A 137,873-nucleotide genomic window follows, 5' to 3' on the forward strand; every position below is an offset into this window, starting at 1 on the left:
TGCTCCAAGGCTACAACCAGCAACATCAGCTGCCAGAGACATAAACAACCCCAGGAGCTGCTCTGGGGTGGGTTTATAATTTCTCCAGCTCCACCTCCTGCAGCCCCCAGGCTCCTCCAGGCGGTGGCCAGCACAGGCATCCTCATTTAAGAGCTGAGATTAGGGTAGGGAATTCAGGTATTCAGTAGGAAAGAGAAGTTACACCTGCCTGCCAGGGAGCCTCCCCTTCCAAAATCCTCCCAGGTGATGCCACAACCTCCTACTGCAGCCCCAAAGATGAGCATGGGGTGAGGCCAAGGCAACCAGAGCAATGCAAGGCTAAAGGAATCATAGAATAGAGTGGTTTGGGTTGGAAGGGACCTTTAAAGGCCACCTAGTCAACCCCCCTGCCCTGGGCAGGGACGCCTCCCACCACACCAGGTTGCTCCAAGCCCCCTCCAACCTGGCCTTGAACCCCTCCAGGGATGGGGCAGCCACAGCTTCTCTGGGCAACCTGGGCCAGGCTCTCACCACCCTCACAGCAAAGAAGTTCTTCCCCACATCTCATCTCCATCTCCACTCTTTCAGTGTCAAACCCTTCCCCCTCCTCCTATGGCTCCCCTCCCTCATCCAGAGTCCCTCCCCAGCTTTCCTGGACCCCCTTTAGGGACTGGAAGGGGCTCGAAGGTCTCCCCGGAGCCTTCTCTTCTCCAGGCTGAACCCCCCCAACTCTCTCAGCCTGTCCTCACAGCAGAGGGGCTCCAGCCCTCCCAGCATCTCCGTGGCCTCCTCTAGCCCCCCTCCAACAGGTCCATGTCCTTCTGCTGTTGGTGGCCCCAGAGCTGGAGGCAGCACTGGGTGGGGAATCTCCCCAGAGTGGCAGAAGGGGAGGTGCCCACTGCTCGGGGCGGGGGGGGGGGTGTGTTAAGAGGGGTGATACAGCGAGCATCACTGCCGGGCTTGCGTGCACCTTATGGGGACGTGAGCTGGTTCCAGCGTTTCGGGATTTCCTGAATCTCGGTGTCTGCACGGCCAGCAGAGCTGTCACCCTGCCCAGGTCACTGCAAGAGAAGCGTGGGGGCAGTGGGGAGAGCTCTTCCTCGGTGGGCTCAGGGTAACGTTGACTTTAGCAGGTGACATCCAGCCGTTGAGAAGCACACGTGGGTCTGCTCACATTGAGCTGTCTCCCCGCTCCAAATCCCTTAAAGAAAAGCTGCCGCTGCGGGATTACAGGAATTACCTGGTCCAAAGGGGGCTGATGGGCAGATTGATGCTCGGCGCAGTGGCTGCATCTCCGTCTGCTCCCGTCCCCGGGATGGAAACACAGCAGGAAGCTCTGGGAACCCGTCCTCACCCGGAGCTGGCTCAGCCCTGCTTGTCTGCTCACGGCGGGGATGCTCAGCTCCCGCTGCTCTTCTCCTGGGCTTTGCTTCAGGATCATCCCACAGCCTTCACGCAGCACCCTGTGAGCAGTTCCTCTTTTTATGCCCCCACCCAGCAAATCTGCCTGTTTTAAAAGGATTAAGCATCTTCACTTTGGAAAGGGGAAACTGAGGCACGGGAGAACCGTCCCCGAGCAAACCAGCTCCAGAGAAACCCAACATCCCCATGCAATGACCAGACCCCTCCATCTCTTTCCCCACCACCTCCCCCAAAGGGTGGGAAGCCCCTCTCCCGGCTTGGATCCGACCCCTCCGTTATCCCTGGCGTGGTGGCAGCTCCCCATGTGCTGGTGTCATCCCCGTCCCCGGCAGCTACTTTCCCAAATTAAAAAACCATGCGCTCATCGCCCTGACATGGCACCACGGAGCCTCTCGCTTGTTTGTATTGACAGCACCATCTTTCGCTGATTAAAATTCCTTTAAGTGCACCCAATGGCTCATCCCAGCCCCGAGGCCAGGGATGCTGTCACTGTCCCCCGTGTCGTCCCCCCCTCCCCACATATCAGGTCCTTCTGCCCATGTTCCCTCTCCGCTGTGTGTCCCCAGGTGCCACGTGTGCCTCCCTCCCCGCTTGGTCCCTCCTTGGCTTCAAAAATAAAGGAAAAGAGTCCTCCTGGAGATGGGGGAAAGGGGGATTTTTGTCGGGGAAAAGAAATTGGAGGGTGTAAGGGTGTGCCAGGCTCCATCCCTGTCCCTTGTCCCCTCCTCCCGCTTGGCTGGGGCTGGATTTATACCTAGAGGGATGATGAGCCAAGAGACACGTGCCAGGAGGGGAGTCGTGCCAAAAGTGCCCAAATCCAAGCCTTGCAGCTCCAAACGAGCAGCAGCACTAACAAAATCCCTGCCGGCCCCGGGCTGGGGCTGCCGGAGTTGCCAGGCTCAGCCGGGATTTCCTGCTGGCGGGGATGGGGTCCATGAGGATATTGGGAATGCCAGGAGCATCCCACTGCCCCAAAAGGGTTTGAATTCCTCATAGGGGTGGCCAAAGTGGCACATGGTGGTGGTCCCCGCGGCAGGGCCACAAGCAGCATCAATAAACCATCCTTTCCGCTCCCTCCAGGAGCCGTTGGTCCTCCATAGTTGGTCCTAGTTCTCCCCCCAAGAGGGTTTTGCTCCCCCCCGCCAGGGGTCCAGCCTCTCCCATCTCTGTCTCCCCATCCACCACAACCCTCCTGTGTCTCTGTGGTCCTTCAGGAAGCTGGGGTGGCCACAGCCATGGCCAGCAGCCCAGCACACAGCCCCAGCCTGGCACGATGGAGCACCCAGAGCCAGAGCTAAGGAAGCCCTGCACCAGCTGGGGGTTTGGGATGGGAGATTCCCCCCCCCCCCCCACTGCAGCACTCAGACATTCCAAGGGTATCCTGGGGTGAAGGACTTTACCGGGTTGATGGCCCGTGTCCACCTTCGTGCAGGTTCAGAAGGCTTGGCAGCACTTGACACCCATCTCCCTGCCCCGCGATACACTCACACAGGGACTCACCTCTCTCCCCGAGCCAACAGCCAAAGGGGGAGGAGGAAGAAGAGGGGAACCCTGGAGATACAGGTGGCCCTTAGGGACACCCTTGGTGCCTGAGCCACTGGTTTGTTCATCCTGATTAATTTTTTGTCCGGGAGTCAATGGGGAACAGGTTGCAAACGGTTGATGTGGTACAGGCCGGTGATGGGAAGAGGCTTTGGCCAGGATGGAGAAGGGACTGGGGGACACTACAGGGGACATCTCCAGCCAGCTTTGTACCAACCGCCCACAACATCACCACCCTGCCCCTAAACCCACCTCCCAAAGAGCCAGGCTGTCCTGGTCCCCTTGAGGCCACCCTCAAGCAGCCTGGCAGGTCCCGAGCACCTCTGAGATGCTCCGAGCCCTCCCGGTCCCCAAAAGCCACATGAGCAGGACCCTGGAGGGGATGCAGGTGTCTGGCGTCACTTGACCGAACGCCCCTGACCCACCAACCCAAGCTCTCGGCATTGATCCCGTGATCACTCCGTGACCATGGCCACGTTGGAGAAGGGCCACGGCATTTCATATCCTGAGGGACTCAGCAGCACAGCGAGACTCTCGCGGAGCATCTCACTCCCGGCCTCGGAGGAAGGCTCTTGCTTTAATTGCTCTTTGGCTCCCGGCCACCGATTGCTCACATTTGTGACTGTTTTCTTTTGGGTTTTGTGGCAGCTTTTCAGTTCCCCCCTGGTTTTAACCATCCCGGCCTCTCCCTGCATCGCCGGTCTCAAATAAAAGACCTCGTGCCCCCGAGGTGGGTTGTCAACAGGGAAAACCTCCAAATCTCCACCCTGGAGGTGTCGGCTGAGGCCCCTCCAACTCACTGCAGCAGTGACTGGAGTCGTGCCAGGTCTCTTTGGCTCTCGGGGGACTCACGCTGCACCTTGCGGGGTGCAGGGGGTTTAAACCTCCTTCAGAGCTGCCCAAAAGGTGACACCAGGAGCACCCCAGCCCCAAAAGGGTGTGAAATATTGACCCTAGATCTGTGAATCAGCTTAATTCTGCGGCCGAGGCAGGGCGGGGAGGACCAGCCCCTTCACCTCAATGCGGTGTTCACTCTGAAGCCTAAGGATGGCACCGGTGCGGCCGTAATGCTGATTATTTCATCTTTGAGAGTCAGAGCGGGCAGAGCCAATGCATTTGCCAGCGCTGCAGTGCCTTCCCTTCGACAAATGAATATCGCGTGGCTGCTGAAACCAGCCGGCCGTGGGCTTTCCAGTGGGCTCTGCTCCAAGCCCTGCGAGAAAGCGAGGAGCTCGGCCAGAACATCCAGGCAACGCCGCTGCTGAAATCACCGTCCCCGCTGCCAGGGCCACCCGGGGTGGGGACAGGGCTCTGGGGATGGTGGTGGTGGTGGGGGGGGACAGGCAGGGAGCCGGCGGCGAGGAAAGATGGAAGCGAAGGATGGGTAGGGGAGCTGACTCAGCTCATGGATGTCTTTATTCGAACTCTAGTACAGTGGGACAGGTAGAGGCATGCGTACAGGACAGACGGACAACGGGGGTAGTATTGCCTTGATCACAGAGATATGTAACAGCGTTAGAAAGACACTGACCCGTCCAGGCCACCCCACCACCTCACCTATTGCTTCCCATCCCTGCGCCCCAACCGACCCGCTCGTGTCCCGTCCCCCCCCCCAACCCATCCTCTTGGGGTCTGCACCCCGCGGTAAGCACCCATGGTGGTGGGGGGGTGACGGTGCAGCGACCCGCTCATGGCATCTCGAATGGAGCCTTCCAAACCCCGGAGAAGGGTCCCCAGCGGCCGTTTGAGGATGGAGGGGGGGGGTCAGAGCACGGATGGAGCCGCGGGCGGGCGATGTCTCGGTGAGCGGCTGGTGAGGCTCCGGAGGCGGAGGGGGCACGGTGCATCCGAAAGCGGGGGCGAGGGGAGGGAAGGGCAGCCCAGGGGAGACGGGCAGCGTGTACGTGGCAGGGCTGGCAGCAGGCAGGGGAGCAGGGCTGCCCCCCGGCACCCCGACCTCCCCTCCTGGCCCCGCTGCGGCACCTCTCCGGGGGGGACCCAGCTGCCAATCCCCCCACCCCAGCCATGGGGCTGGGAGCCAGAGCTTTGGGCTGCTGCGGTGGGCAAGCAAAGCTCCTTGGGGGGAGCATCCCTTGGCCTTGGGGGGAGCATCCCAGGGGAAATGCAGGTCCCAGCCTTGGGGAGAGCATCCCTGGGCTTTGGGGAGAGCTTCCCTCAGCCTTGGGGAGAGCATCTCCCTCAGGGAACGCATCCCTTGCCCTCGGGGGGAGCCTCCTCACGCTTTGGGGAGAGCATCCCTGGGGGAATGCATCGCTCAGCCTTAGGAAGAGCATCCCTTGGCCTCAGGGAGAGTGTCCCTGAGCCTTGGGGAGAGCATCCCTTGGCCTTGGGGAACACATCCCTTGGGGAAAGCATCCCTCAGCCTCAGGGACAGCATCCCTCTGCCTCGGGGAAAGCATCCCTTGGGGAGAGCATACCTTGGGGTACACATCCCTCCACCTTAGGGAAAGCAACCCTTGGGGTACACATCCCTCCACCTCCGAGAAGGCGTCCCTCAGGGCGAGCACCCCTTGGGGAAGGCATCCCTCGGGGAGAGCATCCCTCGGGGAAGGCATCCCTCACCAGGGCGCTGCCTGTATCCAGCCGGGGCTCAGGAGAAGGTGACCACCTCACCCTGGGGGTAACTGGAAGAGAGGACATCTTGGCAGGTGTCTGCAATTAAAGACACAAGTATTAAACACGCCATTAGACACTGCTTTCATCAGCTATTTGTGGAGAAATAGGAGAGGGAGAGGGAGACTGAGCTTCCAGGGGACCCAAACTTTGCAGGGTGCTGAGAACGGAGTAACTACAAAGTGAAATGGTCTTCTCCGGAGGAATAAAATGCTGTTATTCCATAGGTAAATCAGGAAAATCTGTTTTTGAAAAGCCTCAGAATGGACCCAGAGATGGAGACTTGGGAAATGATTCTCCGAGAGAAACCAGACGGGGAGTCAGGGCAACTTTGAGGGTAAAAATGAAGAGCCGAGGACAGAAGTCCTCCCTGCCACAGCCCTCTCCTCCCAGAAACCTGCTCTGGACCAAAACTTCCCAAGCCAACCCCAAGCCAGATGTCCCAAAGCCAAGCCTGGTGCATTAATATCCCGCAGTGTTTTTGCTTCTCTCTCTCTCTCCCCCTCTCATTCGTTATCATTGAATTAATTAACATTGATTGGAGCTCTGAGTCACAACACCGCCTCTACCCGTGTGCCAGGACCTGGTTTCCAGGCGAGGGGCCGTCAGACGGGGAGACAGCGCCTGATCCACCCGATAAAGCCACAACCTGCTCTTTCCACCCAGGGATTTTGCTGCAAAACCCAACGCCAGCTTCCGACGGCAGGTTTGACCCGGCTTTTCCCGCTGCAGATCGAACACAGCATCCAAAAGCATCTCATTTCCCCCAAAACAAAGGTCTCCTCCATCGAGCATCGCTGCGTGGCTTGGGTGAGCTATGCCTGGACGCGGAGGCTTTTCAAAGCCCCGCATCCCAGAAAAAAAAACCTTAGGATTAAAGTCCCTGAACCCCAGGGCTTGCAGGAGAGGTCCCCACCTCCCGAACTGCCACGATGGATGGGTTGAGGGGACCCAGCATCATCCCCCAGCAGCAATTTGGGGACCGGCACTGGCCGTGCACGAAGCGGCTGCTAAAAAATATCACCACTCCGGGTTCAATCACTCCTGCAAGCAGCTAAAAGCTCTCGGCAGGGCTCGTGGCCTGCGAGAAACATTCCCCGTCGGGTCGATTGATTTACCGGGGACACGACTCGGCTTTTAACTCCCATCTCCTCCTCCCCGTTCCAAGCCATTTTGTGTGCGAGCTCCAGCCCTGCCGCCCGCATCCTCCAGGGACCTGCCTTGGAAAGCAGCTTCCCAGCCTCAGAAAAAAAATTAGCACGACTAAAAATAAATAACAACAGTCGAGTTGGGCTTTGGGGTTTGTTTTTTGGGGGTTTTTTTGTTTGTTTTTTGTTTTCTTTTTAAATTTTTTGTTTTGTTTTGTTTAATCGCTGTCCCCCAGACGAAGTCACACCGGGAGAAAAATCACCCTCCTCCTCACGGCTCGATTCTGCGCCACCGGCGGGTCCCAGCCCCTCCGCCGTGCAGGGCTCCTTCTTCCACCTTTTTTTGGGTGCCCATCGACAGCGGTGGTGATGCCCCACCACCCCCTCCTTGGGCAAGGTAGAGGTTGACACAGCCCAGCCGTAATCCTGCCCCCCAAAATCCCCAGGGGTTGTTGCCAGGGCCACCCCCCACACACACATAAATTTCCAGGGGTGGGGAGATCACCCCGTTCCACTTTGGCCCTGCCAGCATCTCCCCCCACCCCCCCCCAACCAGCACTGCCTCCAGGGGCTGCCAGCCTCCTGCTGCTCCAGCACAACGTTTGGGTAGGTCCTACACTAACTCTGCTTTGCTCTGCCAGTGCGCTTGGTTTTTATTTTCCTTCTCTGTTTCCACCCCCATCCCACCCCCCTTGAAAATCTGTTTGCTGAAAGAGAAACCACCAAAAGCCAAACGCACTTCCGCAGGTTCTGCTCCTCGCAGCCCCCCCGGCCACCCCTCAAAAGCTTTCCTGGGCCACCCCAGGACACTTTCCAAGTTCCTTTTCTTTTTCCCACTGCACCAGGAGGGGGTTGAAGAGCCAGCAGAGACCCCGTGGGGCAGAGCACCCCACGTGTTGGAGTTAAACACCCCCCAGCCAACATCTGCACCTCCCGCAACACCCATCTCCACGGACCACGTAAAGACGGGGGGATTTCATGATGATGGGCAAAAGGCAGGGACCACCTGCATCTCCTGAGCTACGAGGACCAGGGATGCTACCCTGGGGGGGGCGGGGGGGGGGGGGACTGCACATCTTCAAAGCCCCCTCTCGCCTGGGGCATCCTCCGCACAATCCGGAGAGCTGGTCCCGAGCCCGTGCCGCCATCTGGCTGGTTCCCCTCTCGCTCTCCAAAACCCAAGGATTATTTTTATTTTTCTTTTCGCAGCCACCAGGACATATTCCCCGTCCCAGCCTGTCCCACACGAGAGGAAGAGCGGGACCCGCTCCCCAGCACTTTGCAAAACACTTTCTCAGCCTCCATTTACCTTTTAATTAGGGAAAAGCCTAAGGATCGATCGCCCGGGCGGAGGTAACGGAGTAACAGACTGGGAGCTGGGAGGCACCTATTTATAAGCTCAACTGCAGCTTATTTTGCATCTGCCTCTGCTCTCCCTGTTCCTCGTCAGCATGGGCAAGGGACGGGGTTGCTATTTATTTTATTTTCTTTTTTTATTGTCGTCAAATAAGCGCTGAGGATTTTTTCCTGGCAGGGGAAGGCAGAAACAGGCTGCTTCTGGGTAGAGCAATTACTCTCCTGACATCTGAACCTCCTGCCCGGCCGCCTGACAGGCCTTTCTATTTTCTCAGCTCCTTCAGGCATCTCCCCAGAAACAGAGCAGTTGTGGCAACAATAACAATTAATACTTTGCACGCAAGCGGGGATGGCGGCGCAGCCTCCACGCAGCACTGGAGGGACTCCCAGAAGGAAAAGAGAGGGAAGGAGCTGCTGCTGCAGGATGACGGAAAGGGGGGGAACGGCCCCCAAACCCCCGCCCCCAAGATCCAAAGGATGAGGCTGCTCGGCTTTTGCCCCTTGCACGGCTGCTTTCTGCACTGGGTGTGGATGGTTACAGGGGTTTATTCCCTGTCCCAAAGTGCCACCGGTCTCAGCAGACAGACAGACGGACAGACAGAGGGATGCAAGGACTGCCACCACCATCAGGGCAGCCCGATGCTATGCAGCATCTCTGATCCCATTCCCGCTGCTGAGCATCGCAGCCCAGAACCACCCCCCCCTCCCCGACACCCTGGGCTGCATCCCCGGCAGCGTGGCCAGCAGGGCGAGGGGGGGGATTCTGCCCCTCTGCTCCGCTCTGGGGAGACACCCCCCCCCCCAGTGCTGCCTCCAGCTCTGGGGCCACCAACAGCAGAAGGACATGGAGCTGTTGGAGCGGGGCCAGAGGAAGCCACGGAGATGCTGGGAGGGCTGGAGCCCCTCTGCTGTGAGGACAGGCTGAGAGATTTCTGGGGGTTCAGCCTGGAGAAGAGAAGGCTCCGGGGAGACCTTCAAGCCCTTTCCAGTCCCTCAAGGGGCTCCAGGAAAGCTGGGGAGGGACTCTGGATCAGGGAGGGGAGCCACAGGAGGAGGGGGAAGGGTTTGACACTGAAAGAGGGGAGATGGAGATGAGATGTGGGGAAGAACTTCTTTGCTGTGAGGGTGGTGAGAGCCTGGCCCAGGTTGCCCAGAGAAGCTGTGGCTGCCCCATCCCTGGAGGGGTTCAAGGCCAGGTTGGAGGGGGCTTGGAGCAACCTGGTCTGGTGGGAGGTGTCCCTGCCCAGGGCAGGGGGTGGCACTGGATGATCTTTAAGGTCCCTTCCAACCCAAACCATTCCGTGGTTCTACGATTCTATGATCACGGGTATCTGCAGGGTGAGGAGCATGGGGCACCAAAGCTCCCCGCGGCACCACGCTATACATGGGTGAGGGGCACGTATATATGGTATCCACAGTCCTTTAGCTGTGTGTTCCTGCTCAATCACAGCACCCTGGCGGGAACGGGACAGCAGCTCAGACCCAACACACTCACCCCATCCCATGGGAAACTCTCCTTTCCAGGCTGGGATACCAGCACTGAGCTCCCAGCCCTGGCAGCCGCTTCACACCAGTTGATTTTTTTTATTTTTTTTTTTTTAAATGCCATTTTAGGACTTGGGCAGAGGCAGCCGGACTCCTATTGATTTATTCCGCTCATCAAGAATAAATCAAACAACCTTGCTTTCTCCCGCTGCTTTTCGCCTTCGCTGGAACGTGCGCTCCTCGCCAGATCCCTAAACATAGATAAGCGGCTGGGAGGATATTCGGGGGAAGTATCGTATATTCTTGCTCTATTCTTATCCTATTCTCTGGGCAGCCAATTTTGGCCACTGTTTGAGATAAAACCTTGGGCTACAGAGCTCTTTAGCGGTCTGCTCTTCTCATCCACCACGGCTCCTCTTCTAATCTTATCCGGGGGATTAACCCCTGCAAACTCGCCCCCAAAACCGACCCAGACCCCACCTAAAAATAACAAACACGCTGTTTTTTCCCCCCCCTCCTGCATCCCCCAAATCACTTGTTCAGGAGGCGGCGGGGAGGAAGAGGGAGAAGATGCCATGGGTTTCTCAACAGTTTGGTGCCTCCCACTGAAATCCCTCCGTCTCCCATTCGGGGCTGGGTTGTTTTAGAGGAGGTTTTTTTGCACATTAGTCATCCCTTCTCCCGAGTTGCATAACGCCACTGCTAAAAATTGCATCGTGCCCGCTCCATGTCAGCTCTCAGCCTCAACCCTCGGTGATCTGATGGGGGATGAGATGTTTTTTTGGGGTCCACCAAGGGTTTTCCACACCAGGCAACCGGCTCCGGTGTTTGGATAAGCTGATTTGGGAGCCTGGTGGGAGGGAAAGGAAAGGATAGGATCTCTTGGGATCTGTGGCTGCGTCTGCTCCGGGATTAATCCCCTGCTTTCAAGAAGACTCAATCCCCAAAGTTTGAGCCTCTTGATCTGCTGTTTCTGTGAGAGACAGGGCAGCAGAGCTGGTTTTTCATGCCTGGCTCATCCCCAAAGTCAGCGCGTGCCCTTGGTTAAATTATTTATGATTCAGAGACCACTGGAATCATAGAGAGTGACCTTCCCTCTCGCGCAGGCTGGGGATATTCCAGCTCCTCCTGCTTCCAGAGGAGCCCGCTCCGAAGGGGAGGATGCACCACACAAGCACTGGGATGGTGCCACCGTACTCGTCCCTTCGCCCAGCTCATGGGGTTTTGGGGTGATTCATCAACCTGCTGAGATACCTCGTGTAGGGAAATACACTTTAATTACAGGAATTCAAGGAATGCAGCTACAACTCGGGTGCTGCCAGCAAGGAGCGAATCACCACCAGGGCACAAGGGTCAGGAACCACTATGGGACATCCTGGGCAGAGGAGGAATGCAGTTTATCCTAATTCCTCCCTAAATTTCAGAGAAATTCCAGCTCCAGTACCGGATCTAACCAGCGCTCAGCTCCTGCCATCGAGCTCCAGGATCCAGCTCATGGCACCAAGTTTTTTCCTCTCTTTTCTGCTTCCCTTCAACTCTTGCTTCTCCGCTTGCAGAGGGGAAGGCAGGAAGGAAGGAAGGAAGAAAAGCAAAATAAAAGGCAAGAGCTTCTTGTTGGCCCCATGTAGGACTTGGAGGGGGGTTGTTTTGGCCACATGGTGACTGGCTCCTCCTGGCAGCTCCTTCAACTCAGTGGGGAGGGAAAAAAAAAAATATATAAGCCAGAAGAGGCATTTAATGCTTCTCCCTTGTGTAGCATCTCTTGCACCGTGGCAGGAAGGAGCTTTACTGCAGGAGACTCTCGCTGTTAACCCTTCTCTATGCTGAGGGAAACTGAGGCACGGGGAGCCTGGGAAGGAGCAGGAGGGTCCTGGCTGTGGGATCTGCCAAAATCCAGCCCGGCTCCTTTGGGATTTCACTGAATTTCACTGAATTTTTAGAGTTGGAAGGGACCATAAAGATCATCCAGTCCAACTCCCCTGCCAAAGCAGGATTGCCCAGAGCATGTCAGAGCATGTTACTCAGGATGCGGGGACCAGCCTCGCACCAAGGGGACCCTCACTCTGCATCGTCCCCTGAGCACCAGCTCCGGTTCAACAGTGATGGAGGGGAAGGGACTGACCCCCAAAAAGCTGTTGGGGCTTTCATTCTGCTTTCTCCCCATCCTCCTGCTGAAAGCCCCCAGGCTTCAGCCCTACTGAGCTGGACTTGCTCAGAGTAAGGGAAGAGGCCAAGCGAGCACCGGGATTAGGGTCAAAACCAGGGCTGCTCCCAGCAAACCAGCCCCTTTCAGCCACCCAAGAGCCAGATGCCTCCTGGGAGGGGACGGAGCCAGCCGGGAGCCAGAAGTCAGGGGACTGAAGGTTTTGTTCTAGCTCGGGAAGACACCTGAGATCATTCCAAATCATCCCAAAAAATCTAATGATGCGAGCAAAAAAAAAAAAGCCAGCAGTGCGTCACCAGTTTGGCACTTCAACCTCATCCTCCCGAGCTGGGGGAGGACCCGCTTCAAACCCAACTCCCAGGCCCATGGGGATGCTCTGCCCCACCACCCTGTATCCTACTCCGGAGAGGAGTCATCCCCCCATCCATCTAGGCATCGTTTGGTCTCAAATCTCTCCTTTCCCCAGTACTCAACGGCAGCTTTCCCAACTGTTCCCAGCGACCCATATTCCCACCTCCCAGCTTCATGGGAACACCATACATCTATTTTTCCAATCCTTTTATCCCAGCCTCCGCTTGCTCCCTGCACCCAGCCCGGGGCCCTACAGCCCCCCTGGGACCTCGAGGCTGCCAAAGCCACCTTCAGCCCATCCCTGAGGGTCGGATGGAGCAGCACACACGAGCAGGGAAGGAACTAGTGAGATTTGGGCAGAAAAAGGCACAAAACCAGAGGGGAACCACCGCTGGGCAGGGAATAGAGGTTTATTCATCTGTTACCTCCAGAAAGTTGAGGCTGTTTTAAAAATAAATAAATAAGACCTAAAATTATATGAACTCAGCCATTTCCAGCACAATGATATATAATTTTATGAGTCAACATGTCCTTGCATTTCCATCACCCTTTAGCCCAAGTGCAAACGGCCCACGGGAAGGAGGGCTCGACACCAGAGGGAACCGCATGGGGGTTGTCCCGATTTATTTGGGATGAATAAGGTTTGGAGGGGAGGAGGAAAAAAAAAAAAAAAAAAAAAAAAAAAAAAGGCAAAAAACCACTAAGCAAACCCTCAACCCGTTCCGGGGACTGTCCCAACCACGTGGACACGAGATGAGTTCAATGGAGACGTTACACGTCCTGCAAACCGGGCAGGGGGGAGCACGGCGGCAGCGCTGGGCTGGAGAAGGTCAGAACCCGCTTCTCAGCGATGGAGATGTCCCAGCTGGGGCTTGGCTGGGGACAGGCACCAGGGAAAAAGGGGGGGGAAAAAGTAAGGGGGGGGATGGGGAACAGAGCCACAGGAGACGACAAAGCGGGATCCGGGTGGCGTTTTTAGAGGATGGAGGGGACGGGAGAGCAGGGACGGTGCAGAGGACAGGGAGAGCTGCAGCGGGAGGCGAGGGGAGCCAAGCCCACCGTGGATCCTGCCACACCGTCTATGCTGCTGAGGCTCCGGGATTTTCCATAGCCTTGGTGAAGAAAAGGGAGAGGTTAGAGCCCGGCAGATTCCTTCCCAAGGCTCGGAAAGCAAAGAGCCCCAGGGTGAGCATCGCCCAGCCCCACACCCCGATTTAATCCCCTAAAAAAAAAAAAAAATTAACACACCGGGAAGGGGATTCTTTTTGTTTTTTGAGGGCAACCAAACTTCTGCAGATCCTCCAGACCTCCCTTCCCTGCTCCCCGTGCAGCCCAGCAGCACCCGGGACTCAAAAAATCCTTGATGCTGGGAGACCAAATCACTCCTGGGGAGGGTTTGGAGTTTTGTTTCCCAAATTGCTCGGAATGAGGAATGAGTCTGGGGATTTCGCGGGCTGAAGCAAACGGGGAAAAGCAGCAGAACTCGAGCAAATATGGGATTTGGAAGGAGTTATTCCCCCGGCTCTGGTTTTTAAACTGGCTGTAGCAGCAAGCTGCTGCTGACACCTTTCTGTATGGAAAGGAGCAGGTAGACATGCTCATTATTTTCCATAAGAAATTGCATTAAAAAGCAAATATTTCTATTGCTTTAAGCATGGGAGCCCTTTACACTCCCCCAAAGAGCCAGAAATTGCTTCAGCTTTTATTAAAAAGCAACAGCCAGAACAAATGGTCTCGCAGGTCAAAAGCCACTTTTCTTTCTGGAAAGAAACAAAGTATTTGTACTGAAAATCGGATTTTTACATCCAAACGGCAGCCCTGCTCAAAGATGAGCCCTGAGATCTGCTCTCCGGATCGCTGCACCCCGCAGGGCCAGCTTTGCTGCCAAAAGATGGGAAATTAAGGACGCTCCCGGCCGCGATGAGCCCAATGCCGTGCCGTGCTCGACGCATCTTTCCAGAGAGCATCCGGATGAGCAAATCCAGCCGTTGCCTTCCCCGCAAGCACCGGCGAGCTCCGGAGACAGCGAGCGCGTGTGAGCTCACACGCAGGGGGGGAGCGGAGGGAGGCGGCTCCCTGACAGCAGAAAAACAAGGTGATGGATGGGCCCTTGGGCAGCGCCAAGCTGGGAAACCGGCCCCCACCTCCGTCCCCTCCCCGGGAAGGTAACGGCACAGCTTCAGGGTCTGCTTTGATGGGAAGGTACCGACAGCGGGTGCTGGCTCAGCCAGGATATTTGGGGCTTGGATCAGGGATTAACGCTCAGACCGGAACAATCACGGCATCGCCCCCACACCCCTCGAGGAGGATGCTGAGGCACGAGCATCGCCTGGAAAAGGCTCCAGAGCACCACCTCATTAAATTGGATTTTTATCCCCTTTTTTAGACTTCTTTTTCCCTTAATCCTTTCCCAACCACAGCAGCCCACAGGGAGGCACGGGAGTCTCCAACCCCTCCCCATATCTCAGCCCCCCTGAGGAGACACGGCTCCTCCTCCTTTGAAGCAGAGAACGGTCCAGGAGACAGAGGACCATCTGCCCAAACTTGTTGCTGCCTTCGGCAAAGCTTTTCCAGCTCCTGCAGTGGAAGCGAGAGCAGAATCAGGCCCCAAAGAGAAGAGCAATTTCCTTATTTACTTTTTGGCATGAATCCACGCAGCGAGCGCGGAGGGAAGCGAGCGCAGCTCTGAGCCGGGGAGCCCCATCCCGAGCTGGGGATGTTTCCCATCAACAGCAGCTGATGCAAAGACCCCCCTGTTCTCCCCCCAAAAAAACGCATCGGGCTCATCCTTCAGCAAACTTTGCTCTTTTCCCAGGAGCGCTGAGGCTCTTTGAAGAGCTTATGCATTTCCCTGCCACCCCAAGCCCTGCGCGTGGGAAGTAATTGTGCCGAGATGCAACCGGTCCCTGAAAGCTCGGGGTCATCAATGGATCCAGCACCCAAAAAAACTTCATTTTGGCAGAGAGGTGTTATGGGGTCACGTCTTACTGGAAGGCGCCTTGGCGACGCAAGGACCCGCTGATGTCGTTGAGCACTTTATAGGGATGCTCTTTGCCCTCTTGCTCAGGTCATTGAATAGAAACGGGTGGAAACGGGCGTAGGAACAGGGCCAAAAAAATCACGCTGCCAGCTTTGATTAAGCCTCAAGCATCACAGTTTGGGGCAGCACTTCATAAAGACGCTTGATTGCCCCAGAGCCCCTCTGCAATGGGACTCCGAGGGCAAACCTGCCCCCAGCCCAACACTTCAATTTTCTCCATCAATTTATTCCCAAGCCACGCTCATGGGAGCACCTGGGAAGGAGCTCGGGACTCCATCCCTCAAGGCCATCGCGGTTTCTCACCAAGCTCAGGGCCAGGTGCCACCCCACGGAGTCAAGCCACAAAGCGCCAGGAGGGCTGTGCTCTGCTAATTACCACCGGTGCCATTCATTAACGGAGCCGGTATCCCAGCAACTCGCAGAGGTGCTAACTGAGGTCACCGGGATTGCTTTATTAATGGCTTTGTTGCCAAGGACCCGTCTAGAGGCATCTCATAAACAGCGTGGTGGGGCAGGGGGTAACCCCTGGGGGGGTTCTTCCCCGAGGGGGGGGTGCTGGCGATGCTGCGCTCCCCACGTGCGGATGCTCGCAGCTCCCGAGCGCACGTGGGGATGCTCGCAGATGCTCTGAGGCGGCGGCAGCAGATGGGGACGGGGTAAGGCGAGCAGGAGGCATTGCCCAGGAACGCCTGTGCTTGTTCATAACAGCAGCCTGGGGGCTCATCTGCGCCTCACACGCACCGGCACGCACGGCCCCGTGCAAACGGGGGCTTGTCCCTGCTCGCCCAGCCGAGCGTCACCGCTGGGTGCTCACGTGAGGGTCCCCACGCTCGATCCCGCACCGCTCAAGCCACGTGCTGGTCATGACCCTGCACTAATAGCAAGCAACGGAGTGAAAATCAGCTGCGTGATGCCCTGCATTCCGGCAATTAAGCCAAAAATCACCGCTTTGCGATGCCAGAGCCATCACAAGGTAAACCCTCTTCCCTCCATTCAGCCCCATTTCCTGAGGCTCCTCTTGAAATCCCACTCTGGTTTCAATCACTGCCTTTTCCTAGACCATCATAACCAATCTCGCCACCACAGGGGATGCTGGGCTCATCCTGCCTCCATATCCCTCCATCCAAGCAGAAGAAGAGGGCTCACATGCCAAGACAGACCCACGCCAACGTGTCTGTGCCCCAGCAGGACACGTTTTGGGGAACTGCTGAGCAGGACCTCAGTGCTGGAGGGAGATACGGGGTCCGGAGCCATCCCTGGCGGCAGGGGAGGAAGGTGACAACACTGGAAGCAGCAACATGGACAAGAAACACGTGCCACATGACAATCCACTGCAATCCAGCTCGGTCTTCTTCAGGGGCCATCTCCAAGGGGTGGTGGGCAGGGGTAGCTCTTCTCTTTGAGCCACCCCAATGAGACCAACCACTGGAATTGGGCTCAAACTATGACGGATGCTGAGATCTGCAGCATATTCCTGAACCAGCTCCATCCCCTGATTTCCACAGCTTGTACAGACATCGGTACCTGTCCCAGGATCTGACAGATGGCCATCAGCAAGTTGGGCTCAGAACCAAGCTCATCTCAATTTGCAGAGCTGCCAGCATCCCAGTACCAGAACAAACAGCCTCAGCAGGAGATAAATCAGGACCAAGCGAAGAGGCGCCTTTGAGGCTCCCAACAGCTTTCACCGGGAGCGCAGGAGGGTGCTTTGCCCCTCTGAACATCTCTGGTCACCACCAACCCTGACCACGCCGGGGCATTTCACCAGGGAAGATGACAGCTCCTGGGACAGCATCCCACCGGTCCATCCCCAGCAGCAGATAGCAAGGCTCCCTCTTCCCAAAAGGTCTCGGGCATCACTCAAGCCCCTCTGGACAACAGATCCACCTTTCTCCAGGTTCAAGACCATTTCAGCAAGGTGGAACCCCCCCGCATCTATTTTTTAATTGTATAAAGCACATTTTCAGGAACTTTTCAGGAAGGACACCAGAAGAAACCACTGAAGATCACCAAAGTGCCCTCTCGAATAGCTGTTGCTGCCACCACGCATGAAATGAATCTCCTGATCTCCTGCAACCAAGTAACATGATTTGGGAGCCCAGTGAGAGCATCACTGGATCCTCAGCTGTTAGACCTACTCTGATTTTCCTGGCTTCAGTGGGACCAAGCTCAAATGCTTCAGTTGAAGAGGTGCCTGACTTGAGCATCTTGTAAGGATGAAGATCCTCACTGGCTTTCATCCCTCTCCTTCAGCCCTTTCAGTTCGACGTCCCCCGTCCCCCCAGCCTGGAGCAGGACTAGAGCCCCCTCACCTCTTTGTGTTAGCAGGCATTAAGAAAAGAGACTAATTTCAGATTAAAAGGCACTTCCAGGAAAAAAACCCTGAGGCATTTCAAGCAAATATTTGTGCACTACACGCACTTCTACCCAAAGATGAACAAAGCTTCTCATTTTTTTCCTCTTTCTAAGGGACGATGCTGAGCAGCAGTGCCACAGGGAATCCTTGATTTCCCAGGAGGAAGCAACCAATTTCCTTCTATTAATGTAATAAACGTGATTGCCCCCAAACACCTCCCTGTGTCCCAAACCCACCCAGTCTTTACCATCCCAAGCAGTGCTACAGCAAAGAACCCTTAAGGGCCTCCAGAGCACCCACACCAGGAGCCGGCAGGTCTTGGCGAGCAGCTCAGAGATGCAGAACATCATCTTTTCTCCCACCCAGTCCCAGCTCACGGCCACCGTTCCCTGTGAGCAACTGGCATTAGATGGCACCAAGGAGGTAGAGGAAGGTCAGCTCTGCAGCTACATCATCCCACACCACCCTGGGCACACAAGAAAAATGGCAGAACTAAAAAACTGAGCCCTGTCCTAAGAAATAGCCCAGCAATCCAGGGTGCAGCTGGGTTTTTGTGGCTCAGGGTAGGAACCGGATTTACCCTCCCAGGGGCTGGGGTGCTGGGAGATGGGCATGGGTCATGCTCGCTGGTGGAGAAGTGAAGGCTGGAGGACGGTGCAAAGGGACCAGACTGAAGAGGACTGTTGTTTTGCCATGGGAAGTAGAGTTTTGTGTTTTCCTGACTCATCTCCCCCTCAGTTTCCCATAGAAAACCTCAACACTTCGCACAGCTCCCTTTCCAAGCCCCAAGGAGACAGCCTTTCTGGCAGCCCCGTGTTTTTGGCAAGGCAGAACTTGACACATCGCGGCTCCCCACGCTCGAACCCACCAAAAGACATCCAGGGGGCGGGGGGAGAGGAAAGGAAAAGCCTCTGGAGTTTTTTTTCCCCCTACTGAAAACTTTTTGACCACCTTCAGTCACAACCTCACCACCTCCCCAGGAGAGATGTCCCCCTCACACCACCCTGAGCCGGGTGATGGAAACCTGGGGAGAAGAACTGGAGGGACAGGAGAAGTCAGAGCACTGGGGAGCAAAGGGACAGACCTGTCCCCAGCCAGCATGGGGTCACAGACCCCAGATGGTGGCAATCAGAGGAGGAGAACTTGGGGAAGGAGAAAACAAAAAGCATAGAGCTAGCACAGAGAGACATGGTGGAAGGAGATGAAGCAGATGGAGAGGCAGGAGGACAGGTGGATTTGGGGAGCAGAGAACCACAGCCAGGCAGGCAGATGGAGATGAACCAACGTCTGGGATCGATGCAACAAACCTCCACCTCGCTCCTCCATCTCCCCCTCCCCAGCCCATGGGCCAGCTCACACCTCCAGCATCAGCTGTACCTTTCTGGATGCCTCCATCCGCTGCACAGGAGAAGTCGCCAGTGGCCAGCAGGAAGCACGTGGAGGATTTCTTGTTCTTATCCCGAGTGCTGGAGCGCCGCATGGGCCGTTTCTCCTCATCAGTCGGGGACAGTGGCTGCTCCTCATCTGACAGTACCACATTGGCCTCACCGTTCTGCTTAGAGTCTGCAAGAAGGTGGCAGAGACCCATCAGCAGTCAATAAACCCACAGGACAAGGCGCTCAGGGTGGCCAGAAGGGTTTGCTTAGACCATGCCAGGAAGCAGAAGACCAGGTTGCAGATGGCCCAAAGCAACACTCACAAATTCAGGTACTGATCCCAGCCTGGAGATGCCAACTTAGAGCATCCAGGGGAGCAGGACCATGGCAGATTTTAATCCCAAGCAACCAACAGCAGCTCTTACTCCCTGAGGGTTATATACCCAAGCAGGGTTTGCCAGGGAAGAAGCACCCCTAGTCTTTGAGATCCACCCACCTAATTGGCGGGAATTAGCTCTCCAAAATTCACCCTGCTGAGATACAGGCTGCTCAGGTTAGCAGTGATGTGCTAATTTATGTCATCTGACTCAGTGGTTCGTTAGCTGAGAGGCTGCTATGCCAGGTGAGGGTCTGGCCTGAAATCCTGGATCAGTGTTGGGGTGAAGGGATGGGGTTGACCTCCTCCTCCAGAGCACTCTCACTGCTCCCCACTGCCCGGGCTCCTGGGGCAGATGGGATAGAATCATAGAATGGTTTGGGTTGGAAGGGACCTTGAAGATCATCTAGTTCCCACCCTCCTGCCCTGGGCAGGGACACCTCCCACCACACCAGGTTGCTCCAAGCCCCCTCCAACCTGGCCTTGAACCCCTCCAGGGATGGGGCAGCCACAGCTTCTCTGGGCAACCTGGGCCAGGCTCTCACCACCCTCACAGCAAAGACGTTCTTCCCCACATCTCAGCTCAATCTCCCCTCTGTCAGTGTCAAACCCTTCCCCCTCCTCCTATGGCTCCCCTCCCTGATCCAGAGTCCCTCCCCAGCTTTCCTGGAGCCCCTTTAGGGACTGGAAGGGGTTGGAAGGTCTCCCTGGAGCCTTCTCTTCTCCAGGCTGAACCCCCCCAACTGTCCTCACAGCAGAGGGGCTCCAGCCCTCCCAGCATCTCCGTGGCCTCCTCTGGACCCGTTCCAACAGGAAAAAGGGGAGATTTATAAAGGGAAACACCCAGCTGGGGCATTTGGAGCTCCCTGTGTCCCCGCAGGTGAAGGACCATCACTGTTAGACATGTGGCCAGATGACTGGCTGCTCAGGGCTGACCTCAGGTAATGCCACATTGGTGCAGGACACAACCCCACCGTGGTCCCTCCTGCTTCCACGCTGCAAAGCTGGCTGCTGGGAGGTGCTGGTGGCAGCAAATCAAGATGAAAGGGGCAAAGCAGCCTCCGTGGCCGGCAATGATACCACGGCAGGGCTCTTGCAGTCCCCCAAGCTTAGCCCAAGTGATGCTGCCCACCGACTGCCCACAGTGGGGGCCATGGCCCCTACACCTGAAGGAACAACTGGCCAAAGCCCAAACTTCAGCTCAGTGCATGAGACCAAATAATCAACGTACAGGGGCTGATTTTGCTCCTGCCCGAGCGCAGGATTTGGAGCAACGTTGACCTTGCCGTGCAGGGATGCTACATCTACTAGAAGATGAATGGGGAGGAGGAATCCCAGGGAATATCCATGGATTTATCCATTTTGGTGCCCTATTTACAGCGGGAGGAAGCAAAAGAAAATCTACCCGAAGGGCATTACCGGGCTAAGATGGGAATTGGGAAAATGGTCTTGCCTCTGTCAGGGTGAGGAAGAGGTGGGTTAGGTAGGGACACCTTGAATCACACCATGGTGACTTGATCTCCATTAGGAGAGCGGGATATGGCCTTTCCCCCCTGCCAGGAGAGGGCATCTTGATCTGCAGCATCATGGTCCACCAACACGGCAGCCAACACCCGGACACCCAAGGGCCCCAGACCTTTCTCCACCAAGTTCTCACCAACCCAAGAGGGACTCTGAGACACAGGGGACCAAAAACACTGCCTTGGGGTGCTCCCAGAAGTCTCCCCCTCCCTCTGCCCCACCTTTGGGGTCTCACCTGACCGTTTCCGCTCAGCCGCCCCCTCCTCTACTGCCAAGGGGCAAGTGTCGCTCTGGGTGCTGTTACGGGGGGAGTTTTCCTCGGATTTGCAGTAAGTAGGGGAGTCCAGCGGGGCCGGACGGGGTATATGCTTTTTCTTCTTCTTTGGCAGCTTCTGCTTGGCCATGGCCAACGAATAGTACATCCCAAAGTTATTGACAATGACAGGCACGGGCATGGCGATGGTGAGCACCCCGGCCAAGGCGCAGAGAGCCCCCACCACCATGCCCGACCAGGTCTTGGGGTACATGTCACCGTAGCCCAGGGTCGTCATCGTGACCACAGCCCACCAGAACCCAATGGGGATGTTCTTAAAGTGAGTGTGGTCACTCCCGCGGGGGTCGGACGTCTTGGCTCCGATCCGCTCAGCGTAGTAGATCATAGTGGCGAAAATCAAGACCCCCAAGGCGAGGAAGATGATGAGGAGCAGGAATTCGTTGGTGCTGGCCCGGAGCGTGTGGCCCAGCACCCGGAGACCCACAAAGTGCCGTGTCAGCTTGAAGATTCGGAGGATCCGGACGAAACGGACCACCCGTAGGAAGCCCAGTACGTCCCGGGCAGCTTTGGAGGACAGGCCACTGAGACCTACCTCCAGGTAGAAGGGCAAGATGGCCACAAAGTCAATGATGTTGAGCAGGTTTTTAACGAAGAGAAGCTTATCTGGACAGCAGATGATGCGAACCAGGAACTCGAGGGTGAACCACAGGACGCAGACCCCTTCAATGTAGGTGAGGATGGGCTCTGTCTCCACTTTATGCGTCAGCAGGATCGTCGTGGTGTTGCCAACCACCAGGGTCTCCGTCACGTTGACGTCGATGTTGAAAGCCTCATGCGTCTCCAGGCAGAAGGTCGTGATGGAGACCAGGATGAAGAAAAGCGAGGCAAAAGCAACTACCTGCAAAAGTAGAGATTACCCAGGCCATTAGGTGATTTGGGTCAACTGGTGGAGGAGAGCAGCAGTTTTATGAACCACCATGACAACAACGTTGGGGCAGCCTGAGGCACGCTTCTGGTGTCACCTGCCTTTGGTCCATCTCTTCTAATCCCTCCTAGTCAATAGCAATAGCAGTGATGGGAGATGTTCTCATTCAACAAAAATGAGGCTTAAAACCCCCCAGGAGTTATGCTGCTGCCACCCCCTTCCCCAAGACCAGTGATGGAGAATGGAGAGGGTTCCCTGGACCTGTCCCATGAGTTGACACCAAACCTCAGTGTCTGGGGCCATCAGTCCGGAACATTTCTCTGAGTGCTGTGATATGTACAGGGGAAGGTGTGCTGGGCCCCAGCTGTGGGTGAAGACATGCTAGAGATGACAGTGATGAAGGGATGAAGAGATGCTGGGCCCCAGCTATGGGTGGAGACATGCTAGAGATGACAGTGATGAAGGGAGGAAGAGAGACCTGCACCAGCCTGGGTTTGGAGCACGGCTCCACTGGAAACACACATGAAAAGAGAACTTTGAGAGGACTAATCCAAAGAGCTTTCCCTCTCCTTCATCCCCAAGCCCGCTAGATGAGGTATTTGCACCACTCATGACTGTGAGGTTTGGGGTCAGGATGGATCAGAGACATCCTTTTGCCCCCTCCTTGCTCCCTAAGGGTCAGTGGTGGACGATGTGCCCACCCCAGGACTGGGAGGGCAGGATGAGGAGGAGAGGAGCAGGCAGAGCTCAGCATCCCGCTGATGCCTGGACCTGGTGACACCCAGACGCTCTCATTTCTCCCCTCTGCCTGACCACCGAGACCTTTACCCCCTCCGCATCTCCTCCTCCCCACGGCAGGATGCAGGCCTTGGATGAGAGGTGGAAATCGCAGGCTGTGCCAGAAAGAAAACACTTTGTTGTTTCTCTTTCCCCCCCCCCATCAATCCTGCTCAGGCCTCCTCCCCGCCAGGATGAGCTCATGATGAGTCCATTACCCAGAGCATCTGTTTCCAAGAGCCCCCGAAAATAAAGCCTCTGAGCAGAAAAGCTCTTCTTCTACCTTCCTCCGGCACAAAAGCCCCGGCCGGTTTGGCTTCCCGGGAGCAGATCCCGCTGCAGCTCCCTTTGTTGCTCAACACACCTTGCCCGCACCGAGCAGGATGCGACCTTTTGCTGCTGAAGCCACCCGAGGGGCTGCGTTTCAGCAGGCAGCCGCGCCGCGAGCCCGCTCCAGACGACAACCCGGGTCCTCGGCTGGAGTGAATCAGCAGCAGAGACAGCCTGAGTCACGCCGGAGAAAAAAAAGCCGGCCCCGGACACTGGCGATAACGTGTCGGCATCCCTGAGCCTGCCCGAGAGCATCCTTGAGGGATGTCCCCAAGGGCAAAACCGTGTGGGTCCAGCAGAGAGAGAGCATCAGCCCTCGTAAAAGTTAGGTGTGAAGTTTAAGCCAGGTTTTAATTGACGGAGAAACCTCTGGAAGATGATTCTCCCCCCCCTCAGCGCTGATAAAACACCTGCCTGGGGGTGGGCTGAGATGCTCCACAGTCCCCCCCCAGACCAGCCCATGCTGGACCACGCGCCGTGATGCTGCTCCGCTGGTGGCAGCGCCGAAGGCAGCCCCATCAGCCCATCAGCCCCACGCAATTTGGGAAGAAAACCCAACCAAAAAGCATCATCTTAAAGCAAGGCTGGTTTAACCGGGTGAGCGTGTCTATACAGCGGTGGCACGGCCAAAATAATCCGCTTTTCAGCTGAAGGCTGAGTAACCTTCCTGAGTTTCACCGTATGGGGAGTCTCGGGAAAACGCGGAGATTAAAAACTTCGATTTAAAGCAAAGTAGGAAGCAAAATAAAAAAAAAAATTACCAAGGAAGAGAGTGAGACCCTGCAAACACGCAGGCACCGCAGCAGCCCTGCTGGATGAGCTGTGGAGGTGAGATCTGATTTAGCCCCAGGAGCAAAAGCAACTTCTAAAAATAGGAGCGTCAGGTTCGCAGCCGGTGCATCACCCCCCCTCACCCCCCCTCCCCCTTCCCCAAAGTCAATAGTGCTGCTCCAGTTTTGGGTCAGCTGAAGAGCTGACCTGAGATGTCTCATCTCAGCTTTGGCCTCTGCTCCAAGCTCAAGGTGTTTTCCAAAACTGCCTTAAAAATAAAATAAAAATCTATGCGTATATACCCAGTGGCCACCAATACAGCAGCAAAAGCCCCACCGAAGTCCTCCAGAACCTGCCAATGATCTACACAATCCCAACAGGCGCTCAACAGCTTGGGATGGGTGTTCCCAAAAGAGCCCATGACCCTTACAGAGGGTCACCGGCCTGGAAATCCCGATGGAAGTGGGGTCAGGACCCCAGAAGTTGGGCTGCAAAGGGAAAAATGAGGAGCTTCAAGTGAGCGGAGTTTGGAAGGAGAGGTGAAATCACAACCAGGGCAGTTTCCCGTTTGGAGAAAAAGAGTTTTATTCTGCAGCTGGGAGAGCAGCTACGCTCGGGACCATATTTTCACCGAGACTGGACTAGACACAGGAGCCAAGATCCCGTTGGGCATCGATGCTACAAGGAGATGAGGCTAAAAACTTGGGGAGGGAATTTCTAACTGCACGCTCAGGCGGTTGCCAGCTCAGGAGGTGCCGGGAGAGAGGAGGGAAAGCTGGAAATAGCCAGGAGCCAAGTGAGTCAGGGCCCGAGGGGCTGCTCCGCGGGAGAGGAGGAGCAAGGACCGGAGAAATTCAGCCCCCGAGACTCTTAGTCACCGCTGTCGCACGCCCCAGGGAGAGGTTTTAGGCACCGGACCTGGGACCGCTCTCTTTCCCGCTGCTGCCAAGGTTTGGTGAGACGCTCCGGAGCATCTCCAGGCCACCCGCCGTGGCTCACAGCACCCCTTTGCCTCTGGAAAGGAAGGGGGGAGACTCCAAAACGGGGCAGTATTAAAGGAATCCCACTTCAGCCACCCCCAACCGGCAGGGCAACACCATGAACGTTGCACCCCTAAAGATGTTCGTGGGTCCCGGAGCATCCTAGTGCCGGACGGTGACTCCACGGAACCATAGAAACTCCAAACCAGTAACGGTTCCCTGCATTAACTGGGTGCACTGGGCAGGTTGCGCTCACTTGGTTTGGTCTCACTGCTCCGTGCCTCAGTTTCCCCTTCTGCCAAAGCACTTCTCCTAAGCCATCGCAAAACCGTATCGACGTTTTAAAGCAGAAAACAGGACCCAGAAGAGCCTGTGAGCGTCACCGCTGGAAGGTGACCGTCCCCGTGGCAGCGCTAAGCTTTATCTTAGCGCAGTAAGAAGGAAGCAGGGAGCTCCCAGTACAGACCGGTCCCACTCCAAGCCCAGTCAGGGCTCACATCACAGCCATCTCGGCTCCCTCCGACACGCTCCTCCCGCTTCTGTTCAGCAAACGCCTTTCTGAGAGCAGCTCAGAGGGGAGGGGAGGGCGGGGGGGGGGGGGGAAAGCAGGACCAAATAATACCCACGTGAAAAAAAAAAATCCCAGTTGAATTGTTCCGCTCGGGTTTATTTATTAATTTGGAGCTTTGCATCGCCCAGAGCATCTCTGGGAGGCAAGGAGCCCTCGGAGATGGGCAAAGGAAGGGCTACCCCTTTCAAAATGAGTAAAGCTCTTGCTGCCCAAGCATCTTCTCTGTGTGCGTGTGTGTGTGTGTGTCTGTGTGTGTTGCTCTTATGTTCCCTGCAAAAAAACACCCCCCTGACAAACTGACCCCCCCCTGCCCCGCGCGCCGCCGGCGGGTGTGAAATGCCTGCAGGATTTCTTACCATTGATGGCTTTTTTTACACCTCGAAACGCATCCAGAATTCATTTAAGATCCCAACTGCCTATATATGTGTGTGCGTGTGTGTGTGAGTGTGTGTGCGCGCGCGTGCGGCGGGTTTATAAGCTGCCGGGGGAAAACACAGGCGGGGATGGGACCGGATGGGGATGGAACGGCGTGGGTGGGTGTCTGGGGGGTCGGTGGGCAGCGCTTTGGGGGTGATCTCAAAGGAGCTGGGAAAGGGGACACGTGCCCAGGACAGTGCCCGAAGGGCTGGGAGCCCAACCATGTGCCCGGTTGTGGGGGATACATCCCGGGCACGTCGGTGTCTGTGGGTGGGGATGGTTCTGCGTGTGCAAGGAGGAGGGGGTCGTGGGGGGGGGGGGAAATGTGAGCACGTGGATGTGCTCGTGTGCGTGTGTACGTGGTGTATCCCCAGGGATGTGTGTGGATGAAGGGGGTTGGTGTGTTTGCCGCAGCTGAGAGCCTGCGCTGGCACGTGCTGACGGGGACCGTATGCTGCGCGTGGGCAGCATCGACGCGGCGACGGTGGGGGACAGGGGCGCGGGGATGGGGGGGTGCCCACAGGGCACAGGGAGGGGGCGCAGACACATGGGGTGTCCTTTGGGGCCGCTGCTGCTCTAGAAGAGGAGCACGAGCTCCTGGGGGACCACCATGAGGGTCTCGTTTACTTCAGGGCCTGATTTGGGGGCCAGCCCTGTCCCCCCACTCCACACCTGGGCCATTAAACGTGGGGTTTGGCGTGGGCACGGACACCACCCAGCGAGAGGAACCCAAGCGATCCTGCCTGTCTTAGAGCATCCTGAGACTCTGCCAGGACTCAGCCCTGCCAAGGACTCTCTCCCTGACAATCCCTCATCATCCTTGTTCCCAGGAGGTGCCCAGGCAACACCCAAAGGTGCGAAGGGGGCAGGGAATGGGCTTGCCCCCAGGTTCAGCCCAGCTCCCCCAGATATGATGCACTGGGAAAGGATGGGGAGACGACGGAAGAGACTTCCTGTAGGATGGGAGATGGGAAACGTGCCCCATGGTAGGAGGGGGGTGGCTATGGGGGGGCCCACGTAACCCTCCAGGAGAGACCCTCTCACCCACGGGGATGGGGAGATGAAGACACAACCCCAGCATGGCCCCATCCCACCTCCCCACTGGTGCCTTTTGGGAGCTTACCCTTGCCGCCTTGGACGAGTAGGGATCCTCAAAGAGCGCCCACATCTTGGGCTGCCAATTCCGACAGCAGCCACCCCCTCCGGCAGCCCCCGCCGCCCCCGGCGGCCTGTCATCCATGCCCAGGCGTTGAAGGGCCATCTCCCTACCCCCTTCCTCTTCTGGTTCCTCTCCACCGGCCCCTCCACCAGGCTCAGGACTCTCGAAGATGTCCAGGGCCTCTTCGGCATCGCGATGTTGGCGGTAGGTCATCCAACAACAGGGCTCCACGTCCGTCTCATCGATGCCCCAGTAGGTCAGCTCCTCCTCGAAGAGGGGTCCGCAGATGTCCGCGGGGCAGTGCAGTTTGCCGGTCCGGTAGTAGTTGAGCACGTAGGAGAAGATCCCGGGGTGCCGGTCGAAGAAGAACTCATTGCTTTTCCCATCAAAGTCAAAGTTGCTCTGGGCATCGGGGTCAGCGAGCCAGGCCAGGCGGGTGCCCGGCAAAGTCCGTAGGGTGCTCTTGTAGGTCTCATGCCGGGTACCACCTACATTGATGGTGATCTTGTCCGACTCTTCCCCTTTGCCCATCTCTTCCTTCAGGCATGTTTTGGAGGGTGGTTTGTTCCCAGACTTGCGTCCACGGTAGGAGGAGACACACACCGAGCTGATCATAGATTTCGGTGGATGGGAGATGCACGCTACGCGCACCCTTCCTCCGGGCGAGGAGCTGGGGGTCGGCGGAGGCGGGAGAGGGGGGCAGAGATGGGACTGGGGAGGGGAAAAGGGGGGGCTCAGGCTTGGCTCTGGCCTCAGGGGGAGCAGGCTGGAGCCGAGCCGGACACCGCTGGCTGCTGGGGGACAGCAGGGGAGGCTGCAACCTCCACCCCCTCCAAAACCACCCCCCCTAAATAAAACCGCCCTAAACCAGGAGCCGGCCCAGCCCTGCCGGGCAGCAACAAGTGCAGGCAGGAGGGGGCCGCGGGCAGGGCTCGGGGAGGTGGGGGGGGTAGGGGGGGGTGTCCGGTAGCCCCGGCTCCGCCGCGGGGGATGCGGGAGGATGGGGAGGATGCTGCCGCCAAGGCCGGGGAGGAGGTTGGGGGGGGGGGGGGGGCGAGCCCTGAGCCCCGCCAGGCTGCGTGTCCCCTGTCGTCGTCGTCGTCCCCCCCCCGGTACCTGCAGCGCCAGGCGCGGGGGGGGCCCCGCCGCCCGCCCCTCCCGCCCCGGCGGCTCCTCGCTCCCTCCGCCCCCCTCCCCGGGCCGGGTTCAGGGAGGGGGGCGGCGGCCAAGGTGGTGGGGGGGGGGGGTGGTGGGATGGATGCGCCCCCTCCTCCTCCCCTCCCGCTCCCCCTACACCCCCCCCATAGCCGGGCCCTGCCCTCCCCGGGGGGCTGCGGCGCCGGGGGAGGGGGGGAGGGGGGAGAGCCGTTCACGCGTGGCCGGGCCGGGGGGGGAAATAGCCGGGGGGGGGGGGGGGCCTGTTGCGCCCCGGCGGTTGCCTCCCGGTTGGGCTGGGCGCGGGGGAGGCGGCGAGGGCAGCTCCGGGGCTCGGCGGGGGAAGAGCCGCCGCCGCCGCCCGGGGCTTTTATAGGGCTGGGAGCGAGCGGCGGGGTTACGGGAGCCGGCGCCGCCCCGCCGGGGGGCCGGGACCCCCCCCCCCCACCCCAGCCCCACAGCCCCCCGCCGCCCCCCCCCCCCCCCCCCCAACCACACTCCTCCATCCCCGCATCCCTTCCCTCCATCCTCCCCATCCATCCATCCATCCATCCATCCCTCCATCCGTCCCCACCACCTTCATCCCAGCCACCCCCCCTTCCTCTCCCACCCCCCCTCCAACCCCCGCACCCCCAGGCACCGGCTCACCTCCCCGCGGGGGCCCGGCGTGCAGGGGAGGCTCTCGGGGTCGGGGGGGGGGGGGAGGTTGGGTGTCAGCGAGGAGTGAACCCCGGACACCCCAGCACCGCTTCGCGCCGGAGGGGAAATGCAGCCCAGAGCTGCCTGCGGATCTGGAGCCAGCTCTTGGCAGAGGCTCCAGCAGATCCCATCCCTCCCTGGCTCGCAATCCCTCGCTCACCCAGAGGTCAGGAGAGACCGACCCCGAACACGGGTCGGGGGCCGGTGGGCAGCTGGGGGGCTGCAGGCCCTCCTTCCCTCCCGCAACCCTCCCCTGTCCCCCTCCCCGAGCATCTCTCTCTCTCTCTCTCTCTCTCTCTGTCTCTCCTGTTTCGGCTCCTGCGTGAAAGATGCCCCTTCCCCGGAGCTGCGGATGCTGGGGCTGGGACTCAGGGTACCAACCACCCCAGCCCCAGGGGCCCTTCCCCTGAACCCCCCCCTCCTCCCGGGGGGGCTCTTACCCCCACCCCCACCCCCCCCCGGGGTGCTGGTGATGCTCAGCCCCATCTCCTGGGGCTGGGGAGGAGGTGAAGAGCTGCGGTGCCCCAGGGGACAATCCTGCCACCAAAAGGAAGACCCGAGGGACCCAGTGCTGTCAGCACTGTTTACTCCTGCACTGGCACCGGGTTGGGGGGCGGGGGGGGGGGGGGCTGCAGGTGGGTGCTTTGGGGTCATAGGTGGGATTCTAGCCCAACCTGGGCCTGTTATTGGGGTGGGGGGCTGAGCCGGGGGGCTCAGCACTTGGATAAAGGGGTCCTTGGTGCAGGGCGAAGGGAGGGTGAGTGGGGGATGCTGCCCCACTCCAACATCCCTCTCTGCACCTCTCCGGGCTCTGCAGAGTGTCCCCCCCCCGGGGGGGGGGGGGGCCAGGTCCCGTCCTCACCCCCTGCCCAGCTTTGTCCCCTCGGTGACATGCTCCCCTCACCCCCTCCCACCCCCCACATTTACCGGGGGGCCATTGGGGGTGGCTGGGGCAAACGCTCCACCCAAAAAGCCAGGAGGCGCGAGAGCCGCACTTAAGAAAAATCTTACCACCAAGAAAGCCCCGCTCCAACTGTAACTGCAACTGGAGGGCTCCCGGGGCCGGATCCGGAGCGGGGGGAGGCTGGCGGAGCTCCACACCCAAACCACCTGGGGCTGCACCAGCGGGAGAGCGCGGAGCCCGAGGGAAAAGCGTGCTGGAAAAATCAAGCCTTGCATCACCGGCCAGGCATCGCAGCTCAGCTCCTCATCACCATCATCATCATCATCATCCGTAATGTGAGTTTGGCCGGGAGGAAGGAATGCCGCGACCTGATGCTAATATTTTATCCGTGTGACTTTCATCCCGGGGAGATCTTCGTGCGCCCGAGCGCGGCCGTTCCTGGGGCGGGAGGGGGTGGCCAGGCAGACAAATGGGTTGTATCTGGGGAAGGAAGAGATCTTTTAGCCAGCAACACCCGCCCAAAGCTGTCTGCTCTCTAAATATGCCTTCAGATTTTTAATGTCCATGAAAAAAAAAAAAAAAAAAAGAAAAAAGAGAGAGAGAGAGAAAGAGAGAAAATAGAAAGAGCTTGATGAATAAGGGCCTTTTTGGAGCAAGAGGGAGTCACTTCTGCAGGGACCTCCTGCAAGGCTGAAGCATCTCAGATAACATCCAGGCAAAGGATGGAATGAAGAGCAGGACCTGGAAGATCTCAAGGAGGATCAGCTCCAGCCTGGAAAGCCACAGCCCTTGGGTGTAGGTCCTGAGGCCACAATAAGGGGTCCCTGGGTCCCCCCCACAATGGTCTCTGCACTGTCTCTCCCTCTGACCCAGCACGGTGCTCTGGGCCATGCCTGTGGCCCGGCACATCAGATGCGTCCCCAGCTTGGGACACCAAGACCAACACAACGGCCACATGATGCTCGGAGGGCTGTGTGGCTTCAAGGAGAGGATGGGGAGACACTGGGATCACACAGTGTCTCCATCCATGGAGGGACGGAGGAGGAAGGTGGACCGCAGCTTACTTTAGGGAGAAACCATCCTGCTTTGGGATAGAGATGGACAAACCAACCTCTCCAGGTCCTTCCAGCTGAGGATCCCAAAAATACTTTGATCTCAGCAACCCTTATAAACTCCAGAGAAGGTCTCTGCCCTCTCCATGCTTTTGGTGGGTCGGTTCTGGCTCCAGGCCATGGGTGGTGGCATCCGTGGCACTGCAGGATGCTGATGCCACAGAGCAGCCACCCCAGGGCATGAACCCCGAGCAACCCTTCAAGATGCTCTCTTGGAGGTGGAGGGTCTTCCTGAAGAAGCTGTCACAAGCCGTGGGCAAGGGTCCGTCTCTGACGTCCGCCTCTGCCGGGGTGAATTTTTTGGCTAAAATTGCTCATCACCAGCCGAGCACCGATCCTCGGGCTGCGCAGGTTGCGTGGACAGATCCTGCAGCCCCATCCTTCCACAACCTCCGCCTGGAAGGGGAGGGAGCTCATCCCTTCAACACACACACACACCCCCCATCCCCGTTGATCCTGCACCCCCAAATTTCTCCCGAGGAGGCGGGTGGCAGAGTCCCCGTGCTGCTGTCACACAGTGCCATCTTGTGGGTCCTGCAACATCGGCTGGAGCCAGAAAAAAAAATTAAAAGGGGAAAAAAAAAAAACAAAACCCCAGGCGGCGGAGGGCGTCTGAGTCCGGCAGAGAATCTGGCTCCATCCACAGCATCGCTGATGCAATTTTGCTCCATAAAAGCAAATTAGGAGCAGGAGGAGACTGGGCTGGAGCGGAGACGGTGGTGGTGGTGATCGTCTGCCTTCGGAAGGACCAGGAGCTGGTGCTGTGCCTCGGTTTCCCCATCTTTGGGAGCTGGGATAATTGGTCGCTGGTTTTCTTTCTGAGGTGCTCGGGGAACCCCAGCACGATGCTGCTGTTAGCAGCTCCCCATGCGTTTATACCCCTGTCCAGAGCTGTTTTGAGGTGGGACACCCAAAACCCACCTCCCCCAAGTCCAACAGCACCAGGTTCTGCCTCCCACCACGCTCTGAAGGGTCCCCGCCTCACTCTCATTGGAAATTCAAGATTTTTTTTTTTCCAAAAAGCACGTATTTGGCTTAAATTTTACATTGGAGTCCATTTCTCTGCATATTTTTTCTAGGCCCTCAAGGGCCAGAATCACCTTTTTCAGTGTGGGTCGTTTATGTGTTTTGCAGTCCCTGGCCCCAGACCTGGGGATTTCTGCTCCCCCCGCCCCGCCCCACTCTCAGCCCCCCATGGGGTGGATGGAGCCGAATCCTGCCCCGCTCCCTCCCTCCTGACCTGGGGCTTTTCCAGGGCAGCAGCAGCCCCCCCCCCCAGCCCCATGCAATACCTGCAATCCCAAAGATGCATCAGAACCTGCTGCTTCCTGGGGGTTTGCTGGATTTGGGAAAGAAAAAAAGGGGATAAAACAAACCGAGGGCCCTCCACGCTGGGTGGGGGTGGGGGGGGTGGTCTGGGGACAAGCTGCGATCACAGCAGCCTCCCAGCACCTTGTCCTCAGACACAGTCCACCAGTGGGAACACGTGTCTTCTCCCCGGGTTCGGGGTCTGAGCCTCTTCCCAAGCCCAGAGCCACCCAGCGCAGGGGTGGGCTGAGGCCTGACAACTCATTGCAGCAGTGAGCACCACATGTGGGTACCACAGTCCCCAGGCATCACCCTGAGCTGGGCTCAACAGGTGATGCTCCCATCACCCTGCATCCCCCTCTGCGCCACCTCGCTGAGGATGAGGAGGAGCTGGGAGCACCTCCCTCCCTGCGGGGGTCAGAGCTGTCCTACCTGTCCCATTGTCCTTGTCCCCACCCCTGGGGGACATTCCCCCCCAGATCCAGGTCCTGGAGGGACTCTGGGCAAAGATAACCCATGTGCCACCTCCTGCCTCCAGCGTGGGCAGTGCTGCTCCTCCAGCCCCTGTCACAGATGCTCCTCCCAGTCCCACACCAACATCTCCAGATGATGCAGAGCAGCTCAGAAAAGCTGCCACCGCAGGGGGACAAGTTCACTTCATGGCCACGACGGTACCCCGATGGCATCCCCAGTGCTGGCAGATCCCATCTGGTCCCATCCATCCTGTTTTCTTTCCCCCTTCCTCATGCTCCCCGGGGCTGGATCAGCCCTGGAGAAGCCAAATGAGCTACAAAAGCCAGGAGGGATGGGAAGCATCAACCCGGCTCCCCAGTGGGCCTGTCACTGAGCACTGACCCAGCAACTGGACTTATCTGGGGCTGCTGGAAATCTCTGGTTCTTCCCCAGGGAGGGTCTCCAGGCTCCCAGTACCCCCAGTGCTCAGGATAAGCCACCAGCAACGTTAGAAGGGCATTGTGCAGAGGAGCAGATGATGTGTCTTACCAGTCCGTATGCCCCGTAAAGCCAGTGTCTACTGGTTGAACTGGTCCAGGATGGAAGATCATCTCCACAATGCTCCTGAAGCACCTGTAGGCAGCCAGGCTCAAAGACAGACTCTTACAGGGGCTGATGCTGGATGGAGGAAGGGAATCAGAGGACGAGGGGAGACAGAAGGACAATGGCGGTGATGGGACAGGACGGGGAAGGACAGAGACATCGATGCCCATGGGTGCCGGCAGCTCCAGTGCCCATCGCTTTGGGCGTCTGCAACCCCAAGCCCCAGAAAGACCCCAAAGCCCATCCCAAGAAAGGAAACGGAGGCAGAGAAGAGACTCGGTGAGAAGAGATTTGGTAAGAAGAGACTTTTAATCAGACTCCGTTACAGCTGTTACAAGGTTTCTCTCCACCGCCAAGGAGTCCGGCCGGCACAGCACGGCACGGCACGCGTGGTAAATACACCGGCTACGAGGATACATGGGATGAGTTACTACGAGATCTGTGCTTTTACCTGTACAGGAGGGTTTCGCCAGCACTGTGCTTGCCCGCAGGGGAAGCGGCCGCATCCTGCACACTGCCTGGGCTGTGCCGTGTCCCCCCCCGGCCACCGAGGACCCCTGGCTCAGCCCCCGGCTCCTGCTGGCGAGACCCAGGCTGGGGGAAGGCTGGGGGACAGGAGGGAGGCAGTAGGAGTTGATCCAAGGAGGTGCTGGGGGTTAATGTGACCTGGCGGGGGTCTGGGTGGGGGGCAGGAGGTGAAAGAGGGGGTGTTTTGGAGGGATCAAGGGGAAAGGGCCAAGGGACACCTGGGGAAGGTGCAAATCAGCAGAGTGTCAGCAGATCCAGATGTCCCTTCTGCTTTGCACCAAGGTCAAGGGCAGATCCAGTCCCCATCTGCAGCACCAGCCATGGAGCCTGATGCTCCGGGATGGAGCATCCCAGCTCCAGCCCAGTGCTCCAGGATGGAGCATCCCAGCTCCAGCCCAACACTCCGGGATGGAGCGTCCCAGCGCCAGCCCCATGGGGACCCCAAGCACCCTTGGACCCACAGCATCACAGGCTGGGCATCCTCCTGCAAAGCTCCTTTCTGCCCCCAGCACCAGACACCCCAGCTCCAGACCCACTGAACCTCTCCCCAGCTCTGTCCCCAGCGAGGGGACAGGGGTTTGACCCCTCCTGATGTACCCAGCACCTCCTTGTCCCCCAGGCAGGGACCCCGTCCTGTTCCGAACAGCAGGATCTGGGCTGGGAACCCAGCGGGGAGCTGATGTGGGGGGGGACAGGAATAATGGCAGCGGTTCCCCCCTCCTTCTCCCACCCCCCCCGGAGGAAAACTGAAAAGTGCCTGTGCTCAGAACTAGCAGCTATTCCCTGTGCCTCCGTGGAGAGAAAAAAAAAAAAAAAAAGAGGGGAAAAAAAGTGATTTCAAGGGCTAAAATTGGAGGGAGGGACCCGATCCGCAGCCCAGGACCCCAAGAAGGTGCGTGGAGGGAGAGCCTGCCCCAGTAGGGGGGGGGAAACACACCCTCCACCCCCCCCCAACGCAGGCTCCAAAAGTGACCGAGTACAGCGAGAAGTGGATCCTAAACACAACACATCCAGGCACACACACACGTCCACGCACACACCCCCACGCACGGCATCTAAGGACGAGCACGCGCACGCTCACACGGCAACGACACGGATCGCTTAAAATTTAACACACATTCCCCCCCCACCCCCCCACCCCCAACACCCTGTGTCTAACACGGAGCAAACACCACGAAGAAATACAGCATTTCCACAGATAAAAAGAAAGGTGTCGTCCCTCCTCCTCCTCCTCCTCCTCCTCCTCCTCCTCCTCTTCCTCTCTGCTGGGTCCCCCAGGGCACTTTGACACCCTGGGGCTGGGGGGGGGGGGGGGACGGACAGCCACCCACCACGCACGAGAAATAAAAAGGTAAAAATATGTCCCGATATACAATGAGAATTGATCTGTACAGCACTGGGAATGAAAATAGGTCATGGGCCACTTTGGAATACGTTTTTGTCATTTAACAGCATTTACAGTGACATTTACAGAATAAATATACAATAGAAATAGAGAATCTCTAGGTTATTATTCCATCTCCTCTCTCTGTATATATTTTATATATATATATAATATAGCTTTTTTTGTTGCCTTCTTATTGACTTTGCCTCTTATTGACGCTGCAAGAAGAGGGGAGGAAAGCGACCGCCTCCCTGGCTGGTTTGGGAATGGGGATGGGAGAGACGGAGGGTCGGATCCTTCCCCCTCCGGGGTCTGAGAAGCAGCACCCCCCCCGGGAGCGGAGGGGACCGAGCACTCGGGCTACAGGAGGTGTCCTGCTCCGGTAACTCCATGGGAGCTACAGTGGGAATCCGGCCCCCGGGCTCAGAGGCATCGGGAAGGTGACGTTGGGCAACGATTTGGCTCATGCTCTGTTTTGCTGGTCGGGTGGAGGACACCGGGGACAGAGGGAGAAGTAAGAGATGGGAGGGAACATCTTGCCTAACGGTGGGGAAATGCCATGGGGTTTGTGCTTCTCCCATTCAGGGATGATGTGGTGGGGCTATTTCCATGTCCCTCTGCATGGTGGGGACATAGAAACGAGGAGAAAGACAGCGGAGGCGATGATGAAGGGGGAAACGCTGGAGGAGAGACAAGAGCATGGCTGATCCTGACCACACAGGGCTGGTGCTTCTCGGAGCCATCAAAGATGGAGCTGCTTTGGTTCAGTCCATGCGTCCATCACCCGCCCCCCGCAGAAAAATGGTTAACGAAGGGCCTGAGCTAATTGTCCAGGAAGAGTCTCCAGGTCACCAGCCAAGCCCATGGAGAAGGACTAAAAATGAAGGACCAAAAACATCATTTTAGGGGATCTCCTGGACCCAGGGATGCAAAGAGAAGTCAAGGATGTGGTGAATGGACTGGGTACTTTCTGCCTCCACCTCCCAGCCAAAAGTAGAACCCAGGTGGAAGAAAACCCATTGATAGGAAAGCGGAGGAGAGAAGGGCTCATGGGCAAGCACCCACAAACTTGGCCTTCAGGCTGGCTTGAAATACCATCACACAGGATCTAAGCCCATCAGGACCACGGATGAAGAGCTCCCTCAGCTTTTGGAGGCCACAACAACATGATGAGAGGGGGAGAGGGTGCAAGCAGGCTGCTGCTCCCACCTCCCCATGAGAAAAGGAGGAAGATACCCCATAATACTGGTACTCTTGGCAGAAATGCTCAGCTGCGTGTAGGATTCAGGGAAACGACCTTCGGTCCCAGTGGGAGAGACTCTGGGCTGGGAGATCCCAACCTTTCCTAGATGGCATGGGGAGAAACAACATAAGGGCACATGAATCTGGTCCCCAGATAACGTGCATGGGCATGATAGAGGTCCCTGGGCTCTAACAGGGGCTCACCAGCCTGCATCAAGAGCTAATGGGGACACTGGGACCCAGCACTGACTCCCAGTAACTGCTGCTTAGACCTCTGCTGTCCCCAGGAGCTGGTTACCCCCATCAGAAGGCTGGTGAGCCCCCACGGAGGTGCAACAGGAGGCCAATGCAGCCTCCCTGGCTTGAAGCTATGAGAAATGAGGACCTATGTCCAGAGATAATCACTGCCCAGCTCCCCCCAGCTGGTGGGTGCACGGGAGGTAAAGTCAGGGGGTGGTTTCCTGAGAGCTAAACCAGGACTGTGATGGGACTGGATGCCCCACAGCTCCTCTGCTTGTCCCTCTGGGACGTCTAAAGAGAGTGGCAAGAGGGGACAATCGCCACGCCAGGGATTTTGGTTCAGTGGAGCATCACACACGTCAGGAGTAATTCCAGGAGATCACTCTTGCCCCCCATCACGGTGACCCTGTCCAGACCCCACACACACACGCTTACATGTCCAAATCACCACTTCACAGGTCCTTCTGCCACTCAGCACAATAACTGCCTAACCACGGAGCACGCTGACCACATCATCCCATGGACGTGACGTCTCCGTGTCCCAGAACAACCCACCGACGCCGTCCCCATGCTGGTGGTGACAAAACCAAGGACCCACCATCCACCGTCTCACTCATTGCAACGTCTCAGCCAGCCCCGTGCTGCTCCCTGCCAACCCTGGTCAAAATTCTGGGGTTATTTGAGTGTGTCCACAGCTATAAAAACCTACAGGAGATACAACAACAACAACAACGATGGTGACAACAACAGCACCCTTTTGTGCTATGAAACATCGATGGTTAATTGTGCTCGTTGGAATAAGGCCATGACTCCTCCCCGCTAAAGGACAACAGACTGGGAGGGAAGAGCGCTGGGTGACAGGAGGAAGCGTGGTTGGCTTTCCACCTGACGCCAGGTCCTTTTTCCAACCATCAGCTCCTCAGAAACGAGAGATTCTTTGCTTCAGACTGGAGCTGTGAGAGAACAACTCTCGGGAAGGTATTGCAGCGTCTCTTGTTCCTCCTCCCTTCCCCGAAGGCAAGCCCGGGGGATCCCGCCTTTCACAGGAGGGTTGCCGGAGGAGTCCTGCCCCTCCCATGGTCCCTTCTTCCTGATGTCAACCTTAGAAATGCTTTGGGTTACGACTTTAAGAGGGGGTTTTCTTCTTCATCTTCTTTATGAATTAATTTTCCTGTTGCCTGGACAGCCAGGATCCACTCCCCAGTGACTTCCTCTCCCGGTGGGGGTGGTGGGCAGGCAACCATCACAGTTCGGATTCGGGGGTGCTGGCCAGTAAGTACCCACTCCCGTATCGTCCGTTGGGGGCAGTGCTCATTTCCATGGGGGAGTTGCTCCCGGGACCCAGGTAGGAACGGTGCGTGGGCATGGGGGAGGGGGTCTCACTGGGCACTTTGCTCAGGATGAAGCGGGTCTCATCATTGTCTTCCAAATTGGAGATGTCCTTCATCATCCGACCCTTCTTGTAGGTGACAGAGAGAGCGTTGGAGCCATCCGACACAAGGTGGAACTGTCGGAGGATGAAGACCAGAGGCAGAGGGAGGGATGCCAGGATGATCAGAGAGATAAGAATAGCCATGGCCCAGGTTGGGTAGAAAAGGAACTTTTCTGCAGCCTGGAAGAGAGAGATATTAGTGTCAAGGGGCTGTTACAGCAAAGGTGATGCACACCAGGTACAACATCTCTTAAGTGCTGGCCAATCCTGCCACTCTTCATCCTCGGGGGCACCACATGAAGCTATTGGAAGGTGGCTTCAATCCAAGGAAAAGGACACGGTCCTGCACACAGCCATGTAGCTGTGGAAGCAAATCAGACTCCAAGCTCCAACTTCAGCCCATGGTTCAGAGCTGGCTGGAGACTTCTAGGCAGTGTGGACAAACCTGACTGCCTGCAGAGTGGCCACAGGCAGGACGTCTCCCAGCAGGAGAGGGAAGGAGAAAGGAGCAGGGCTGGGAAGAGCAGGGTGGTCTCCAGCTCTCCACTGCCCCCTGCTCAGCCTGGATCTGGGGCGGAGGTGGCTGTGGGGATGGGAACTGTGCTCACCTCCTCTCTGATCCATGCTCACCTCCTCTCTGATCCACGCGCTGTAGCCCGGGGGACTGACTCCCAGCTGGATGATGCTGGCGGTCATGAGCACGGCCATGCAGATGGGAGAGACATACTTCCAGGCATAGTAGTAGAACTGATAGGGCCGGAAACCCAGCATTTCCGTCAGCTCCTGCATGAACCTGCCGAGAAGAAGAGATGGAACCATGCCGTTCCCCACCTTCAAGTGAGAAACTTCCTCCCAGGAGCCCCTGTTGTAAATTATGCTCAAGGTAGAGCCTGAAGAACCACCCAGCTGATCCAGGCAAGCATCTCAGTGTCCCTCAAGCCTGTAGGACTGGTTGGGAACCTCCTAAGGAAAAGGCCATTTGAGCATTAGCCAGAGCCTCCTTTGCTCTGGCCAACTCATGAACAACAAGAACAGGCACTGGGAAACAAGGTCCCCTTCCAGAAGGACCTGGAAACCTCAGACAAAAGGGTAACCACGAGTAACAGAGCACAACAACCAACAGTAGATACCCACTAGAAGGACCTGTTCCTGGGCCTGGGTTACACCTAGGGCAGGGCAGGAGGATCAAGGTGAACTGAGTTCCTGCCTCTATAAGGTCACTGCCCCTCAGGCACTTGCTCCATCAGAGCTGGCCTCCTGGGGAAAAAGCCATATGGAAAAGAGCTGGAAGGAGGTGGGGTTTTTTAGCCAGGAGCTACAGCACAGTTACTCTTTTTGTTGTACAAACGCCTTACTTATTGGTGCCATAAATCCAGGCCACAGCAATGTTCTCCAGGATGACCACGACCGTGAGTGGCAGCGTGGCTGAATAGTCGTCAAACATGGTGACAAAGTAATTCCCAGAACGCTGCACAAAAATCAGTCCCACCACGAAGGCAAAGATGCAGCAACCAACTGTGGGGAGCAAATGGGCATGGTCAAGAGGGCACCCCAAGGGGAACCAAAGCCTCCACCACAAGGTCCGTTCCCTGCATGAGCAGGGCCCAGTACACGTCCGCTATGTCCACACTCTTCTGGAGTGACTCCCCAGGGCAATGGGGACCCTCCACCCCTTCCCCAGGACATTGCAGGAGAAAAGACCTCACCTGTGAACACTTCCTTCCGCACCTTGAAGGTGTCGATGATGGGTGTAGTGATGCCTGACATGGTCCCGATCATGCTCCCCAGCCCCAAGTTTATCAGCATCAGGAAGAACATGACGGACCAAAATGGTGAGGCTGGGAAGTGGGTCATGGCTTCTGTGAAGGCAATGAAGGCCAGGCCAGTTCCTTGCACTGACTGTTCAGGGGGAGAGACGACCAAAAGGTGAGCAGAAACACATCAGGGAGACAGCCTACAAGCCCCTGCATCCCTCAGGTTTCTCCTAAGGCACTAAACCACTATTCAAGGAAAGAAAAATCCACTCTGGTACCGCAGCCTGAAAGCAGTGATGGCCCTGCTAGACTTGCTATGGTGAGACCTCTCCCCCACCCCAGGAAGGACCACTGTGTTCTGGGGAAGACCACAGGGACAGGGACTCTTCATCCCTGGATGGTCTCCAGATCCATGTACCAGGAGTGACACAAGTCACAGGGAGAGGCAATGGGATAGGTGACCTTCTGGTCCTACTAGGAGAGCCACCAGGTACCTTGTTGAGTTCGTCCTCCAACAGACAGGCATCCAAGCCCAGTTCTTTGAAGTGCCCCTCTTTCACTGTCATGATCACCCTGTACATCTCATTGTAGTCCTTGGCAGTGAGGTGGGAGAAGTTCACGTGGGGTGGGATGAGGTCGTGGCTCAGCACATTGGTGTTCAGGTAGCCCAAGATCTTCTCAGCATTCCTAAGGGAGAGCAGAGCCTAGTCACCCTGAGATGTCCCCTTCCTTCCAGGGTGGAGGTCAGGCCCTGACCATGGATGCCCTTCACACCAGGCAGGGTGAACCTCCCTGGTCATGTTACCCAGGTCCCAGTCAGAGGACCTCTTTGCAGTTTCCCAAGGTGTAAGTCAACATTGCATTAGGCCATATGACAGAGGGCATAGACGGGGGACCACCAGAGAATGGGCTCTCCGTGCCTTCTTCTCAGCCACACACTGCTGTGGCTTCTCTGCTGCTCTGAGACTCCACACTCCATGGCCAGGACTTTTACGGATTCAGCTCACTGTCTGAAGACAACACCAGGGGTACAAATTCCCCTTCCTCCAGCTGCTCCTCAGGTACAGCACAGCAGCTCCCTTAACCTCACAGACAAGCGGACCCCACAACGAGCAGAAACTGGGGGAAACCCAGGAAACCCAATGAGATATGTTGGATTTACCCTCAATCAGCAGACCAAGAGAGCATCTTGGGGCTGGGTTTTAGGTTGGAGGAGCTGAATACCCAACTCCCTCAGCTACCACGGGACATCTCTGGAGATCTAGATCTTGACCGTCAGGAACTTGGGTCCACCAAGACACAGTATCACTCAGTTCCAGAGCACTCCATTGCCTCCGGACCCACCACAACCAGCAGTAGCAAAGACCTTGCCCACCCCAAACAGAGAAAAAGCAAGTCTTACTCCACCACACATTTCTCATTCATGATGTTGGCCTTGAAGCCCAGCACAGCGAACACAACCAGGGTGGCCAGGACAGACGTGAAGAAGTTGATGAAGGAGACAAGCGTGGCATCAAAGTGGCAGTTGTTGTCCTGCTTGTTGTAGCTGGAGAAGGCAATGACTCCCCCAAAGCCCAGGCCCAAGGCAAAGAAAACCTGCGTAGCTGCCTCCCGCCACACCTGGGGGTCCAGCATCTTGTCCAGCTTGGAAGGAAGACATAAGAAGAAGTCAGATGGTTTGGTGGCCTCACAACTCATCCCAGTGAAGCCAGTGCTAAATTAAAAGGCTGCTGTGCCCACAACCTGGGCTGGTTTTGGAGCAGCCGTGGGCATGCTTTGACCTACCACCATCAGGTCTTGCATCACCCAGTACTCATAGGTCCTTTTTCTCTTCTCCACAGAGGGGGAAACCGAGGCACAGAGAAGGGCAGGTGAAGGTTTGACCTGACCATGTCTCTGGGTGCCCCACTTACCCCAGAGCCCAAGCTGGGTGCCCAATCTCCCAGTGCAAAGCCCTACAGCTTCCCACCAGACAACCCACTCCTGGGGAGCTGGAGTGCCTGTCCCCCCACCCAAGGGAGCCCTGTGCCACCCAGGGATGGGTGTCCATCCTCCCCCGGCCTTCTCCTGCCCCCAGAGCGCCTGGAGCACTTGAAATCAAAGATCTCAGCCAGTGGGTTTGTTTAACCTTCCATCCCCCCACCTACATCCCCCCTCTCCCGTGAGCCAGAGCTGCAGGCTGGAGGCCTCGGAGCATCATTCATCAAGAAATCATAATTAATATCTTCTAACAGCCTCGCCGCCTGAGCTGATTCATCTACATCTCTGCTTAATTAATTAATTAGCTGGTTAATTAATGGCATGCATACCACCAGCGGAGGTTTTGCTGCCAGCCAGCATCTTCCCATGAAGTCTTTAAATATATTGCCTTGGGCACCCCCAGTCCCCCACCCTGGTGTCTGGGCACCCAAAGGTGAGGGGAGTGATGCCAAGGCTCAAAGCAGCTCCAGGGTGATGAGTTCATGACATTCTTGGTGGTCCTGGCCATACCCCGTATTTAGGGTGCTACTGGCACATCCTGATGATGTGTATTGAGATCTCCGAGGTAGTTTGGGGTTGATAGTCTGGTTTTTGGGGTGGGGAGTGTAAAGGAAAACCTGGGTGTGACCAGGCAGGAGGAGAACCTGCTTGGAGACTCTCACCTTGGGTGTGAACATGTGCATGATCCCGTCCACCGCCCCGCGCAGGAGAAGTCCCCGCACCAAGAAGCAAACCAGCACCACGTAGGGGAAGAGCGAGCTGAAGTACATCACCTACAGCGAGAGGGGGTGGAACATGGGTCCAAACTCATTTACTGCCCGCCCAGCTCAGCCACCTCCCACCCAACCCAAGGACAGCACAGCTGGGGGTCTCCTTTGGGGCTACCCTCCCCCAAATGAGCTCTGCTCCTCAGGCAGAGCAGGATGCTCCAAGTGCTGAAGCTCAGGCGGATTTCCAAAGTGCTTGGACACACTTGAAAGAGAAAAATCTGTTGGGGCTGCTGAACGCGAAGATGCTGGTGTTGGCTCAGAAAATCCCTGAAACACAAACTGCTGGTGCCTGGGGAGCTTCAGGGAAGGACAGTTCTGAACCCCCACCACTTCCCCATCTGCCCCAGTGGTTCCTGGCATGGGGCACATTTCCAGTGTCCCATGAGCAGGTATAGATGGGACTTCATCCTGGGCAGGGGACACCTGCTGCCACGGTCCTGCTCCTACAGCTCCCTCCCACCTCCCTGCTCTGGGGGCCGTGGGGCAGGGGTCTCATCACCCTCCCTGCTAATGCACCAGATGTTTTGCAGGGCACATCTGGACACAGGGATGTTCAAGTGTCCCAGAAGACCATGCCCTTCTGCATCTGACCCTGCCGCTTACACAGCCTTGATTGAGACTTCAATGGCCTCTGCAAGCTGATGGCATCCCTCTCCCAAGGCTTTCTGGTCCTCCCTGCCCTGCTTCTCCTGCAGAGTCCCAGCAAAGGAGGGCTCAGCTCTCGCCCCTGCATCCTACAAGCATCCATCAAGATCCCCTGCATCAGGGGATCGGAGAGTTGGTGGCCCCCAAATGCAGGTGATTTGGTGAGCTTGATGTGGCTGCAGGTGTCAGTTGGACTAAGCCTCTTCCCAACACCCTCTTTTGATCTTTTTCTGGATCCCCCCAGAGATGGCCCCAACTCCAGAGTGAGTGTGAGCACCCCAGGGGACACAGCATCCTCCAGCCACCCCAGATCAGGGCAGGAGAGCGTGGTCCAGGCAGAATGTTTGTGCCTCGAGGACAGACCCCAGCCAGGGTCAGGTGGTCACCTGCCTGATACCCACCTTTCCAGAGGACTGGATGCCTTTGATCATGGCCAAGCCAACAAGGCTCCAGGCCACCAGCAGACACAGGGTCATCTTCCAGTTGAGCCCCCCGCTCTCTGAGATGGAGTTGGAAATGTCCAAGGTCTCCCGGTACCAGAAGTAGGTGGTGGCCGAGCTCCTCTCGCATTCGGTCTCCACAACTGCAACCAAGCAGAGGCAGGAGAGCATGAGGGGATGGAGGAAAGTCACCCACCATCTCTGAGGGGATGAATGTCAATTTATGTCAAAAACCTGATGGAGCCAGCCAAGGAAGGCAGGCACCCCTGGAAACTCAGGGACAGGAATTAATGGGGCTCATTTTTAGCAGGAAAAAGAAGAGACAGGACATAAAGCCACTGTCAGGTGAAAATAAGATGTTAGATACAGAAAGAGATATTTTCATTTGCTACAAAACCTCCCAGAATGTCCCAAGGAGATGCTCAGACACTATTAAACACCATTAGGTCCATCAGCCTCTCAGTTGGGCACTGATGGAGCAACGAGGTGAGCCCTGTCTGGCTCCCCCCATGGTCCTGGGTCAGATCCTGGCCCCAAGTACCAAGGCAGCCTGAAGACCCAAGCTCTGGATCCCCAAACAGGCATCAAATCCCACCAGTGGGGACAGACCCTGAGGGAAGAACATGGGAGAGACTCATCCAACCCAAGAGAAACATCTCCTTATCACCAAGGCAGCTGGACCGGAGAGGACCCAGTGCCTCAGAAGACACCTCAACCTCCGGTGTTCCCAACCTGTGACAGCTACAGATGTTGAGGAACCCCAGTGTCCCACAGCACCACCTTTCCTGGGAGCTTCTCTCTCCCAGCTGAGCCTCCCCCAATTCCACCAGCCATCCCTTACCGGCCACCGAGCCGTTTTTCACGATGGGGCACTCGCTCCATGGAAGAGGGTATTGGAAGGACTTAAAGAAGTAAAAGATGCTCCAGCCAATGATGACGTTGTAATAGAGACCGACAAAAAAACAGACCTGGGGGGAGGAAAGAGGACATGGTATTAAATGACAAGGCAGTGACACTGTCCCCAACATACCTCCCGCTGGGCAGGGACCCGGGGGGGAGCAGAGCTGCTGGGATCAGGGGATGGGCCCATTCCCACGCAGCCCTAGACCCATGAGTGGAGCTGGAAAAACTCCCCTTGACCACTCAAACCTTGGCATGGGGACCCTCAAGGATTTACTTCCAGGCCACCCCTTGCAAAGCCACCCCACAGCGGGGACCGAGGGGACCCATGGGTGCACTCACGAGGCAGCTGGCGTAGCCGATGCCCCCCAGGCGAGGACAGATGTAATTCCAGACACCGATGCTGCCCCGGCGGATCCTCTGCCCCACCGCCAGCTCCAGGAAGAAGAGGGGGAGCCCGATGATGATGAGCAGGACCAGGTAGGGGACCAGGTAGGCACCTGCAAGGGGAAAGAAGTCACATCATGGACCCATCTCTGCCTGGTCTCACACAGCCAAGGATGGACGGACAGGGATGGACAGACAGGGCAGAGCTGGGACAGGCTCTGCCTGGTCCATTGGTTCCTTTGTGATGCATCTGGGGAGCAGAGAAGACAGTCGTGGAGAGGAGCAAACACACGTGGGTGGAAGGGGAGGGGGCCACATCCCCTGCCAGCGTGGGGACATGTGGGACAGACCCCAACTCACACACTGCACCCGCACACGTACATTGCCCTACGCACAAAGAGACTCCTCCTGTCCGGGTTTGAGCAACACAGGACTAATTTCTCTTCCAATGCTCGGGAAAACTGTACTTTTGGAAGACTCTAGTGTCTGAACTTGTGACAATATTTCTAGCCAGCTCTGGGGTGCGGGTTTCAAGGGCTCAGTGTTTCCGAGCTCCCCAGGTGCGGGGACGAGGAGGAGCGAGACCCGGGCGCTTGACCCAAGCTGCCAACAGGGTTATTTCATACCGTGAACATTTTCAATATAAATTAGAAAGTTTGCTGAGGAGTTGGCTCTCTCCTTTAATGGCTGGGATCCTGAGAATTCCTTGCCCCTGTGCCGGAGCCCTGAGCCCTTCCCTTCCTCCCGAAGCCGCAGCGCTCGCAGGGTCCCACATTGGCTGTCCCTGTTGGGAGGGCACGGCTTCCCGGGATGGAATGGGCTGGGGATAGTCCTGGTATATTTTATATTGGTATCGGGATCAATATTGATTCTTTAGTGTTATTAATGTTAATTATCTAGTGTTATTCTATTAAATCTATTTATATTTTGACCCTTGGAAGGGTTTCAGTTCCCCTTCCCGTGTGTGGGGAGGGGTCATGGGGTGATAGAATAAGTGTCTAAACTACAATAAATTGTTGTGGGTTTCTCAAACCAAACCATGGGGACACAGGCACGGTCCCGGCCGTCTCAGACACGCAGGAGCCTCCTGCCCACCCAGGTCCTGCCTGCACACGCGTGTCTGAGCGCAACCGAGCCCCCTGCACCCCCAAAAGACACCCCCATCCCCGGCCGCAGCATCCACCACGGCACCCGGCACAGAACGAGGTCCTCCGGTAGGGGTAGAAACAACTCGCATTAGAAACACCGTTAATCTCTGTCTAATTGAGGAGGTCGGAGAGAAATTAGCAGCTCCTGAAGCATAACCAAATGACCGTAAAGGATGCAATGACTCACGCTGCAGCGCCCGGCTGATGGATGACTCCAACCTCCTGCCAGGGGCTCGGGAGTACGGGGCTGGCGAGCCAAAGGCATATGCCGGACCCTGGTTGCCTTGGGCAAATTCCCGGCTGGATTTACACTCCGGTGAGAGCCACCACCACCCTCCCCCCGGCCCCGGGCAGAACCCGAGGAGCTGATGCTGCTTCGAGCAGCCGTGCTGCAAAACATCTCAGCCTGCAAGAGCATCCTGAGCCGAGCGCCCTGGCAGCAGGTTGGGGATTGATGTGTTAGAAACGCAGGTGGGGAGAAAAATTAAGGCGCAGGGACCCAGGGTGATTTGGAGGATGAAAGGAGAGGCAGAGAGCAGGGCAGAGCTGAGGTTCGCTGTAATTCGGGAAGGACCAGGAGCATCCCAAATGTGCAACACCCTCCGGGACACCCGCACCTCGACCCACAGACAGACGGAGATGAGACAGATGGACAGATTCAGATGCAAATTTGTCCAATATTGGAGATTTTCTTCCTGCGATCTCTGGAAAGACCGGGCAGCAGCTCATGCCCGTGCATCGCTGTGCTCAGCAGCACCGGTGCGGAAGCACCAGCCCATGCCGGCTCCCGGCACACCGAGTCCTGGAAATTTGGCTCCATCCCATCTCGCTACCAGCACGCAGCCGTTCTCCCCCGCAGACACCCGTTTGGGGAGCAGGAGAGAAAGCAGCAGCCACCACCACATTGCAGGGCTGCTCAGCACAACCAGAAATGGTCTGTCCATCACTCCCCAGCTCCCGCATCCCTCCGTCTGGCACCAGCCTCACAGCCCGGCGGGAACCCCACCTGGGGTCAAGAAGGTTAAATGTGGTGGGAAGAAAAGGCAGAAAAATCAGCATTTTCCCCATGGGACAGGGGAGATGATGCCACTTGGCCAAAAGAAAATAGTGCAGGAAAGGTCAGCAATCTGCTGTTCAAGCCAGTTCCCAGCCCTGTGCCTCAGTTTCCCCATTTCTAAAATGTGGGCAATGGCTGGGGCGGCTTGTAAAGCCATTTTTTGAGACCTGCTGCAGGAAGGTATCACACAACAGCAAGTTGCTCCTTAAACCAGCTGCTTGTCCCGATCCCTGCCTGGTTCAGTGTCCCCGTGTCACACCGCAGGATGGGGCTGAGCCACCGGGTTCAAGCCCAGCACATGCATCTCCTCTGCTGCAGCAGGTCTCAGGGCTGTTGGAAGTTCAATTGAAGGCTGAGAAGGCTGAGGGGGGATCTGATCAACACCTATAAATACTTAAAGGGTGGGTGTCAGGAGGATGGGGCCAGTCTTTTTTCAGTGGTGCCCAGGGACAGGACAAGAGGAAAAGGGCACAAACTGGAACATAAGAAAATTCCATCTCAACATGAGGAGGAACTTCTTCACTTTGAGGGTGGCAGAGCCCTGGAAGAGGCTGCCCAGAGAGGTGGTGGAGTCTCCGTCTCTGGAGACATTCAACACCCACCTGGACACGTTCCTGTGGGACCTGCTCTGGGTGGACCTGCTCTGGCAGGGGGTTGGACTAGATGATCTCCAGAGGTCCCTTCCAACCCCATATCATTCTGTGATTCTGTAATTCCCCTTTCCCAATTCACACCCCATCTAACTTTTCCATCTAAAAACTCCACACTAAATGCTCCACACATAGAGACAACAAATTCAGTCCTGGATTTGCTGGGGAATACACCAGGATGAATCCCAGCCTGGGAACACACGCTGCTCCTGCCCTTACCCAGCACCTGAGACAGCCAAGGGTAAAGCCCCATGAACATACAGGACAGCAGAGACCTCAGAATAAACCGAGAACATTTCATTCATTGTGCTAATTATGGTTAGTTATTGTCTGCTGTGCCTGTGGGGAAACTGAGGCACAGACGGGTTAAGTGCTTGCAGAGAAGTGGGACTCTGGATCTCCAGCTTCTGGGTCTGAGCTGGTTCCCGACCTCATTAAATTGGGAAAAAACCTTCTGGAAAGTCAGAGGCCAGATGCAGAGAGCTGTGTTATCACAAAATCATAGAATGGTTTGGGTTGGAAGGGACCTTAAAGCCCACCCAGTGCCACCCCCTGCCCTGGGCAGGGACACCTCCCACCAAACCAGGTGGCTCCAAGCCCCCTCCAACCTGGCCTTGAACCCCTCCAGGGATGGGGCAGCCACAGCTTCTCTGGGCAACCTGGGCCAGGCTCTCACCACCCTCACAGCAAAGAATTTCCTCCTGAGATCTCATCTCAATCTCCCCTCTTTCAGTGTCAAACCCTTCCCCCTCCTCCTGTGGCTCCCCTCCCTGATCCAGAGTCCCTCCCCAGCTTTCCTGGACCCCCCCCCCTTTAATGAACCCAGCAGGGCCGTATGGATCTATCCCCCCCGGAATTTATCCCAGGCTCCATCTCCGACCTCCTTCGAGACACCCACAACCCTCCCCGCCGCATCCCATGCACAGGCGCAGCATCACACGCCACGCAGCCCACGCAGGCGCTGGAGCCCCGCAATGCCTGCGGATGCTCCTGCATCCCAAGATCACACCGAGACACCCTCTTGGCTTTGCGATGGGGTGGACGCAAAGCCGTGCTGCACCGACACCGAGCCTCCCCCGGACCCAAACTGGGACACCAGGAGCTAAGTGTGCCAGCGGCCGGGGAGATGCTGGGATGCAGGAGCCGGCCGCAGCGTTCTCCATCCCAGCCGGGAAGGCGATGTTGAGGGGGGAGGGGTGCGAGCAGCCCCCGGGGTGGGAAGTGCTGACTGCACAGGTCCTTGTTTGAGGGAATGACTCATCGCGAAGATGACACCAGAGATGTTTTAATTATTGAGAGCGCTGCAGGTTTGCCAGCTCCGGGGCTGGGGGGGTGGGGGGGACGGGGAATGATGCGGTGCCGGGAACAAGGCGAGCGCAGGGGGGAGAGGGGAAAGCTGGGCTGAGCCGGGCTTCGTTCAGGGCTGCCCATCGCTGCCAGGGTCAGTGCTGGGGGGGGCAGGGGGAAGAGAGCTGGGTTTGGATTAACAAGGAGCAACCCGCCCTCTCATCAGTGTCGTGAAGGGTGTCCGGTCTCAGCACGGCTGGAAGAGACCTGGCTCTTCAGGCTGCTCCTGGAAACCCAAGGAGGGGGGGGATGGGAAGATGGGTTGGCTGGAAGGAGGGTTTGGGAAGGGGCCGGAGCCTACACAATGTGGCTTCAGGACCTAGGGAAAGGGAAGGACATCCTCTTACTTTTCCCCCCTAATTTCCAAATTGCTCCAACAGGAACTGGGGGCTTCGGTGAGAAATCCTGGCTCCCAGCCTGGGATTCACCTTGACTTTGGCCCTTTAGGAAGGGGCCATCCTGGAGGTTCCTGCACGTCTGCACCGATGCACACACAGCAGTGAGCAGCTCCCGGCTGCTCCTTTCCACCTTCAGAGCCCAAATAACCCCTGTTTTGCCCCCAAAATCCCCCCCTCCAACATGCAGCGAGGCAGAATTGGGCCATATCCCCTTCCCCAGGGGCTGAGCCTGTCCCTGCCCCGTCTCTCACCTCCTCCATTCTTCTGGCAGAGGTAGGGGAAGCGCCAGACGTTGCCCAGCCCCACGGAGTAGCCGATTTGAGCCAGGATGTACTGCAGCTTGCTGTTCCACGCCGGCCGGTTCTCCGCATCCAGCTCCTCCTCTCCATCCTTCTGCTTGTCCCAGGTCTCCCCCGTCACGTTGAGGACGCTGCGTTTGTAGTCCACGGGTTCTTCGTGGGCCAGCAAGTCGGCCACCGACTCGGTGACGTGCTCGCTGCTGTGCTCCCGCTGCGTCACCTTGCTGTTCTTCGGCATCGGGACGGCTCCGTGTGGCCCCAGGGGGCGCGGAATGGGGCAAGGGGAGGTAAGTGTCCTGCAGGGAATGGCACGCGAGTGAGCTACAGCTCGGGCCTCACCTCCTCTTCATCAGCAGGACCTGGGCAGGGAAGGGATGAACAGAGGATGAGTTGGTTTTGCCTTACCCCACGGCTGTCCTGGTGTTAGTGGGAGCAGCAGCACCAGGGGGAGAAGGGTGTCCATCACCCCAGGTCTTGGGGACCTCCCTCTGGCTTGGGGGGATGCTAAGGGCCCCCTTCTCCATGAATGATCATAGAATCAGAGAATGGTTTGGGTTGGAAGGGACCTTAAAGCCCCCCCAGTGCCACCCCCTGCCCTGGGCAAGGACACCTCCCACCAGACCAGGTTGCTCCAAGCCCCCTCCAACCTGGCCTTGAACCCCTCCAGGGATGGGGCAGCCACAGCTTCTCTGGGCAACCTGGGCCAGGCTCTCACCACCCTCACAGCAAAGAAGTTCTTCCCCACATCTCAGCTCAATCTCCCCTCTTTCAGTGTCAAACCCTTCCCCCTCCTCCTAGGGCTCCCCTCCCTGATCCAGAGTCCCTCCCCAGCTTTCCTGGAGCCCCTTTAGGGACTGGAAGGGGCTCTAAGGTCTCCCCGGAACCTTCTCTTCTCCAGGCTGAACCCCCCCAACTCTCTCAGCCTGTCCTCCCAGCAGAGGGGCTCCAGCCCTCCCAGCATCAATGATGGACCAGGAGCAACCCCCTGGTTCAGTATTCATGGAGAAGAGCCTCCCACAACCCACAGGAGGGAACTTCCCTGGGCTGCAGGGGATGGTGACAAGCGATGGAGCCGGTCACATCGCCGTGACACCTCTATTACCCTCTAACAACCCTGTTCCCAGGCCACTGATGAGGGCTGACACCACATCCAGCTCCAACCACAGCTCTGCCCTCCCCCCCCCGGCCCCCCCAGCCCTGCTCCCTCCCCTCCTGGCCCCTCGGCAGAGCCTGGGCTCAGCCCCTCGACAGCTTGAAAGCGCTTGGGGACAGTGACAAACGCCCGGGCTATCTCTCCATCCCTGGACATTATCAGGAGTGACTTAAAAGCCTGGGAGCCTGCAGCTAAATCTTCCCAGGCAGCTTTACAACAGATAACGGCTGCAAAACAGCGGCAGCCAAGGCAAAGCCATCAATCGTCCCGGCCCCTCCACCTTCCCAGCCTTCGTCCTGGGCTGGGAGAGCCGTACCAGTCCTCCAGCATCCACCCAGTTACACCAGTTTGCCCCAAAACTGATGGCACCGGATCCCATGGGTGCAGGGCCAGGATGGGCACAGATGGGGTAATTTTCGGACCCATGGAAGGAACGTGGGTGGGAGCGTGGGTTCATCACCGGCACGGCAATGAGTAGATGTACGTGTTTTTACTGGGGACTCCTCCGGCTGTGGGAGCGATCCTGCATGGAGGCGTTTGAAGGGATGCCCATGACCCAGCTTGGCCCCACAATGCTTGCCCCCACCTCAGAAAAGCTTTGGAGCGTCAGGGAAATCTGCTCTGCTGGGACTCCCCAACTGGGAAAGCACCATGACCCTCCTCTCCATACTGGGAGAACTGGGGTTTCACCGGCAGCTCCCTCCCAGACTGGGACTGTGGAGCTTCACCAACTGGGAAGAAGATACAGAAACCCGATAAGAAACCTCATATTTTGGAAAAATGACTCTCCCCTCCATCCCTGCTTCCCAGAGGACACCAGGCTGGTCACCAGCCCCTGGAAGGGCAATGGTGGACCTGGTGGGTGATGGAGTCCTGGGGACCCCTCCCACCCTGGCCTGGCTGCAACATCTTCTCATCCTCACCCTGATGGTTTTCTCGTTCAGTTCAAACCTCGTACAAGATCCAGGTGGCATCTCAGAGGTGACATTGCACAAATAACCCACCAGTGCAGTCCTTGGGGCAGCCAACCCTCGGTGTGGGTGGCTGGTCTCTACCAGGACGGATGATGTGGGATGGACAACCCACTGTCCCTTCTGGCAAAATGAAGGAAAACTCTCCCATGATTTCCCAGAGCCATCCCCAGCTCTTCTTTCCTTTGGACAACCATCTTTTTGACCCAAATCCATTCACAATTCCAAACCTTTTCACAGCAGCAGCTTCAGCCCAGGCAGCAAAGCCCATCCCCAACAAGCACACCAAGGTCCCGACCCGGCACGGGAGGGAAGCAAAGCATCAGCAGCAGGAAACCTCACCCTCCCTTGCCCTCACCTTGGTGTTTTTTCACCCCTGAAGAAAGTTCCCCCTTTGCCAGGCCCTGTTCCTATTAGAAAAGCTATTTTCAGCCGTTGGCTGCATCCGTTGCCAGGCAACCGTGTCGGCTCCACATCTTTCCTGGATCCAGCTCCTCTGGAGAAGCCGTTTGAATTATTCTTTCAAGGCTGGCCCAGCAATGTTTAATTTCCTAACGAGGGCTCATTCACGTAAACCGCTCATGGCTCGATCGTGGCAATTACTGGCACGTGGCTGCCCGGGGCTGGAGCATCCTCGGCTGGGATGGGGACAGGCAGAGAGGGCAGGGAAGGGGCTCATCCAGCAGCCAGGAAATCACTAGGATTTCCATCGATTTTTGGACCAGGCCGTGTATAGATTAATGCAGACCTGGTTGAATCACCCACCAGTCGTTTGCTGCTCCGTCTGCTCAGCAGCCACTTAAGCTCCTTCTGAGCCAGGGTGACTCAGACCTTCAGGAGGACTCAGCCTCAGGGGCTGAAGACTCTCTTTATATTAGGAGTAGAGCCTAGAAGACCTGCAGTCTGCTAACCAAGCCCCCAGAATTCAGTGCCTGATGGTGAGGGGACCCAAACTGCTATCCTGGGACAGCTCAACCCCTTGGAGCAAAGCCTGGGAGATGCCCAGCTCCAGGGGAGGTAGTGTTGAGCCAGGCCAACGCAATAGGGTCCAGACTGACCGCAACTCTCTCTGGATCTCTACCTCTGCCCCTCCTCAGTTTAGGTCCCCCCACAGTGTTATCCTTAGGAGCTGAGAGGCAGCAGGACACAGTGGTCCATGAAGAGCAGGTTTCTTCAAGCACCTCCAAAGCCCCAGAAGCTCTCAGCTCCATGGGCAATGCTCAAGGCAGCAACATTCCCAACGAATGTGGGGATCAAAAGGGGATCTTTTGATCTTTGGCTGCTCTCCTGGGACTCAGGCAAGGCCTTTCTAGGCCCTGGGATGAGATGAGGGTGAAGGAGAAGAGGTACAAGTCGTCTTCTCCATGGGAGAAAGGCCCAAATTGAACCAGAGCAGGGGAAAACCATGGTAGAGGTCCAGATCTTAGTCCCTCATGGCTCTGTCACTGTGTCCCCATGGCTGGCTTGGGGAGCTCCTGCTGTCTCCCAAGTGGCTCAGCCCCAGCTTGGTGATGGGGGGGTTGCCTGGAGGAAATCCAGGCCCAAAGGAGAGGGGACTGGTCCCAACAATGATGCCATGAACATACCCAACCTTTGCCGTCCATGTCTTTGCAGGTACCATGAGATGAGACCAGCCAGAGCCAGCACAAAGCCACCAACCCCCACGGCACAGAGATCCCATCCAGGGGGGGTCAACAAGACCCTCCCTAGTAATTTCCCCAGCATCTTGCATCAGCCCAAAGGTCCCCACCCCTCAAACCGGAAAGCGCCATCCAAATCCATCCGAGAAAGGTATTTCCACTCATTTCTTTGATTGAAAAAGGGAATTTAATCAAAAATTCATCTGCCAAAAATAACAACCACCCTGCGAGAAAGACGAGGCAGATCAGCTGACAACCAGGAGCTTTCCGGGCTGGAGAGAGATAGAAAACCCTTGTCACCGACAGATGGAGATTCAGCTTGTTTACTTAGCCCTCATGACCTTAATTTTCTTAAATGTGCATTTTTTTCTTTCTCTTTAGAAGACAGATTAGGGTCTTTCAGAGCCCACGGCTTCCACTAACCTCACTTGCTCTGCTGGACGAGGGGCACCATTGCACCCGCCGCCCTGCCCAAGTAAAACCCATGTTAATGCCACCCATGTGGGTGTCTGGAGAGGGACCATGGCTTTTCCCAAGGCAGGACCAGGAAAAGGACTGGTTTGTGGTGGGATCAGTGCCGGTGTCTCTGGAGATGCAATTCTGAGATGACTTGAGAGCAGCCATCAACATCCCACAGGACGTTACAAAGGAAAGACTCCTGGGAAAGCATCACTGGGTTGTCCCTGGGGATAACTCACCTCCTGCATCTCCCACCACTGGCCGTCCCTAGCTTTCTCCTGGAACGGGACTCCCACTTTCCTGGTCCCGGGTGGGTACCATCATGTCCCACCCCTTGCAGGACCTCAGCCCCTCTGCAAAGCAACCACCATCTCCTGAGCCCCGCTCCCACACCGGATTCATTGGCTGAGCCCCAGGCTCCTGCTTGCACCAAGGGACAATCCCCCCTGTCCCCTCTGCACAGGGGTGGCCTTGGCCACCACATCCCTTTGCACTGACAGCTCAGGAGCCACCTCTGCAGCGAGTCGAAGGCCCACGGCAACGGTTTGCCATGGTACAAAGTGGATTCACCCCATCCAGGGAAGGCACAGAGATGGAGAAGCTCCTGGTGTGCTACAGCCATGGGATTTAATCCCTGCCCGGAGGCTCCCATCGATCCCAGGTGGAGACGGAAACACCCACTGGGAAAAAGCTGTTGTTTGGGGTGAGTGAAGAGCTCCGGGAGCCGAGAGCACCACGTCCCCCCAGACCAGCCCTGCTAGCAGCATCACCAATGGTTCAGCGGAGGACAGATGCTCCAAGCCACGTGTCCTGCCTCGGCCCGTCCTTGCTTTCTCGGGAAGGCAGCGGGGGAGCAATAAAGCAGGCTGGAAACATGTCAGCAAAGCTTTCAGCTGGGCCTGGGAACGCAGAGAGGCAGGCGGGGAGGAGATGGAGATTTACAGCAGCCTCCGAGGAGAACAGCCACCAGCAGCAAACGTGCTCTGGGTCTGAAGGACGGGCAGGGGGGGAGATTTCTCCTCTCCCGTGTCCAGATTCTACACCGATACCCTGTTTGGGTCCATAAAGGGGAAAGTGAGGCAGGATAAAACACAGGCTGGGGTTTGGTGAATTCAAAATTAACATTTAAACCGTGGGGACTCTCTGCTGGTCCCTCCTGACCCCACCACTCCTCCTCCTTCAGCCGCGACCCCCTCTGCGCTCAGCTTCCAGGCAAATCCCCAGCAGCTCCTAAAGGAAAAGTGAAAGATGCTCCTGGCGAAGCCTCCAGCTCACCGGGCCCAGGAAGGTCCGGCTCATTCCATCAAGGTCACAGAGCAGGGAAGGGAGGGAAGAGCCAAGGGGCCAGAAAGATTCCAGGAGAAGTGGAAGGTCACTCTCAGGTTCGGGCTGGGAGATTTGAGCATCAGTTCGTAGCTCCCCATCCTCCCCGACACACACGGGGGCCAGGGAAACCCTGCACTGAGGATGAGGCTGTTTGGTGCAGATGGGGAGACTGAAGCAGGGAGGGGAAAGGATGGATCCAAGGTCACCCCGGAACCGGAGAGCCCAGGGAGGAGAGGTGGAGGGAAGGAACGAGCATCCCTCCCGTCGTCCCTCTGTACTCTGCAGAGCCAAGCAGCAAAGGGAAGAAGCCCTGGCTGCACACCCCAGCTTTGGGACCAAATCATGAGAAAAACGGTTCTGGGCTCCTACCTGCTGGTCCCCATGGTGAGGGGTGCCTCTGTGCTGGGAGAGGGATTGTCTTCACTGAGCAGGTCCTTTGGGAAGCATCCCACCCTAGGGAGGTATCCCACCCTTAGGAGAAACCAAGAGCAGGACCTTCCCAGCATCCAAGAAGCTCCCAAACTCCATTGCAAAGCCCCAAGAAGAGACTTTTGACTTACGTAGAAGCATTGCGGCTCTGATCCCCCCCGAGCCCTGCTCCGAGGACCTTCCTGCAGCCTCCATCACACAAACCTCCCTTCCACAAGCCATGGCCGGTCCAAGGTGCCTCCATCTTAAATCCATTCAGTGCTGGGGCTTGCTCCTCCCTACTCATCCTCCCCGGCTCCACCGGGAAGGAATTTGCCATCTGGGTTCATTAGGGCTGCTCCCTCTCTCCCCTTCTTGAAAGAATCCCTGCTAATTAGCGCCAGGCTCTCACCGCCCTGCGGACGTGACACCCGGTGACTCAGTCCCACCAGCCGAGCTGCATCCCGGTGTGTTCTCTCTCTCACACCCACGCACCGAGAGGCACAAACTTCGGACAGGGTCGGCGTGAGCAGATGGGAGAGCCAAGGACAAGGGCACCCGCAAGAAGTTTTGCTGGAAACCGAGTTCCCAGCCCCGGCAGGGGGTTGAGAGCAGCTCGGGAGGTTGAGAGCGTTTCCCCACGGAAGGAGCTGGAGATGCTCCGCACCACGTCCTTCCCGTGCGAACGCTCAAGCCCAACTTTAGCATCATGACACAGGAGCGGTTCACGTCGGCTGATGAATCAGAGCTGCCTCCGCTTCTGTCTTACACCTACCTAAGTGCCTTTCGCCAGCAAAAGCACCCAGATGTTATAAATAACCCCCCCTTCCCGGCTCCTATAAAGGCAAGCAGAGGTGGGGCTACCCCAGCCACCACCACCCGCTCCACCCCAGGGGTGGGTGCGTTTCCCACCACCCCCAGCTCAGGTTTTTTTACGCCCCGTGGCAAGCTGCGACACTAGAGCCACTCTTTTCTTCGGTAGGTACCAAAAAAACCTTCGGAAAGGGCAGTTTTGCTGACGGGTCATGAGACAGACACAACACCACCGGAGGAGGGGAAGCCTTGGCACTTGGGTTTGTCACGAAGTGTATGAGCCCATTGATTCATCGAATTTGGTCTCCTTTCATCTCCCATTTAGGATCATGCAAACATACGTCAGCTGCAATAGCGTGACACCGTATCAAAGCCAACCGTCAGATGATTCTTTCAGGGCTCGGGTTGATTCACCAGATGATCTTTTTCCAGTTAGAGCTCAGCGATCCCTCGTAACTCACCCACGCCGGCTGAAAGGTAGTGGCCGAACCAAAAAAACCCGTCCGGGTTTATCCTAACAGGCAGCAAAGGGGCAGCATCCAAATCCCTCTGCCAGCTCCGCTTTCCCCCTATTGTAATTCATGAAGCTGCTGCTACGTTTGTAAACAAACAAGTCCAAAACCAGCCCGGGATGGGGTAAAATCAGAGCTTCTCCTCCCAAGGCAATGGTTCCGTCTGGATGCGCCGTAGGTCATCCATCTCATCTGGGGTGAATTTCATCCTCGTGACTCCGGTATCGCTCCCGATCCCCTACCCTGTGCAAGCCCGAAGTCACTCCAGATTTAAACCAAACCCTTTTATCCCTCTTGCCCTCAGCGGAGCCGTCTCCGATTTATCCCGGAGGATAGCTCAGACCCACATTTTCTTTCCCTTCCGAGCAGCTCAGCTGCAGTCGAACCACCATCCAGGTTCCTTGACCTAGTCCCGACACCTCTAGAGAGATATTCGCAAGAAACACTACGCCCTGCCGAGAATAGCTCGGCTGCCGTGGCATTTCGGGTTGTTTTTTTTTTTCCCTTACCAAGCCCAGAAATAGTTGCATCAGCTCCTGATGGATTCAAACCTCAGGTGCCTCAGACACAAGGCAAGATCCGAGAAGCAGAAGGGTTTCACCTTCTGGGTCCTGTATAAAGAGCCGGGACCAGATTTCTCAGCTGGTCTAAGCCCCCGCGCCCCCGGGGGGGTTGTAAATCTGCACCTGGTCGAGGTGCCAGGACAAAACACGCATCTTTGGGCGCATCCAGCGAGGCAATAACCGCACAGAAAGGCGTAAGGACTGTCCACACCCAGTCCTGAGAATTCCACGAAACCAGGACCCCAAGCCCCATTTTTCCGCCTCAAATCCAAGCCATCCGCGTTCAGGGAGCAGCATAAAAATTAAAAGATGGGGAAAATACACCCCCCCACCGCCGCCACCCCCCCTCCCCCCCCTCCCAAAACACTTCGAGGGCCAGGAGGGAAATACTCATTGCAGCCGAAACGCTTTCCCTTCTCCCAATGTTATTGTCAAGGTCAACCTGGAAGCTGCGTTTCTACCCATCCTCAGGCAGCGGCTCGGAGGGGACGAGCCCCCCACTAACCTGAAGCTGAGTGGCCAGTGCCACCCCCCCGGTGGCTACCCCCAGCCTCTCCGAGGCACTAAGCCATTCGCTGGCTCTAAATGTCCGTGTGTCCCGTCCCCCCCCCCCCCCAGCCCTTGATGCCACCACCCTTAGGACCACACCTGATACCTCCAGGCTCAAGTGTTCCTCCCCCCCCCCCCCCCCAAAAAAAGGCACCTTCACCCCAAAAAGGCCCCGACAAAAGCAGGAGTGGGGAGGGGGCGAGCAAAGCAGGCAACACCCGGGGGAGGTTGGGGGGAACCCCGGGAGAGGAACCCCGGGACGGGGTTGGAGGCGGGGGGGGGGGGGAACGAAGGGAGCAGCCTTACCTCGGCGCGGCGATTCCCCGGCGGCTCCCGGGGAAGGTGAAACACCCCCCCCCCCCCCCCCCCGTCCCGGTTTCCCGGGAGAAATTGACCAGGATTCCGGGTGAAACTGACCAGATCCCGGTAGGAGACGAAGAAGCAAATTCCCGGCAGGAATCGACCAGGTTCAGGTTCCCCCCACCTCGTTGCTGGAAGGGGGGGGGGGGCGGGACCGGGCGGCGGCGGCGGCGACCACGACGGGGGCTACCGGTCCAGCAGCGGCAACCAGCCACCGGGAAAGCGGCAGCCGGTGGCGGAGAAGCTGAGAGGGTACCGGTGGCTGCCAATGGGGCGGCCTCTATTTCCTTCTTCCCCAACCCCCCCCCCCCCCCGGCCCCGCACACCCTTCCCCACCCCCCCACACACCCCCCCCCGCTTCCAGCTCCAACCTCGCTCTTCGCTCCCCGCCACCGCTCGGCGGATGCGCGATGGGCTCGGCCCCGCTTCTCCCCTTCGCCGGAGGGGGAGGTAACTCCGCTCAGCTCCGGGAATAAAAAAGGAAAAGGGAAAAAAAATAAAAAAATAATAAAAAAAAAAAATAAAAAAATAAAAAGAGAAAGGGGAAAGAAAGAAAGAAAGAAAGAAAAAAAAATTAAAAAAAATAAATAAATAAGAAGGGACACGCAGCCCCTGACGCAGGCTTGAGTCACCAAGGCTGCACGTCAAAGCTGGGGTGCCGGGCCACCCCCCACCCCCCCAACTACTGCTTCGAGGGGGGGGTTCTTGCATCTGAATAATAATAAGGAAAAATTAAAAAAAAAAACAAAAACAAAATTGCGGTGGGTTCGGCTTTGCCCACCCTGGTGCTGTGGGGAAAGGCAAACCCCTCCTGTATAATGCCCCCCACCCCAGCCAAAAAGAGCAGCCCCAGAGGTGCTCTCTGCTGTGGCTCTGCCCTGGGGAAGGGGAGTGTTTTTGGGGGGGATTTAGTCGTTCCCCCCCCCTTTCCTCCAAGGATAACTTGATATATTGGAGGAGTTGCTTTGTCTCAGACCACCCAGGGACAGAAGGAGGCAAAAGCGGCACTTGGGACCCAAAATTCTGCTCCCCGTAACTCGGGTGCAGACCTGGAGTCTGGCCTTTGAGGGGAGCGATGCTCAGGGCTGGCCCAGTGACGCTCGGGGACCCCAGACCCAGCACCGGGCTCGGAGGACACCACATCTCCAGCCACACCAGTTCCCTCTCACGCCAGAGCTGAGCCCCGGAGCAGCAGGGGCTGGAGCGGGTCTGAACCCCAGCTCCGGAGACGAGATATTTACACTTATTAACCAACCTTTAACGCTGACGGGGAAATCCTGTAGGCAAAAGGGTCCCCATCCCACCGGGACACGGTGGGATATAGCAGCACCGGCTATTTTAGCAAGAGAAAGTCAGAAATACACGTGCACAAACAGGTCTTTAGGGCAAACAAACCCCAAATCCTGCTTTTTAGACAGGCTTAATTTATCACAGCCACTTAAGGCTGCTTTGATGCTGTGGCCAGCAGAGAGACCAGGCACACCTGGAGAGATCTGCCCTCCCCTTTTATTCAGTGCTGCCGAGAGCCCTGCCCTCAGAAACCATCTAATTGGGTTAACTGGGAAAGCCAGAGGGCTCTTAGGATGGTTAACTGGGGGGGAAGGAGTTTTCAAAGGAGTTCGTCACTGGCTCAGCACCTGATGGAAGTGATTAATGCCTCTGGGTCCTGAAAACCCAAATTCAGCCCATCCCAACCCCAGCCATGCCACCCGAACGTATTTCTCCAACCAGTGTGTTACTGGTGCTGGGGATACTGGTACCAGTATCCAGCTTCTGGGCCTGTGAGAAACTCTGACAGGAGGAAAAACACGTCTGGAAAAGACAAACCTTAGAGGATTCAGACCTCCAGCCCCAAACCACGCTCCCTCCAGCTCCCGTTTATGCACATTTCTGGCCTTTGGACCCGTTTCCCTTTCCAGCCTATTAGGCACAAAATGATCAATTCTCCCAGGTAGTTGGGAGCTCAGCCAGCGCCTGCACCGAGCTCCAGCGCCCGAGAGCGACGGTCGTAACTCTCCCTCCTTTTCCTCTGGGAGAAATGAGGCCACACTCCATTAAATCCGCGCGTTTTTCCCCATTCCGGGCAGGGGTAAAGGCAGCTGGACACGGCACTCAAAGGGGAAGAGGCACATCGTTCCCGTGATTTACTCCCGTGCAACATCCCCAGCGTCTGCTCGGCTTATTGAGATGTCTCCACACATCTCACGGGGGCTGATGGACCTCGGCAGGGGCGAGGAGGGGGTTGAGGCTGATGCAAACCAGCCTGGAAAAGATGGGGTGGGGGGTCAAAGCCTGCCAGGGGCTCCCCCGGTTTGTGGTCAGCTTTTGTGACCTCTCCGAAGACTCGATGCTTTCTGTGTTTTAAACGTGACGTCTTGTCCCAGCCCTTTCCTGGTTGACAGGAGAAGCAAACACGGATGCGATGGCCAGGCTGGGATGGGAAGGTGAGACTCGGAGCCATCACAGCCGGGATGTCGATGGGGTCCCCTGCTCCCTCCTGTGGGGACAAGGCAATCGCAGGTATCGATGAGCAGGGGGAAAGAAAGGTGCCCCCCAGCCTGTCACCCCCGCACCTCCATGGGGACGGAGAGCCCTCTGCGGGGACAATCCCTGCTCCGCTGCCACGCAACTCGGATGCAGTCACAGGTCTGGGACAAAGCCATGGGGGAGAGGGGCCAGGAGACATCATGGGGTGTGGAGGAGCTTCTCCCTCCATGAAATTCAACCCCGCGCAGGGTTGGTATGAGACGGACTCTCCCCTGGCTCTAAAGTGACGGCCAGCCCCGTGCAGAGCATCATCAGGCTCATCACACCCACTGGGAAGAGCCCAGGGAGGGGAGAAAGGCCCTGCTGTCTGCAGGCACGAGAAAAACTTCCTAATTTCCAAAGATGGAGGTTTTAGTTGCATCCTGGAGCTGTCTCCGTGGGGAGATGGGTAGGAGCCTGGGGGGGCTGGGGAAGGGGAGCTCACGGGCTGCAAATGCCGGAAGCATAAAGCTCTCTGCACGCCCAGAGATTAAACAAAAGAAGATCGGGTGACCTTATTAAGGGGGTCTTAAGCAAAGGGAAATCAAGCAACCTTATTAAGAGGGGCTGAACCAGCCATTCAGCTCCCCTGCTCCTGCACATCCCAGCAGGGAACAGGGATGAGCCGAGGAGGGGGCCGTTCCTGGGTCACAGGTGACTCGATGACACCTTGAGGTGACATAAATCCTCCCTTAAGGATTTAAAGCTCTCCTTTTTGCTGGTCACACAGCGCCGAAACGTGTTGCTGGTGGGTAAATTGAGGCACAGAAAGCTCCCCAGCTGTATCAGAGCTATAAAATAAAAAGATTAGACGAGGCAAGATCTGGGCTTTGCCGTGAACATGCACGACCAGGACCAAAAATTCAGGTTATTGCCCAGATTGTCACACTGCAGATGGTGCCAGCGACCGGCGCAGAAGATGCCACGGGCAGACGCAAGAAGCTCTTGGCTACGGCTGCGTTGGGCTGAGGCTGCTCCAGAGACACAGGCTCCAAAAAAAAAAAAAACCAAACCAAAACACACACACCCCCCCCAAAACCAACCCCCAATAGCCCAAACCCAGAGAAGCCGGTACTTTTCCGACACCAGCCTGAGCAGCGGGAACAGTCTGGATTAAAGCAGAGCATGAGTAATGTCTCTCCTGGAAGAGCAGTGCCCTGGAGAGCCAGCGAAGGGCTGATACCACGGTCGAAGATAGACGCATTTCCATAAACGCTGGAGCAGCAGCCTATAAATAACCGCCTGAATTTACCGCTGCTCTCATGTGACCCTGATCCCCGCATTTTCGGCTGCCATCTGTCACCATGGAAATGGCATCACGGGGCCACCAACCCATTCATTCATAGGAACTGGTCCAGGGGAGGGGGCCCGGCGCGGGGGAGGCATCGCTGAGGCTTTTTAAAGGATGAAAGTTGCGGTTCGGGGAGGAAAATTACAGCGGGGAGGTTTAGAAGGAGCAGGCGAGGATGGAGCGGTCCTTCCCAGGAGGGATGCGGCAGAGCCTGCGTTTCCAAACGCGCCGCAGCCGAGCAGAGCTATGGGAAGGGAGGGACAGACAGACAATCTCGGATGGACCCAGAGGAGGGACGGACGGACACCTGCAGGGAGCACAGGGATGAATGAATCCCTCCCTGCTCAGCCCCCGACAGTTTGGAGCATCACGAGGGTGCCGCCAGCATGGGGAGATGAATTTACCACCCCGTCTCCCCCCCACATCCCTCCTGGCCACAGGGGCCACCCTTGTGCCTTAGGGAGAAGGGGGCTGCCTTAATAATTTACCTTATCGCCTCCTCCACTGGTGAAACAGCTCCTAAACCCGGCTTTTCCCCCCCAAAGCAGGGTGCGAACAGGGAGGGCTTAACAGGACAGCGAACATGGGGCTGCCGGTACGCTCAGAAGATGATTTTCCACCTAAGCTGTCAAGCCGACCTACATTCAAGTGATAATAATCGAAGGGGATAATTCCCTCCGGTTTCTAAATATGTATTTTCCTACAAAGCCAGGGGCTGTCACGGCTCATTCCCGGCCGGGAGCCGCTAACACGGAGGGAAAGGAGCAGAGCCTGGGAAAGGGGAGCCCGGCCTGACTCAGGGCTGAGGAATTCCTGGCTCTTACGGAGCGTTTTTCCACCCAGGGATCCCAACTCGCTGTGCCATGCTGCTCCCCCCGTCCCGCAGCGTGAAGGGATGTGCCCAAGGCTACTGCTGAGACGGTGGCAGAGCTGGGATCCCGACCAGGACATTCCCCTTTGGAAGGTCCTTTTGGGATTTGCCCAAATCCAAATCCCTTTTGGATTTGCCCTGCCCATCCCAGAGATGCCCCATCCTCATCATCACGAGGGGGAAGAGGGACACCGTGGGCCGGTGACCATCGAGCCCGTGCAGACGTGGTGGCACTTCCAAGGGCTCCCAAACCTCCTGGGTCACCCAAGAGCAGGGTGACAACCCCACAGGGTACCGTCTCCCCAGGAGAGGGACAAATGCTGGACAGCCCCAGCTGGAAACAACAAGAAACACAGAGAAAAATGACCTTTAAAAGAGAAACATCTACCATTTATTAGTGATCTTAATGAAACCAGCACCGTGCACTCACCTGTTGGCTTTTTTTTTCCCTCCGGGGCTGCAGGGAGCAGGGACCAGCTATTTTTGGCTTGGAGATCATGTCGAAAAAAACAAAAGGGTGGTTGGGAGGAGGCAATAAGCCGTGTCAGAGCTCCAGAAGAAAACCACACGGCTTCATTCAGCCCCGGGGAGGTGGGGGGGGGGGGGGGGGGGGGGGGAAGGGGACAGGCATGCGGGGAATAAAGGGGACTCTGCACAATAGAAGGAGAAATAATAAACCCCAGCCCAGGCGCAGGAATGAGAACCATGTCCCCATCGCCCCTGGGCGAGGGCTCCGAGCAGCGGGACAACACGCTTGAAAAGGGCTGCTGCTCCTGAGCTCTGGTCTTAATTTTCTTCACATGCCGAGCTGCCATCCCATCAGACGCGGCCCCCGTCTGCCTTGTGCAACGGGGGCCAATTCGTGGCCCCGGGGTGGCACCACGCTGGCTCCGGCTGCCCTAGCGGAGCAGGCTCCCTTTCCAGGTGGCTTTGGTGGCCTGGATGAGTCTTTTTGGAGAGGGTTTTGAGTGATCCGAGAAGGTTTTTTTTTTTTTTTGCCCTGTAGCTTGGCTGGTGGGGCTTTCCCTCTTCCCTGATCCTGCCCCTCGCTGCCTGCGCTCCCCGGCTGAGCCACCTCCATCTCCCCGGAGGGTTTGCGGTGGGACAGACCCCCAAAAAGTCCTCTCTCACAGCCAGATCCAGCCCTCCCTGCCCAGCAGAGACCTGAACTGGGGATCTGGGACAATCTCGGTGCCTGGACCCGCTCTGGGGAGCCGCAGGGTCCTTGGACATTTTGTCCTTGGGAATGAAAACAAAACCCTTTTACAAAGAGCTGCTCGGCCTCAGATCTCCTCGCTGCCGGCTGCGCCGTTTCTTCCTGGAGGAATAAAGAGAGGTCTCAGCCTGCCTTTGGGCCAGCTCCTTTGAGAGAGGGACTTGTGTCCCCTTTCCGAGTCCCAAAGGGAGGACAGCCCGGCGGGAAGGGATTTCGCTATGGCTTTGTCTGATGCTGCCTGAACCAGCACACGGCTTGTTCCCCCGACGTTCCTCCTGACCGTGCAACCTGCCTGGCAGACTCACCAGGGTTCGAAGTGCCAAAACCAGAGGATTTTCACCCCAACCCGCATCCCCTGGGGAGAAAAAACACGTCCTGGGTTCTTGAGCCAACCTCGCCGAGCTGCTCATCATCCCTCGCCGCAGCCCCTGCCCTCCCCGGGGGAGATGACCCCCAGTGACTTGGCACCCGGCATCATTCTCTACCCAGTTAACGAGCAGCAGCCAAATGCCATCCAGCCGGTCCCCACCAGTAGCTGTTTTCAACAGAAGTCACCCAAAATACCTCCCCGGGGCCGTGCAGCCGCAGCCCTGGCTGGCGAGGAGCAGATGGGAGGAAGCCAGCCGGCCACCTGCGGTCCCCACGGCCGCCTGCCACCAGCCAGCCCTCCCCGCTGTCCCCCAGCCTGGCAACGCCGCTCCCGGGTGGTGGCAAAGGCCAGGGAATGGCTGGAATAAGGGGATGGAAAAAGCAAAGTTGCCGGCTTCAGCTGGGGGACGCTTCCCACCGGATCCCTACGGCTCCTGCGGGACTCGGTGCGTGGAGCCCATCGGCTCCTGTTTCACCAGCTGCCATGTGATTTTGCCCTGGGTATATTTTAAGCCCTGCCTTTGACGTCACACCTTCTTCCCAAGGATGCTGCTTTCTATACGTTTCCAGGCAAAACGGTCCCCAAATCTCCCCTTCTGCTTCCCCCCCGGCTCCTCTCCATCAGACACCGAGCTCCCCTGGCCCAAATTTCCCCCCATCCATCCCCTGCAATACCTCCTCCCCACAGCCAGGTCACCTCTTAGCAGCTGAACAGGGCTGAGAAAGGTGATATTTAATAATCCTCTATGGCAGAAGCAAGGAAAAGGTGGAAAAAACACGGGCTGAGAGGTGCCCGGCTCACCCGGCAATCGGAGTCGGGGCAGGACTGGTCCATCGGCCCCACGGGGTGGATGTGGGAAGCAAGACATCAGGAGACGGAGCCACCCAGGGTGGTGGGTTCACCCTGCTCCCTCCTTCCTTTCGGAGCTGGCTGCAAGTGAAAAATCCTTCCCGTGCCCCAACCCACCGCCCTGACAAGCCCCATCAGGGTCTGCGTCAAACCGGGAGCCAGACCCCCGTTCCCATCCCCTCCATCCCAGCTGCCCTCCTGGATTAGTCCCAGCCCCGGATGAATTGCTGCATCCTGCCCCAGACCAGGAGCAAGTCTCCGGATAATCCCTCCCCTCCCAGGCCTGAGCACCCCCAGGAGCAGGATAGGGCCGGGGAGGGCAGTGGCGGGGGGGAAGGACACGGACACGGAGCAGCGCTTGTTCCAGCAGCTGGGGAGGGTTTTGCAGCACTGCAGCACAAACACACACCCAGCTCTTCCCTCCCACGTCTCGTCCCAGAAACAGCCGCTCTCTGTCCCCAGAGACCTTCACCTGAACCTCGCTTCACCTCCCGTCGAGCTCATGGGGTTGACCCATGGCCAGTGGAGAGCAGCAGAGGGCAAAGATCCAACTTGCTTTATCCCTCCTCCCAGGAATTTGTACCTGCAGCTCCGTCTCGGCACATCCCGCTGGATCTTGGTGCCAAGACTGGGCACATAAGCACCTCCCTGTCCTTCCTTGGAGGTCCCCAAAGTCTGGCTGCCCCTGGAGATGCTGTGGAGGTACCCACTGCCCCACACACACAACACACCCCCCCCCCTTCAATGTCCCTGGCCCCAAAGAAACCCAAAATACCCGGCTGAAGGAGGTGTTTCCTTACCCCCGACCCTGGGCACAGCTGGGTTTTGCTCTTTAATCCCCTGGCCATCACCCAGCCGGGCATTTCCACAGGTTCTCCTGCACCTCACCTGCTGGTGGGATATATCTCCGGCTGCGGTTCAGCCCCCATCGGAGCTGTATCGGTGGAGGGGCCAAGCGCAGGAGGTCTCAGGGCTGGGAGAGGTCACTCGGAGGACTAAAGCAGCTCATTAAAAAAAGAAAAATAATAATAATAAAAAAAAATATCCCATCCCAGCAGTTCAGCTGGAAACGATCATCCACATGAAGACAAGCGGGTTGGGAAGAGCTGCCCTCCCCTCCCTCGTGCCCCCCCCCCCCGACCCTCCAGGCTCCCCGCACGAGGGGGTTTCACTGAGCTTTGAGGACAGAGTGAGCCCCAAGGTATGTGAAACGCTGCTGGAGAGAAGAGCCTGGATGCCATCCCTCGCCCTCCCCGCTGAGCCACCGAGACATCCATCCCATCCAGCCACCGAGACAGTCGCCCGCGGGGCTGCCTCTGTGCGGAGAAGCCGCTGATGCTCGGCCCCTCTGGAGCCCTCTCCCATCGGGAAGAGCCCGGCTGCCCCTCTATAGCTGGCACAAACGAAGGCATCTCCCCCCCCTCAATTAGCCCCCCTGGGGCTGATTATTCTTCTTTTCTCCCATCCGACAGCACAGACCCAGCCCAGCTGCAGTGGGGCCAGGAGGAGGAATCGGACTCGGGAGAGCTTTGAGGAGTGTTTCTGCCTGGGCAGCGTCTCCTGGGCTGAGTTGTGAGGGTCTGACGTGGCCACGCTGCCCCGTCCCGCTCACACCAGGGATGCGGGACTCATCCTGCACCCAGGCAGGGTTTGCTGGAGCTTTGCAAGGAGCTGGGAGAGGGGGATTTTTTTCCTCCCCGGGTCTCCTGACCTGGACCGGGGTGACAGCAGGAGGTGGCTCTGCCCGGGGGAGATGTGTCGGCCACGCAGCGTGATGGGTGGTATCCCCCAACCGTGGTTTGGGTTCTGGCTTTGTACCTGTTCAATCCCCCTGTGTTTCTGGTTTCTCCTCCTTTTCCTCAGAGCTTTTTGTGCTGGCTGCAAAGTTGGGGGACTCCCCTGCCGCCCCCCCCAGCCCTTCCCCTGAGGCTCGGGCACCGCCTGGAGCCAAGCGAAGCCGGAGACAGCGCTGAGATCAAGCGATGCTTGATGGATTCAGGGAAGGATTTACTCAGGCCTCAGCAAACAGGACTTTTCTCACCATTAACAGCGCTCAGAGCTTCAGAGAAGGCATAGTGGGACCCCAGTTGGGACCCCCCCCCGCAGGTCGTCCCCCCACAACAGCACCCCAAAACCAGCATTTCAGGGACCTCCTGGGGCATCTTCCAGTGGCAACACCCACCCAGCTCAGCCTTCACACGGGAAACAATCCAGACACCAACCGCCTGCCGGTCTCCATCCCATCTTTTCCCCCCACCACCACACACACACCCCCCCCCCAGCATCCCCACGGCTGTCGGCACCCGGAGCTGCTGCCAAGACAGCAGCGCGCTCCCATTGTCCGGGTCAGGCTTTAACCGCTGCCACCCGAGAGAAGATTTGGACACCCAACAAAACTGGCAACGCCAAAGAGACCCCCGGAGGAGGTGGAGAGACAAACAACCGGAGAAATCAACCCCCTCAAAAAAACAATGCGTCTTTTTTTGGGGGTTTTTTGGGTTTTTTTTGAGGCCGGGATAAAGCCCATCGTCCCCGCTGCAGGGCTCGACCTCCGCTGAATGACACGGCCACCGCTGCTGAGAAAGGGACCGCGGAGGAATGCGGCCGCGCCGGCGGTGGTGGTGGAGGGGACGGACACACACACACACTGGGGGGGGGGAGATGTTCGTGTTCGGGAGAGGGGATTGCAAAGCCCTGTGGCCTTTCGAGCCGCAACTCCATCAGCGACGAGCGCTTGTGGCTCCTTTTCGGCTACGCCATCTGGGAGTTTAACCCCTGGGCAGAGCTGGGGGGGGGGGGGGGGGGAGCTGAGGATCAAGGGGAGGGTTTGGGGGTGCAGAAGGAGCCTGGATGAAATAGCAGCCATTCAACCAGGCTGGTTTTACAGACATTTTAACTTTCCCTTCTCTTTGTTACCTAGGATTTACAGCCCCTTCGGGAAGATGCTCAAAGCTGGAGCCATGACCATAATCCCTGCGGCTGGGGAAGATCGATGGATCCAGCAGGTCTCAGCCCCGTCGTGCCTCAGTTTCCCCACATATAAAGATATTTCCTCACCAAAACACCTGAGCTCAGCAGATAAAGTGTTCAAGGCCAGGTTGGAGGGAGCTTTGAGCAACCTGGTCTGGTGGGAGGTGTCCCTGCCCAGGGCAGGGGGTGGCACTGGGGGGGCTTTAAGATCCCTTCCAACCCAAACCGTTCTATGAGGCTCTGGGTTTGCACCGTGCACCTCCATTCGGGGTGGAAATAGGGGCTGGGAGTGCAGGGGGAGGTGGGGGTCCTGCTTTGGGAGATCCTGAGGGGGATAAGTCAGCAAAAAAATCCAAGAATAAGAGGAGTCGGGAGAGAGGATGAGGAAAGGGAAGAGCGAGGAGGCGGCGGTGGCGGGGAGACAGACTGCACCGACCATCTGCTGCCGGTGCTTTTAATTGCTTGGGCTCGTTTCAGCTGCCTCGGCTTTGCTGCAAGAGCTGCCAGCGATGGGAGCCGGTCCTCAGCACCAGCCTGGCCCGCAGGGGACACTCGGGGATGAGCGGGCAGGATGAGACCCAGCCCGGGTGTGACGGTGGGAGGGGGAAAAAAGGAGCCGGGTTTTGCAGGGCTGAGCTGGGGAAAGTGGCTTCTGTGCCAAGGATGGGACCAGCCAGGGCTCCATCACCCAACCACCCGCAGGGACCAGGGATCTCCGGGAACCGGCTCTGGCAGAGCCAGGCTGGAGCAGGGGGAGGAAAAGCTGCTCGGAGCAGCCATGAATGCTTTACCCAAGCGGGGAGATACCCCCGATCCCTCATAGCTTTTTAAAGATGCCTTATTTCAAGCACTCGAGCTTGAGAAGGGGATGTGCACCTGGGGCTGCTGAGCTCTGCTCCTGACTATAATTAACACACACACACACACACACCACCCGTCTTCTCCCCCAGCAGCTCCTTCTGTACCATCTGCACCTCCTGACACCTCCCTCGCTCTTCCCATCACCGCTCTCCTGTCTGTCCCCCCCACCCTCAAAAACCCCTCACCCCATCCCTACAGGGTTCTCTTCCCTGCACCCCCAAGTCACCTCTGCCAACTGGCAGGAACCAAAAAATCCCCAGCCATAAATTTGGGCATCCCCTGCCCTCCTCAGAGTGGGATCTCTCTCACCCGACCAGGAACCCCCATCAGGGGACTAGCATCACGCTGGTGGCCAAGGCCGCTGGCCCCTGCCACGCCGCACCCCACTCTGGGTGGTTTTAGGGGTCCCCGCCAGGGGCTGTAGCCCACAAGGTCTTTGTCTCGGCCCTACCATAACACAAAGAATAACAACAAGCCGCTGTGCTCCCCACAGCCCTTTTATCCCCCATTTGGGAGGTCAGGGTGGGAGGGACAAACCCAGCTGTTAATTATCCCTTCATCACATATGCAAAAAGCCAGCTGCCCATTGGCTGCACTGCATGACTCCACTCACACGATGGAGCATCCACTCTCCCTTTGGCTTAGTGGCCAGCAGTGATTTACAGCCTGGGCATCACCTGCCCTTTGGGGGGGTCCCCAGGCTCCCGAAAGGCCCCAAAACCCCCCTGGGCTGGTCGGGATCACACCCCCCTCGCCCCCCCGAATCCCATTAACCAGGGTCCATTAATTGTTTGCACACAGCGGGGACAGCCCCGGGAGGAAAGGGGCCGGGGGGGGACAGGGGGGCGATGCTGCAGCATGACCCACATGTCTCCATACACACCAGGAAAAACCAGCAGGACCTGTGGATCCTGGCACTGGGGCGGGGGGGACGGACCCCGTGGTGGATCCCAGTGTCTCCATACTGGGAGCACCGGGAACGCTGAGCTCTCTTTGTTGTCTCATCACAGGGACCACCTGCGTCCTGCAAAACTGCTGGGGTTTGGGATTCAGAGGGGAAAAGGCAGCCCGTTTCTCCATGTCGGAGAGGGCAGGAGGGATCGGGGGGTGGGGGGGGGTCCAGTCGGGAAGCTGAAGGGCTCAGCCAAGCCCTGGAGCCATCAGCCCTGGCCAGAGTGTTCACAACGGGATTAGCGCTGCCAGCAGGTAAAATGTTGTTCCTGGGGTTTAATTTCCTTCCATGGGAAAGTCCAATATTGAAATCCAAAGCCGCAGCAAGCTGCAGCAGCCGAGTGCTGGGTGCCAGCTGTGATGAGCTTGTCAGGTCTCTGCTAGTGCTCGGTCCCTGAGCCACTCGCCAACCCCGGTGGGTGAAATCACCCCGGTAAAGCCGAAAGCTGGGAATAGACCTGGGGGTGTTGGTGAAGGTGAGATGCTGAGAGCAGCAGAGGGGATTTGGGAGCCGAATCGGTGTCCTGTGTCTGGGGGAGGGCGGGCAGCAGGACCCTGTCAGACCCTGAGCCCAGAGAGCTCGTTTCCAAAAACCTACCCCAAAGGGACAACCCAGGCAAAAATTGGGAAGATACATCCAAAGGGATCACTCACCAAGCAGCTTAACACAATCAGCTTAGAGCACCGCCGAGAAAAAGCCACTGCTGGAAGAAGTCACATCCTTAATCTTGGAGCAAATCCCGCTCTGAGCCCTCCTTTCCCTGCCCCATACATCCCCTTGGGACTTCACCCTTCTTTTTCCAGCATCCCAGGAGGGTTTATCCATGGGGAGCAGGGTCAAGCTGGGGACGAGCCAAGCACTGGGGACATCCATCTGCAAACACGTGGAGAAAGGCAAAAGAGAGCCCGGGGGAGATGCTTTGTGACCCTGAGGTGAGGAATTTTGCAGGTAAGGGGGTGGCTGGCACACGTGGGGCTGGGGAGAGGGGCTGATATTTGGGGGGAGCCACCACCTCTGGGATAAATCCCGAGGGTCAGGAGTTTGAGCATTAAAAGGGGGGGAAAGGGTGATTGGAAAGGGGTGTCTTCAGCTGCGGCCATACTGCAAACACGGGGGGGGGGGGGCCCTCCCCGAGAGGGGCAGGGACCCTACTCCTGATTTACCCCAGGACCAGCCGGGAAGGGATCCCAGGAGCTGAGAGAACAAGCCGGATCCTCTTCCCATTTCATTTCACCAGGTAATTGCCTTTCCCAATTACACAATTAGCGTGAGCAGAGGTAATTACGGAACGGAGGTGTATAATCATACAGCGACTGCCGGGATTTCGGGTGGCAAACAGAGGAGCCAGACGGTTCTGGGAGGGAAATCATCCCCGAAAAGTGGGGGGGGGACGGGGAAAACACGGCAGCCTTGCACACGTGTGTGCGCTAACAGCCCCTCCGGGCACATTAACAGCCTGGTGGAAGGATGAATTACGGAGCGGGGCAGCCGCCAAGCAATTTGGGATTGCGGCGTGTTAATTATATTAACGCACACGGGTCCTCCGCCCCGTTTCTTCCTTTTCCTCCAGTGCAGGGCTCGGGTTTGTAGCATTTTTCCACTTTATAATGGCCCAGAGGGAGGCATTAATGGCCGGGTGGAAGGATAAATTGCAGGGCCAGGCAGCTGCTAGCAGTTTAGGGATGCAACGTGTTAATTATGTTAAAGGCGCTAAATAATTTCACTGCACCGATGAGGGAAGAGGTGGCGGAGAGATGCTCTAGGAGGCTGGGGCACATCCAAGGCACTGGAGGGAATGGGGTACCCACATTCCCAAGGTGCACAAGCACCTCGTTCCCATCGGCTCCTTTGGAAAAGGCAAGTTTTTTAAAGTGTAAAAGCCCGTTCTAGAGATGTTTAGAGCCTGAGCGATGCCGGGCTGTCCCAGCAAGGTGCCGGCAGAGGGTTGCACGGGGGGAGGACAGCGGGGAAACTCTCTGTCCTTGTAGGTAAGAAATCAGCCGCGATGGAGAACCGCCCCCCCACCGCCCCCCCCACCCCCTTCCTCCGGGAAAAAGGTTCAGCTCCACACCCCGACCCTCTCCTGGGCTCAGCCGGGGCCACCGACCTTCCCTCGCCGGGGTCCCGTTGTCACTAGATGGCAGTGGAGCATCTCCGTGAGGGTCTGGGGCAGCCGGGAGCCTTGGGGGACACCCCCCATCCCACCCCCCCACCCCCCCCCCCGAGGCTCTCCCATCCCCTCCGGGCAGCCCCCGGAGAGATGCCCGGTGTCACCCCTCCCCTTGAGCTGCTCCAGAGGGATCCCAGATTGGATCTCAGCAAATCCAAGCTACCAGGCATCGACGTTGCCCTGGATACAGCCCGTTTGCTGGCGGAGACTTTATTTGGGTGGAAAAAATGAGGATCTTGGCTGCTTAAGCAGGGATTTCTTCTGCACCGGGCTCGGTTCCGGACTCACGTGCGCTGCCCACGTTTCTGCCCGACAGAGCCCAGGCGTGAGCGGGATGCGGATCCCAAATTCTCCGCTCGGTCCCGGTGCCGCAAATAAACCCCCAGCCCTTGCGCAGACCCCAGCTGTCCCCTCGTATCGGGGTCCCCGTTTATAACATGTGGTCCCTGTCCCCGTGTTATAAACAGGGGAGACAAGACAAGCCCTGGAGCTGCCATCCCCACCCTGGGCTACCGTCTTTGGACTCTTAAAGCCAGGCAGGACCCCATGGGAACAACCAGCCACGAGGAATTAAACTGCCCGGCCGGATTGGCAGCAGAGAGGCCGATCGCAGCCCTCCCAAGCGAGGAATCCCTCAAGAAAATCAGTTTAGCTCAATCGCTGCGGCGGTCGGCACATGGCTACCAACCAATCTAGAAACCAGCTCCATTAAATCAGTGTAATTTCTGGGCACGCACCAGGCTCTGGTTTTACAGCCCTTCACTCGGGGCTCCCCATCTACAGCGGAGAGGAATTTTTTGGGAGATGTTTAGTTTTCCTGCCTCAGCATCACATCTTCCCTCTACCCTTCAGGACCGGCAGCCGGGATGGAGCAGTCCCGGAGCTGAATGAGCTCCTGATCGGGAAAGGGATGGTGAAACCTGGAGGTGGTCTCTCTCCAACGCGGTCAGGTCTGGGAGGCACAGCTCCAGGCTAAAACACCTGGCCAAAATGCACAGGAATACCTGAAAAGGGAGAAACTTGCCCCAAATTCAAGACTAGCTGGGAGGACAAAGCCCCCAGACCCAGCAGAGGGGTGTCACAGCGCAGGCAGGGGACACGGCAGCACTGGGGTGGCAGGGATGGGGTGAGGTCAGGGAATGGATGTATCCTGAGCCCCAACACAGGAATGATAAAGGATTGGGAATAAATAAGCCAGAATCGCCCAGCTCCTCTGGTCCACGCTGTGTGCAGAGCATCGAGATGCAGGGCTGGTGTGATGTGAGACATCCCTTCCGAGCCCAGCAAAACCAGTATCCCACCACCACCTTCATCTGGCAAAATCCACAGCACCCACCACCTACCCAATATGGGCTCCCAGATCAGTTCGGGAGAGAGATTTTAGGGTTTCTCCCTCCTTTTGGGCACGGCCAGGCCCAAAACTGAGGTGAGGTGAAGAGGGATGGGAAAAGCAGAGAGAGCCTTGCTTTGCAATCCTGGACCCAAACCTTACCGGAGAGCAGGTGGGACCCGCAAGTCCTTGGGATTTCAGTGACCACAGAAAAGCCGAAAAAAAGGCATGGTGTTAAATCAGGATGAACACCCAGTTATTTACTGGGTGCTTCGGTGGGTGCAGGTGTGCCTGGCAGCTTTTAACCATGCAGAAATCATTACCAGCGGCGGAAGTCAGGGCAGCGCAGTCTCCGGCTGCGATGCCGGAGAGCGGCACTAAGACCTCATCCATCCTCCAAAGGGGGATTTCTTTCTTCGGGAGAGAGAAGGAAGGAAAGCAGCAAGATCTGCTCATTCTCAGCTGCGTTTCCACCGTCCCCCCGGGACCCGTGTTCCCTGACATCGGGGCATCGGGTTTCCACGGCTGAGGATCAGCCTCTTATCACCGGGGTCTGCAGGAAATTGGGGCTGATGGGGGGCCCTGGGAGCCAGGACGGGGTTTGGAGGCTGATGCCTTCAGCCCGGCTGCTGCCGGGACAGGCACAGGGCCCAGGTCCCTTGGGGGCACCAGCGCTATGGGGGGGGTAAAACACATAGGGGTGCACCCCAGGGGAGGGAATTTGGGATTGTCCCTGGGGATTGTTCGTTTGGGGAGGGCACAACGCTCACCTCCTGCCTTTTTTGCATCGCTGCGCAGGTCCTGGGCTGGGTACGTGAAATTGGGAAGGGACGAGAACATGAACTCTCCAACAAGCACGGCAAGGAGCCCTCCTCCTCTTCCCCTTCTACAGGCTGCAGGAGAAGGAAAGAAAGATGTTTGCAGTGAGCCTCCAAGAAAAGAAACCCCAAGGGCTTGACCCCCTGGCCTGTTACCCCTCAACCTCTCACCTAAACCAAGAAAAAAAACAGGAGGCAGGAGCTATTGAGGAGCCTCTCCACCTGCTGCCCATCACCCTGCCTCAGGCCAGCTGATGGCTGTGATGGACAGCAGGTCAGGATGGGGCTGAGCCCCTCCACCAGGGTCTTCCCTTCTCTCCCTCCCTCCCTCCCTCCCAGCCCCTCGGAGAAGAGCTTCCCCACGCCAGATCTCTCTGCTCCTTATTTATTAAAATAACAAACAGGGGCTCTGCCTCCCGGTGCCCTCGTACATTCCTGCGGGGCCGGCAGCAGCCGGAGCCAGCGGCAGATGCTTTGGAAATAAAGCATTATCCCAAATCCAGCTGCTCCGTGTCCTACCGAGCCGTCCCATGGGATGGGGGCTCCCCGTGGGAAGGGGGGGTTGTGGCAGCACGTCGGGTCCCACCGAGGCGGAGGTGTCCCAGCAAGAAGCCGAGGGGCGGTGGGATGATGGGTCATGCCGTGATGCACGACTCCCGCACCTGATTCCTGCAGAAATGTATTTTTCTTCCTACAGCAAATGCTTTTTCTGCCCCTTTTCCACCCAAGGAGGCTATTTCTGCTGCACTTTGGTCCCTTTTTGGGGCCGACCCCTCACTCCTTCCTGGGATAAACCACTGCCTTGAGCAGCTGGTAAAGGGCTGCTGCGCTCTCGCCCAGAAGCGGTTTTAGTGGGCAAGAGTGGGGGAGGAATTAATCCTCTGTGCACAGCCACGGGGAATCGGCTGGGCTGGGAGATGGCCCTGCTGGAATCAATGAAAGGATGGATTTCAGCCCGCGAGACGCCGCAGCCTCCATAGGGTCAGCGCGTCCCACGCTGCCGGGCTCTGGCCTCCTTTGAATGAAACGAGTTAATGAAATTACTGCAAGTTGGAGGGAGACAGAGGAGGCTCTGTGCCTTCCTCCAAGGAAAAGCATTCCTGCGTTCAGCTCACCAATATCACCTCCGTGCCAGGGACTAGCGGGGAATGTTACGCCAGGCAGGAGAGAAGGGGATGTTGAAAAATCCACCCCCTGAGCATCCATTCTTGGTGTCCAGGGTGGTGCGTGCTGCCGGACGGGCTGGTCCAGGAGGTAGAGAAGGTGCTGTTAATGGAGAGATGGAGGGCAGAGAGGATGCCGTGCCGGAGGGATGGAGAGCAAAGAGGCAGAGAGGGTGCTGTGCCGGAGGAATGGAGAGCAAAGAGGCAGAGAGGGTGCCGTGCCGGAGGGATGGAGAGCAAAGAGGCAGAGAGGATGCCGTGCCAGAGGGATGGAGAGCAAAGAGGCAGAGAGGATGCCGTGCCAGAGGGATGGAGAGCAAAGAGGCAGAGAGGATGCCGTGCCAGAGGGATGGAGAGCAAAGAGGCAGAGAGGATGCCGTGCCAGAGGGATGGAGAGCAAAGAGGCAGAGAGGATGCCGTGCCGGAGGGATGGAGAGCAAAGAGGCAGAGAGGATGCCGTGCCAGAGGGATGGAGAGCAAAGAGGCAGAGAGGATGCCGTGCCAGAGGGATGGAGAGCAAAGAGGCAGAGAGGATGCCGTGCCGGAGGGATGGAGAGCAAAGAGGCAGAGAGGGTGCCGTGCCAGAGGGATGGAGAGCAAAGAGGCAGAGAGGATGCCGTGCCGGAGGGATGGAGAGCAAACACACAGAACTGCAGCAAAACAGGCAGTGAACAAAAAAGATGCTACAGCACCCTTATCACTCCCCGCTGCCAATTAACCTTCCCATTCCATTTTATCCTCTGCCCGGATCAGCAGGTCCCCAGGCATGGGTTGGGTTGGGTTGAGGGGATGGGGCAACCCTTCCTCGGCTCCCCCCGGGGGAGCGGAAGCACGGAGAGGGATATTCTGCCTCCCCTCCGCCGCCGCCGGCCCCGGCTAACAACCGTGACTCCTCCGTGCGGCAGAGGAAGCGGGGTTAATGCCGAGGAAAGCCTGGGCTGGCTCTGCTGAGCTCATGCCCTCAGTGAAGTTATTGAATTTACTTCCAAGGGAAGAGCAGCGGGGATCGCCGGAGGCCACGCTGTGCCTGGGAGCCAGGTGGGACCCATTAAACCTGAGGACGAGGCAGTGCCATCCCACCCACCACCCATCACACGTGTCCCCGGGATGAAGGGCCCCCGTTTCCTCTCACCCCAGCAATTTCCTCCCAAAAATGGGGCAGGGAGAAAACTCCAAGAGCAGGGGAGGATGGAGGGGCAGACAGAGATGCTGTTGGGAGGGGAGAAATGGGGATTTCCTCCCAAAAATGGGGCCAGGAAAAAACTCCAAGAGCAAAGGGGGGTGCGGAGGGATGGACAGAGACGCTGTTGGGAGGGAAGGAGGGGAGAAATGGGGATTTCCTCCCAAAAATGGGGCCAGGAAAAAACTCCAGGGGGGTGGGGGGGGGGTGGGGGGGTGGAGGGACAGACAGAGACGCTGTTGGGAGGGAAGGAGGGGAGCAATGGGGTGTTGCTGGTGTGGGTCAGATCCTGCTTGTGGGGTAACTCCATCAGCCTGAGAGTGGACGTGCTGGGATCTCCATTACCCAAATTAGCAGCTTTAGACCCAAATACAACAGTCACTCAAGCTGCTAAAATTTAGCCTGTGTGAGCACCGAGAACTTTTGCCCCCCTGAACCCCCCCCCCTATACTAAGCCCCCCCCCACCACAGGGTCCCCTAAGACCCCAGCACCCTCCCGAGGGGCTTCATTCCCAGCCCCCTCTCCCACGTGTCCCCTCTCAGCCCCTTCCCTTTGCAGGGTGTCTGGGGACACCAGGAGATGGGCACTCACCCCCAAACCCCCCAGCAGCAGCCAAAGCTCCTCCTGGGAGCAGAGCAGTCGCAGCCCTTGTCCCTCCTCCCTCGCTCCAGCTTTCGGGGCTCTGCAGAGGGGACCCCCCCAAAGATGCTCAGAAGAAGCAGCACCAAAAAAAAAAGAAAAAAAAGGATAATCACAAATCAACACTTTTCCCCCAGAACGGCCCATTCTACCGCTTTTAGATGAGGAACATGGTGCCCAGACCCCATCATCATTTTTTCCCCCGACCCAACCCCCTAAAGCACTCACTTTCCCCCAAAATTACCTGGGTTTGATGACTTTCCCATAGGCTTCGCATCCTGGGATCTCTGCAATCCCTCCGGGAGCATCCTTTCCCAGGTGCTGGACCACGGGGTCGGCTGCTGAGCCCTTACCCTCCGCTCCAAGAGGCAACAGCCCCTTTTACCCTCGGTTCTGAGCAGAAAGGGCTGATCCTGGCTGTTTCTTCCTTCCCAATTACTCTGGGCATGGAGGTTTAATGCGAAAATGCTGTGGGCTGTTTGGGGAGCGGGAGGAAGACATCTTTTACTCCAATTTGGCAGAGGTCGCCTCCACTTATTGCTCTGAGCCTCCTCCCCTGCTGCTCCCAAGGCTTTGAACCCGCTCAGATCCCGTTAATGGGGTTAAGCAACAGCAGGGAGAACGTGGGGTTAGGATCAGAGGAAAGAGAGAGAGCCTGCTGGTGTTTAGGGCCTGATTCTGCGGGATGCTCAGGCTCTCCATCACCTGGGACAGCCCCCCCCCCCCCCCCCCCCCGGAGCTGTTCCCGATAAACACCCAGTACAGGGAAAAAACCCGGCGGGGAAAAAGCTCAAGTGGTGAAAACCAAGTATTTGGGGAAAGCATCACGGCACATCGCTCTCCTCCACCCCGTGGGGCTCACACGCAGCGAGACGCAGCCCGCGTCCACGCTGCAGGGAGGGGAAACGTGGTCCTGAGAGCCTTAATTAACCTGATTACTGGGGTCTGATCGTTCAGCGAGACCAGGACCTCTGCCCGACCCCCCCTCGGAGCTGAGCACGCTCCCCTTTGCAGAGCCGCCGCATCTCCCGCTGTTGTGTTTATACCAATTAACTTGCTCAAAGCAATTAATGAGCTCCAACACCTCCAGCCGTCGCCTTCCTATAATAGCGGCGGCCCAGAGGGGGTAAATAAAGAGCAGGGCACGTCACCGAGCTGGACCGCGCCACTTTGGGACGGGAAAGAAAGCAAGGATGGAGATTGGCTTCTCTAAGCACAACCCTCTGAAATCCCGGGGTTTAAACCATCCTCTCCCAACGAGCCTCTCGTGCCAATTTGCACCATCGCTTCTCATACGCGGTGGCCCGTCCTTCGTCCCCAGCCCTCCTGGGGCCGGCAGAGGTAAAGGTCTCAGCATAATCAGGGTCTCTGACTCTCAGAGAAGAGGAAAGGAGGTGCCAGGTTTCCCCAAAGCCCTTGCACCCCATCAGTGGGTCTCCATGGGCGAGTGCAGCAGCCAAAAGGGAAGGGGAGAGCAGACGACCAACGTTCTACACAACTGATCAACCCGAGGCACCTCCTACATGAGTTGCACGTGCTGGCCCGGTCCCTCAGCGGAGTTAAAACCACCCCGTGCTCTTCAGCTGAGCTTTTTTTTGGGTGCCCGAGAGGTGTTTTGGGGAGTGAAATTGCTTAAAAGTTCAATGGCACGGTTTTTGTTTCCTATCAAGGGACCTCTGAGATATGGAACAGCTTGCGGCTCCTCGCAGGGAGATTTGCAGTTGAAAGGTCAAAGCTGTTTCTGGTTCTCCTTATCAGCGTTGGCCGGGAGAGGAGGAAACCTTTCCCCATCTGGGTCGGGCAGGGGAGGTCACGCCGGGGACAGAGCACTGGGGCACCAGGGATCCGGAGATGAGACACTGATGGCAGAAGGTGGGAAGAAACCCAGGAGACAGGAATTATGCCCTATCTCCAGACCTACAGCAAGGCCATGGAGGGGAAGGTCACCCTTCCCACCACCCTGGCAGGCCCCACAGTCCCATCCGCTGGAGAACTAAAGGCAGTGAGACAAGATGGTTTGGGGGATATCATTGTCCAAAGTGGATTTGGCCACTGCCACCAGTGGGGTTGCCCGTACTGGTGGCCACTCAGCTCCTTGGACCTGTTCCATGTCCCTCCCAGCGCTGTTGGGTTTGGTTTGGCTTGCACCGTTGACATGGATGAGGACCCACTTTGGGTTTGGGTGCTGGGACTCCTCCAGGACTCTGCAGAAACATGGTTGTGGCCAGGACAAACCCCACAGAGAAAGCCAGAAGCAGCATTTGCTTTACAAGCCCGAGGTCTCCTGAGCCTAAACGGGGTCCTGGGCCTGATGGACAAGTTTCTCCGCAGCCAAGCAACTTGATGTGTGTCATAGAATCATAGAATGGTTTGGGTTGGAAGGGACCTTAAAGCCCACCCAGTGCCACCCCCTGCCCTGGGCAGGGACACCTCCCACCACACCAGGTTGCTCCAAGCCCCCTCCAACCTGGCCTTGAACCCCTCCAGGGATGGGGCAGCCACAGCTTCTCTGGGCAACCTGGGCCAGGCTCTCACCACCCTCACAGCAAAGAAGTTCTTCCCCAGATCTCATCTCAATCTCCCCTCTTTCAGCATCAAACCGTTACCCCATGTCCCATCTGACCACCTTTGCCGTCAACCCAAATAACTCTAGAAGCATCCTCCAACGACAGCAAAGCTTAAATGCTTCTGGGCTCAGCTCTTACCCAACCCTGCCTTGTTCTCAGCCTTCATCCCCCCTTCCCATCCATCCACCCACCCATCCATCCATCCATCCCGGACCATAGCCCCACGGTACCCATCCCAACCAGAGCTCCGAGCTGTTGGCCGCTTGGATCTCCCCTTTTCCCTTTGCTCCTTCCCCCCTTCCCCCACCGAGCTGGTCCTCGCACACCTTAAATCAGCCGAGAAAACCAGGCTGGGAACCGGGGCAGGCGAAACAAAGCGGTGGGAAGTGAGAAGCCTTGACAGCCCATCTGGTTTTCGCACGACTCCCCCCCCCCCACCCCCCCACCCCCACGCTCTCGGCGTTGTCACCTTTCATTCATCCTGACAGGTACAGAGATCGCCACCGGCCCGAGCTCTTGAAGTCTTGACATGTCCAATCCCTTTACGGAAATACAAGAGCTCCTGCTGATGTTTCCTTTGGGGAAAGCCAAACTCTCGGCGAAGCCCTTGGAAAGCGGAAAACACATGGTGAGGAGGGCGGGGGGGGGGAAAAACCACCCCCTGAGATGCACGAAGGTGGGTCCTCGGGGTCAACCTCAGCTCTCCTGGTGTCCTCCAGTTGCAAAGACCTCACCGAGCCATCGTGAAACCACCCAAGGAAGAGATTTGCAACCCTTTTCCTTTACACCCAGCGCCACGTGCCTCAGTTTCCCCATTCTTCCCCCCCCCCCCCAAAAAAAAAAGAGGAGGATTTTGCCCCTTGGTGCGGTCTCCTTGTGATGGGACCACGAGGGTAAGGTCACCTCCAGCACCCACCACCTCGAAACGCCGATGAGCTGGGGCATCCTCTCCGTACATCCAGCTCCACATACCGCCGGGTGAGACCCACTCGGACGGACGGACGGACAGGGTACGGGGGTGACAGCAGTGAGAAAATCCAGCCCCCCTCCCCATAGAGCCCCCGGGGACGGCTCCTTCCCCCCCCCCCCCCCCCCCACCTCCTCCTTCCTCCGCCACCAGCTCCCAAAAAAAAAAAAAGAAAGCCGATTACTTTCAGGTGTCGGCCAGTTAATAAAATAAATCTTCCCCTTAAGGAAAGAGGAGGTTTGTGAGGAGGGAATTTATTTATTATTTATTTCCCCCCCCCCCCCCGCCTCCCTCCCAAAGGCTAAACGCAAACCAGAAGGCAACGGACTCCGGCACGTTGGCTCCGTTGTCCCTTTTGGAGACAACTTGGAAATACTTGGCTTTATTATAATTTCACACCCCCCCCCCTTTTTTTTTTACTCCCTCCACCCCAAAGGAAAAAGAAAAAAAAAAATCTCTCCTCATTTTTAGGGGTTTTTACAAATTTCTCCCAATAATCACCAGGCGATGCCATCCCCGGGGAGTTACTTCTCTCCTGGTTTGTGATGGATTCTCCGGAGAAAACTTTTCCTTTCCCTGCAATAAATTTTCCACTTACATTTTAAGGGAAGAAAATGTTTTCCGGTGTTAGGGTTTTTCGGGGGGGTTTTTTGGTTTTTGTTTTGTTTTGTTTTGTTTTTTTTTTACCCTGGCTCTCTGTCGGGAATGATTACTCCCAGATTTATTGGGATTTGCAGAGGAGGCGGCGATACCTGGGATCTCCGCAGCTCGCCGGGATAATGATGGAGGCAGCACTTGTCAGCCTCAGATCTGATTTATGGAGCAAGATTTCGGCTGTCCCGGTGCGTATAATTTACTGGGATCTGGAAGTGGCTCATTAGGGGATGAGATGAATAAATCCATCAATTCCCCCAGGGAGGGGAAGAGCTTTGTCCAGCTCTGTGTCCGGGGCGGGGGGGGGTGGGATTTGGGGGTTTTCCTCCCCTCTGGATGGGAGAAGGGCCCTCACCGGGGTAATTCGGCATCGCCGGGACGGCACGGATCTGCTGCCAGGATGGTTGAGTTCCATCTTGGGGGGGGTTCAAATGAGCCCCCAAGGCGGGGGGGGGAAACATCCCTGGGCATGGTGTGGGTCCTGGTCCCCTGGGACGGCCGGGTGAAACTCGGGGGGTGCTGGGCTCCCCCCCCCGGCTCCACGGACGCGGGAACCCAATGCATTTGCGCTTAGAAAACTGATTTCTGGAAGGGCTGGGATTTATTCCCGATCCCCCCCCACCCTGAGATCACAGGGTCAGTTCAGCCCTTTCTCACTGCACAGACCAGAGCTGGGCTAACCCCCCCCCTTCCCCTAAACCACCCCAAAAACATGCCCCGCACCACCTCCCTTTTGCTCCCCCCCCCTCCCCATCCCCATTTCCACCATTTTTTTCGGCCATTTTCCAGATAAAGACCAAACTCTGCCTGTGTGCAAACCCGGAATAACCGCGAAAGGCTCTCGGGGAATAAACACACACACACACACACCCCGGGGGGGGGGAATTAATTCCCCCCCGGCTGTGGGACCGGCCAGGCTGTTTTACATCCAAGGGGCAAATAAATCTGCAATAACACCCAGCACCGAATCCCTCTGATTTACACCCATTTAACCAGCTGCTGCGGGAATTCGGGGGCCGGATCCTGCTCCGTATACATTAAATCCATAGGGACTCCATTTCTATCTACATATTCTTTTTATACATATATATATATATATATATATAAAAACTGAAATAACCGCTGTTATTTCAGATTTACACCACGCAACGGCGTTTTTTCTAAACCGAGAAACTCAAATCGACTCCGATCCTACCGCTTCCCGGAGGAGCAAATCTGGAAGAAATTCCCCTGGAATCCCGAGACGTATTCCCGATTTTGCAATCGCCGTCAGATTTTTAGGAGCCTGAAGTCCCGTTCGGCTCCCAGTTACACCTCTTTTACTGGGATTAACGCCATAAACAGTATCCCCCTCCCGAATCCCGGCCGCTGCCGCTTCCAAGCTTCGTTTCAGCCCCCCCATTTTGTTTTTTTTTATATATAATATATATATTTGGAGAAGCGGGAAGGAAAAACAAGGCTGAACTTGGCATCCTGAAGCCTGAAAATCCCCCGCGTGGAAAAAAAAACCACCACAAATCTTTCCTTATTAAAGCAGAATTCTCCTCTAAGGGGAACGGCATCGGGAAGGCGACGGGAGAAGGGATCCGTCCTCCTCCCTCCCGGCGGAAAATTGAGTTTATAGAGCCCAAATTAACCGGCGGTGGAAATCCACCCCGTGGCCCCGACTGCAAGGATGGGGCCGGATCCTCGTTTAAAGCAGCCCGAGGGAATTAAACTGATTTATTCCTGCAGCTCCTCCGAAGGCCATTACATCTCCCGAGCACTTTAGAAACACTTTTGCCTTTTTTTTTTATCCTGCAAAAAAACTTGCTAGTTTTCACGTTAGTTTGAAACAAGCCAAAATAAAGTTGATTTTTTTTTTTTTTTAATTATTTCTCTCTTTTTTTTTTTTTTTTTTCTTTCCCCCTAATCTATCCCCACCAAACGCAAAGGAAAACAAAAGCGCCGGAGCTGGGCTTTCCCGCCGGCTTTAATCCCGGCCGCCGGTTGTTTTCACGGGTTTTTGTTTCCTCGCCTTGTTATTGCTATCGTTAATTTACGGCACGCTCCGACACCGAAGGCTGCTCGGAAGCCAGCGCTGGGCGAAAACGGGAACACCAAGATTTCAAGAACCAAAAACAAACAAACAAAAAAAACACCACAAAAAAAAACAAACCCACAAAAAACGGCCAAAAAAAATTTTTTTTAAAAAAAAATTACAATTTCAACAAATTCATTCTTTTCCAGAAAAAAAATCCACCACCACCACCCCCCCCGCCCGGTGCCGGCACTGAGGGTGTCCGTGTGTTATTGCAGCCGATGCGCGTCCCTCCTCGCTTCATCCCCGGTGCTCTAATCCAGCTCCCTGCCTATAAATGTTACAACCCTCGTGAATTTGGACAATTTTAGAGATTTACGTCGTCGTGAGGGTGCGATTTCCAGACCTTCATTTCTATCCCTCCGCGATCTGGACAGAAACTTCTACCATTTTTAGTGTCCGTGTTCCGGCGCCGTGAACCGATAGAGACGGACGCCGTGTTTGCGTGAAAATTATACTACGCATTCGCGTGGGGTTCAATTATCTGTGCATATATCTTGGATGGTTATAAATACGCGGATGTATGTGGATATGTATAGATGTGGCAATATGCGTGTGTGTGTAAGTGTGCATGCCCATGGAAAAGTGCGTGGATATATAAAAAAGCATGGATATACAAAAATGCATGGATATACAAAAATGTATGGATATATAAAAACGCATGGATATATAAAAATGCATGGATATACAAAAATGTATGGATATATAAAAACGCATGGATATATAAAAATGCATGGATATACAAAAATGTATGGATATATAAAAATGCATGGATATATAACAATGCACATATAAAATGCATATATAAAATGCGCCTATAAAATGCGTACATAAAAATGCGTATATAAAAATGTATATATAAAAATGCGTATATAAAATGCGTATATAAAAGTGCATGGATATCTAGAAATGCACATGTAAAATGCATATATATAAATATATACACATACATAAATATATATACATGCCTGTGAAACACATGTGTGACAGGGGGGCTGTCGCCTGCCTGCCTTTGTGCGCCGTTATTACACGTGGGAGGGTATTTGTGCTGGTGCTTTGCCTTTTGTCAGATCTGGAAACGGCACCGTTTTCTACCTCGTCGGCCTGGTTAATTAACGAATCTGGCCCCGGCTCAACCAAGGGGCTCCGTCCCCCCGCTCGCTGAGGCAGAACAGGGCTGCGATCAGCGAGGGACATTTCCCCAGGTCAATTAATAAAGTCATTTTTCCTGCCATCGAGGAGGCAGACCCTGAGGGAGATGGAAGAGTAGCTTGGGTTGAAGCCCCGCAACGAGTCGGACGGGAGGAACTGGAGGGTTTTCTGGGATATTCGGGAGGCAGAGAGGGACAAGGGCTGAGGATTGAAGCCACGATAGCTCTGCAGCTTTAGCAAAAAAATAAATAACATAAGCACGGGGATGGATTCCCTTTGCTCATTATTGTCCCTGCGTGACAGAGAGACGCAGGGACGTGCCCAAGACAAAGTAGAAGACCATGTTGGCACCCAACAAGGGGTGTAATCACCCCAGGACTCAGTCTCCTCTGGGGAGAAGGTCTCCCTGGAGAAGGTCCTCACCATGGGGCACAGAGCCTGGAGAAGCCCAGGCTGGGGACACAAGCAGAAGAGCCACCGGCGTGGCCAACTCAGTGGTGGCCAACACCTCGCTCAGGCAAGGGAAGAACCTCATGGGCTCCACCAAAATGCACATCCGTGCAAAGGACAGAGGGAATGGCCTTTGTTGTGTTGTCCTTTTGTCCACACACGGTGTTTCTCCAGGGTGAGGACCTGGTCTGGGCATGGAGAGGAGCAGCAGAGCTGGAGAGGAGCTTCCAAGCCCTGGTCCAAGCTCAAGTGGCCAGGATGCTACAGGCTGGAGGGGGCGTCTGGTGTCTAACAATGTCATCAGGAGGACAGTTGTCCCCCAACCCTGTCCCTGCTGCCTTGGCCCTGAAGCTCACGTGCCAGAGCCACGTTGAGCTGAGCCGCCTCCTCCAGAGGAAACCATAGCTTTTTCTCAGCAGGCTCCCAGGAATGGCTTTTCTTCCCCAAACTGCAGATCGCAGAGGAAAAACAAACAAAAAAAATAACAAAAATCAACCCGTTTGAGGAAAAAAAAATCCACGGGCTGGACCACGACTGCTGGTCCTCATCTACGCTGCCCGCTTGGACCTTCAGGCTGGGGGGGGAAAGCATGTCCTTGGAGGAGGAGAAGCCCGTTCCAAAGCGTTAGACGTTGCTCCTCGCCAGCGTCTCCAAGGCTCTGGGTAACGTCGCGAAGCCTCGGCTGCGCCGGGACGTTGGTACAAACCACAGAGCTATGCAACCCCCCCCCCCCCCCGGCTCCTCAACCTCCCGCCGAGCTCTTCAGTGACATCTCCTGATCCCAGGGGAGGCAAGGCAGCTCTCCGGGATGGTTGGAGACGGTTGGGAAAGCCAATGGGATGCAAAGAGGGAAGGGGGGGGGGGGGGGGGGAGAAAAAAAATTCCTCCTCCCAGCAAGCAAGAGAGAAACCGAAAACAGAAAACATTTGCCCGCAGAGCATCCCGCTGGAGTCCTCCCGCGGCACTTGGGGGCTCTCTTGCCATGGCTCGTTTGGTGGCAGACGTAATTAAAATGGGCCCACCGAAAGCTCGTTTCAATCCCAAAGCCAAGCCAGCGGCGTTTCCCCTTGAAGACGTGTCGGAGCGGGAGGCTGGGACACGGCGAAAAGTTTCTCCTGGAAGCTTCTCAGCCGAGGAGTTTGTCAGGATCATCCTTTGGCCACAATTAATCTGGTTTGTGGCAAAGGAACCTCAGCGAACCCCAGGAGCACCACGGGGACCTCCCTGCCCCGACCAGTCACCCATCTGTGGTGCCCTAAGAAGAGGCACCCACCTTGGTCTCCCCCAGGAGCCTTTGTCCCTGATCTCGAAGCACCCAACACATCCGTCCACCAAGCCAGGAGGGTGAGGGACCCTGGGCTGGCTCTACACGCAAGGAAACCCAGGGTGGAGGGTTGGTGGCAGGTTCAGAAGGAGACCCCAGGAGTCCTGGTCACTGGAGGGGGGACCAAACTCCTCAGCAGCTCCGCGAACCGACACCGACACCACAAATAACACCCAGCAGAGCTCCCAACCCCCTCCTCACGCTGCCTTCGGCTCCCAAACACCCCGAATCCCACAGACCAACCACCTTCCCGACACCTCTTCCACCTGCCCGGGAGGGTCCCGGCGATGGCTCCAGCCTGGAAAACCAGCACATCTCAAACCGGCCCCCTCCGCACCCCCGGCACACGTGGACAGGCTCATCCCTCTCCCGTTAAAATCCTTTAAATGCCGGCAGTAAAACCGGGAGAGGTACATTGCAACTAATAAGCCTTTACAGGAGTTATGCTACGTTTAATAATATTTAATGACTTGTTGCGTGCCAAGAGGACTCGCAGTCCCCATTTAGCAATAATTTACAACACGCGGCGAGCTGCGGACAGTCCAACGGGGAAAATCTCGGCAGCTGCTGCGAAGGGAAAGCGTCGGGAACGCTGCGGGATGCGGAGGGAGCTGCCGTGGGCGAGGAGGGGGCGCCCCACAGACCCCCGTTTGCAGAGCCAGCCCCTCGCGGGACTCCCTGCTAGAATAACTTTGAGCCCAGGATTGTGTCCCAGCCACTATTTTTCTTGCAAATGCAGTTTCCCTGAGCAGGGGGCTGGAAAATCCAGCCGGGATTTCTACCACGCGCCACGGACCCGGCGCTCCTGAGATAACACCCGTTTTTGTGACGGCCCGACGACGTCGTTATCAACCCCGCAACCGCCGCCAAGACAGGGGGGTGACATTATATTTCTATCCCAGGCTCCTTGAAACGGGATTCCAGATTGAAACTCGCGATTCCGGATTTGCACCGTGCCTGGGATAACAAAGCCTTGCCCCAGCGCCGCCACCAAAAGCAACGGCACGCTAAATAATGCTATTTAATGGTCGGTGTTATCCTGTTGTTCTGCTATTTAACATCACACGTGGGATCCGCCTGGTCCCTCCCTGCCTCCTTCTGCTGCTCCCGTGCGGTTCATCCCTACAGCCCCGATACCCACAGGTTGTTTCTTCCTAGATTTGGAGCAAGGAGCGATGCCCTGGGATGAGCTAAAAGCCACGATCCCTGTTCTCCTTACGGGAAAACAGCAAAGGGGAGGCGTAAAACATCACCCTTCAGCCCAAGTATCTGCTCCTTTCTCCACGCCTGTTATTTAATCCCCTCTCTCTTTGTCACCGAGCCTTCGGATCGCCAAACCTGCCCCATCGTTTTGCACGCAAACACCCCCAAAGCTCTATAACCACCCCCCCCACCACCACCTCCACCAAGCCCAACACCCGGCCCCGGGGAGCAGCCGAAGCAGCTCCAAAGCGGATGGAGGCAGAGGAGCAGAAAGGAAGGAAAGAGGATAAAAAAAAAAAAAACAAAAAAAAACAAAAGTCCGGGCAAGCTCTGATCCGCTCTGTCCGCTGCAAAAGCCAGAGCCGGACCGCTGGGATGGGGGGGACCGAATCCTGGGGTGTGGGACCAGCAGCAGGGGCATGTGGGGAGCAGGATGGGATCTCCTCGGGGCTGGGAGCAAAGGCCACCCGCACCAGCGGAGCCCAAGGGTGGACATGGCACTGGGGGATCCTGGATCTCGTGTCCCAGGGTCACCATCATCCCTGGATCCCGTGTCCCAGGGTCACCATCATCCCTGAACCGACCTGCCCAGGCCTCAGCCCCGGCCCTGGGGAGGGAAGGGCTGCAAATGGGTTCACTAAAGCTTGGGACGGGGAAAATAAACCCCCGAGGGTGTCTGAAAAATGGAAGTTTCTCCCCCCTGCCTGGGATTTTGAGCTGCTCGAAGCAGTTGGGGATGAAGCTTTAAATCAAGGAAGGGCCCTGGGCATTTCCTGTAGCTGGGAGACACTGGGAGCGCTGGGAGGGGAGGAGCAGGGCCCCTGCCTTGAGGATGGAGGAGGTCCGACCCACTCGGGAAAGGGACCTTGGGGCTGGGGGGGGAGGGGGGGGGGTGTTCGAAATTGGGATTAGAGGGTTAACGAAGTGGATGGGAGGACGCACGTGACTGGCTGTGGAGTGGGGGAAGTGGGCTGTGGGTGTGTATGGGGGGGAGTGGGGGGGTTGCTTGGCGATCCCTCCCTTCCCATCCCCACCATCCCCCTCCTCCCCCGGCCCCCCGCACAAAATCCGCTCCCCTCCGGCCGCCCCCCCCGCCGTTCCCTCCAACCTGCGGCATGGAGGCACCGGGCTGCCCGGCCTTTCCCCCTCCTCGTCGGGCTGGACCCCCCCAAGGGCTCCCCCGGCCTCCCATCGCCTTCACGGTCGCTCCTCCACCGGGACCCCCCCGGCATCCGCCGCCTCTCAGCCCCCGCCCGGCCCGCTGTCCGCCGGCCAAGGCAGAGCCCCGGTACCTGGGGGTCGCCAGCCCGGGCCCCCTCGCCGTGGCCGTCAATGGGAAGCCCTTCTACCCGGCCGAGGCTGCAGGTACCGGGGCGAGCGGCGGGTGGATGGGGCGAGTCGGGGTCGCCAACCCCCTCCCCGGCCCCTTCTGCTTCTCTTTCCTCCTCTGTATCCCCTCCCGGGGCGGGGGGGGGGGGGGGGCGATCCTGCCGCTGCCCTCCATCTCTGCCGGGCCCCCCAGCCCTGATTTCCTCCCCCCCGCCCTACCCCCCCCAAAGCGTCTTGTCGCCGACACGCTCTCCCCCGGCTTCACCGAGGCGGCCGCTGTCGCGATATGGCCCCGTCGGAGGGGAGACCGCTCGGGCATCCCCCGACGGGAACCGGGGAGCCGGCATGGGCCGGCCCGGTGCTCCCCGGTGTCGGGCAGCCGGGACTGTGTCGCGACAGAAACCGAGGTCTCCGGGATCGTTCCCACCTTCCAGAAACGGGGAGAGGGTGGAAAGAGGGAGAAGAGGCGCTGGGAGAGACCCGGCCCCGCTGCCGCGACGGCGGGGACGGGCCCGAGAGGAGGATCGGCGGATCCCGACGGGCACGGAGCCCGTTAACGGAGAGGGAGAAAGGCCCCGTCCCTCGGAGGAGGCTGGAAAGGCGCGACCGGCCGCCTCCTCCCGTTCCCGGGCCTCACCGGGCAGGACCGGCGGCAGCAACCGGCCACACGGACGGGCCGGGGGCTCCGGGCCCGGGATGCAGGGCCCCGGGGATGGCAGAGCACGGGATTCCCCGGTGCTCGGTTCCAGGGCTCCCGGTTCCCCCGGTGCACGGTTCCGGCTTGCACGGCTCCGGGGCTCCCGGTACACATGGGTGCCCGGCTCCCGGGGCTCCCGGCCGCTGCCCGCCGGGGCTCCGTATCCCTCCCCAGGCGCTTCCCCGGGGTTTTCCCCGTCGCTTCCACCGACCGAGCAACACCCGCCGTTCCCTCGCACTTTCCCTCCCGTGCCGGGACCGTCGGGGGCACCGACCGGGCTCATCGCATCCCTCCGGGGCTCCCCGGTCCCACGGCCCTTTTATTCCCCCCACCACCACCACCCCCCTTCGCTTTAATATAAGAAGAAAAAGGCAGCACCGCGGGTGTAATGGGAACCAGGTGGGGCCTGGTAAAGCCGCCCCGCTCCCGGCTGGGGGGGGGGGGGAACAGGTAGAAAAAAAACCCCCGGGGACACCGGGCCCGGTCCCCTCCACCGCTCTTACCTGGCTGCCGGTGCGGCGGGAGGGATGCTGCCGTCCCCGGGGGGGTGGCTGTCGCTGGAGGCCGCGGTGTCTCCCCCTCGGTTCCCGGGAGCCCTTTCCGTGCCCCCATCCCTTCGCTAATGATCCCTTTGAGTTCTCCTTTCCCCTCCTGGTTAACCCAAGAATTGTACAGCTGTTCCCCAGCTGCCGACTTCCCCCAGCGCCGCCAAATCTTTCAGGGGGTGTCAGTTTAGGAAGAGGGGGGCGGCGGGGGTGGGGGGGGTGGGGGGGTGGAATATCTATATCTTCCCTTTTTCCCATCCTCTTTGTCCCCCTGCGACGCCGTGTTTATTTAGCTACGCGCCCGTATCCTGCTCCCTTCCTGCCTTCTCCTTCTTTCTGGCCATTTATTTATTTGTCTCCAACGCCGAAACCCACGGGTCGCTCGGAAATGCGGCGCGTTGCCTCCGAAAAGGGGGAAAAACCCCAAACCCGACACATTTATCGGACCGTCTTTGTGCAGCAGAATTTTTTATTTTTTTTTTCCGTTCATTTTTCCTTATTTTCGGTCGCATTGGGGGTTTTTTTTGCCTTCTCTCCGCTCCTTGGCGGGGCTTGTTTTTTATCATTAAACCCCCCCGGCCCGGAGGCCGAGCCCTTAGGAGGACAAAGCAGGGAGGAAACGGCAATTTGGCCTCATCCCTTCGCCGTTACCCACCACCGGGCACGTAGGCAGGTCGGTACCGAGAGGGACGAGGAGCAATCGCACCCCCAAACATTCCCGCCCCCCCCGGATAACATTTTCCCCTTAATTCAAAGCAGCTGGACCTCGGCTCTCGGCTGCGAGCCGTAACCCCCAAATTGCCTTAATTAGCAAACAACGAAAAATCAAAACCGAAAGTCCGGAAAAGGCCATGGCGGGGGCTGGTTTGGGGGGGCACGGAGCCCCGGGTGGCTCCGCAGGGATGGGCACCCCATTCCCCGGCTCCACTGGGATGTGATGGTTAACTGGCCGGGAAAGAGGATCCATCCCGAAGGAGGCGATTTCCCCCCTCGCCGGCCCCGAGCGCTGCGCTGTGCCCGAGGCCCGGCCGTGGGCCTGATCCTGCCCCCCCGAGGGGGCCAGTGGCCTCCACCTGCAGCAAGCCCGAGTCTCTGGACCAGGTGCTCAGGGTAGGGGTGAGATCAGGGCAAAAGCCAGCATTTTCAGGTTGTTTCCTTCCCAGGAGATGCCCCTGTGTCCCCACGGCTGCTGGGGAACACCAAGCCATCCCCTCAATCCGCTAAGTCCCCCCCTGGGTTTTTCCTTCACCAGTTCAGCTCCTCGGGGTCCCAGTAGCACCCGGCATCCGGCTGGAGCCGCTGAGCTCCTCGTGTCCCCGCGTGGGGACAAATAACCCTTCTGGGGGACAAAGGTGACCTCCGAAACACATGGCAGTGACTTATCTCCTTGAACCCATTCCATCAGACACCCCAGAGATGCAGCATCAGTGAGGAGAAAGGGGGGAACCCCCAAATTTCTTGCTCTGGGAGGGTGGGGAAGAGGAGCTCTGCTTGAGCGAAAAGGCGGGGGGGGGGGGGTGTGTTTTACTCCTTTCCAAATGGTTTCCTGAGAGTTCCAGCTACGGGGAAATGCTGGGTGGGGGGCAGGCAGGGGGTCCCCTTGAACCGAGCTCAAACGTGGGGGTCTGGATACGGCCCGGTGCTGGGGAGGGCTGGGGTTACTGGTGGATCCGATGTCTCTGCCCTGGGTGCAGCCAAGCAGGGCGTGATGGAAGGGAGTGAGAGGAGAGGGACGAAGAGGGGGACAAGGAGGGGGACAAGGAGAGTTGATTAAAGCCCTGTCTGCAAGAAGACCCTACGCTCGCCTTCCTTGCCCCCCCCTCGCCCATCCCTTAGTAGCTGCATCCAAGAAGGTCCCCAAGTAGGACCCTCAGCCAGGGGTCCCCGAGCACCAACTGCTCCAGCCAGGCTTCCCCCGCCCCCAGCCCCTCGGGGAGCATTCCCCTCCCCAGTGATGGATTTGACCAGCTTCTTGCCTGTGCTGAGCCCCTTTTTTCTGGGATGGTACTCCAGCATCCCCCTGGGAGGACCGGGACCATGCTGGGATGGGATGGGAGGGTGGGGGCTGTGGGCAGGGAGAGCTCTCGGCTTCATTAGCACCATTAACACCACCCCGTCTTGTGCCTCTCCCCCTGCCAGGCGGCGAGAAGGGATGCAAAGGCGGGTACCAGGCGATGCCCGCAGCCTGCCGGGCCCCCATGAAAGCCCCCGGGGAGCTGGGGTGCCCGCTGGCAGCACCCCTGGGCAACCTCCCCGAGCTCCCCGAGCCCCTAGGCAAGAGCAAGAGCAAGAAGAGGAGGAACAGGACGACCTTCAGCACGTTCCAGCTGGAGGAGCTGGAGAAGGTCTTCCAGAAGACGCATTACCCCGACGTCTACGCCCGTGAGCAGCTGGCACTGCGGACCGAGCTGACCGAAGCCAGGGTGCAGGTATGGGCAGGGGTCCCTGGCTCCCGTCGGGATGGATATGGGTCCCTAGGTCCCGTCAGGATGGGCAGGGGTCCCTAGCTCCTATCGGGATGGGCAGGGGTCCCTGGCTCCCGTCGGGATGGATATGGGTCCCTAGGTCCCGTCGGGATGGGCAGGGGTCCCTAGCTCCTATCGGGATGGGCAGGAGTCCCTGGCTCCCGTCGGGATGGGCAGGGGTCCCTAGCTCCTATCAGGATGGGCAGGGGTCCCTAGCTCCTATCGGGATGGGCAGGGGTCCCTGGCTCCCGTCGGGATGGGCAGGGGTCCCTGGGTCCTGTCAGGATGGACATGGGTCCCTAGGTCCCATCGGGATGGGCAGGGGTCCCTAGGTCCCGTCGGGATGGGAAGGGGTCCCTGGGTCCTGTCAGGATGGGCACGGCCACCCCCGGTGGTGCCAGGCAGAGCTGGAGGATCCTTTCCCCTCCTCCGATGCTGAGTTAGGAGCTGTTTTTCCCGGGAGGATTCTGCTAAACCCCAGAGGGGAAACTCCAGCCCAAGGGCTCGCTTTACCCATCACCACGGGGTGCAGGTGCTGGTTGCCTCTCCGAGCTCCCTCCAGTTCTCCTCTCTCTGCAGCACCCAAGGGGTCGGAAGAGCCAAAATTTGGGAATTCATTGCCCACCTCCCCCCTCAGCATCCCCTAACGTGGTCCCCCCCCATGCACCCATCATCCCCAGCCTCCCCCAGCTCAGCTCCCTCCAGCTCAGGAGGAGCAGCGACGGAGCTGCCATCCCAGGAGAGGGATCCCCCAGCATAGATGGGGCTGGGATCTGGGGCACGTCCTGGGATGTGGGGCAGGATGAGGTCCTCCCTCACCATCCCGGCTCCACCGGCATCACGCTTGTGGCAGGCCAGCGAGCTCCTTCCAGAGGCATCTCCGTGTGGTTTGAGGCTCCCGGTGGGAAGAGGCTGGAAGGGGGCACCCAGTGGGGAGGGAAGCGAAGGTGGGTGGGTAACGAAGAGAGCAGGGAGCACCCATCGGGTGCTGAGCACCTCCAGCCACCGAGACCTGGGTGCTGCCCTCCCCGTGGGACAGGAGATGGGGACAAGGCAGGGGACGAGCACCCCGAGCCTGCAACCACCCCGCACCCGCTGTGGCCTCTCAGCCACCTCCGAGCCCTGGTTTGGGGTGGATTTAGATGAAATTACCTGTAAGCGTGAGAGCCCCCGTGGTGAGAATCCCGGTACCGCGTCCTCCTCCCCGGGAGATGCTGCTGGAGCCGTCACCTCCTCCAGCTCCGGTCCCCAGCCCCATCCAGCAGCACGGGGGGGACGTGCAGGTGGGTCATCGTCACCGCGCAGGACCCAAAAAGCCTCATTCTGCATCAAAACCTGGGTTAAACGAAGCCCAGGGGAAAGAAAAGGACCACGCACGGAGCAGGAATGCTCGTTATTCCCAGAGGGATAAGAGAGATTTCTGCTCTTGGCAGAGAAAAAGGTTGGGGAGCTCCAACAGGGCTGCGCACGAGGGCGGCTTTCTCCCATCATCTCCCATTCGCCGGGATGCTGGGGCTGGGATGAGGCCTGGAGGGGTTCTTTTCCTGCTGGGAAGATGAGCGGGGAGCTGGGGAGAGGGCTGCGGGGGTGGGGGGAACCCCCCGGGGGTGGGGGGAACAGGGGTCCCTGCGCCTCAGCCCCCTCCCCTCCCGTCCCCCAGGTCTGGTTCCAGAACCGACGGGCCAAGTGGCGGAAACGGGAACGGTACGGGAAAATCCAGGAGGTGAGAGATGCCACCGTAGCTGCTTGCCCCTGCCCTGTGTCCATGGTCCCCCCCCCTGCCGCTCCCCCCCCAGGGCAGGGGTCCCATCCCATTGCGGGGTGACCCACATCACCCATTTTTGCCCCTTCTCCCCCCCTCGGGAAAAGCACGTGGCCCCGGCTGGAAAAGGGGGAACAAAGCAGCATCACGTTCTGCCACACGCAGGAAAATGCTGCTTTATCCCTCCATCTTCCGTGGGAATATGCCCTTTGGGGCAGGTTTTGGGGGGTGTCCTCCCCCCCGAGAAACCCCTTTAGCTGCCCCACATCCACCAGTGCTTCCTGCCCTGCTTTTCTACAAAAATGCCTTTTTTTTTTTTTTTTCTTCCAATATTGAAAAGGGTAAAAATAATTTAAATCATTTAAGCTTCTCGCGCATTCCCGATGCCGGACTTTCCCGCGGCCACCCTGAACAGCGGGGGGGGGGGGGAGGAAGATTTCAACCAGGATTCAACTCCCCCCCGCCCCAAGTAATAAAAATAAAGCAAAGGCATCCTTTGCATTTGGGGTGGGGAGGTTTCAAGGGGGGGGGGGTGTGATGTAGTTGGTGTATCCCCCCCCCCCGCCAGCTTCATTTTGGGCTTTTTTTTTCCCGGTTCTTTCTTCCAGCTGCAGAACAACCTGTGGCCGAGCTCCGGCCCCGGGAGCCCCGCGGGGCTCCTGCCCCCCGAAAGCATCCCGTCCCCTTGCATGTCACCGTACCCCCACGCTCACGGCAACATCGGCGGCTTCATGGGTATCCCAGCTTCTCCCGGCCCCCACCCCGGTATCAACAGCCTCTACTCCCTGCACGGTCTCCCCCCCCACCCCCCGGCTCTGGGCACCCACCCCTTCGAGCCGGCACCCGAACACGACTACAAGTCGCCCACCCTGGTGCCGCTGAGGATGAAGAGCAAAGAGGCGACCAGCAGCCTGCTGAACTGGGCTACGTGATTCCCCCCCCCCCCCCCGCCGCTGTGGGGAGGGACACAGACCACATGCCACCACCCCCCCGACACCCTCAGAGTGTGTTTTCTGCCCCCCCCCGCCCAAGCAGCAGGGTTTGGGAACAGGTTGGTGGGGTCACCCTTACCCCCTGCACCCCAATCGTCGTCAGCTTTTCCTGTATCCCAGTCTGCTCCATCACTCTGCTGTCACACACACACACACCCGGGGGGGTGACGGGGGGGGACAAAACAGGGCTGCTGGGGGAGGGAAAAGAGTCACACACCCCCCCCCAAACCCAGTCTGCCCCCCAGCAGGGCTGGCACTGGCAGCTCAGGACCCCAAAAAACCTGAGCCCCCTCCCCCCCCCCCAAGCACCTTCAGTGAGTGGGATTTGATGGAGATACGTGATGGTTTGCAGTGGGGTCGCAGCCTCTTTGCCCCCCCCACCCCCCCCATCTAAACCCACCCTCCGCCTTCCCCCCCAGACCCTATTGGGGGGGGACCAGCCCTGGGAATATCCAGTGAGGGGATTGTGCTGGGGGGGGGGGTGCCAGGGGAGCACTATGGCGGGGGGCACCAGGTTGTTTTGGGGGTAGCGCTCCCCTCCCCAGCTGAAATTTAGCTGCCCCCCCCCCCCCCCCCTTAATGCAGCCAGCAATGGCAGAAACTGGGTTCTTCCCAGTCCAACCATACTGGGAAGATGCACACAAACTGGGACAGCTGCTGGTGCTCAGAGTGGGGGGTTTACTGGGGGCAGAGCAAAACCCTCAGCCACGTTCAAGGAGCCCCTCAGAGCCCCCCCCCCCAAACCACCAGCACCCCTTTCTGTCCCGTCCCCCCCCCCAGCACAGCCACCAGCTCCAGCAATGCACGGAGCCCCCCAGGGTGGGCAAGAAACCAGTATGGGGTGGGGGGGGCTGCGGGGGGGGGAAGCTGCTTAAACTGGAGCCTCTTTCCCTCTGAGGTCACCTGTAGCCACCCTGTTGCCCCTCAGATCAATGGGGGTGAGGGGGGGGGTGGTGCTTTAATCCCAGGGGGTGGGACCCCCATCCCTGGTACCATCCCACGTGCCCCAACTGGGGTATTTAGGGAAAAAGTGGTGAATTTGGAGGGTTTTCCCCATTTTGGGGGGCCTGCAGGAAGCCCCCTCAGTGGTGGCTCCCGTACGAGTGGTCTCAGGCGTCTGGGGGGGGGGGGGGGGGGGGGGTGACGTCCCATCCTGTCCTCCAGCCAGTGTGACCCCCCCCCAGCACAGGCAAACAGCCCCAATCAAGTCACAAACGGGGACATTCCCCAACTCCTCCTCACCCAACCGCCAGGAGATGCTCTCTTCCCCCCCCCAAGGACCCCCAAAAATGCCAAAAACACCCCCAAAAATGCCACGTCCCCAACTCTTGGCCTCCTGCATCCTGATGCTGGCAGGGGGGTGGGGTGGGGGTGAAGCTCAGTTGGGGACCACGGACCCTCTCGGGGAGGCACCCAACCTGCTGGTCCAGCCCGATTTGGGCCAAAACCCGAGGTTTCTGGTCAAAAACAAGGTTTCCACCCCAAAAAAACCCCAGGTTTCCAGTCCAAGGGAGCCCAAAAGCTCCAAGATCTGTGGGGACGATGCTCCACACCCACCGGGCTCAGCACAGTGGGTGCCCCCCCCTCCCCCCCCAAAGGACACAGCCCAGCCATGTCCCCAGTGGGTGCCCACCCCCGGCCTGGGACGTCTCCCAGCTCCCTCCCCCCTGCCCCCCCCCACGGGCGAGGGTTTTGTTATTCATTTATAAACAATAAAACACATTTTTAATAAGTTATTTATGGCTCCGACGGCGCTATAAAAGCCGCCGGTCTGTGATTTCCCGGCCCAGCTGGGAAACAGTTTGGAGCAGGGGGGGGGAATGTGAAGGGGAGGGGGGGGGGTGGGCAATGGAGAACCCAACTCCGCTCACACCTCACCCACCAACCCCCCCCCCAAGCACTGGAAATGGGTTTTGGGGGCCGGGGGGTAGGTGCTGGGGGGGCACCCAGGTGGAGAGAGAGCACCCTGGGGGGCTCAGAAATAGGTGTCTCGCCCATTGTGATGTGACAGCGGTGGGACATCCCCCCCCCCCCCCCGCCCCAAGCTGGGTCCTGCTGACATGTTCCCCCCCCAGTCTGTGCTGCCCCACGGCAGGGAAAAAGGTGAAGGAGCAGCTTTGGGGACATCGGAGGAGTCACCGTCCCTTGCCCGTGGCTATGAGGGAGGGGGGCAGGATGGGTGCCACAGCCCAGCTCATGGCCACACGCTCTGGGGACTTCAGGTCACCATGGGTGCTGAGCTGGGGTGGCTTCTCTGGTGTCTACTAAGGGCTGAGTTTGTCACCTCCTGCCTTCAGAGCCTCGGGGGGGGGGGGGGGGTGGGCACCGGGGCTGGGGCTGAGCATTCCTCGCTCCTGGAGCACCGTGGGCTCAGTCCCGACGCATCCCAGCAGGAGATGGAGAGTAAATCCCAAGCCATCCCAGTCTCCCGCCGCACACAACCCACCACCGCCCCCTCTGCCCCCTCAAACCAGGGGTGAATCTCCCCGGATTTCACCCACCTGAGCTGGCAGGGGCTGCTGCTGTCCCTCTGCCAGGGAAACTGAGGCACGGCGAGGCCTAAGGGCGAGCTCTGTCCCCCCAGGCTCCGGAGACAGTGGGGCCGATGCCCACCCCCTCTGCTGGGAGCAGGGGCCAAAGAAAATCCCAGAGACCCCACCATGTTGGTGTCAGAAACCCCAGGGGGGGGGACTCAGGAGAGGGAAGGGAAGGGGACGGGCAAATCATGGAACGGTTTGGGTTGGAAGGGACCTTAAAGCCCACCCAGTGCCACCCCCTGCCATGGGCAGGGACACCTCCCACCACACCAGGTTGCTCCAAGCCCCCTCCAACCTGGCCTTGAACCCCTCCAGGGATGGGGCAGCCACAGCTTCTCTGGGCAACCTGGGCCAGGCTCTCACCACCCTCACACCAAAGAAGTTCTTCCCCACATCTCATCTCCATCTCCCCTCTTCCAGTGTCAAACCCTTCCCCCTCCTCCTATGGCTCCCCTCCCTGATCCAGAGTCCCTCCCCAGCTTTCCTGGAGCCCCTTTAGGGACTGGAAGGGGCTCCAAGGTCTCCCCGGAGCCTTCTCTTCTCCAGGCTGAACCCCCCCAACTCTCTCAGCCTGTCCTCACAGCAGAGGGGCTCCTGCACCAGCTCAGCCCCATCACTGGGTCCACCCGTTGCTGCTTCCCAGGGTCAGGAGGGACGGGGACAGGGACACAAACAGAGCCCAGACACGCTCACGTCAGAGGTATCACGAAATATATATATATATATATATATATATGTACAGCTCATCCACCCCACCCAGCGGGGCGAGGGAAGACTGCAGCCTGCAGCCCTCCTCAGCCCGTGGGGGAGAGTTCAGCCCCTCAACGCCCCCACCAAAGCCCCCCCCAGCGTCCCCAAACCCGCCACCGTGTCCCCAGACAGGCTCTGGGCAGGGGGACAACAGCCTCCACTCCCTGTGCCCCGCAGCAGCACCGAAGGGACCCTCACCCCGCTTTGCTGCCGGCTCCCCCTTCTCAGCCCTCACTGATGGGGGGGCAGGAGGGGGGTGATGGGGGTGCTGCCTCCAAAAGCGTCGACCAGGGGCACCCAACAGGTCCCCCCCACCCAACGGGAGACTCCCGACAGCACTGTAGCCTCCACCAAACCTTCATCCTCCGCTCGGGGTTGAGCCTGGCAAAGCCTGGCAGGAGGCAGAGGGGCAGGACGGTGCCTCGGGGAGGACCCTACAGCTCCAGCCTCTCCCCAAGCCCACCACGGGGAGGGGCGTGGGGGGCAGGCACCCCCAAAACCCTCCCCAAAGCACCCCTTCCCCTTTCCTGCCTCCCTCTCGTCCATCACTGCAGCAGCTCCTCCCAGGAGATGGGGCGGGAGAAAACCTCCCGTTCCAGCCACAGGTCGTAGTTGACCTGGAAATCCTCGGGCAGGTCCACGCGCTGGCCCAGCACGCTCTGCAGGCAGTTGTCCACGGGGAGAAAATCGGGGTTGCTGTGAGCCCGGTCGTAGCGACGGGAGTTGAACCGCTCGATGCTGGCACGCAGGGCACACTCCTCTGCCTGGAAATCCCAAGGCCGGGCGTCTAGGTCTGGGCAGAAGGAAAAAGGGGTGTCAGAGGGGAGGTAGGGAAGCTTCAGCCAGCCCAAATCCCCCCAGGAAAGGTCTTTGTAGGTCCCTTACAAAGAGGAACACACAGGGTGCGGAGCTGGCAGCCACCAATGGCTCCAACACCCATCACTGCCAGCACTTTCGCTCTTCCCCGCGATGCCACCACCCCACAGAATCACAGAACGATATGGGGTTGGAAGGGACCTCTGGAGATCATCTAGTCCAACCCCTTCCCCCAAAAGCAGGTCCACCCAGAGCAGGTCCCACAGGAACGTGTCCAGGTGGGGTTTGAATGTCTCCAGAGACGGAGACTCCACCATCTCCCTGGGCAGCCTCTTCCAGGGCTCTGCCACCCTCACAGGAAAGAAGTTCCTTCTCGTGTTGAGATGGAACTTCTTATGTTCCGGTTTGTGCCCGTTCCCTCTTGTCCTGTCACTGGGCACCACTGAAAAAAGACTGGCCCCATCCCCTTGACACCCACCCTTTCAGTATTTATAGGCGTTGATCAGATCCCCCCTCAGCCTTCTCTTCTCCAGACTAAGACGACCCACCCCAAATCCCTCCCTGCATCCCAGGCTGCACAGCAAAGGGACAGGTGGGCACGGACAGGTCACCGCAGGGAGGACAGGGGCTAAGGGGATCCTCTGGGAAGGACTTACCGTTGCCGTAAGCCCAGTCGTCGTTGAGACGGTGCCGCACTTTCTGGTAGATGGCCGACATGGTCTTCATGTTGCTCTTCCTCCACTGCCGGCCCAGGTACTTGGTCTGCACCTTGAGCAGCTTCAGCACGTAGAGCTGCATCATGGCCTGCTTCACCTTCAGCGCCCGTTTCAGGATGGGGGCCGACTTGAACACCACCAGCATCTGGGGGGAAACAGCCCCCCCCCCCCCCGCCCCAGCAGCAGGGGACAAAGGGGTGAGATGGATTTGGTTGCCAACCGCCTCCTCCAGCAAATACAAACCCTTCCCCGCAGCGCATGCTCTCCCCTCTCCCGCTTCCACCCACCCTCTCTAGCCTCCCGCTTCCCAGAAAAGTCTGGGGTGCAGCACGAAGGGCACCCCCGAGGTATCCACAGCCCCCTTGCCCAGTCCAAACACCCCACAACAGCCCAGTCCGACCAGGCTGAGCCCCAGCGTGTCCCCCTGGCCCTCACCATGGTGCGGGAATGCTTCCACTTGGTCAGTTTGTTCAGGATGCGCAGGAGGTTTATGCAGGAGAAGAGGTTCCTCCAGCAAAACTGGTTGTTGTCTCCGGCTTCCTGCAGGAAAGGGGAGACAGGGGAGGTCAGGGGGGGCAGGCATGGATGAGGAGAGGCTGTTCTGGTCTGAGGACCCTTGGCCAAAGGGGGAGAGCACATCACAGCAGGCAGGAGAGGTCTGAGAGCCTCCCATTTAAGCCCAAGCAGTGCCAGGGCCAAGCACAGGAGCGCTGAGGGTGCCAGGGCTGGGTGCTGGAGCCTGGCTGTCTCCCTGCACCCACAAAACCCTTTGGGGAGCATCCTAGGGTCAAGCACAGGAACACCAAGGGTGCCAGGGTTGGGTGCTGGAGCCCGGCTGTCTCCCTACACCCACAAAACCCTTTGGGGAGCACCCTATGTCCAAGCACAGGAGTGCTGTGGGTGGCAGGGCTGGGTGCCGGAGCCTGGCTGTCTCCCTACACCCACAAAACCCTTTGGGGAGCACCCTGGGGTGCCAGGACCTGTCAGAGAAGGGAGCGACTCACCAGGCTCTCTGCTGTCAGCTCGGGCAGCTCGTGCACCACACAGTATGGATAGTCCAGGACAGAAATGCTGCAGGAAGGAAGAGGGGGTGTCATGCTGCTCCCCCAGATCTTACACGGCCTGGGGGCAACGCAGCCCCCACACCTCCCACCCGGCCACCAGCTGCAGCGGGCACTTCCCTGGGCACTGCCTGTGCCGGGCCCGTGGCTGGGGAGGGATCAGGGAGGAGTAAAGAAAGCAGGGACTCCCCTCCCCAGACCAAGCAGGGATTTGGGGTGACACTCCCCTCCACTACCTGTTCTTGGCTGTGATGTAGGACATGATGTTCTGGTTGAAGAACTTCAGGATGAGCGGGATGCAGTTGGCGAAGACCAGATGCTGGGCCATGTACTCAAACTGGGGAGAAAAGCGGGTAAACGGGGACCCATCCTGGGTCCTGCCCACCCCCAGAGCCCCGTGTGGGGCGGCCGAACCCTGGTCCCCCCTCACCTGGTAGATGTGATTCAGCTTGAAGTGCTTGAGCAGGAGGAGGAGGACGGCAGAGATGGCTTTGACGATGATCTCCTTGTGCCGATTGACATCCACCCCCAGCTTCATGCTCTGCAGCACTGTGGTCCTGGGGGACACAGAGGGATCCTTGGGCTGGGGGGGTACTGTCTGCACCCTGCCAGCCTCAGAGGTGTCATGGGACAGTCCTACCGTCCCCATGGCTCTCAGAAGCCACCCACAGCCAGCTCCTGCTGGCACAGCACCGAGCAGACGATGGTCAGATCATTCAGGAGGCCTCAGTACAGCCCCAGTTCAAACCACACCACTCTGCCTGGCTCCCACCATCACCCAGTTGCCTCAGCTCGCCCTCCACCATCACTCACGGCATCTCCTCTGGCAAGACGTCTGCTAGGATGTTGATGGAGTCCGTCTTGGCTTTGGAGGTGGGGGCTGCGGCAAGGAGGATCTTCAGCAGAGCAATCTGAGGGGAAGGGAGAGATGGAAAAGGGGATGGGAACAGGGGAATCAGCCACTGCCCACCCTTCCCCACCACAGAGGGAGTAACAGGGAGGGAAGAAAACCTGGGGGCATCACTGGAAAGGGGTGGAGGAGTGAAGGGAGGCCCTGGGGCGAGGCACCCCCAGATCAGGTCCAGAAGGACAGAGCAAGGCCCAGGGGACCCCCAGTGCTCCCCAGCTCACCATGTACTGTGGCAGGCTTGGCAGGAGGCCCTGGTACAGGATCTCAGCAGGGACTTGCTCCACTTCTTCTTCCCCCTGGTGCCAGAAGAGACCAGAAACCTCAGACCAGCAGCTGCCACCAGTGCCATGGGATGGCTCAGCCCCAGGCTCTCCGACCCCAAGGGCAGGATACCCTGCTCAAAGCCTCCCCACACACCCCACCCTCTGCCCCAGAGAAATCGCTCCTCCTTCCCCAGCGGAGCAAACCCTCCAGCCCTGCAAAAACCTCTCGCAGGACTAAGTGCCCCCCAGCTCCCAGCCCGGGAGCTTCATCCCCTCCTCATCCTCACACTCACCCCAGAGAGCGGGGAGCGCAGGTACTCGTCCTCCATGTGCACTTGCACCTCTGCGATCGATGTGTACTTGTGCTGCACAGGGAGAAAGCAGGGGTTCACACCATGCCCCCCCATCGATGCCACCAGTCCCATCCTGGTCCCATCATCTTTTTAAGTCCCTCCAGTGACCTCTGTTACTCCTGTCCCAGTGGTGACGGGCAGGGCGGTGGCTGCTGGCCTCACCTCTGGGACAACCCCAATAAGAAAGGGATGAAACCAGTGAGGAAACCAGGGTGGGAAACTGGGGAGGGGATGAAAACTTGAGGCCTCTCCCCTCACAAGGCTGAGCAGGCAGGGGAGGGGTCAAGAAAATGCCCCACTGGCCCCTGACCAGGAATGGGGATGGGGAAGGAGCACATACAGGGAGCACCATACAACGGTCAGGGCTGGAGGAATCCCTCAAGGTACTCACCAGCTTCAGGGTTCGGATGCTCTCATGGATCGGCCTGGGCAAGCCCACCACGGTGTTGGTGTCACTAAAGAGGAGGGAAAGAGCCAGGTTGGGTGCAGGCAGCAGCAAACCTGAGCCACCCACAGGCAGGTCAGAGACTGCCACCCCAAAACGGAGCCAGAAAGCTCAGGACTTCCGAGGTCAACAGTAGCCCCCACCCTGGTAGCCTCTGCCACAAGCCCCCTCAAATCACTAGCCCCCCAGCTCTGTAGGAACCCACCTGCCCAGCGTGTAGCCAATGAATTTGCTGCGACTGGACTCCAGGAACATCTCGATGTCCTTTTCTCTGCAAAGGGACAAGGGGAAGAGTCACATCTTCCTGGTTACACCACAGCCCTCGGCCACCAGGAAAAGCCTCGCAGTCTTTTCAGATGGTGTGGAGTTCACCCCACCAAGAGAACAGCCACCAAAGCGACCACCAGATCGACCACCCTGTCCCCAACATCTCCCCCAAATCCCTGCTGAAGTTCTCAATACTTAAGATCCTCCGTTTTCCTCAACGTGCTCCAGCTCTCCCAGCAAAGCCTGGCCCAAGGTCAGCCCCACAGACTCACCGGACCTTGGGGGCCCAGGGCAGCCCCTTGGGGCAGGTGATGCGGTCGCTGGGGGGATGCTGGGTGGGGGGAGGCATCACTTCATCCCGTTCCAGGGGGAAAGTCTCTCCCTCCAGGCTGTTGTCATCATCATTTTCCTCTTCTTCCTCCCGGGAGTCATCAGCTTTGTAAGGGTCCCGCTCGTTAAAGGCATCGAGGTTATCCTGCTTAATCAGGGCCTGGAGACAGAAGAGAGGGCACAAGTTGCTCCGAGGTCGGTGCCCAGACCCCAGCTGTCCCCTCGGTGTCACTACTGTCCCCTGCCACCTGCGCCAGCCTCACCTTGTGCTCCCTCCGGCCTCGCTTCTGCTGCTGCTCGATGAGATCAGAGGCAGAGGCGGGCGGGGAGGCAGCTCGCATGTTGCGGATGACTTTAATGCTGTCCTCCGGCAGCGGCGGGAGGCCCAGGATCTCCCTCTTCTCTGCCTTCATGCTCTGGAGCTCCTCAAAGCCCCCCAGGGTGCACTGCAAGGGAGACCACGGCACCCTCAGGGCGTGGGAGGCCTCCACACACAGCACCGGGGGCTTCTCCACCCACCCTCCCCAAATCCACTTGCCAGGAGGCCCCTAATCCTTCCCCAGGGTGTAAAACAAGGGCTGCCTGTCCCCATGCTGCTCCTGTCATTGTGGAAGGCAGAAGGGACAGTGTGAGGGTGTTCAGGCATCCACAATTGGGAGTGTCTGGACCTTCTCCTTCATGCAGACCCCAACCAGGGACCTTGCTTTGGGTTCATCCTTGGTATCCAGCTCCAGACACCAATATCCAACATTCCCCTACAAGGTGAAACCTGAGGATGGGTTTAATAGGGCGCAAACTACTCAGCTGAACACCAGGAAAAGAGGATGGAGCAATAACAGCCAGCTCTGAGGGTAGAACTTCCTTCCTCCACCGACCAAAAACCCGCAAGCCCACGCCGCAGCCCCTCCTCACCAGCACAGTCTTCCAGAGCAGGAGAAGCACCTTCTTCATGGGGAAGTGCGGAGCGTGGCCACTGCAGAATTTGGTCACCATCCCAAAGAGCATGACGGAGAAGGGCTCGTTGTTGTACAGGGGGGCTCCTGGAACCACACAGCAGCGATAGCCAGGCATTCCTCCTCCCTGTCCTCACCCCCACCGGCCCCTTTGCCCTCCCACACCCTCTGCAGTCTTGCATCCCCATCTCCGAGATCCTCATCTCACCCCAGACAGCTCCTCTCCTCCTTTCCAAGACCTTGTACCCTCCATAATTTCTTACCTCTGTGCCGAGACAAAATGACAGCCCCAATATTCAATATTTTTCCCCAGGGAGAGAGCCCCCAGACAGCAGAAAAGGCTGGCTTCCTTCCTCTGCTCACCCCCCTTTTCCTCCCACGCGAGGTTCAGCCAAGCAGAAACCAGCCCAGTGCTGCTAGACCCCGTTAACTGGGGCTTAGAGCCGAATCCCATCTAACTCTCTTGCTCTTCAGCCCTGGAAACCTCCATCCCATCAACCCTTCAAGCGCCTGGTCCTCACCTAGCTCTGCTCGGAAGGTCTGTCTCATGCTCTTCCACTCGGGTTTGTCCCCCTCAGCCTCCTGCCGTACGGTCTCCACGATCAGGTACATGATGTTCAGCAGCACCCTGCAAAAAGCAGAAGGTCAGGAGAATCACCAGAGGTTTGGGATGAATTATGGAGGTCCCACTAGCATCCAGGGCTCTGGGGGGAGGCTGGATCAGCCCAGACCACAGCCTGTTTCCGTGCACCACACCAGGACATGGGCACTCAGGGGCTGGGGAAAAAGGTCTCTGCGTGTCAAAGCAGGGGAAAAAAAAAATTGCTTTCCCGTATTTTACTGCTCTCATGTCCCCAACCAGCCACACGCCTGCTGTGCAAGTTGAGCACAAGGGATGCCTGCAGACTGAGCAAACCTAACGGTGCTCATGGAGCCCAGGCAGAAGGTGGGACAGCCCTGGGACACTCCCCAGTGCTTGGTGGCCCGTCTCAGCTTGCCAAAAAGACCAGCGAACGGCCCCAAAGCATCCCCTCCTCCCAAGCCCTGCCCTGTACCTCAGGTCCGTGCTGTCAGCCAGGGAGATGGCAGGCTTTCTCACGGCACTGCTGCAAGCTGCACTGTTACTGCGGGGGAAAAACAGCCTCAGAGGGGGCTTTTGGAGACATTTTAACTCTGCCACAAGGAACCCATAGGTCAGAGTCAACCCCTGGAATAGATATTGCTGCAACAAATCCCCTCTTCACAATGCAATCAACGGAGAAGGAACAGACCTGTCTCTATTCGCTGCCAGGCAACAGCTCAAAGCGAATTTCTAAATAAATGAGGTTTAATCCTACACGACATCCACCCAGAACAACAGGAGTCACTCCGGTGGCTGCAGGAATCTGATTAGGGACAGACAGACTAGGAATCGGAAAAACCTCCTGCCAAGGAGCTCCAGAGCCGTTTCCGAAGTGTTTTCCCCCAGTACTCACTCAATCTCCATGTTGAGCAGCTCCACCAAAGCGTTGAACGTCCCCACTTCCAGCAAGAGGAAGATGTTATACCTCATCCAAGCCTGCACCTCGGCCTCGGAGCCGCACTCCCCAAAGGTGCCTGCAACGACACCCTCGTTGGATCCCATCTCCGCAAGGATCCCCAGGCCCTCCCACGCCCCCACCAGCATTTTACAGGGGGAATGAAAGACACAGCTTTAATTTTAAGGCAAAAAGTGGGATGCAGAGGACTGAACAGCCCTCCCTTGGGTAACGCAGCCCAGGTCTGGCAGAACTGGGATTGCACAGGGAAACCAGCCAAATTTTGGACCAAATTCCTATAAGCTGTCTGGCTCCCATGAGAATTTGTTCCAGACATCCCAGGCGAAATCAAAGATGCAAGGAACAAAGAATGATTTTAAATATTTTAAATATTAGCCCCCAGTCCACTACCAACATTTAGCAAAGGGGAAATTAAGGGGGCAGAGGCCTGGTGTCACCTTGGGCAACGTAAAGGATGGCTCGGGCAACCCTCAGCCTCTTCTCCCGCGCGGTGACCTCCAGCCCGTCGAGGAGCCGCATGGCGTGAGTGCGGTGCTGGTTCTTGTCCAGCTCGGTCCATTTCTTGTCCCGCACTGAAAAGCCAAAGCAGAGAAGCTGAGGGCACAGGGCACCTCTGCCTGCCCTGGACACAAACAGGAACAGCTCGAAAGGATTCAGTGTGACGGAAAACAGGGGTGCCCCAGGGAACACCGTGCTCCTGGGAGTAATGCCCAGGCACGGAAGGATCATCTCCTGCCTTCCATCAGGCGACAAGCTGGGGAGGGACACTTGATCAGGAAGGGGAGCAATAGGAGGAGGGGGAAGGGTTTGACACTGAAAGAGGAGAGATGGAGATCTCAGGAAGAACTTCTTTGCTGTGAGGGTGGTGAGAGCCTGGCCCAGGTTGCCCAGAGAAGCTGTGGCTGCCCCATCCCTGGAGGGGTTCAAGGCCAGGTTGGAGGGGGCTTAGAGCAACCTGGTCTGGTGGGAGGTGTCCCTGCCCAGGGCCTGGACCTGGATGGTCTTTAAAGTGCCTTCCAACCCAAACTGTTTCTGTGATTCTATGATTCTAAGATGAATCACATCCAACTGAACAGGCAGCTGATGGGAAATGAGCTGGATGCTCTTGCTGCTGCCAGTATGTTCCAGCACAGCCGTCCTGGCGCTGACGAACCACCTCGGACATCACCATCAGCAAACGCTGACCGCAGTGAGCTGCGCTCCAGGGCCAACCCACGCACACTAATGAGGTCTCCAGTACAAACCTCACGGAGATTATCAGCGTGCAGCTCGAGCTTTCTGACGCAGCGCTAACGCATCGAGCCCCGTCCCTCCCCAGAGGTGCGAGATGTCCAATAGAAGGGTCTTACCGTGGATCCTGAAGTCCTCCTCGAAGCACTTGCGGTTGAGCAGGAACTCCGGCCCTTCCGTGTAGCTGTACAGCTCTGCCGAAAGAGCACAGAGGGAAATCTCCAACGACCTGCACTGAGCCATCGGAAAAAAGCTACAACTCGGCCACGATAATTGCAGTTTTATCCAAGATGAGGGAAACGCAAAAAATACACCCAGCATAAGGCTATAAAAATTAATGACATGGTATCACTTCTCTTTTAACACGAATGAGGTGTTTAAAGCCATCAGAGTAATACTGCCGTTGAAAGAGCTCCTTGAATCATTACTAAGGGAGAAAATCATGGCTGATTAATCGATCCATCAGGACAAGTCCCTTACCAGAGAGCTCTGCTGCCCATTTGTCGGTATCTGCATATTCAAACTCCAGGTCTGGGGACTCTGAATACCCCTAAAAGCAGAGGAAAAAAAAAAAAAAATCAGTTAAATCACAGCATTTTTCAGGAAAACCAAAATCCCCAAGACATTCACAATTCACCTCATCCTCCTGAAAATCCAGGATTGTCCCTTCCCTGCGAGAGACCAAAAAATGTACCCGCAGCGGCGTAAACGTTACCAAGGCAACTGCTACCCACCTCCTGCATCTCCGTCCCAGCTCCGCCGCAGTGAGCCAACGCTGCGCTTCACCGGGCAGCCCCTGCCACTGCACCACCTCCAAAACACTCCACGAGCCCCAAAAGGCCAAAAAATTAAGCAGGAGACGGGGCATGTTTAATCTCAGGGCACGGAGAGGGGGTTACGTGGGACCAGGGAGCTCTCAGAGCTCATTCATTTTGCAGAGATGTGTGAAAATTTGGGTTTTCCCCCCCAAATGCCAGCAGAGGTGAACAGTGAGAATAAAACAACTCCGAACAGCTTGGGTGAGGCTGGAAAAACATCCAGGAGAAGCCTCAGAGCATAAAACATCTGCTTCCTTTCAGTAAGTCAATGTGGACCCACAGCAAAACCCTCCCAAATCTCAGGGTATCGGTTCCCGAGCGAGGGGCTTGATCCAAGCCCCCGGCTGCTCAAAGGGCGGGGGGGTCTGGGTGGGTTTGTGCCGCTTTGTGGGGCTGGGAGCCGTTCCCCAGCACCCAAGCCTCCCACAGATCTCCTCACAGCCCTCTCCTGTCATTTTGGGGAGTGTGTCCCCCCCATCCCGTGAGGACACCCGTGGAGATGGATGGCTCTGGAGCCACCACAGAAATAACGCTGGATTTGGGGGACACCATGGAGGATATATCAGCTCCACCCAAACACACTCAACCCTCCTGGTCCCTACCGGGACCTCCGTGTCTCCTTGGTGGGGTCAGTCACCTCTTGGCAGAGTCACCCCTGGACCAACCTGATGCCTGGGGACCCGACAACCCAGCCCTCCCCACAGCAGGCCGGTGCTGCCCGGGAGAAGCCCCGATGCCGGGGCGGTGAGAGCCCAGAGCAGCCCTGAAAGGAGGGTGGCCGGTGCCAGGTCCCTTTGGGGACCCAGGACCGAGCCACCCTCACACCCCAAACACCTCAAACCGACCCAAACTTGGCGAAGAGCTGGACGACGGGGAGACCAGCACCGACCCGAGCCCGATACCGACCCAGGCGGGCTCTGGGCTGAACCGGTACCAAACGGGCCCGGCAGAGAGAGGCCTCCCGGCCCCACAGGCCACAGCTTCGGGGCCCAGGGGACCCGGTACCGCAGCAACGGCTGCTCCAGGCCCGGCTCGGGGGACGGCGGACGGTAGGAAGCACCAGCCGGGTCAGTTTTGAAGCGACCCGGCACCTCACGGGCGGGCCCCGGGCCCACGGCGGGGAGGACGACGCGACGCGGCGCGGCCCGGCCCGGCCGGGAACCACCCCCCACCCGCCCGCGGGGCCGGGCCCGGCGGCGGCGGCGCTGACCTCGGAGTCCTTGCGCGGCGGGCGGCCCAGGTCCCGGGCCTTGCCGGGCGGCACCGCTCCGCCGCGGGCCTTGTTGTTACCCGGGAGCGGCCCCGGGCCCCCAACGCCGCCGCCGCCGCCCGGCTCCATGTCGGCCGCCCTGCACCGCGCCGAGCTCTCGCGAGGACTCACCCCTCCCTCTCGCGGGAGCGGCAGGGAGAGCCGGGGCAGCGCCGCCGCCATGTTGGGAGTGGCACCGGGAGGTGGAAGGTATCTCCGGTCTCTCCGGCGGCCGCGATGTGGCTCCGCCCGCCCGGTCCCACCGCCCCGGCCGCGTCACCGCCCGCCCTCGGTGGCCACGGCCGGTGCGACAGCCGGACGGGTGGCGAGCACCGCCCCCGCGCGGCCATCTTAGGTGTGGCATTCCTCGCCCCACCACCACCACCACCGCTGGCCGCAGCCATCTTGGGAGTGGCACTTCCGCCCTCCCTCCGCCCGGCCTGAGGCCGCCATGTTGGGAGTGGCGGGAAGGGGCAGGGCTGCTTTTTGGGGTCCAGATCCCAAACTGAGGGGTCAAGACCGAGTGAATCTTCAAATCAAGGGGCTTGGGGAGCTCAGACGGCAAGGAGATAGGGCTCAGAAGGACCTGATGGGGTTTAAACCTCAAGTGAAAAGGGCCCAGAGGGGCTTGGAGGGGGTCAGACCCCCAATCGGGGGGCCCTGGAGATGCTCAGGGGGTCCCTCGGGGACCCAAAGCCCCTCCTGAGGTGGCCAAAGGCAGATCCCAGCCCCAAGGGGATCACACTTCGCTCGCTCCTTCAAATAAAACTGCCCACAAGCGAAAGCGCTTCGGTTTTTCCTAATAGTTTAATTAGACTTTAATGATTTATTGCTCATCTGCAAGGATTAATATTGCATTCATTAAAAATCATTCATATACAAAATAAACCTCTCCCTTCCCGGCCCGACGCTGCCACCGCCATCCCCGGGCTCTCCCCCCCCCCTCCCTCCCCGACATGGCTTATACAGAGATGGAGCCCTTACGCCGAGGTTCGACCCTAAATGGGGACGGGAAAGGGGGGGGGACTGTGACCCCCAAGCGCAGGGGAGGGGGTATAGGTTCCCCCCCCATTGGGAAGGGGGGACACCCTGCCTGCCTCCCCCCAGGCACCCATCCTACCTTAAGTCCCTCCCGCCGTAAAATTTGGGGGACGGTGGAGGGGACCCTGTGAGGCAGGCGATCCCCCAAAAATCCGTGGGGAGAGGGGGCGAGCCAGCGACAGCCCAGGAGAGCGAGAAAGAGGGATAGACAAAGGAGACGGGGAGGGGGATCAAAGCCAGGAGCACCCCTCCCACCTTCCCCCCGTCCCCACGGAGGAGCTTTGCACCCCCCGGGGAAGCGGCGGCTCCCCCAGCCCTGCAAAGCCCCGGGGAGGCACTAAAAAAGCCCCCCCGGGGATGAGGGGGGGGTTGGAGGAGAAGGAGCAGCCCTGGTCCTGGGTACCACAGCATCTCCATCATCCCTGTACCGGAAGACACGGGCAGCTGGAGCGGGGCGGGGGGGTGGGAGGGGTGGGTCCTTCCCTCCATGCTCCGGGGGAAGAAAGAGGCAATTTGGGGAAGATAATAAAAAAAGCCAAGAGGAACCTCACTGGGTTGCAAGGAGCTTCCCCCGTCCCGGGACAAGCTGCAAGAGACGGAAAAAAAAGAGAAATACGTCACGGGGAAGGGGATGAAGGAGGAGATGAGAGGGGTAGGGAAGAGCTGAGAGAGCCCCAGGAGCAGCCGGGGGGAGCAGGGGGGGGGCTTTGAGCAGGGGTCGGTGGTGCAGAGGGCCCAGGCTGGGATACGGGGGAAGGCTCCTCTCTGCGTCTGTCTCTAAAGAAGTAGTGAAACACACACACCCCCCCCCCAAAAAAAACCACCCCAAACACCCTTAAAACCACCCCGAGCTTCTCGGTGGGAGATGGGGCCGCTCAGAGGCGGCGAGAGCCCGGACTCAACAAGCAGCCGCATCGTCCCCCCCACTTTAAAACACCTCTTTAAGGATCAAAAAGGAAAAGAGGGGAAAAAAAAAAAAAAAACCACAAAAACTAAAAAACAAACAGACAAAAAAAAAATGGTTTAAACTCAATTAAGGTGCAGTTTGGCTAAAAAACCTAGGAGAGATGAGGATAATGCTGGGTAAGCGACCCCCGTCCGAATTCAGATTAGCACCCTGAAACAGTGAACTCCCCTCCGTACCCAGCCGGCCACCAAACCTGGGCCAGCGGCCACCAAACCCGGGCCACCTGGGCACAGGGACGTGTGCCGGGCTTGGGGACCGTCACCTATTCGCGAGGTGGCCAGCAGGTGCCACTCTGCTCCCAAGCAACGCCAGGAGCGTTGATCTAGCAGCTAAAACTGGGCTCTTTTAAGGCAATTTAGAAGTTGCAGATAATCCACACAAAGAAAAAAAAAAAAATAAAAAAAAACCCAAATAAAATAAGGTAGAACAGCATCTCCGTATCTGCAGGGATCCCGGCCGAGACTAACGCGGGCTGAAAAGGTGGGAAAAAAAATAAAATAAAAGAGAAATAAAAGTATCGCTGCGGGAATGAAGTGCTCTTGGCACATCAGGAAAAGGGGAAAAAAAAAAACCCTCTCCGGGAGCCACCGGAGGCGGCTTCAGCCACATGAAAGCAAGAAGCGAATCCCAGGTTGTCTGCCAAGATCAGACAGAGATGTGAAACCGAGGTGTGGGGGGGGGGGGGGAGGAGGGAAAAAACCCCAAAGGTGACCTTAAAATCACACTGAAAAATGTAAAAACGGGTTCTTTTGTTGGTTTTAAAAAAAAAAAAAAAAAAAAAAAGAGAGAGAAAGAAAAAGGTAAACCAAAAATAAAAATGATCTTTAAAAATAATCTCTCTAATGTTGCCTTGTGTGGTCTGGTCCTTCGTGGGTATGGTCCATCAGTATCTGGAAGAGATGGGAAGGGGACAGTGAGGCTGGTTGGGGACACAGCTCCTGGGGAGGTGACGTTGTCCCGCTGCAAGGGGACGCCCCCAGCGGCACCCACCTGTAGTAATTGGGTTTGAAAGGCCCGTTTTTGTTGAGTCCCAGGTATTTCGCCTGATCGTCCGTCAGTTCTGTCAGGTGGGCGTCAAAGGAAGGCAGATGCAGGCTGGCCACATACTCGTCTAGGAAGGGGGAGAGGACAAAGGAGGAGGGGGGGGGGTCAGGGGTGCACGACTCCCCCCACCCCCAGCCCTGGCAATGCTGGGGAGATGATGTACAGACTCATCGTATGGCACAAGAAGGGTCGGGACCCCACGCTGGGGCTGGCCAAGCAGCCCTTGCCATCTCACGCCATGGATCCACCGTCAGCGGGGCTGGATGTGCGGCCAAAGGCACAAGGGTTGCAGGAAAAACCTCAGGGTGGGGGTGTGGGGGGGAAGGCTGCAGGGTAAGGGGCACCCATCACGCAGCAGAACATCAAGTAAAATCAAAATAAACGAAATAACTTGCACTTATTTTAAGGCTGCCACCTCTGCTGGCTTCCCTGAACTCATCCTCCCCCTCTGCTCTGCCCTGGGGAGGCCACATCTGGAGCACTGGGACCAGTTCTGAGCTCCCCAGTTCAAGGACAGGGAACCGCTGGAGAGGGTACAGCAGAGGGCTACAAAGATGATGAGGGGCCTGGAGCATCTCTCTTAAGAGGAAAGGCTGAGGGACTTGGGTCTTTTTAGTCTGGAGAAGAGAAGGCTGAGGGGGGATCTGATCAATGCCTATAAATACTTAAAGGGAGGGTGTCAGGAGGATGGGGCCAGTCTTTTTTCAGTGGTGCCCAGGGACAGGACAAGAGGGAATGGGCACAAACTGGAACATAAGAAGTTCCACCTAAACATGAGGAGGAACTTCTTTCCTGTGAGGGTGGCAGAGCCCTGGAAGAGGCTGCCCAGAGAGGTGGTAGACTCTCTGTCCCTGGAGACCTTCAAACCCCACCTGGACACATTCCTGTGCAACCTGCTCTGGGTGGACCTGCTTTTGGGGGAGGGGGTTGGACTAGATGATCTCCAGAGGTCCCTTCCAACCTCATATCATTCTGTGATTCTCTCTCTGGAAGTTTTTTCCCAGCCTAGGTTTGGGTTTTTCCCCACATCCAAAACCGCTGACCCCCACCAGCCCCAGCGGGTAAGTCAGCCTGGGTTCCCCTCACTCACCCATCTTCTTCGGCAGCAGGTACACGTCCTGTTTATAACGGCCCTCGGGAGCATTGTAAAGCTCAATCAGAGCCAGAGCCTGCAGGGACAACAGGGGACAGCCGGGGGACAGTCAGGGACAGCCACCAAGCCGGGCAGCACTGAACACCCACAGCACAAAGCAGAGAGATAAGGGTTTGGGAGCCTGAGGGAGGGGGCAACCATTCCCAAAACGTCTTGAAGGAAAGGATTCCAACCAAGGGTATGTCCTTATCTGGGTCTCCATAATCCCACCACCGCTGGGGGAGGACCAGAGGTGACCATGAGATGCCACCCAGTTTGTTTGGAGCATCTGGGCTTAACGCCCCAGGGAAAATCAGAACAGGAGGATGGAGGAGAGCGGGGAGCAGCCCGAATTCTCTGAAACCCTATGGTTGCTGCATGAGGCAGAAAACAAAGGGATTGCTCGCTTTAAGCTGGCGGCATCGCTCCAAAAACCGCAGCCACCCCTTCAGCAGAAATAAAACCGCGTCTCCCTCAAGCGCCGGCTCACGCAGCCGAGAGCGGGGACCAAAACACAGCCCCCAGTCCCCATCGGTGACAAGGGTGAGGACAAGGAAACTCCCCACGTTCAGGGTGGCTGTCGTCCCCCCTCGCAGTCCCTCCCCCGTGTTTCCAGCCCAGAGGGTTTCTTCCATCGCTCGCCGACCCGGGGCCGTGCTGCCCTCGGCTGCTCGCAGAGATCACAGCGCGGAGCCAAATCGTTTTCCAAAGAATCCCGGTTTTCTTTGGACAGGCAGAGTCAGGACGAACAGCACAAGGCGTGAGCCGTGTCCGCCCAGTTGAGCCAGCACGGATGCTGGGCAGCATTTTAACCAGACCTCCAGACCCCCAAAACTCATCCCAGGGTTTGTTTTAGGTTTTTTTTTTAGTGATGTAGAAATGAAAGGTCCCAAGGACAAAGCTTAAACCTGTGCTAGGGGAGACCTCCAGCAGGAGCTCTGCCATGAAGCCTCGCTCATTCCAAAGCTCTCTCCCAGCTCTAACCAAACCAGTAAGCCACCATTAACTGGATCCCAGCCAGGAGGTGGTGGCTACGTTATCTCTGGCAACGTTGCCCTCCCAAGGACCCATCCAACTGCCTGTTCCCAGCTTCTTCCAAACCATCCCCCCTCCCCGACGCTCGTGCAAGGCCCCCCAGAGCCCACTCCCCCCCCCCCCCAACCCCGGCAGCCCTGCAGCGTACGGACCTGAGTGGTGGCCGTGATGGAGAGCACGAAGGTAGGAACCGTGGAGCAGCTCAGGTTGAGAAGTCGGCCCTAGGAGACAGCAGGAGGGGTTTGCAGGGAGCTGAAATCACCCCCAAAGCCAAATGGAATTAAATCTCAAGAGAGGAGTCACCTTTACCCCCTCCCGGAGGCAGGGGGCAACCACCACGTGGTGATTCACAAGCCACCAGAGCATTCACATTCTGCCTCAGTTTCCCCCCCCAACCCTTAGCTTTAAGGCAGGGAAATGTTGTGGTCCCCAGAAAGGGCCAGTCCCTCCTACTGCCAGAGGAGCTCAACTGGGCAGAGGAGACACCCACCCAGTTTGCTGCACGGGAACCCTGCCCAAGCCAGGAGCAGACAGCGTTTGGCTGATGGGGATGGCTCAGGGCTCAAAAGAAGGGAGCCAGATGGCACCTCTGGGGCTGCATGTGGTACACGATCCCTCCCCTGCCTCAAAAAGAGGAAAAAAAAAAAAAAAAAAGAAACAAAAATCAAGAAACCCTTTCTGGAGCTCTGAACCTCCTCCTAGCACCTTTCCACCTGGTTATCTCTCCGTTACGTGGTGATTTCCTGATAGAGGCCCAAAGCAACGCCATGGCGCGGTTCTCGGCGTTACCTCTGCCAGCAGCACCACCCGCTTCCCATCCGGCCAGATGACGTGGTCCACTTGAGAGCGGACCCGCTCCCAGGTCAGCTCCGGGGTCCGCAGGCTGGTCTGCAAGAGCAGGAGGAAGAGGATGGAGTCATCGTGGTGGGGACAGTGGAGAGGATGCAGCTATCGAAGACACCAGCAGACTCACCACGTCAATCTCGGTGTTGGAGTGGCCCATGTTGCAGACGATGCAGCTGTTTTTCATCCGATCCAGGTGTTCTCTGGTCACGACGTTCTTGTTTCCTGCAGAGAAAACACAGATGAAGCCCAAGGCGGTGGAAATATAAACCCTCTGATTCCTCCTTCCTCGCACTTGGCTCAGAGAAGCTCAGTTTGGGCCAACATCAGATGAACTTCCACCAGGATGAGAGCCCTCCTGGCTGTAACAACAGAGATACACACGGGATGAGGGCTGAGCTTTGGTCCCAGGCTCTAGGAGACCCCAAAACACCTCTGGGGACACACGGCTGTGATATCCCTCCTACCAGGGGCTGAGGAAGACTGTGGCCAAACAGCAAGACTGGGAGGGGGAGGAGGAAAAGCTCTTGCCAGAGAACAGCTATTGCTCTTATAAAATTAGCAGTGAAGTGTCCTCCATCCCCAGCTCCCCCAGAGCCCTGGAGACACCCCGTCTGGGGACGACGGCTCCTTCTCAGCCTGCTCCGAGCCTCATCCAGCACCTTCTCCATCCCTACCTGTGCAGGTGATGACGACATCCACCTGACGGATTACTTCACTCAGCTTCACCACCCGAAATCCGTCCATGCTGGCAAAAAAGGGGGAGAGGGGCCACGATGAGGAGGAGGAGAAGCCTGTGCCCTCTCTGCCCCAGGCCAGGAGGGATCTCGGTGCTGCAGGAGCTCCGAACCGCTCGGGCAGCAACCAGGCTAATCCTTCCACGCCCCCAGGGACGCCAGATGCGAGAGGAAAGGCTGCAGCATCAAACCTGCTCTCTCAAACATTGGAGGAGCCGGGGGACATGTGGAGAATTCAGCATGACCCCTCGAGCAGCCTTCCCAAGCCAGCTGGTGCGGGACCTACCGCCTGGGTACCCCCCAGCCCTCAAAGCTGCCCCCTCAGCCCTTCCCCATCACCCCCCAAACAAGATGTATATTCTCCAGGATGAGCCACAGATCCTCCCTGGCTCCGCTTCTGCCTCTGCCGGGGTTTAAAGGAGGCCAGGGAGCAGCCAAAGGGATGCTCACCAGCAGCGTGGAATGTCTTACCAAGCTTGGAGAGCACAGATGGGGTCGATCTCTGTGACGTAGACGATGGCTCCCAGGGCTTTCAGAGCGGCACAGCATCCCTTGCCGACCTGCCGAGGCAAAGCGGCAGCGTGAAGTTGAACACGGGACACCCAAAACGCTACAGTCCCTTCCCTAAAACACCCCCGAGTGCATCCCAGGCCAGGAGATGCTCGTCTCGGCCATCTGCCCGACACCAGGAGCAGCTCAGCGATGTACCTGGTGAGTGGCACTTCTGCCACAAGCCCAGCTGCCCCTCCAAGGCCACCAGCCCTCCAGCTGGCAGGAGCTCCCCAAAACCAACCCGCTCGCAGCCTGCGCAGCCCCCGGCATCGCAGGAGCCCTCCTGAGCTCTCCTCCAAGAGGAGATTAAACCCAGCCTGGACGAGCGCGGACTTCCCCAACTTGCCTTTAAAACAAAGGCTTTCTTTGGCATCAGAGCTGTCCTGCGCTCATCAGGGGACAGATCCTCCATCCCACGCTCCCCACATCAGCACGGGGGAGAGCAGAGCTCCTCTAACAGCATCTCTGACTCTAGCCCTCTCCTCACTACAAAATTAAACTGAAATTTGGTCCTCCAGACCTTAGTTTGTTTGCTAACACCTGGATAATCCACACATACCCACGCTCAGCCCTGTTTTCTGACCAGCAAGATGCTGCCGGACACGAAACATCTCCAGAGACACACTCACTTATCACCCAGCTCTACTGAACACAGCCAGGCAGGGCAAACTGGGACTCCAACCCACATCCAGAGGGGACACCAGTGAGGGCGGAAGGACCCCTGTGTTTTGAAGGAGTCCAGTAAAACTCGGGCCAGGTCGTGGAGACTACAACTCCCAGCACAACTCCTGGCTGGAGAAGGAGCCGCCTGGGCCAGAGCCAGCGCAGCCTCTTGGTCGAGCAGAGCTGGGCTCCACCGGTGTCTAAATAAATTCCTAAGCGTGTTCCTGCCGGGAAAGAGCATTTGCAGCTACTGCCAGACCCTTCGCAGCGCGGGAAGATAAACACCCACGCAGACGGTGCACAGATGGAGGGAAGGTGTCAGCTCCCGGCTCCGTGCTCTTCCAGGGCAGAATCATTTACAAGTTCGTGATACGATTCCCCTCTGCCAGAACATTATCCACCGGCGAGATGCAGCCGGCCCCTCCGCCTCCTCTGTCACAGGCTCGGTGACAGCCGGGCTGGATGCTGAACTCGGTCCAGGGACAGCAGATGGGAGCCCCCATGGGTAGTTATAATTCAGGCCAGCGTTCCCAGCAACTGTCGTATTTGCAGCTCAGCTAATCTGCAGGCAAACTGGGAAATGTGATGCTTGTTCTCCAGCCTCCCAGCAGGTTCTAGCAAGATTTCCCTGGTAAGCGCTGCCCAGGTTTGATTGACTCCTAGATCAAGGGCACACGGTGGCCCATGGAGATGCTGGGAGGGCTGGAGCCCCTCTGCTGTGAGGACAGGCTGAGAGAGTTGGGGGGCTTCAGCCTGGAGAAGAGAAGGCTCCGGGGAGACCTTCGAGCACCTTCCAGTCCCTAAAGGGGCTCCAGGAAAGCTGGGGAGGGACTCTGGATCAGGGAGGGGAGCCATAGGAGGAGGGGGAAGGGTTTGACACTGAAAGAGGGGAGATTGAGATGAGATCTCAGGAGGAAATTCTTTGCTGTGAGGGTGGTGAGAGCCTGGCCCAGGTTGGCCCGAGAAGCTGTGGCTGCCCCATCCCTGGAGGGGTTCAAGGCCAGGTTGGAGGGGGCTTGGAGCAACCTGGTCTGGTGGGAGGTGTCCCTACCCAGGGCAGGGGGTGGCACTGGGTGGGCTTCAAGGTCCCTTCCAACCCAAACCATTCTGTGATTCTACGCTCTTTGCACAGGGGAGAAGCAGGATGCTGAATTCAGGGGAAGGATGGCTCGGGGAGAAGCTGACTCACACCCCCACTGATGGCTGCTGGAGAAACTCACCTCCCCATAACCACAAACCACCACTTGCTTCCCTCCGAACATCACATCTGTGGTCCTCTTCAGGCTGGGGGACAGAGAGAGACCTGTGTTGGGATTAGTCAAGCGCATCCCGCTGACAGCACAGGGCAGAAACCGCTGCGAGAGCCCCCCAAAACCAGGTCCTGCAAACACAGAGCAAGGGCAAAGCAGAAAAGAGCCCCAGCTCCGCTCGAGAGGAGCCGGAGCCAAACCCACCGGTGCGAGAGTGACAGCGGGGAGGGGGAGAAGGGTGGGACTCACCCATCCAGGATGGATTCCCGGCAGCAGTACAGGTTGTCAAATTTCTGTTTGGTGACGGAGTCGTTCACGTTCATGGCTGGGACACACAGCTTCCCAGCCTTGGAGAGCTGGTACAGCCTGGACGAGGACAGAGACAGGTCAGAGAAGAGAGAAACAACCCAGTAAGAGATCTCCAGACCAGCCTTCCCAAACCTCCTACCTGTGCACGCCAGTCACGCTCTCCTCCACGATCCCTCGGATCTTCTTGAACACGTTGGGATATTTCTTATAAACCCAATGAGTCAGGTCCCCACCGTCGTCCAGGATCTAGAGAACGGGTAAGGAAGAGCATGGAGCAGTCAGGCCTTCCACTGGGAAAAGCATTTGCTGGGGACGGGACAGGAAAAAAGAGCTGGGGAGCATCTTCAGGCACTGATGGGGGCTCTTTGGGCAGAGGCCTGGGGGCCAGGACTCCTGGGCTCCCCTAGTTGCCAGCAATTTGGGGTCTCCTCCAAAATACAGAGGAATTTTTTACCCCCTGCATGGAGCTGGTGGATCCTAACGGGGTTTTCTGCCCCTACTCTGCAGCCTGGAAACGTGACCGCAGGCAGCACTGACTGACCAGACTGAGATCAGAAGGACACACAACATCTGTGCCCCGAGAGCAAACAGTGGAGAGGAAGGGCTGTCATGGCCCACTGACACGGGCCGTCACGTTATTAGTGATCATGGACCGTGCACTGAAGCAGCGAGAGGCGTCATCTGCTTTCCGCAAGGGAAAGGTCCCCCGCCGAGCCCCCTCTCTCTTTGGGAGATGTGGGATGGGACCTGTGTCCGGAGAGGAGCATTTGGGGCAGCTCCCATAGGGCTGACCCTGGGGGGAAAGAGGTTTCTCGACTTGTTGGCAGCTCAGGCAGGAGATGCTCCCAAGCCACCGGGCTGCACCAGCACAGGACACTGTCCCTGCACCTCCCACAGCCCCCACAGCAGCTCCCAACCCAGTTCCAGTTGCCACTCTCCAGGAATCCCACTTTAATGGGGGCTCAGATGCCTTTATGCCACCAGCAGATGCCCAGGCAGCCCCAGCAGGAGCCCAGGACCAGCCCCAGGGAGGGAAGGGTGAGGAGCACCCAGTACCCACTCCACTGGGAGGAAGAGGAAAGGCTGGAAGAAGGCTCATTACCATGTTGGCCTGCCAGCCATCTACGTTAACACAGCGGTCAATGCACCACCAGAAGTCATCCTCCGACTCCCCCTTCCAGGCAAACACGGCAACACCTAGAAGAACAGGAGCATCCTTGGCATCTGCTGAGCTTGGCAGAGCTCTCTGCTGCTTGGCCAATGCAGGAAAGCCACGGACAGGAGGGCCAAGGGGCCACACAGAGATCAAACGCTCTCTCGGGCTGAGAGAGTTGGGAGGGTTCAGCCTGGAGAAGAGAAGGCTCCGGGGAGACCTTCGAGCCCCTTCCAGTCCCTAAAGGGGCTCCAGGAAAGCTGGGGAGGGACTCTGGATCAGGGAGGGGAGCCACAGGAGGAGGGAGAAGGGTTTGACACTGAAAGAGGGGAGATTGAGCTGAGATGTGGGGAAGAACTTCTTTGCTGTGAGGGTGGTGAGAGCCTGGCCCAGGTTGCCCAGAGAAGCTGTGGCTGCCCCATCCCTGGAGGGGTTCAAGGCCAGGTTGGAGGGGGCTTGGAGCAACCTGGTGTGGTGGGAGGTGTCCCTGCCCAGGGCAGGGGGTGGCACTGGGTGGGCTTCAAGGTCCCTTCCAACCCAAACCATTCTGTGATTCTATGAAATCACAGCTCACAACAGATTCAGGCTTATTTATTCCTCCTTAAAAGATATTTTGGGCCAAACCATCCCTCAAACCAGGTGTGTGGGACGCAGCTGCGGGGCCAGGAGGGGCTGGAAGGGCCGAGCTGTACTCACCAGCTTCTGCCAAGGCAGCTGCCACTTCATTCTGGGTGGAATAGATGTTACAGGCAGACCAGCGGCACTGCGCTCCCAGGGCACACAGCGTCTCGATCAGCACCTGTGAGAGAGTGGGGTGAGCAGCAGGCCCAGGGCTGCGGTGATGGGCACGGTACGGGGCCCCCAAGGCCGTTGTGCAACAGGGCAGCGAGGAACCCATCAGAGATCGGGCTCCAGCAAACATTGCCCTCGGGAAATACGGGCGGCAGAACCTCTCTGAGATATTTCCAGCAAAGAGAAGGTGCCCCCCCTAGTTGCCCACAGGTGGGAAACTTTCTTTCCCAGGGACAAAATGGTCTCTCCTACCCCAGATGCGCCAAATAAGCAGCAACTCACCGCAGTCTGGGCTGTGATGTGGGTACAGCCCACGATTTTAGCTCCAGCCAAAGGTTTCTCCCCTTGAGCCCGTTTCCTGAGTGAGATGAGAGCAGACATGTCTGCAAAAGGAAGAGAAAGGGGTTTTAATGAGGGCTTTGTACAGAGAGACCCCTCTTTGCCGGACCCTGGGGTCTCCCAGGCTACATCTAGCCCCACAGCCAGGGAAAAAACTCCTCCTGAGAAGACTCCCAGGTCTAAACACCAGTTTCATTTGTCATTTGGGCCACGGAACGAGAGGGGTCTGGGACAGGCACTGCCCGAGCAAGGCAGCTAAGGACAGTCACTAGCCCTGCAGCAGGACAGCATCGAGGAGAAGCACCTAAAGAAGAATAAAATGGTGCTGCCACAGAAGAGCTGCTCTAAATGTGCCTGGATCATCTTCCCCTTCCACGGCGTTGGCAGCTTGTGTCTAAAAGGAGCCCGAAAGCAAAGTTGCCCAATCCCCCCACTGGAAATGGTAACTCAGCTTCCCACAGGCCCCAGGGGAAGGGGCTGGGACTCTCAGTTTTCATGTCCCCGAAGGTGTTGCAAGATCCTTGCCCATTGAGGTTTCTCATCCAAAGCCACCACAACATCAAACCCTGCAAGAGCTCGGCAGCTGTTAGGAAATGGATTCCGCGCATCGTTAATGCCTGCTGTCGCGTCTAGCTCTTCCTCAAACAATCTGCTGATTTAGAGGGGGGGGGGGTGTTAAGATGGTGTGGGAGTTGCCACACTCAGCTCCTGGTCTCTGGGGAGCACCGCTCCCAGCGACCACAAGCCCCAGGAACCCCCGGTTCCGCTTTTACCTTGCTCAGCGATCTCGATCTCCCGGCGCCCAAACTCTGCCTGCTTGATGTTCTTCACGCAGAAATTGCTGCTGCCTTTGGAGTTGGTCTGTTGTTTCTCTCGGGGGGACACCTCGTCATCAGAGCTGTCGGTGTAGGAGGCAGCTAAAGCAGGAGAGGGACACACGTTATAGCCCAGGTCTCAGGAATCTGGGGACCTCATACCCCTTCGGGCAGGTTTCAGCTTCGTTTTGCTTCCCAGCTTTCACACACACAGACATTCGTGGCCCGAACTACAAACTGCCTAACGAAAACCAACATCCAGAAGGAATTTTCCACTCTTGTCCTCTAAAACAACCCAGAGACAATTGGGTTATCGACTGGTAATCAATGCCTGACCTTCAGGAACCCCCAGAATTATCCCCTCCACCCAGCAGCGTGGAGCATCCTGAGATGTGGTGTGAGCAGCGCGTTCATGGCGGCACCGACGCCGGATTCGGGAGAGGACCACGCACGGAGAAGGAGCCCGGCACCTACCGGAGCTGTAGCTGTCGGTGGAAGACTGGGAGATGGAGCGGGACAGGGACCGACGGCCCGTCTTGGTTGGGAACTTGGAGAACTCCTGCATGTCATCTGCAAACTGGATTTGCTGATAGGGCAGAGAAAGAGAAGGGCTAAAATCAGCCGGTGCTCCCTACGGCACATCATTTTCCCGGGCTCTACGGGCACGAGGTTCCCTTCAGTCCACCTCGACTGCTGTAGTCGCAGAAACGAGCATCGCCAAAAGCATCAAGGAACAGATTTGGGGCCACAGATGCCAAAAAATGACCCTCCTTTTGGCCACAGATGCCAAAAATTGACCCTCCTTTTGGCCACAGATGCCAAAAATTGACCCCTCTCCTCTGCCTGATCATCTCTCTCAGCACAAGGTTAATATCAGTACACGGTTAAAGCAGATTTTAGGCCTAAAACCTGAAGATTCAAAAAAAAAAAAAAAAAGAAAAAAAGCACCCAGCAAGGCTTGAAACATCCCCTTTAGCCCATCCCTGGCTCCCTGAGACTCCTCCAAGAAAGTCAGGCTCCTTGTACAACACAAATACTGTGCGCCCTCCAGAAAAGCCTCACGCAGGCAGAGACCCTGCTCCAACCCCAACCATTCCCGAGGGATTTCTGCCCCAAAAAAGCTCAGCAGAAAGAAAGCTGGGGTGGTCCCAGAAGAAACCCGGATCCCTGGTGCTTCCAGGCTCTTCCCCAGGAGCGGAGGATCCCGCAGGTTAAAAAACACGGCGCATCCTTCCAAAATCGACACTAAAAGCAGGGGGCGGGGGAGAACCACTCCGCAAGAGAGAACATTTCAACAAAAAGCAGTTGACATTGCATTGGCTTTCGGTTTCCCCTGCATTAAAGATGTTTCCATTGTAAGAGAAGCCCTAAAACAGCCACCCCTCCTTCTTTTCTCAGCCAGAGGCAACTCAAGGCTCCGGCACCTACCACCGGCTCATCAAATTCAAGCGCGTTGGGCCGAAAAGAGGGGAAAAATAGCCCCAAACCGCTCAGCTGCTGCGCTCTTTCCCTGTGATCGGCCAGCAAAAAGCCTCATTGCTGCTTCTGCAAGAGAAAAACCCCGGAGATGAAAGGAAATTAGGAAAAGCACCAGTAAATCCAGCCTGATGCCCCCCTCCCCGGCACGCTGCCACGCAGGAGACCCTGACAAAGAGCCCCCCGGCGCGGCCTCTTCCCTCTGATCGCGTCGCTGCAGGATTTAATTTTGCCACTTAACAGGGATGAGACGTCACGGCAGGGAGTGGGATTAACAAAGCATCCCCACCGACCCGGGAGACCTCAAGAAAAGTCCTGAAGAAAGCAAGATGATGGAAAGAGACAGGCCACAGTGGCCTCGAGGAGGGGTTTTCCACACCGCAACCACCCCAAAGGCTCCCCCAAAGCTTTGATGTGGGGAAACAGCCTTCAAGGGGAGAAGAATTAAAGTATTTAGTTGAGATGATCCATTCCAGAAAGGAGGAATCTGCATAGTCTGGGGTGTCTGCAGCACTAGGATGGCCGTAAAACGGAGCCAAGGTTCCTGGAGAAACCCAGCTGGTGGGCCAAAAATGACGGTGTTTTGCTCAGGAAGGGAACCAGGGACATGAAACCCACCGCTCAGTCCATGAGAGGACTCGTGGGGTGATGTGGGGCGATGGAGGTGACTCCAGCATCACCTCCAGGAACAGACCAGCACCAGCTCAAGTCCATCATCACACCCAGGCAGGATTCCCGGGCATTTTTTTGTGGGTTTTTTAGCCAGCTCCTCCATCCTGGATACGTTACAGCCTGGCATCTGCTTCCCAGAGCAGACTTCCCAGCAGATGCCGTGCAACTCTGATGCAAACCGCACGGAATTTGCCTTAGTGGAAGGAACGGGAAGGCTGAACGGAGTTTGTGGGTCTGGTTTTGCAACCGGTTCAGGGCATTAGGTACAGAGGGAGGAACTGGAGGGCATCGTAACCCCCAGCAGCACTGGGAGAACTGGTACGAAGAGATAAGAGGTGAAGAAACACTTCTAGCAACATCACTCAGGCAGGCAACGGCCGTGTCCTCGGGGCACGGAGCAGCTCCGGCGGTTTCCCAACCAAGGAATGATATTGCTGGAATTTCTTCAAGGTCTGTTGCCCGGATCGATCTTCCCCGGACAGCCCGGAGAAAGGCTTGTGCCACCTCCCTGCTGGCACATTGCTCAGGGGCAATTCCAGAGGAGAGGGGAAAAAAAAAGATCAGTAATTTCAGAACAGCAAGATTTTCACCCCTTCGCACCCATCTCTTCCTCTGGCAACTCATCAAACCAGAGGGTGTAAACGTGCCCCATAAAACAGCTGCTGGCATTAAACCAGCTTAAAGTGCTAGCTGCAGAATTTTCTCCATCTCAGGAGAAAGGTTTCCAGGGAAGAGGTGAATCCAGGAGAGAAAAAAAAAACACCCAGATAACCCAGGCTTTGCTGCTCCAGCTCAGGGTGGTGGGTGCCTGTCCTTGCTCCCGGCACCCAGGCCATGGGAACCCCCAGGGAAGGGCATTTCCCTACAGCGAAAGGTGCTGCCTCCACGATCTCATGGAGCAAAGCTGGTTTGGGATGCGATGGGAAGGTGGGGATGGATGGATGGACGGACCAGGTTGGATGGGGCTTTGAGCAACCTGGTCTGGTGGGAGGTGTCCCTGCCCATGGCAGGGGGGTTAGAATTCGATGATCTTTAAGGTCCCTTCCAACTCTGACCATTCTATGGAGATCTGCAGTCCCCAGCTCCACACCATCCCCACATCAACCAGGATCTACTGGGCACCATCAGGGAGAGACGGGCTGTGGGTGTCGAACCAGCTCCAAGGCCCGGTCCCGCTTTTTAGGAGAAACAGCAGGTTCTAAAAAAATGTGGGGTTTAAATCCAAGGATGGAGGGAGGGGGGGAAAAAAAAAAAATAAATAAATCACTGCTAAAGAAACCAAGTGCTGAATTAACGGCAGTAATCCCCGCCGTGGCTTTACCAGAGCTCATCTGAACTCCGCAGCTTAGCAAAATCTGCCCTGTCTAAAATTATCATCAAACATCGCAGGCAGCTTCCGCACCGAACGATCTGTTGGGCTCCATCAAACTCCTCCCGAGCCCGGCAAATTTAACGCCGCGTCCGGCACCCAGCCGAGAGGAAGATGATAAAGGGGGGAGGACAGCGGGCGCCGCGGTCACGGCGAAGCCACCGAGCTGACGGGTGACGTGCGTGACCGGCGGCCGCGTTACCTTCCACGTGCCTCCGCGGGCTCTCCGGCTGCATTAAGGCGACGGAGAAAATCTCGTAATCCCTCGGCTTGTCATGGGAATTTGAATGAACGGCATCCCCGGCCCCGAGCTGAGGATGAGGAGGGACTGGGATGGGGACCACCGTCTGGCTGCGGAGAGGACGAGCGCGAATCGCATCCCAAACTTCATCCTCGCTGGAATGGGTTTTTTTCCAACCGGGTGGAACACAAGAGCAAGGAAAATATTTTTTTCATCCCAGCGATTCGTGACCGAGGAGGTAAAACAACACAGCCCGGATTTCTCCGCGCAGAAACAGAGCCGGGGTGTTTTCCAGCATCAGGCTGGGGTCCTGATGGAGCCCTGTGCCAGGAACGGTAGAGCAGGGGCGGGGGGGGTTCTGGGAGATGTCCTGTAGGAAAACACCAGGATCCGACATCTCCTGCCAAGTTTCTCACAAAGCAGCGCTGAACGCTGCCCGCTCCCACCTGCCGAGCCACAAGTACATTTCCTCCCCTTGCGAAACCTGGCCCGACCGTGCCCGATTCCCACAGAGATCCCACCCTTCCCAACAACGGCCCCGGCTCCTTTCCAGCTCCAACCACCCCTGTCTGGCCGGGCAGGAGGTGACAAAGCGTTGACCTTGCTGCGATACGGCACCGCATCCCAAAAAGAGTCCAAAGAGGATCCCCCTGAGCTCTCCCAAGGCAAACACCGACCACCTTTCTTGGCTGGCACTGCCTGGTCCTGCCCAAAACCACCACAATCAGCTTTAACGAGCCTCTCCCTTCGTTAGAAGGTACCTGCCCCTACGTGGGCACATTGGCCGGGCGGTCCCCAACCCAACAGCACACGCAACCCTGGCACATACAGCCTCGTTTGTTTAATTATTACAACATCGGAAGGGCAAACAGATTCCAGATTTGGACTGCTACCAGCTTGTGACTGCTGGGTGTGCCATCCTCCATGGTTTATCTGGCATTTTTCCCCAGCAACCCGGCTAGAGAGCAGCTTTTGGAGCTTACCAAGAAAGAGAAGTTCCGCCCCCCCCCCCCAGGCCTCTGGGCTGCAGAGGACTTTGTAAATCCAGCTGGATTTACCTCGGGGCACAGATGAGCCAAGCACATCCATCTCACACAAGACAAAGACCCCACTTAGAATCATAGAATCATCCAGGTTGGAAGAGACCCTTGGGATCATCGAGTCCAACCATCTACCCTACACTACAAAGTTCTCCCCTACACCATATCCCCCAACACCACATCTAAACGGCTCTTAAACACATCCAGGGATGGTGACTCAACCCCCTCCCTGGGCAGCCTGTTCCAATGCCCGACCACTCTTTCTGTGAAAAATTCTTTCCTAATGTTCAGTCTAAACCTACCCTGTTGGAGCTTGAAGCCATTCCCTCTCGTTCTGTCATTAATTACCTGTGCGAAGAGACCAGCACCAACCTCTCTACAGTGTCCTTTCAAGTAGTTGTAGAGAGTGATGAGGTCTCCCCTCAGCCTCCTCTTCCTCAAACTAAACAGTCCCAGCTCCTTCAACCGCTCTTCATAGGATTTGTTTTCCAGGCCCTTCACCAGCTTCGTTGCCCTCCTCTGCACTCGCTCCAGGACCTGGATATCTCTCTTGGATTGAGGTGCCCAAAACTGGACACAATACTCCAGGTGTGGCCTCACCAGTGCTGAGCACAGGGGCACAATCACCTCCCTGCTTCTGCTGCTCACGCTGTTTCTAATACAAGCCAGGATGCCGTTGGCTTTCTTGGCCACCTGGGCACACTGCCGGCTCATATTCAGCCGCTTGTCAATTAGAACCCCCAGGTCTCTTTCTTCCAGGCAGCTTTCCAGCCACACTTCCCCAAGCCTGTAGCGCTGCTTGGGGTTGTTGTGGCCCAAGTGCAGAACCTGGCACTTGCCCTTGTTGAAACTCATGCCATTGATTTTGGCCCAATGATCCAACCTATCTAGGTCTCTCTGTAGAGCTTCCCTATCCTCCTGGGAATCAACACTCCTGCTTAGCTTGGTGTCATCTGCGAACTTGCTGATGATACACCCTATGTCCTTGTCAAGATCATCAATAAAGACATTAAACAGAAATGGTCCTAACACTGAGCCCTGAGGCACACCACTTGTGACCGGCCGCCAGCTGGATTTAAATCCATTGAGCACCACTCTTCTAACGTTAAAACTCTTTGCGTCCCCAGAAAAGGCTCCGGAGAGGATGCTCCAGCTCCTCTGCCGTGCCACGCATCCCCGATTGCATCCCGCGCAGCCTCGGGGGACAGCGTTGAAGCAGGTTGAGGAAGGAGAAGAAGGAGGAGAAGGAGGAGGAGGATCTGGAAAGCATCCACCGACCCACAGCCACCCCTGGGGGCCACACGCTGACCCCATTCACCAAGGCACAGGCTCCATGGGGGAAAGGACACGTGCAGGGGAACGGCTCCAAGCTCTTACCACTACCAGGTTTGCCTTAGCAACCTTTCTTTTATTATTATTATTTTTAATTAGGAACAAGAGGAGTGACAGCACATCCACGGTGGTGTAAAAAAGTGTCCTTACGGCCCCAGAGTCCCTGGGGGTGGAGGGGGGGTAATGAGAGGAGGCTCCGCGCATCACCCAGGATGAGAAGGAAGCAATGAACCACCCAAAACCCTCCAGCCCAACCCTAAATTTCCTCCACCGCGTCCGTAGACGTGACGACACGGGGACAAACAGCAAAATCGGAGCAGAGCATGTTCTCACCGTGACACAACTTCCCCCGGAAAGTGAAAAAAGTCTCCGTAACCCACTTCTGCCCATCCCGGGAGAAAGCCTGGAAGGATCCAGGGTGCTGGGACCTTTCCTTTAACTGTAGAAAACCAGCAGCAGGACTATTCAGGGCAGCCAGTTTCCCCTTATTTCATCTCCTCTTCCCAACAAAAACTCGCTGGCGGCTGCCGGGAGGACGCTGCCGGTTGCCCGCGCTGCTAAGGCAGCCCTGACGCGACCTTTTCTTTTAAATTCATCATTTCTTTGTCGTTCCTGGAAATTCAGCCAGACTAGAAACCCTTCCCGGCTCAAATCAGAGCTCGTCCTCCTCATCAGCCCCCGCTGGCACACGAGAGGTGATCGGCAGCTTCTACCAGGGCCGAATTCTGCGGACCAGGAGATGGACACCTTCAAACGCCCAGGTTTTAAACGCCGAGGGTTCGTTTTCTCAGGAGGAGCCGGCTCCTGCCTCAGTGACAAGTTGTTTTAATCCACTTCCGCGCGGGAGCGAGTCCCCGCGTTCAGTCAAGGCGGCAGCGAGGGAGGGAAGAGGCAGCCCCGGGGGCTGAGGTCTCTTCGGCCACGCATCAGTGGAAGGAAAAAAAAGAAAAGAAAAGAAAACCAACCAGCGTGAGGCTTTTCTTCTATTCTAGGTCAAAAAGAAGAGCTGAGCTGAGCAGCAGGTTTATTCCCTGGAGAGGGGACAACACTCTTCTGGGCTCCTCTCCTGCAGCCACTCGGGTTCCAGAGGGGACCCCGGGCTTCCTGACCGGGAAGAAAGAGCCCTCCTGAAGCCACCCACAGCCTCCTGCCACGTTTGGCCCCCTTGGGACGAGGGGCTGAAGCCATCCCAAGCCTGCTGGCCACAGGTTCCCAGTGTCTGCCCCCCGTGCTGGCCCCGGGGCTGGCGACAGTCCCGCCGTGGCCGGGGGAACCGGCGAGCGTGGCCGTGCCAGGGCACTCTGTTTGTTTAAAGGACTTGGCTGCTGTTGTCCTCGGAGCCCCTCTGTCCTGCTTGCAGGCTGGGAAAGCATGTCCCTGTTCCCACAGGACAGAATTCCGGACACTGTCCCAGCCCCCAGCCCTCCTGTGGCAGGGGGGACACCACTCCCGCTCCACGACCCAAGAGGACACGTGGATTTTTGGGGTGAAAATCAGCAAGGTGGACATGGATGTTTTTAAGGTTCCTCTCCTGGGAAGTCACCCAGCCCTGGAGGAGGATTTTTGGATGACAGCATCCCATAAGGACTGAAGGAAAGGAAAAGTTAGGTACTCGGAGCAGAGGGATGGGGGCATCGGGATCAGGAAGGCTCCCCCCCCGACCACACACCGTCCTCACGCCCAAACCACCAGCCAGGGGAGGTTTCTGAGGTGGAATTGGCTCCGTGCTTCATAAACCAGCCCGTCCTACCACCTCCAAGCCGTGGCCAAGCGAGCCAGCACACACCTGGATGACAGGCAGCTGCAGGAATTCCCAGAAGGTTACGGCCAAGCTCAGGGAACAACCAGATTTCCCACTCAAACCAGCTCAGCAGCAAAAGACACTCCAGCCTGAACATCGGATGGGTGTAGTCAGGGGGGGTCTTGCATCAGCCCCACCATGCTGCTGGGATGCTGGAGGAGCAGAACACGGGCTCTGCAAGCATCTCCTGATCCTCCTCACCCACTGGCAGTGCACCCCAAGGACCCTGGGAAGAGCCAGAAGTGGCCCAACCCCAGCTAGAGAAGTTCTATGGAGGAGCAGGACTTGCTTCTGCTCCAGGAGTGGCCTTTGCAAGAGCAGGACTTTCTCCTGGTGGTTCCTCAAACCTTTAGAAGGAACCTCAAAGGGCTTTGTTCGGAGAAGGCAGCTGGGAAGAGCCGCCCGAGGGGGCTGCGCTGCTTCGGGGATGGAAGCAGGATGAGTGCGGAATTCCGTATCCCTTGGAGCTGTACCTCTGGCTCCCAAAAGGTTCACAGAGCAGGTTTTTTCCTCTCCGGAGAGGCAGAGACCTGCCTGGCAAACTCCCCGAGCAGGAACCACAGCCAAATCTCTGCCTGGAAACCTTTACACCGCTCCCGACAAGGAAATAAAAGGGCATCAAGGACCTGGCAGAGTAAACCAGCCAAGCCCTGATGGGCCAAGCCCTCCATCCTTTGCTGGCAGAGAAGGGCTGGTTGGGTAAAACACTAGGTAGGGGGAGAAAAAAAAAAAGTTTCCATGAGTATAAGAGGAGAATTAAGGACTTTAAGGACTTTCACACGAGCCCCAAAGCTCAGCAGAGAAGAAGAACCACCAGGCAAGAAATGGGCCCATTCCAAAGATTAACAGGCTGGAAACCACCAGCCAAGATTTCAGTCATCACGGGAATCACTGGAAAGGCTAGTTAAAGGAAAAATAAACAGAAGGTGGGATTAAATAAAATAAATGTGATTTCGAGTGCCCAGCTGTTAAATAGTAACTGGGACTAACTACTGCCTTATAAACACCTTGGGGTCAAAGGTGCGCTGCCTCCAGCGAGAGCAGAGGGAAGGGACCCACCAGCAGATAGAGCATCGAGTCCTTGGACTCCAGGAATCGAGGCCAAGGCTCGCTCCCGGCTTTACTGCAGAGGGATATTTCTTTCCCAGCAGGAAGCTCAGAAGTCTAATACTGGGATCTTTAAGGGCAGTGAACTTCCACGGTGCCACGAGCCCAGCACGGCTACTGGGACGGGCAAACATCGCTTCCCGCAACCCAAAAAGCCATCGGTTTAGAGACATCCCAGATTTCTCACCTCTGGATTCATCCCCAGTGCTCTCCCAGCCCCGCACCTGGGGCACACCAAGCATTTGGGCAATGGGGCAACTGGTATTAACTGGAGCGACCTCGCCGGGAGCACTGCATGGACGGGACCGGGGATTAAATCATTTGCAGCATCAAACCGAGGAACTAACAGCCTCCACCGGGCTGTTTCGGAGCTGGAAGCCCACGGAAATGCGTTTGTGTGTGGGAGCTGCTAGGGAAGCATCTTTAATCGGCATCAATTTTTAAATTAATTGGAAAACTCCTCTGCAACCACAGCTTGTGCAAGACCCAGGGAACGCCTGGAAGTGCTATCAGAGGGCTCGGGCAGCTCCGTCACATGGGGCTTAAGAGAGGGTCAGCCACCAAAAAAAAACCAAAACAAAACCCCAAAAACCAACAAATTGAAAAAACCAAACCTCTCCTCCATGATACTGAAGCAGCCCGTGTTTTGGGGAAGGAATCAGCCCACCTGGCAGCACCCCCGCCTCCCTTCTCCCCCCCCCAAGATCCAGCCTGCAAAATCACAGCATTTCAAAACCCCTTTTGGCTTTTCAAGGGACCGACACAGCAACCACCACCCAGGGAGGCTCCAGCTCCTCGTAGAAAAGCCTCCATCCCTCTGCCACAGCTCTAAGGAAAACCGCCTGGCATCGAAAGAGGAGCAGCCTGTTTGCAACACATCCCAGAGAGTCGGGAAATATCGGAAAATGGGAAATACATCCCCCCCCATGACCCCCTGGCTGCCCCCCAAAACCCCCTCGCAGCGTATCACCTAGAGCTGCCCATCTCTCATTTCCCAAAATACTCTATTTTCAGCCCTGGAAAAGATTTTGATTTTGATACATCTGCTTAAAGGCAAGGCAGGAGAGAAACCCCCTTCAGCTTAGGCTGTTCCCTGCTCCGGACTCGGAGGAATCACTCCCAGGATGGACAAACATCACCCTTCCAGACACCGACTCCTTGTGTCGGAGCAAAGCCGACCCCTTTTTGCAAACAAATTAAGACCCCTACTCTTAAAGGGGGCAGAAGGGATAAGAAATGACATCCCTGGGATGGCAAGCTTGGAGAATATTTGGAGACGGGGTTGGTGAACGCAGGGAGACACCGGCTGCGCTGCCTGCAGTAGGCTGACGGCTCCAAGGTCAACAGGGATCGGCCAGATGCTCTCAATCCAAAAAAACATGCCCAGGTTGGACACAAACCTCTCCTCACGGTGCAAGAATGTGCGAGATTCGGGGCTCCCTGCAGGGAGGCGAAAGGAGGAGATGGAAAACAGCAGACACAGGTTGAACCTCAGCCCAGGCCAGCTGGAAGGAAACCAAAACATCAGTTTCGGCAAGACAAAGCCCCGAGGAACCTCTGCTCCAGGCTGCCTACCTTCTCTCTCCTGGCAAAAGGAGCTATTCCCTATGCCCACACCTTGTAGATCATAGGATCACAGAATGGTTTGGGTTGGAAGGGACATTAAAGACCATCCAGGGACACCTCCCACCAGACCAGGTTGCTCCAAGCCCCCTCCAACCTGCCCTTGAACCCCTCCAGGGATGGGGCAGCCACAGCTTCTCTGGGCAACCTGGGCCAGGCTCTCACCACCCTCACACCAAAGAAGTTCTTCCCCACATCTCAGCTCAATCTCCCCTCTTGCAGTGTCAAACCCTTCCCCCTCCTCCTATGGCTCCCCTCCCTCATCCAGAGTCCCTCCCCAGCTTTCCGGGAGCCCCTTTAGGGACTGGAAGGGGCTGGAAGGTCTCCCCGGAGCCTTCTCTTCTCCAGGCTGAACCCCCCCAACTCTCTCAGCCTGTCCTCACAGCAGAGGGGCTCCAGCCCTCCCAGCATCTCCGTGGCTTCCTCTGGCCCCGCTCCAACAGGTCCATGTCCTTCTTGTGCCGAGGACTCCAGAGCTGGACACAGCACTCCAGGTGATAAATAAACCATGTTCCCACAGCCCACCCCCCAAATCATGGCTCCTGAATTAAGGCAGCTCAAATGGGTCCCGCCAGTGAGAGCTCCAAGGCTGCAGGAGGCAGCCAAGGGGAAGCTGTCCCCATGAAGCCACCTCCGAAGACCGCGGGAACCTCACCCCAATTACAATGCAGCCTGTTTGACGAGCTGGAACATCATGTCCCCGGCCACCTAAGTTCTTTGGCTGTCACCAACCTGAAGTAAACAGATTCTGCAGCAGCAATAAGCTCGTTACCAAGGCCACCGTATTGATCCCGAAGTGTAATTAAAATTCACAGTTCCAGCAGCCCAATGCGACAGGGGCAGCCTCCAAAAGGCATGAATAGCCCCCCCCACCCCCCCGGCTTCCGCATCCCGCTTTCTCGGAGGCAGGGAGCCCACGGGGGAAGATCTGCTGCTCAAAAAACCACCCTAAAGTGACAAAGCTTTCTCTTTGGAGCTCCCCATTCCCCATATCGTGCCCCACCGAGGATCCGTGTCAGGATGATGCTTAGCCCAAGGTTACAGGGGGACGGTGGGGACCAGGTTTGGGCACTGCTGGAGGTGGCCAAGTCCCCAGGAATAAGGGCCCCTTATAACAGCCTTCCAGTACCTGAAGGGGGGCTCCAGGAAAGCTGGGGAGGGACTCTGGATCAGGGAGGGGAGCCATAGGAGGAGGGGGAAGGGTTTGACACTGAAAGAGGGGAGATTGAGCTGAGATGTGGGGAAGAACTTCTTTGCTGTGAGGGTGGTGAGAGCCTGGCCCAGGTTGCCCAGAGAAGCTGTGGCTGCCCCATCCCTGGAGGGGGTTCAAGGACAGGTTGGAGGGGGCTTGGAGCAACCTGGTCTGGTGGGAGGTGTCCCTGCCCAGGGCAGGGGGTTGAAATTGGATGGTCATTAAGGCTCCTTCCAACTCTAACCATTCAGTGATTTGATATGGGGCTCCCTGCTGAGATGGCAACAAGATGCTCCTCCTTGGTGGGACCTCCCAACCCTCCTCCAGCAGCTCCCAGTCCCTGCATTGATCCAACAACCCAGGGTCCCATTGAGAAAGAGCTGGGTCACGCTCAGCAGAAGCGTTAGCACAAGGTCCTCTGCACCCGCTGCAAGGGCCCGGGGACAGTCACCTCAAACGTCACCACCATCTGCTGAGTGAAGGTGAGTCAGAGTCCTCAGATAAGCAGCCCTGATCAAAGGGCTCAGCAGGAAACGCACCGAGCCCTCTGCAAACCCCGACGTCGGAAGCTCCAGATGATAAAAGATGCAGCCAGGGATGAGCAAATCTCTTCAGCCCAGTCCCACACCTTCCCCTGCATTGGGATAACTGGTTATCCCAAAGGATCAACTCCAACCTGGCCTGGAAGAGCTGGTTTCTGGAAGGAAATAATTCCAGTCTCAACCTCTATCAGGGAGCACAGGAACAGGCTCCATCATTCACATGGGCTGGAAAACACGGTGAAAACTGTGTGGGTCCCAAAGAAAGCACTGTGATAGGCTGGGCCTTCGCAGAAGATAATCCCGCATTTTGGGAAAGGCTTAAAGAAAACACGGAGTTTCTGCCGCCAGCAGATTGCCCGCGCTCCGGAGCTGGTCGCCCACGTGGGAAGGAGCCTCCCACCAAGCACAGGGGCTCGCAGGAGAATCAGCGCTGCTCAGGTGGGTGGTCCTCACACCCACACCGTCAAAAGATGACACAAGATGTTGCCGAAGACTGCGGAGAATGAAGATCCAGCTCCTTTCCCACTTCCAAAGGCCAGGGATCAGAGGGGAAACCCAGCCTACCTCATGGGACTGCAGGAAGAGAAGGGAGAAGCAAGAGCCACGCACCCTGGCACATCGTTTTGTGTCCCTCAGACCCTGAAAATCTCCATTCCTCCTGCTCTCCAGTCCAATAACTTAATTAACCATCTTCTGACCTTGCAGCAGTGCTGGGTCACAAGGACAGGCCTCCCTTCTGGACCTTTGGAGCAAGAAGATGCTCCAAAAAGCCCAAGTGATGAGAAGGACCCAAGGGTGACTTATTATGAAAATCATTACCATTCTGTCATTTAATACAGCACCACCAGCGACCTGCCTGCTCCCAGCCTCCAAGGAAACCATCTCTGGTCAAAGCACCCTCATGGTTTGCTCTCGCCATGGGTCAGGGTATGGCCAGCTCAGCCTGGGACCATCTAACCCCAGCGACATCTTCACTTCTCAGGGTTTTCCTACACCCCAAGGAAGGCCAGACCCATCCCAGCTGGTCCCCACGGAGCAGGACGAGCCGTGGACCCGGCCCAGCCCAGGCATCTTGTTGGGAGGAGGAAAAACTGCAGGGAGAGGAGAGCGAGAAAGCAAAAGGACAGAGGATTTGGGCAAGGAAACAGAGACAGTCGAGCGTACGGCATCTGGCTGAACAAGCAGGAGAAGAAACGGTGGCCACCGGCCTGGGCCAGCACACAAAGGCGGAGAAGGATTTATGAGCACCCAGTCTAAGGGATGAAATTAAAGAAAGAGGGAAAACGAGCGGCTCCAGGCACCCTGTCAGTACAAACAAGGACAGTCTCGTTCCCCCCACCCCCCGACAGACGGAAGGCGAAGGTGGTTCATTAGCACCCGGCCTGGCAGAGCTGCAGGGACCTGAGATGACTCGGGACTGGGAAAAAAAACGGGGCAGAAAAGGCGGCTCTGGGATGGGGCTGTGCGTGGGGCAGGGAAGCAGGAGCCTGCAGCAAGGTCAGACACGGCTCAGGCAGCGGGAGAGCGGCTCCGCAGGCAGCGGCGGGAGAAATGATGCTTCAGAGATTGCATCCAACCCTCCCCGGGGTCCCCAGGGGCTCCGTCCCCCCGCTCCCCAGCCTTCCCCTCCTCCTGCCACCCCCTCGCCAGGGCCCCGGCTCGCTCTCCCTGCAGAGCGACAGTGCCGGGCATCAGCATTCCCTGCGGGATTCCTCCGGCGCCGGCATCCGCAGGGGCACGGCACCAACCCCAACACACCGGCCATGGGTTCCCCAGCTCCTCGGGGCACGGAGGTGCCACAGAGCCCACCTCCCTGGAAGCAAATTGCGAGGTTTTAGCCCATTTCACACCCCAGACGGTGCTGCATGAGTAAGCACATCTGGGTGCAGAGCGTCCGTCCGTCCGTCCGTCTGCCGGCACCCAGGTGTGACAGAGCCCACCCGACAGACACGACAGGGACACAGCAGGGAAGTGACAGGCAGGGACAACGCTTGCCAAGCTCCCCCTGCTTTGTCACCCACGTCTAAGCACGGCAACGTGTCCTGCCCGCTCGAGGGCACCCACGGCTGGGCTCAGCCGGGAGTTTAAGGCTCCGCTGGGCAGCTGACGTGGATTTGGGAATCAACCGCTGTCAAGGGCACCTACAGTCTCCAGGGAGGCAGAAGAGCAGATGCCCAGACGCGGCGGTGATGGCGCAGGGGGATCTGGAAGAGCGCAACCTGCCCTTGAGCTCTCCCCTTCGCCCCCAGCTCGTATTCGTTTCGCCACAAGCCTCAGAGTTTCCACCCCCAGCAGCGTCAAGGCACACGCTGGAGAAAGTAGAAAGCTCAGCATCGCTCACCTCGGCCCTCAAACCACTCCCCGTCAAAGAACCGCCTCGCTCCGACCAAAGCTGGTGTTATTTTGCTGACAGCCCAATTTCCCATCAACTGCAGCCAAAAAAATAAAAAAAAAAAAAAAAAAAAAAAAGGAGCTTCGGCAGAGCCAGGCGACCCCCCCCCCCCCCAGCTCTTGGGGGGAAACCCCCCCCCCATTTCTGCAGAAAGGCTACAGCTCTGCTCATCCCAGCTGTGTCGGCTCCTACTTAAATCCAGAGTGGATCATATTTAATCTCTTAATCTCTTACCTCCCGC

At 57.6% G+C, this 137,873-nt stretch overlaps 5 protein-coding genes across 9 annotated transcripts in view; 1 reads left to right on the forward strand and 4 right to left on the reverse strand.

The window, feature by feature from the left end:
* Window positions 1–13,056: 13,056 nt before the first annotated feature.
* KCNC4 (potassium voltage-gated channel subfamily C member 4) lies at window positions 13,057–29,987 on the reverse strand. 4 transcript variants are annotated; one of them, XM_074163248.1, is made up of 5 exons: window positions 29,820–29,987; window positions 26,919–27,665; window positions 20,986–21,922; window positions 18,855–19,040; window positions 13,057–13,193 (listed from the first exon to the last, which is right to left on the reverse strand). In XM_074163248.1, exons 1-5 carry the CDS (start codon window positions 29,985–29,987, stop codon window positions 13,057–13,059), a joined length of 2,175 nt encoding a protein of 724 aa, XP_074019349.1. The 4 variants fall into 4 exon arrangements, with proteins under 4 accessions (XP_074019349.1, XP_074019351.1, XP_074019350.1 ...); XM_074163250.1 differs by lacking the exon at window positions 29,820–29,987 and having other exon boundaries at window positions 18,855–18,969; window positions 20,972–21,922; window positions 26,919–27,569; XM_074163249.1 differs by lacking the exon at window positions 29,820–29,987 and having other exon boundaries at window positions 18,855–19,001; window positions 20,941–21,922; window positions 26,919–27,569.
* Window positions 29,988–37,341: 7,354 nt separating this feature from the next.
* Window positions 37,342–50,027, reverse strand: SLC6A17 (solute carrier family 6 member 17). Of its 2 annotated transcripts, none has more exons than XM_074163170.1 (11): window positions 49,742–50,027; window positions 44,846–45,003; window positions 44,445–44,571; window positions 43,565–43,746; window positions 42,411–42,521; window positions 41,171–41,412; window positions 40,263–40,455; window positions 39,721–39,913; window positions 39,370–39,529; window positions 38,645–38,807; window positions 37,342–38,194 (listed from the first exon to the last, which is right to left on the reverse strand). In XM_074163170.1, exons 1-11 carry the CDS (start codon window positions 50,025–50,027, stop codon window positions 37,826–37,828), a joined length of 2,184 nt encoding a protein of 727 aa, XP_074019271.1. In that variant the 3' UTR covers window positions 37,342–37,825. The 2 variants fall into 2 exon arrangements, with proteins under 2 accessions (XP_074019271.1, XP_074019272.1); XM_074163171.1 differs by having other exon boundaries at window positions 37,826–38,194; window positions 39,721–39,903; window positions 40,256–40,455.
* A 39,217-nt stretch (window positions 50,028–89,244) lies between these two features.
* Window positions 89,245–95,877, forward strand: ALX3 (ALX homeobox 3). Its single transcript, XM_074163178.1, has 4 exons — window positions 89,245–89,512; window positions 92,858–93,147; window positions 94,844–94,906; window positions 95,554–95,877. The coding sequence occupies exons 1-4, from the start codon at window positions 89,263–89,265 to the stop codon at window positions 95,875–95,877; spliced, it is 927 nt and encodes a 308-aa protein (XP_074019279.1). The 5' UTR covers window positions 89,245–89,262.
* A 3,892-nt stretch (window positions 95,878–99,769) lies between these two features.
* STRIP1 (striatin interacting protein 1) lies at window positions 99,770–110,263 on the reverse strand. Its single transcript, XM_074163177.1, has 21 exons — window positions 110,135–110,263; window positions 108,587–108,656; window positions 108,226–108,300; window positions 107,314–107,448; window positions 106,814–106,934; window positions 106,394–106,462; window positions 105,860–105,966; window positions 105,298–105,425; window positions 104,649–104,831; window positions 104,328–104,545; window positions 103,994–104,059; window positions 103,735–103,798; window positions 103,284–103,355; window positions 102,949–103,023; window positions 102,631–102,728; window positions 102,248–102,374; window positions 102,054–102,154; window positions 101,761–101,827; window positions 101,192–101,296; window positions 100,697–100,901; window positions 99,770–100,017 (listed from the first exon to the last, which is right to left on the reverse strand). Exons 1-21 carry the CDS (start codon window positions 110,261–110,263, stop codon window positions 99,770–99,772), a joined length of 2,463 nt encoding a protein of 820 aa, XP_074019278.1.
* Window positions 110,264–113,064: 2,801 nt separating this feature from the next.
* The window catches only part of AHCYL1 (adenosylhomocysteinase like 1), a 27,928-nt gene continuing 3,119 nt past the window's right edge, over window positions 113,065–137,873 (reverse strand). The window contains exons 2-17 of the mRNA XM_074163546.1: window positions 123,320–123,431; window positions 122,804–122,947; window positions 121,974–122,074; window positions 121,596–121,698; window positions 120,849–120,943; window positions 119,886–119,992; window positions 119,687–119,803; window positions 119,408–119,471; window positions 117,444–117,532; window positions 116,913–116,983; window positions 116,366–116,460; window positions 116,182–116,280; window positions 115,545–115,613; window positions 114,316–114,394; window positions 113,172–113,292; window positions 113,065–113,071 (exon numbers count right to left, since the gene is read on the reverse strand). Coding sequence (XP_074019647.1) covers window positions 113,065–113,071; window positions 113,172–113,292; window positions 114,316–114,394; window positions 115,545–115,613; window positions 116,182–116,280; window positions 116,366–116,460; window positions 116,913–116,983; window positions 117,444–117,532; window positions 119,408–119,471; window positions 119,687–119,803; window positions 119,886–119,992; window positions 120,849–120,943; window positions 121,596–121,698; window positions 121,974–122,074; window positions 122,804–122,947; window positions 123,320–123,431 — 1,473 coding nt within the window. The remainder of the gene's footprint in view (window positions 113,072–113,171; window positions 113,293–114,315; window positions 114,395–115,544; window positions 115,614–116,181; window positions 116,281–116,365; window positions 116,461–116,912; window positions 116,984–117,443; window positions 117,533–119,407; window positions 119,472–119,686; window positions 119,804–119,885; window positions 119,993–120,848; window positions 120,944–121,595; window positions 121,699–121,973; window positions 122,075–122,803; window positions 122,948–123,319; window positions 123,432–137,873) is intronic.

Source organism: Numenius arquata, chromosome 24 (genome assembly GCF_964106895.1).
Source record: "Numenius arquata chromosome 24, bNumArq3.hap1.1, whole genome shotgun sequence".
NCBI lineage: Eukaryota > Metazoa > Chordata > Aves > Charadriiformes > Scolopacidae > Numenius > Numenius arquata.

What these genes read in the sequence shown, in the direction of transcription:
- KCNC4 (XM_074163248.1), bottom strand. Translation starts at nt 29,987, where the DNA reads ATGCAAGGCTTGATTTTTCCAGCACGCTTTTCCCTCGGGCTCCGCGCT. An exon ending in GGAGCGGGGCTTTCTTGGTG is followed by an intron (nt 27,666 to 29,819) that starts GTAAGATTTTTC and finishes TCCCCTCCCCAG; the next exon opens with TCCCATCTCTGCCCCCCTCT. An exon ending in GGCTGAGCGGAAACGGTCAG is followed by an intron (nt 19,041 to 20,985) that starts GTGAGACCCCAA and finishes ACCTTCTTGCAG; the next exon opens with ACTCTAAGCAGAACGGTGAG.
- SLC6A17 (XM_074163170.1), bottom strand. Translation starts at nt 50,027, where the DNA reads ATGCCGAAGAACAGCAAGGTGACGCAGCGGGAGCACAGCAGCGAGCAC. An exon ending in TCGGCTACGCCAGCTGCCTC is followed by an intron (nt 44,572 to 44,845) that starts GTGAGTGCACCC and finishes TCCTCCCCCCAG; the next exon opens with GTCTGTTTTTTTGTCGGTCT. An exon ending in GCGCGTGGATCAGAGAGGAG is followed by an intron (nt 38,195 to 38,644) that starts GTGAGCATGGAT and finishes TCTCTCTTCCAG; the next exon opens with GCTGCAGAAAAGTTCCTTTT.
- ALX3 (XM_074163178.1), top strand. Translation starts at nt 89,263, where the DNA reads ATGGAGGCACCGGGCTGCCCGGCCTTTCCCCCTCCTCGTCGGGCTGGA. An exon ending in TGACCGAAGCCAGGGTGCAG is followed by an intron (nt 93,148 to 94,843) that starts GTATGGGCAGGG and finishes CCCGTCCCCCAG; the next exon opens with GTCTGGTTCCAGAACCGACG. An exon ending in GGTACGGGAAAATCCAGGAG is followed by an intron (nt 94,907 to 95,553) that starts GTGAGAGATGCC and finishes TCTTTCTTCCAG; the next exon opens with CTGCAGAACAACCTGTGGCC.
- STRIP1 (XM_074163177.1), bottom strand. Translation starts at nt 110,263, where the DNA reads ATGGAGCCGGGCGGCGGCGGCGGCGTTGGGGGCCCGGGGCCGCTCCCG. An exon ending in CTGCTCAACATGGAGATTGA is followed by an intron (nt 106,463 to 106,813) that starts GTGAGTACTGGG and finishes TTTCCCCCGCAG; the next exon opens with TAACAGTGCAGCTTGCAGCA. An exon ending in TGCGCTCCCCGCTCTCTGGG is followed by an intron (nt 103,024 to 103,283) that starts GTGAGTGTGAGG and finishes TTCTGGCACCAG; the next exon opens with GGGGAAGAAGAAGTGGAGCA.